General features: G+C 47.5%; 2 long non-coding RNA genes across 3 annotated transcripts; both read left to right on the top strand.

The window, feature by feature from the left end:
* Positions 1–5,276: 5,276 nt before the first annotated feature.
* On the top strand, positions 5,277–81,504 carry LOC131484318 (uncharacterized). 2 transcript variants are annotated; one of them, XR_009248163.1, is made up of 3 exons: positions 5,277–5,973; positions 75,706–75,943; positions 80,206–81,504. It is a non-coding gene; the product is annotated as an uncharacterized LOC131484318 (long non-coding RNA). The 2 variants fall into 2 exon arrangements; XR_009248162.1 differs by lacking the exon at positions 5,277–5,973 and adding an exon at positions 64,140–64,849.
* LOC131484319 (uncharacterized) lies at positions 40,769–43,739 on the top strand. Its single transcript, XR_009248164.1, has 2 exons — positions 40,769–41,199; positions 43,109–43,739. It is a non-coding gene; the product is annotated as an uncharacterized LOC131484319 (long non-coding RNA).
* Positions 81,505–121,896: the final 40,392 nt, after the last annotated feature.

Below are 121,896 nucleotides of genomic sequence, written 5' to 3'. Positions count from 1 at the left end.
TGATTTTGTGCACGTTTACTGCTCTCATCCAATAAAAATGCAACTCGCGGAGACATTGGGTTGCGGTTTTAGGAGACGCTGTCAAGGAAAGGCCACAAATTTAGCCCAATTTGCCGCACGGAGTTTGGTTGCTTTCTTCAAAGCGCCATCAGCCCTTCAAATCCGCGAGCTTTCTTTTTCTCTGCGAAATGGTTACTCTGACCGTTTGGAATAATTTGAGTAAGTGACGCTCAACTTGAGCCACTCAAAGTGCCCGAGTGCCCTCAGGTGAGGCCTGTCAGGTGTGTGGTGTGGTTCCTGATCCCAAGGAGTTACAGAAAGACAGCCTCGAATGGCAGGGTGTTCATGGGAAAATGTGGCATGGGCCGTAGGTCCCACCAGGGGTCAGGGAACGAACGGCTGGGGTCACCTACCGTGTAAGCAACACCTGCTCCATCCCGAGCTGAATTCTCAGTGTACGACCCGCGTAGCTGTAGAGAGGGGGTCACGCCAGGGTGCATCACGTCTGCACTTAGAAGGGTCCTGCCCGTAATCAAATGCTCCGTGTCACCGTTTTGAAACACTTGGTCACCAGAGGCCTGGAACTGTGTATTTGCATTTTGTGCCAAAGCCGTTTGCTTTTCTTTCTGGACACACAGCTCGACCCCATCGCTCACCGTCTCTTGCAGCCAGGAATGGCCACGTGACTAGGTTTAGCCAAAGGAATGTGAGTACCGTTTGCACGCCTGGCCCTCCCCCAACACGAGCTTGGTTCAGGGGGCTGCCAGAGAGTTCTGGAGCTCAGCGGAGAGTTACTTGTGCGCTTTCACAGCCGCCAGCCAGCCACGATGCAGCTGCTCACGGGGTCATTGGGTTGTGCTTCTAGAAGCTGCTGTCAAGGAAAGTAGACCAGGCTTCCCCCCCTGTGGCTCACTGGGCTGTGTCCCCCAGGGGGCTGTGGAAGCCTGCGCTGAGGCTGGCGTAGCCGCTGCTGGCCTGTGTCTGGGCGTCCGGATAACTGTGCGGAGCAGGAGGCCCCCTCCCTGTCCCGGGCACTCAGAGCTGCTCAGGACTCTCACCGGAGCAAAAAATAAATGTCTCTCGTCAAGAGACTCCAGACTCAGTTCTGTGTTTTCTGTAGCCCCACCTGCCGCGATGCTTCTTTTCAGAGGAAGGAAGTCTTTCTCAGAAGTCTCCCCGTGACTCCCTCCCCTTGGATTGTTATTTGGAATTCAGCCTCGTGGCCGTCCCTACACCGATCCCCGTCCAGGGCAAGGGCCCTGCCACCATCCGCTTGGATAATCAGGACTTGCTCCTGGAAGGCCCGTGGCTCTGCACAGCTCAGCACAACTGGGCTTTGAACAGCGGGCAATGAGAGACACTTGCCAGTGGGAGAGCAGCCAAACAGTATTTGCCACAGGGCAGGAAAAGGAAGGCTGTGGGTTTTCTTTTTCCCAGCTTTATGGAGATAAAATCGACTTATAACATCGCATAAGCTTCAAGTGCACAAGGTGATGATCTGATCCACGTATGTGTCAGGAAACAGTTACCACAATAAGGTTAGTGAATACATCCATCACCTCACATAATCACATTTGCTTTGTGTGGTGAGAACATTAAAGATGTACTCTCTTAGCAACTTTCAAGTCTATGTGCTTTTTTTTTTTTTTTTTTGGAAACAACAAATATTCAGTTTTGATCTTCTTAGGTGAGAGAGTGACCATTTTATTTATTTATTTATTTATTTATTTTGAGGTTTATTTATTTATTTTTGAGAGACAGAGCACCAGCAGTGGGGAGGGGCGGAAAGAGAGAGAGAGAGAGAGAGGGAGAATCTCAAGCAGGCTCCACACTGTCAGCACAGAGCCCGACACGGGGCTCAAACTCACAGACCATGAGATCATGACCTGAGCCGAAATCAAGAGTCAGACACTTAACCGGCTGAGCCCCCCAGGTGCCCCTATTTATTTTTTTGAGTAACAGATCATCCTGTGTAAGTTCTCATGAACTGGGGGAGGGAGGTGAAAAAATGATACATGTTGCACTGGGGAAGAGAAACCTGCCCCGTGACCGTGACATTTCTCTGAAAATAAGAACGTTCCGTGTGGCTCTCCAACAATAACTTCTAGCGTAAGCTCTCCATTTTCCCACCTCGAATGGTCACAGTGCCACACAGGGACAAAGACTACACAGAGCTCCCTGGGAGTTAGTTAAAATAGGCCACTGGGCCCAGGGTGGGGCCGCGGTGATTGAGTGCCTGTGGAGTTGCCTAAGCCGTCGGACAAATGACTCTCTGCTTTGGTCCCCTGGCCAGAACGGGGTGACGCCCCCCGCCCCCTGCTACCAGGGAGGCCGGAGAGCGAGGAGCATGTGGTTAAGACTGGCTTAGACCAATCATGGCCGTCACCTGGGCCTGTCCTATGGCTGCTCTGAACCGAAGTGGGATTCTTCTAGCAAGAAACAAGGAAGGAATGGACATCGACTAGGCAGCAAATCGTGTATGTCACGGTCTGCAAAGACGTCCGGGAGAGGTTTATAAAAACAAGGCAAGTGAGGTTTAAAAAAAACATCGCCTGCCCAGGGGGTGGGAGGGTCTAGGTCTGGAATACTTCTTGATACAAGCAAAGCTGAGATCAAGGTGAAAACTGGAGCACAGCTGGAATCTGAGCTGATGCTGATGTCCAGCACGGAATCTAACATTCTTGCTGTTAGCGTTTGTCCTACTGTTAATCCCGTCCCTGTTATCTTTCTCGGGTGTCATTGAGTCTCTCTAGGACAGGCCGTGAGCGTGGCAGATGGCCTGTCCAGTCAGCTAGACCGCTGGTGAGCAGGGCTTGACCTTCATATTTGAGCTCTTTAGGCCCGAGTGTAGCATTTCACGGGCATCCCCGTGGCCTTCCTTGTGGGCCTTCCTTCACTGTCTCTGCCTCCCTGGGTCACAGGAGCTCTGTGGAGCTCTGTCCCCTCGCCGTCCCCACCAGGTCTGAGCCTGGAGAGCAGCGCCGCCCAATAGACGTCCCAGGTGAGCCGCACCCCTAACTTCAAACTGTCTAGAAGCTGTGTTTTAAAAAGTAAAAAAGAAACCCGTGGAAATAAATTACAGACTGTATTTTAGTGGGCCCCGTATGATACAAATGTTGGTTCAATACCCAATCATAGAAAAATTATTAGTGTGCTACGTCTCACTCTCTTCCAGCCCACGTCTTTGAAGTCTGGTTTGTAGCTCACACTTTACACGTGTCGGTGCAGACTAGCCACGTTTCAAGTGATCAGTAGCTGCACGTGGCTAGTAGCTACTGTGTCAGGGTGCAGTCGTAGAGGACACGCGCGGTTCCCTTCACCTCAACAGTAGGCCCTTAGTAAGTGCTGAAAGAACACGGGTGGCCACACTGTTGGGAATGGGTCTCGCTCAAACATAGATATTGGAGAGGTAGACCAGGAAGTCTTGGAGCAGTGTGGGTGGCAGTCAAGACCACGGACTCGTATACCCAGCCCTAGGTGTGGCGTTATCATCAGGTGGGCCAGATCAACCCGTTCGGCCTCTTTATGGCCGCGTCTCGTCATCTGCAGAGAGTCACAGCCACATCTATCTTGCAAGCCGCGAAGATCAAATGGGAAGATGTACTCAAGCTGCGTATGTAGTACCTGGCACGTAGGAAAGACGGGAGAGGCAGTCGCTGTATTATTTTAAACTACATGTTCTGCGAGTCACGTGGACAGCTCGGGTTTTCGTGGCAGCAGTGTGGCTTGGCCAGAGCAGTGCCGGTGTAAGGTATGGTTTCTCCCTGCTTTGGGAATTATCCTGGGGAAACCTTAAAGCGGTTCTTCTAATTGTTTTTCTTTTTGGCCGGAGCCGCCAAAAGTCACATGCCATCCATGGGGCTTGATAAGCATGGGCAAATGCCAAAGGGGGGTGGCCCTCGCCCTGGGAGCTGCTAACTGTTCATTGTCTGTCCACAGCCTGAGGGTTCAGCTTCCCCTGGGAACTTGGTGGTAGTCAGTCCCTTTCAGAGCGGGGTGAGGACCCGGGTCCCTATGCCTGCCGTCTTCTCTTCCCACCGGGCCAACCTCACATGCCTCACCCCTCCTCCCTGCCCTCCTCACGATGCCCACTGACGTGTTTTGTCGAAACGGACTGTCTTGAAATATGGTTGTTTTAAGCAGTGGAAACAAGTGTTTCCTTATCATACCCAGTTTTGAAAACAAAACAAAAAAAAAAAATGGGCAAAACAAGCCACATGCATAGTGACATTAAGAAAAGGAAAGGCTAACTTTATTAAAAAGCTTCTTTGTGGTATCAGGCAGGAAGTGAAATGGCTTTAAATGGCAAACATTTCTCAATCATTTCATGCACCAGTAATCTTGGCATTCTTTTCTGTCCCCTTGAAGAAAAAAAAAAACAAAAAAACAAAAAACAGTGCCCAGATATAACCCAGACAAGAGAGGGGGAGGAAATTGAGTCAGTGCATTGTCATGGAGTCCCTCGGAAGGCCACTTACCCCTTCTGCGAAGGTTCACGGGAGGGCCGGTGATGGACGCATTCGTAGAGGAAGGTGCACTTTTGTATGTTTGAGCCTGTGCCGCCCAATGAATTGCTTTCTTTTCGTTGGTTCTTCTGACCAACTGGTTCTCTCAAATCTGTCCCTGGTGGAAATACCAGAAATGTCAACTTTTGGATTTTGCCTTGGAAATCCATGTTCAGGGGATGGTAAAACCCCAGCCCCCACATACGACATTTACTCCTCTGGCCAAATGCCATTGTCCCTCTTTCTACTGTAAGTTACTCTCTTTGCCCAGAAAATAAAAACGCAGTGAAGCATGAGCGGCTAAATCTTTTCTTGAAGAGAAAAAAAGTTGCACTTCCTTGGTGAGTACCAAATGAATAGAAATGAAAGGGGGAAACCGGGAGATTTATAGCAGATATACTCTTGCTTAGTTGCACTTTTTAAGACTTATTTATAGATGTCAAACAGGATATGGCACATGGGAGGTGTTCAGTGAATATTCCTCAATTGATTTCAACACAGAAATACATTTGAAAATCTTTAAGGAAACAGGTAGACTTAAAAAAAAAATAGCAGTTAATTTTAATCGGTAACAAAAAATGGTGGCCGGATGAAGTAGGACATCAAGTCTGCCCATTATAAAATAGCTCTCAAGCGTTAGGATTTTAGGATCTCCTCTAAAAATTCTCAGGATGGTTTCCAACATCTTTTTTTTTTTAATTAAAAAAATTTTTTTTAATGTTTATTTGTTTTTGAGAGAGAGAGAGCACAAAGAGGGGAGAGACACAGAGAGAGGGGGAGACGCAGAATCCGAAGCAGGCTCCAGGCTCCGAGCTGTCAGCACAGAGCCCGACACCGGGGCTCGAACCCACAAACTGTGAGATCATGACCTGAGCCGGAGTCAGAGACTTAACTGACTGAGCCGCCCAGGCGCCCCTCTCACATCTTCTTTTAATCTTTGCACTGTTCTGTCCTATCAGGTGGCAGTCATTCAGAAAATGTACTAAGGAAGTAGAAGTTATGTCCCAAGATGTGGCTGGAACTCAACAGTTTCTGGACTTCCAACACCATTCTTTCTCATCCTGTCTCCACATGTGTCCTTCCAGCAAAATCACCCTGTCCTTAAACCTCAGAGTGGAGGGGTTGGTTGCCATATCACCTGCTCCTACCCCTGGTATGGTACTGGTCCCCGGTCCCCGTTAATATCGTTGTTTGCTTAGTGTCTGTGTTTCTCATGTGGGCGCCTCAAGGACACAGGCCTAGAATTATTTTCCTTGACATCCTGGTCGCTCCCACGGTGTCTGGGAGGTAATAGTTAACAAACCCTGTTGAATGAATGAAGAGCAGATTTATTATTCTTTGGCGTTCAAAGCTATTACCTCACTTTGTTGGTGGTGTTCTTCGTGGTATATTTCTCATCTTGCTTCTTGTCCTTGTCCCCTTTCTCCTGAAGATAAATAATGAAGCCAGACTTCTCACCTTGCAAAAGGTTAGTCCTATTTCTAAAGCCATTTGGTGGGCTCTTTTGAGAGGCTTGAAATGTCTCCTGGATCCCCGGGGAGACTCTTAGGTGAGGGGCTGGCCGCTGTGGCTGCAAACCAAAAGAGCTTGCCCTTGAAGTTAAATGAAAAAGGTCATTGTGTCCCTTCTCTTTTAATTTTAATCCCCGTCATTGTCATCGGTCTGGCAGGGAACTATGCAGGTTGGGGAAGCCTGGTTTCTCTGCTTCCCCGAACTCCCTGTAGCCAGACATAGTTTGTGATTTTCCTCTCTTTGTTGTTGTTGTTGTTTTTATCCTGCTTAAATGTACTTGAAATAACCTTCTTGAATATGGCAAGGGGCGGCCGCACAGTCCCAGCAGCGGGCAGGGGTCTGCCCTTATGCTGGCGGTGCCGGGCTGATTTCAGCAAAGTGCTTTTGTGAAGCCCTGACAGCAAGTGGGTTTTCCCAGGTGGTGCTATTGTATAAACCTTCTAAACAATGGCTGCTTGTGGAGCCCAGTAGAACTTGTTGGGCTCACATGTCTCCAAAAGTGCTCACGGGTTGATGGCCCGGTTACGGTTCTTCCTTGTTTCAATCCGTCTGATTATTCTAATCATCAGACCCATGATTCCCTGTTTGGTAAGACTCCAACCGTTCAAGGGAAGTCCTCGTCATCTGGGCACCTGGTTTCAGGGACAAAGTGCTCAGCTCCCAGCCGGGTAAGCCATTTCAAAATAACCTTTGTTCAGGGATCTGAAAGAGCCCAGTAACTCAGCAGTGAGGACCATCCTACTAGCTGGGCAGGGGGCAGGGATTTCAGCTGAGCGGGGCTTTGGCAGTTGCCATGGAGACTATCAATCGGTTGCCGAAACCTGCTGGGAGGGGGTGGGGGTGAGAAACTACAAGACAATCATCTGCCTTTCGGCAATTTGTTAGCACCTAATGTAACTCTCAGACTCAAGCCTTCGCAGGGGGAGCGTTATTTGGGGCACCTGCTTCTGGAAATTAAGAGAAGTTAAGATACCTCTTAACTTCTCTTAAGAAATGCATCTGATTTGTGCATCCGGGGCCTTGTGATTCTTTTGAGGCCCTCAGAGCCTGACGCTAATTTTGTTGTACGTGTGTGCATGCGGGGTGGGGGGTGCTCTTTACCGTAAGTCCCCTCTTGGGGCCTGTGCACAACTTGGCGGCTGTAGAATTCCCTGGCTACAAAGAGGAATCCTCTTCTCGAGTTTTCTGTTAGGAAGCCTAGTAATTGGTCACTCCAGTGTCGGGTGTTCAGCTAAGGGGCGGTAATGTCAGCTGTCCCGTATCGAGGACCTCCCGGGTGCCAAGGCATTGCCCACACCGTCCCATTAGTTCTTACAAAAACTTTGCAAGGAGGTCTTGTTAACTGTCTTCTGCAGAGGAGGAAGCAGAGGTCTAAAGGATGGAAATAACCTCTTTGAGGCCACGAGCTAATAACTGCCAGAACAGAGCCTTCACACCCACTGACGGTGAACTTCGTGTTCGTCCACTGCGGTGTTGTCTCGGGGGATTTGATGAAGGCACGCCCTCTGTGGCATTGCTAACAGGCAGTCACTTGGGGGAACTGCTTCATCAGCAAATCCAACGGCCCCTAGAGATGGCCTTGTTTCAGTTCTCTGCAGCGTTCATCAGTTTGATGCACGCCCTTCCTTGAGAGGGGCCAGTCAGGACTGTCACCTGCTAACACTTGGTGGGGTAAAGGGGGGGCCCTCAGCCATTGGCCACCCTGGGTCCTGCCGAGGGCCAAGTCCGTCAGTCTGATCAACTGAACGTGGGTTTCCAACTTTGCAAAATGGCTTCCAACAGAACCCCCCGTGAAAAGAACTGCACTTTGGTTGTTCTCGTGGACACTCAACAGATTTGTCAGTGTAGAAACTCAAGCACTGCTACTGACCGAGGGTGAGGGTTCCGTGATGACTTGGGGTATGGACGGCTCTCCTGGGGAAGTGACTTAGACCATCATGATGGTGTCGCTTCCTCGTTAGACTTGGGTTTCTTGACATGGGCTCCTTTTCTCATGGGGAGGACTCCAGACTCTATGGACAGGTGGGGCTAGCTGGGGTCCGGGTAACCGTTTCCCTGGCTATGGTGTCTGTTTATGCCTCTTCGACCATGTCCCTAAAGAAGGACTGCCTTAGAAGAGCAGGAAAGGAAAAGTCGAAGTCTTCCTGGTTCATCATCTTATTTACAATATCTAACGACCCCTGTGGCTTGTGGGAACTCTTCTTCTAGAGCCGTAAGCAACAACACTGGGAGAGGGGGTGTGGCGGTGGCAGTGGCACCAGACAGACCTGGCTCTACCGGGACCATGAGGGGGAGGTCATTTACCTCTGAACCTCACACTCCATACCTGCAAAAATGAGAAGAATAATGTCCCTATTGCAAGGATAAAAAATAATGCAGGTTAAGCACCTGGTAACAACCATAAGAGGTTGTTGTTGTTGTCATCATTATATAACAATCTTATCACACGAACCTCAAGTTTTCAAGGTCTATCTACGCTCATGGGAGTTGGAGGGGCTTAGCAACATTGTTCCCAGAAAGGATCCCACCGTTCTCTCCCTCCTGCAGTTCTTGGCTGGTCTGGCCGCGAGATGTGTTGAGTGACCAACTTGTCATTACATTCAAATACAGACTGTGTCTCATCTGACTCTTTTTTTTTTTTTTTTAATTTTTTTTTTTAAGTTTATTTATTTTTGAGACAGAGAGAGACAGAGCATGAACAGGGGAGGGGCAGAGAGAGAGGGAGACACAGAATCAGAAGCAGGCTCCAGGCTCTGAGCCATCAGCCCAGAGCCCGACGCGGGGCTCGAACTCACAGACCGCGAGATCGTGACCTGAGCCGAAGTCGGATGCTCAACCGACTGAGCCACCCAGGCGCCCCTCATCTGACTCTTAGATTGAAGCTCACAGTTGGTGGTGGAGCTGAGTACGAACACTCATCCTGGTCCTCATTCCAGGGGGGTAGGGAGCGTGAGGCAGCGAGCTCTTGAAACTCAGTTTCTATTGATTTTGCACAGAGGTGGGGACTAGCAGGTCTCCGCTGTCCCCAACTGGGCCTCTGGCACGCAGCATATTTGGTAGGAGCTTACCAACTTGCTGGCTTTCCAGTCAAGGCAGGCGGCATGGCTCAGAAGCACCCCTAGAGATACGGGCGGAGGCTCCTGATAAAGAGGACAGCCGTGGAGGAAGTGCTCAGAGAGTGCGGGGCTAGCAGGAAGTGGGAGCTGTTTCTAGCACAGACAAGGTATGAGAAACGAAAGTCAAGGAGGAAGTAGAAGCAGGATCCGTAGGTGCCTCGAGGACAAGGAAGTGGCTTTGTTGGCAAAGGTGGAAGGAGAAAACAGCATCTAGGCTGAGCGTGGAGGTGGGTGTGGAAGCCATTTTCTCCTCTTATAATGTGTGCATGAGGGCTGGTGTTGGAAGCCCGGGGTTAGACATTTGGTCAACGGAAATCCTCAGTCAGCCCTCATGGAAGCCACTCGAGGAGAAATTTCACTCCTGAAGGCAAAGAAACACTGAGTTCAAAGAGGTTTGGTTGACTGGCTTGTGCTGGTGTTTTAGTTCCGAGGCAACGTGAGGTCCTGTGGGGCGTGCTGGTTCCTCTCGCGAGGCAGCTCTGGTTTGCCTTGACAATGAGGGACTTCATAAGGTGTACCGCCCGCTGAGCACCAACCAGGTGCTGGGGGTTTACAGATATTGAAGAATTTTATCCGCACAATAACACCACGGAGTGGGCAAATGCTATTACCCACATTTTACAGAGATGAGGCAGCTGAGAGTCACAGTACCTGGGTATCTTGTCCAAAAGTAGAGTTCAGCTGGCAACGCGATTTCAACCAGGTCTCTCTGATGCCAGAATCGAGACTCTTTCTGCCAAGCCGCCTGTTCACATACGGATCTTGCCTGAAACATTTTCTCCCGTGTATAAGAACAGGGAGCGTCATCAGAGGCCATATTTTGGGTCAAGGACCCCTTTGAAAATCAGATGAAAGCTAATATGTGAAAGTAAACATCCTCTACAACTTTAGGGGTCAAGGACTCTCTGAAGTGATCCATAATAAGCCTCTTGCTGTCCACGGACCCAGTTCAGGAACTCCTGAGGTAAAGAGAAGGTAGCCCGGAGAAGTTAGAAAAGAAAGAAACTTCAACAGAAACAGATTTAAAAATTGAATTGTCAATACAACGTGTACATTCTGAATTTGTTGCCTGGCACTTAACCATCTAAATAAACATGGTTGTATTACCTCACAGGATAAACGTCCTTCTTGTGTGCAATGTACATGTGAAAATGGACAACCCATTTAACACGGTACAGGCAGATCTTTTCTCCTACCGTGGGGCCAAAACCTAAAATAACTTAAAACACTATAGTGGGATGCCTACACCATAGGAGCCATTTCCTTTTCCCTTCCTACACAAATATTTTATGCTTTGGGTGACCATCCATTCTTACAAGTCATGTAGGGGTGACTTCCGTGAAGTTATCCAGAATCGTCTTGCAATATTGTTGAAGTGATTTTTTTAATGTTTATTTTTGAGACAGAGAGAGAGAGAGAGAGAGAGAGAGAGAGAGAATGTGAGCAGGGGGAGGGGCAAGAGAGGGAGACACAGAATCCAAAGCCGGTTCCAAAGCTGCCTGCACAGAGCCCGATGCGGGGCTCAAACCCACGAACCAAGAGATCATGACCTGAGCCCAAGTCGGATGCTTAGCTGATGAAGCCACCCAGGTGCCCCTGCTAATCTTGAAGTAATCTTAAGGGGACTTGCATCTCATTGGAATATAGTTATTTGTATATGTTTTATTAAACTTATTGTTTATTTTACGTCACTTTTAGACAATACTTGAAAATGCTCATGCCAGAGACTCATGAGCTACCAAAGATAGCAGGGACCTCAGAGATCATCCAGCCCAAATCCTCCTCCTTTGCAGAAGGGGAAATTGAGGCAAAGAGAGGTTACACTGACAGTCTCCAGGCTACTGGTTGAGTTCGTAGCAGAGGGACTAGGGCCTTAGTGTCCCGACTTCTTTTAGGGCTCATTTCCTTGCAACATGTCTGTCCTCCAGGCATTCAGTGCCTACCTGTTAAATGTTTGGCCAGATGGAATTTTCTTCTAGCCTTACTCCCTCCTTCCTTCTGCTCCAATGTTCTGGAAAGGAGGGCATCTTTGGTCACAGAGGGAAGGCACAGAGGCTTTGCTAGCCAAGAGACCCCATGCTCCTGATGAGGGCCATGGCCATGGTCAGAGAAAGTGTGCTGGTCCAGGATGTATAGGTAAGACCTACCTCTGCCCTGGGGATGGGGCCAGAAATAATGGTCATCACCAGCCCAGGGACTGTGGGTGGCAGCTCTGGGGTGGGGTGATGTCCTAAGGGGCCAGAAAGTTCTGGCACGTGGGGCAGGGACAGGAGGGCTGTGGGCCCTAGAGGAGAGGACTCTCAGTGCTCCCTGAAGTAGACCCTGTGTAGATTGACAGGTGACTTGACAGCAAAAGTGAAACAATGTAGCTTGGTGTCTTATGCCTCTTGTGTGTTTGGGACCATCTGGGGTGGGGGCAGAGCCCGGCTATCGGCAAGTGTGAAGGCACTTGCGTGAGCACATTTTGGAAGCGCCATGGGAAGTCATACAGGGTGGGAGTTGGGGGGTCTCCCTTCCAAGTTTCCTAACCTCAGAGGCTGTTGTGATTAGGTTCAAATTAGCCCCTTACCTTTGGGGCTTCGTATTTTCAGACATTTCTCCCGTTGGATTAAAACCTGGCTTGAAATGCAGTGCAGGCCATCACCGACTGGGCAGTCTTGAATAAGTGAATCTCTTACTTTCTTCCATCCTAGATTTCCTTGCTGGCCTAATGGGGCTTCTTCCGGACAAGTAATTGGAAACAACCCACTTTAAGATTTAAACTGTCATTCAAATGAGAGGAGAAAAAGAACCTGGCTCCAATCAGGTCACAATATGAGCACGCCCAAGGAAAGAGTGTGTATTTGCAAAGGGGAGCGACAGTCCTGGAGGGGAACACTCAGGGGGCAGACCCTGGGGACGGTGCCCAGCCTGGGACTGCCCACCTCCAGTGTCAACAGGGCCCTGCTATGAGAACAGGCTCACCTGACATCAGGACACATTCAAATCGTAGCCAGTTCTCCACGCTCTCGCTCTGAGGTCACTGAACAAACTTCTGATTCTAATTTGGTTTCCGTGTAATTTGCCTCCACGGAGCAAATGTTTGGCCATAGGAAGTGAGTGCTGTGCCCTCGGTGGTCATACTTTGTTTTAATACGTTTACCCACTCTGGTGTCTGCACTCTGTTCCCCTGTGGGTTGGTGAACAGGAGTCAGCATGGCCCACATGCACAGCCTCTGACCCCAGTGCTGTGTCCTTCCACAACAACGTGTCATTCTCTTTCCTCCCAGCCACTGCCGCTGTCCCTCTTCGCTGACCACCAAGCGTTCTGAGGCAGTTTTAATTCCAAGGGAGGGCTGTGGGCTGTCGCTCAGCCCCCATAACCCCATCCTATTGTAGGAGGATCTGTGCCCACAACCTGAGCCGAAAGGCCTGGCAACACTCAAAAATGCTAACGAAGGAATGAATGCTTGGATTTATGCAGAAAGATGATGGAAGGCAAAACTCTGTCATTTGGAGGGTGTCCCTATTTGAAGTTAGTGGCGGGAGCTTTAGACATGGGGACTGGGGCTCTAGGCTGGTTCTTCCTTTGGTTCTCTGCACCATTGTGGGAATGTCAATGGGGTCCTTATTGGTAAAACAAAGTCGTTGGAGTTGGGACCTCGGTATCATGGGTGGGAAGGGACAACATCACAAAGGCTTCAGTACAAACTTAATACTAATCTACAAATTCCATGCAATTCATGAAACTTAAATAGAGAATTCTAAAGTTCACGTCCAAGAGTAAAGAACCAAGCTAATTTTAAAGGAAAAGAATGTGATGTGGGACTTGTTTTCTAAATAATAGGATTTATTAAAAATAAAAAGCTGTTGTAATTAAGACAGTACATTGAAGTTACAATAGGAAGTCAATCAACTGGGCAGGCCAGAAAACCCAGAAATTGAGCCATACGGAAAGTTGATCTAGGACAGAGGTGTATTTACAAATTACTGGGGAACGTCTGATTGAGACATTTGACCATCTATATGGGGAAAAAAATGTCACATTAGATCTTTACCTCATAACATACAAAGAGGCCAATTCCAGTAAGTTAAAGATTTACATGGGAAATGTGGAAATAGAGAATATCTTCTAACATTGCAGGTGGGAAAGCATTTTAAATAAGATGCCAGAAACAAAAGTCATCATGAAACATTCATAAATTTTATATTCAAATTAAAATTTTGTACAATAAAGATGAAGACAATCATGGGGGGGGAAGATAATTGCCACAAATATAATCAATAAAATATAAGTATTAGGAACATGTAAAAGTGACAACAGTGTGACAGCTCCTCAAAGAATTAAACATAGAATAGTCACATGATCCAGTAATTCCCTTGCTGGGTATATATCCAGAATAATTGATAGTGAGGACTTAAATATATATTTGCACACCAATGTTCATAGCAGCGTAATATCCAAAAGGTGGAAACAGCCTGAGTATCCGTGAATGGAAGATGAATGAATGGATCAACAAAATGTGGTCTATACACACGATGGAATCTTATTTAGGCTTAAAAAATAAGGAAATTCTGGCACAAGCCACAACAACGGACGGGACCTTGAAGACATCAGGCTAAGTGAAGTAAGCCAGCCACAAATGGACAGATACTGGCTAATTTCACTTATATGATGTACTTAGAGTTAGTCAAACTCATAGAGACAGAAAGTAGGATAGCAGTTGCCAGGGGCTGGAGGGAAGAGGGATGGTGGGGAGTTTTTGTTGAGTGGATATAGAGTTTTGGTTTGGGAAGAGGAAAATTTTCTGGAGATGGATGTTGGTGATGGTGGCATCACGATGTACTTAGTGGCACAGAATTTGTACGCTTCAAGATGGTTCCAGTGGCACCTTTTATGTTATGTACACTTTACTACAATAAAAAAATAAATCAAGTGTGGTTACATGTCACAACAAGGACAAACCTTGAAAATATACTACACGAAAGAGGACAATTACAAAAGACCATATGTTGTAGGATTCCATTTGTATGAAATGTCCAGAATAGGCAAATCCAGGGGGATAGAAAAAAGATTCGTGGTTGCCTGGGGAAATGAGGAGACTGGAGGTAGGGGCTAAAGCACACAGAGTATTTCTGGGGGCTAATGAAAATTTTCTGGAATTCTAGAAATTGCTTCTAGGATTGATTTAGTGATGGACACCCAACTCTGTGAGTATACTAGAAGCCACTGGATTGTGCACTTCAAATGAGTGAACTGTATGGTATGTGAATTATCTTTTAATGAAGATGTCACCAAAAAAGTAAAAAAAAAAAAAAGAAAAGAATATACAAATAACTCCTTTAAAGTAAGGGCAAGCAACACAGAGCAAAGTGGGCAATAAAAAAAAATGTGATTAGATAATTCTCAGGAGACTTGAAAGGACAGCAAATATATGAGGCCAAGTTCAACCCCAGAGACACGCCCGTGAGAGCGACAATGAGATTGTGTCTTACACTCTCCGATGGGCAAAAATTCAAGTCTGAAAGGCTGGGCGTTGGGGAAGATGTGAAACAGTGGGGACCATCACGTGCCACTGTGTTGAAGGCAGAGAACTTGGAAACACCTGAATGTGCATCCCGAGATAAGAGATGAACAAATTGTCATATGTTCAAACAGTAGAATACTATACGGCAGGGAAAATGTACCCTACGTGGGCTGTGTTAATGTCGATGAGGTTTTCAAACAAAGCATGAAGTGAAAAAAATTAGCTATTAAAGATAAGTAGCACGTGCCATTTATATAATGTTTATAAACCGGCAATACAATATTCATATTACTTATAAAAAAGGGCTATAAGACATCCGCGTTGTTCTTTTCTCTTTTATTTTTTTAATTTTTAATTAAAAATGTTAAATTCCAGTACAATTAATGTACAGTGTTCTATTACTTTCAGGTGTGCAATGCAGTGATTCGACAATTCTGTCCTTTGCTCAGTTCTAATCACAGTAAGTGTTCTCTCAGTCCCTCCACCTTTTTACCCGCTCCCCCACCCCCATCCCCTCTGGTGACCACCCATTTGTTCTCTATAGTTAAGAGTCTCTTCCTTGGTTTGTCCCTTTCTTTTTTCCCTTTGCTCGTTTGTTTCTTAAATTCCACATATGAGTGAAATCATATGGTATTGGTCTTTTTCTAACTTATTTCACTTAGTGTACCATTTAGATCCGTCCACACTGCTGTAAATGGCAAGATTTCATTTTTTATGGCTGAGTAATATTCCGTTGCATGTATACGTATCGCTTCTTTATCCATTCGTCTATAGATGAACACTATGGGTAGCTTCCTTATCTGTATTGTTTTTTCAAAATACCTTTTTCCTTTGGGGTGCCCGGGTGGTTCAACTGGTTGAGCATCTGACTTTGACTCAAGTCATGATCTCACCTGAGATCACGTGGCTACGAGCCCCTCATCGGGCTCCCTGCTGTCAGTGCAGAGCCCGCTTCCGATCCCCTGCCCCTCCCACTCTGCACTTCCCCTGCTCACGCGTGCGCTCTCGCTCTCTCTCTCAAAAATAAATAAACATTAAAAAATCACTTTTTCCCCTCTCAAATGAAAGCCCTGAAGGAAATTTGTCAAAATGTTAGGAATTATTAAATCCCAAATGTATGTATTCCTATGGGTGTTGTATTATTTGTATAATTTTCTGTGTATTTGAAATATTACACAGCTCAAAAAATGTTTTAAAGACACTGTTATATAATCGAAGTCATGTACATTATTTTGGAAAGTAGAGGCTTCCCCGCATTTCATTTAATGGTAACCTAACCAGCAGGTCTCCTAGACCAGGGGGTAAGTAAGCCATTTTTAGCATCTAGACTCACTCTGTGCCATGACTCAAAGAGCAAACACTTCTCAGTCACCCCCAGCGGGAGCAGCGTGAGGGCACGTCCCGAGTCCTACTAAGCTTTTTTTGTGCCTGCCCTGGTACCCGGCATAAGTGACTGCCTAGTGGGTGAACTGCTACCTTGACATACTCAGATAGGAAATGCTGACTTGAACCTGAAGAACTGATTGGGGTTTTACAGAAATGAAGGTGTCGAAACCTCAATGGCTCTGCCAGCTCGATAACAAAGCTATGTCTAAAGATATTCACCTTCTGCTTGTTTTTCTAGATTGAAATGCAAACCTACATGCCACGGGGCCACCTTAGTAGGCTCATTTGGTCTTATGGAAGACACTTCTATTTTTAATTTTTAAAAAGAAAAATAATTTATATTGAAGGTGTACAACGTGATGATTCGATGCACAGGAAAAGGATTACTAGAGTCAGGCTAATTAACATCCCCCCTCAGAGTTGCCATATTTCTCTTGTGATGAGACAAATCCGGAGTCTACTCTCTTAGCAAGTTTCTGGTGCTTAATACAATATTATTAACTATAGTCATCATTGCAGTACTTTAGATCTCTCGATTTCCTCATCCTACATAACTGCAACTTTGTCCCCTTTGACCAACACCTCCCCTTTCTACCACGTCTCCACCCCTGGTAACCACTGTCCTACTCTCTGCTTCTCTGTAGTTGGTTTTTATAGATTCCACATATAAGTAAGATCATGCAGTTTTCTTCTTTCTGTGTTTGCCTTATTTCACTTACTATAATGTCCTCCACGTTCCGCCATGTTTTTGCTAATGGCTGGATTTCCTTCTTTTTTTAGGCTGAATAATATTTTATTGTCTATCTATCTATCTATCTATCTATCATCTATTATCTATCTATCTATCTATCTATCTATCTATCTATCACCTACCTATCTACCTACCTACCTGCCTATCTGTAGGTGTATATTTATATACCATGATTTCTTTATCCATTCGTTCTTGGAAGATACTTCTTAACCATGTGGGCAACCACAACCTCTCTCAATAGTGTGAGTATTTTTAATTAAATGAAGTAATGCTCATCACAAGGCTATCTATACCCCTTTCTTAAAAATGAAAAAAACTTTATTACTTTCAGGCAACTTGATAAAGTAGGCTGGGGTGTGTGCCCCTGCTAGGCTGAGCAGAGATGTTGGGCTTTCATTGCAAGTGGCGGAAAGAAAGAAAGCATAGCAGCTTCTCTTTTGTTGATGTGATTCTTTTCCTGACACGGGCAAGGGGGAGCTGACTGTTACGGACACAAGAGACAAGACAGTTTTGCTGGGAGAGGTACATGTGTGCACGCGTGTGTGCACAAAGGGAAGAGAAAGCAGTAGTCTTCCTCTTTAAACTAAATTATTTGATTTTGCCCTCTTGAGCATAGCAAGATGCTGGCCACCACCCTGGCGGTGAACGCACGACTGTCTCACTTCTGGTCCAGCAGAATAGCCCGGACACCGTCTCCACCGAGCGCTGAAGCATCAGGAAAGCCCGCAGTGCCTTTAATAAAAGCCCTTGCTCCTCATTTCTGTGCAGAAGAAGGAGTTTAACAATCATTACCTTAGCAGCTGAGATCCAGGCGGCAGATTTCCAAGTGTTGACAGCTTCAGAAATGTGTTTGCTTGGCCTCCAAGTAATGACTGAGAATATATTCAATTTAATGCTGAAAATCTGAAAATAGTGCCCAATTAGCTTAGTGTGGAAGAGTGTGATAATATTTTAATAATATGGGCTTTATGCAAAAATTTGCTTTCATCTGAGTAATTAGGGCTGGTGAAAGGTTTAATGTGTATTTATTGAGCACATAGTAATAACAGCACGTGAGCTGAATAACAAGGCAATATGGATGCATTAGGGGCTTTCTTTTCCGTTCACTGAAAGTTGAGTCCTTTTTTCATTATGTCTGTCATGCTGAACAATAAGATTGGTTCTCAATTGAAATTAGAATGTCTAAGTGTTCAGCCCAAGCGTATTAGAAAAATTACATTGGTAGAACACTTCCTTCCTCTTGAAATGCTTTTGGGAAAATAGTTTCTTAAATTGGCCTTGCAGAGCCTTTGACAATATTCTCAATGCTACAAAAGCCTTATTAAAGAACGCCACAAATCTTTGCTTTAGTCTAACCAGTGGGGAGTGATGGACGGCAGAAGAGAAGAGTATCGTTTAGTTTTGAATTTTAAAGCACTTTGTGTAACATGTTTCTTTCATGTCCGTCGACCTCCCATTTAGAAAATAACCCAGCTCTAGGAGAAATGGTTTCGTGGGATTTGGACTCTTAATTCCCCCGAGAGGGATTTTCCTCTGTGGATGTCACCTGGCAGAGAGCAGGCAAATGGTAGGTGGGGACCGACAGGATAAGGGGCAGTGTCTGGCCTGTGTCAGTAGCAGGATCCATGCACCGGGGGGGCCCCGGCATAGCCTGACTTGGGTGGGCAGCCGGCCAGCCCGCCCGAGGGCCCGAGGGCCAGGACACCGCATGGCTGCTTTAAACGGTGGAATCAATGTCAAATCCACAGAGAAGTCATAACGTGTGACCAGAATGACAAAATGGGGTTAAAAATTCAGAGCCATGTCTTTAGTTTCATTCTTTGACCTTAGCAGTTAACATTAATTTCTTTCTTAAGTAGGTGATTTCAATGCAGCTTATCAGAGGATTTTTTTTTTTTTTTGAGTCTCTGTGGTTCCTTTTATGTAGCTTTTTTTTTTTTTCTTCCCCTTTGCTTTTCCCTCACTAAGTGCTTTACAAGGCACGACTTTGAGAAAATAGTCATGTCTCTAGGGTCCGTCCCAGCAGATCCTTGGAACCACATCCAGCAAGGAAGCAGGAATCCAGGCCAGGCTGGGATGGAGACAGAGCTCCTATGTCCCCGCCTGACAGCGTGTCCTGCCCACGGCCTTGACCGGGCTCTGTCTGGCTATCCTTACTCAGGGTCCACACTGGCTGCTGGGGAGGGTGGTGGGTGGGCCTCCGGGAGCCAGCTGGGTGGTTGGGTTCTTCCACCTGGCTTCTGAACTGCCTTCAGGGGCCAACCCATGCCTTCTCCCTTGACCCTCACCCGCAGCTTTTTAAAATTTACTTAGAGCACTTTTAGGGTCTCCTCTTACTTCAAACTGCTCCCCCACGATGGTCTCTATGTTCCTCATTGCCTGACCTCTCTCGCCATGGGTCTGCTGTCCTTAGCCGCCCCCTTGCTCTACTCCAGCCTCCTAGACACGTACCTTCTCTTTGGTTCCGTCCTTAACCGACTTCCCTTCATCCTCCACGTTTTCTCCCCCTGGGTTTTATCCACGACTCCGTGCCAGTTTTTTGTTTCTATGCGATACCCTTCTCCCATCTCCTGAGGCTCAGCCCCACATTTCTATTTTCCACTGGCTTTTCCCATCAAGACAAGTTCTCAGTCCTAAAACCGAAACCCACGTCCCATCCTTCCCTGTATCACAGCCCCTGGATCCTGCCTGGATCTTACAAGAGCCAGTCCCCGGTGGGGGGGTGGGGGGGAGGACTTTCCACTTCTTCTCTCGTTTGTCTACTTGCGCCTCGCCAGCACATCCCTCGTCCTTTGCAGAGACTTCAAAGTCAGTTCTCTCCCCTCCATCTCAGCCCTCTCCCGTCTATCCTGGGTACTGCGGATGTCATTCTCCCCAAAATGGGCACCCCTCTTCCCTGCTTGGCTTCCGAGCATATTAAGAACGGAGACGGTGAGTAACGAAGGAGGCATCTTTATTCCTGACGGAGGATATGACTCCGCATGTGTGAACCAAGTGGCTTTCTGGACAGACCTCAGTGCAGGCTGACCACACGGTGGGTAGAAAGCAGGGCAGTGCCTAAAGTCCTACAATTATCGGATGACAGACACACCAGCGGAGTCCCGCTCTGGTGGATTCCACAACTGGGTGCCTTCCGTCAACACTGCCCCGTCACCTTGATGAAAACTCCATTTTTCTCTGAGTCCCACCAGCCTTGTCTTTCACACCGCCTGTGTTCCATATTGTAGTCTACTTGTTTGGGTAGGAGGTACAACGTATTGCAAGGAACCACCGCTCACTTTTTCCCCCTTGAATTCCTTTTTTAAGTTTATTTATTTATTTTGAGAGAGGGAGCGTGCGTGAGCAGGGGAGGGGCAGAGAAAAAGGGAGAGACAGAGAATCGCAAGCAGGCTTTGCACTGTAAGTGTGGAGCCCTCTGCGGGGCTCAAACTCGTGAATCATGAGATCATGACCTGAGTGGAAGTCAAGAGTCCGATGTTCAGCTGGCTGAGCCACCCAGGCACCCTTCCCCAACCCGGCTTTGAACTCCTCAACTGGAATCCTATGAGAAGGTAGTGCAGTGACTGGAGTATGAGGTCAGGGTAGAATCTGTTCCCCAGTACCGACGGCAGATTCCTGTCTGGTCACAAAGGGACTGCCATGAAGACTCCATCAGTGGGAAGAACTAATCAACCGATTGGCAAGGATATTTGAGCTCCTTCTAGACTAAACTACACTTGCTCCTTTTGGGCAGGACCCAGAAAAAGAAAAAGACGAAGACATGGGCCCTGCCCATGAAGGTACACATAGGGAGACCAAAACATCCCACGTGAAACCACGGTGAACACGACAGGACAGCCTTCTAATTAAATGCTCATTTGAAGGACGAGAAGTGATGCTGGATTCGGGGGTGGGAGAGATTTGGGAGAGCTGGAGCAGCCTGGAAAGACTTCGTGGAGAAGGTGGGACCTCATTTCAGTTCGGAAAGACGAGCAGGATTTGGAGGAGGACAGAGGGCACTTTAGGCCAGGGCAACAAATATCCCAAAACACTGCCTTCATGTCTCAGAGACAGAGCATCTCTGTGGCGTTGTTTGTGTTGGGCACTCTGACTTCATGCTAGGGAGCCTCCACCACTGCCAAAAGTGACTTGATATTTATTCAGACTTTAAAATACATTGGCCTATTACATCAGGTATGAGGAATCTCATTTGGACAGTGACTAGATTTGAAGTGTTGGTTCTTTTGCAGTGTCGGTTTTGTGTGTGTGTGTGTGTGTGTTTGTGTGTGTGTGTGTGTGTGTGTGTGTGTTAATTCCATGGCGAATTCAGTGAATCGAAGTTAAATGAAAAGCTGACATTAATATAATTTTTTAAATCAATGAAATCTGAAAGTCTGGGAGCCGCTGATCTCAGAACACAGGGAGAAGGGGACAGTGAGGAAGGACAACTGGTCGTAGCCTTTTTAATCCTTTGATTTGTTTGCTCATGCACTCAGGGAATATTTATTACTGGCCCTGGAACCCACGGTTCTTGTTTAATCTGAGCCACTGCAGACTTTTGAGGAGATGAGGGGGGAAAATGGTCCTGTGCTGCATGCGTGCTGGCTTTGTGGGGTCCCCCTGCAGACTCATTTAAGGTGACCAGGCCAGCTCTCACAGGGGAGGGAGCCTTGGGGGTACAGGAAGAGTAAAGGGCTGAAGAAAATCAGGGAGCCAAACACACATACCTTAAGGGACATTCAAACTGAAAAAGTGTAAACATGGCAGGTTCTTCTGGCAATTGTGGGTCCAACAAGGAATGTTTACTGAGCGTAAGCCACATGTTGTGCCAGATAAGTCCTAGGTTACTGAATAACGATGTTGATTTCCCCAACCTAAGTTGGGTTTTAAAGACCAAATGGGGGGCGCCTGCGTGGCTCTGTCGGTTGAGCGTCCGACTTTGGCTCAGGTCATGATCTCATGGTTTGTGGGTTCGAGCCCCGTGTCGGGCTCTGTGCTGACAGCTCAGAGCCTGGAGCCTGCTTTGGATTCTGTGTCTCCCTCTCTCTCTGTCCCTCCCCAGCTCATGCTTTCTCTCTCTGTCTCTCTCAAAAATAAATAAATATTAAAAAATAATTAAAAAAAAAAGACCAAACGAAATCACAAAGTGATCAGAAGTCCCTCTATCTTCTGATTGTTTCAGGAAGTCAGTAGTTGAGAAAAACACTGGGGTGAATTTAGTGTGTCGATGCATAGTCATGCATGCATGGAGTGCAGTGGAAAGATGCCTGCATGACTGGGATTGGCGGGGGCATGACGTTTCTGGGGTGGAAGGGACCCATGCGAGACCCAGAAGTTCAGGGACTCACTGGTTTTTGAAAATGCCATTTGTAGGCCCGGTGTGGTTTATGCCACTGATCCAAATATTATGCACCTCACTGCAAACTTGTACCTGGTCACGTCAGTATGGTTAGCCGTTGTGGCTCAGGTGGTAAGGTGGGTGGGATTTAATGCCCAGACACTTAATGCCTGGAGACGTGAGTTGGACTCCTGACATCATTTCAGAGTCAGAACTCAAGTATGCCAGCTTAGGGAGGAAGCAGGTCTGGTCAAGGACTGACACTGGAGTAGGGGCTGATGAGTCACGCAGGGTGTGGTGCCCAGGTGACATGCTGCCTGCTTTCGGCTGGGCATTTGTGTGAACACGAGCATTCTAGGTTTATGTCCTTCCTCTGCTCCACGGTGTAATTTAATAATGATTTGAGCAAGGTAATAATCCTCATTTCAGTATGAAATATGCCACAGACACGAAACTAACCTATGAGACCAGAGGAGCAGACGGGCAGATAGATGAAGTCAGTCTACAGCATGGCGGGTCCCCCGGTTCCCACCTGGAGTAACGGATCTGTAGAAAGGAAAAAAAAAACCAACAACACTCATGTCTTCTCTCTATCCCATCAGCTTGTTTGCATGCCACGTTTAGAATGCATTCATTCCCTCAGTTGGAAATTGGGATTTTCTAGTAAGGCACTAAACATCAGTAAGTAAATATGGCAACAGTGGGGGCTACCCTGGGAGCTCGAAGAAATAATACAGAAACCAGGCAGAAAATGCAAGGTATTTTCCTGTGGTGTAACCCAGCACTTAGTTTTTTATGCTGATTATATAGTTACTATTCAATGTTATTTCACATCTGGAAAATTGACTTTACTGTTCAGAGAGGGCAGACTGTAGGATGGGGTGGGGAAGGGAACGTTCACAGGCCTTAAGTGGAATTAAAACTGCTTGCTTACATCAAACAAGGAAGGTACCAAGAAAAACAAAACAAGCCAGAAAAGGTCCAGGAACCCAGTGAGACCCTAAATATAGTAGAGCAGGTAACAGAGGATAAATATTTCTAGCAGGTAAAAGCCTAGAAGGTAAATACCAGATGGCCTGCCCTGGTTTTTCTTATCTAACTTTTAAGATAAGCTGTCACCGGTTTCCCGTTTTTCCACACCTCCAGCTGAGGAAGGAGACTGTTCCTGTAGGAAGATTCTCTACATCCCCTTCCACAAGGCTCTGGCTTTTGCGATGATTTCATCTTATGGATTTACCCGCCATGGGGAAGAAGGCCTTTGAAACCCGGGCTTGGGATACGTGGTTGCTTATTTTCCATTTTTTTATTGAATACGCTTAAATACATAAATGAGCCCTGAGTCATTTCTCCACACTTCTTTCTGCAAGAACCGTGTGCGTATATACATCCATACTCAGTAAAGTTAGAAAGAAAGAAGGGCTTGAGAGCGTCTCTCTGTTGCACAGACCTGCAAGGCTGGCTGAGTAACTCCACCCCACCCCTCCCTGCGTGGGGCTCAGAAACCCAGCTTTCCTGCCCGGCTCGAGGGTGCAAGGGTGCGGGTAGGCAGGAACGCGGTGCCACAGGCTCCGAGGGGGGGAGGGGAGACAGGGGAGCGAGCCCGCCCAGCTTCCTCGCAGGTGCAGTCACCCGGGGCAGGGCGTGGGTGCAGCCTGGAGACAGGTGCCGCCACGGCACCCCCTCCCCCGCGCTCCCCCACCGTTGGCCTCCCGTTACCCCTCCATTCCTGCCCCCCCCCACCACGCCCCTCCATTCCTCGCGCCCCCACCCCGCTCCCACCAGCGACCTCCGGGGGGCGGGGGCGGGGAGCAGGTGCGTCCCCCAGGGCTGTCCTGGGGACCCGAGCAGGGAGCAGGGGGAGCAGCCTCTAGCCTGGCAGGTGACGCAGCCGGTGCGGGGCTACGCATCCTTATCGGTCCTGAGTCAGAAAAGACTGCCAGGTGGGACTGAGTTCTCCGACACCTCTCCGGCCACGGAGACTCAGTTTCCCCTCCGAAGGTGTCTGAGGCAGCGCAATCCCGGGAGAGGGGGGTGGGGTGGGGTGGGGTGGGTGGCGGGGACGGCGCCCCCAGCTCCCGGTGGATGAGGCTGCGGGCTGAGGCCCGGCCGGGGATCCTGCACCCCCACCCCCAGTGCCCGCCCAGGTGCCCCAGTGCTCGCCCAGGTGCCCCAGTGCTCGGGCTGCCCTGCCCTCTACATCCTCCCTGAGGGGCTCTAACCAAGCCCCGGAGCCGCCTCCTGGGATGCAAGATTATAGGGGCCCCACTGCCCCTTGGCCCGGACAGCCAACTTGCCCGTTGCCCATCCCAAGACGAGCAACAGAAGAGCCCCCACCCAACGTACAGCCTCGGCTGACAGCGCTCAGTGGGGTCCGTGGACCTCCCGGTGGAGGCTTCCTCAGAGGAGCCCCTGCCCCCCCCCCCCCCCCCCCCCCCGCAACCTGCCGGACTCGGTGGCTTTGGGACATCACAGAATCTCAAAGATCTGCTACTTTACCCACAAAGCCAGCCTTCCCTACCTGCACCCCTGCCCCCCCCCCCACCCCGCTTTGCTTTGGCTGTGAGTGAGGCTGCAGACCTGGGGGAGGGGGGAGGGAGGAGGGGGGCGGGAGGAAGGCTGCGGGCAGATGGGGCTTTGCGTTAAGGGGGGACCTGCACTGAGAGCCTTTGAAGGGCGTTTTTGGGGAGCAGGGAGGCTGAGTTCCAGGGACCAGACAGCTTTCATTTCCTTGGTGGCCTTCATCAAGATACCTCATGCTTTGACATTTCCTGCCCAGAAACCTTTGAACCAAATAGATGTATTTTTTGCTGATTGTGTGTTGTGCTCTCTGAAGGCATGGGTTTTGAGTCTTTGCTGTGGCCCGGTGCCCTGTCAGGCCGAGGGAAGGTGGATGGGTGGATGCGTCTCTGCCCCACTGTGGGCCGGAGAGCGGGTGAAATGGGAGGCCTGTCTCAGGCCTCGTGCCATCTGTGGGACATCACGATCCCCTCCCCTGCGCCATCATACCGGTCAGGGAGAACCCGACCTTGTTTAAAGGAACCCAGGACAAATACCCAAGTGCCCTCCTCAGATCAGACAGGTGCTGTTGCCTACATGCCTCTCTTGGCCGGTTGCCCTCTGACTCTCAGATCTGAGCACGTCTTTGTGAGTTGGCACGTCACCGCCACGGCCAGCGCCGAGAGAACGTCCACTGACCTGTCAGCGATGCCGTATTTGGTATCTGGGTCAAGATGGAAAAAAACTGGTTTTCTGTTCAAAGGTTCCTTATGAGTCATCTGTGAGGACATACTTTCTTGGTGTTCAGGGAACATGTGAAACGGGTGCTGATGGCCAGATCTGGGGGAAATTCCCACAGAGCTTACGATGTCCCCTGGTCTCCCATTTGTCACGGCCGTGTCTGCTCTGGTCTTGGGTGGCGTTGTCTCTGGGTCTGTCCTGGTAACCCGTCTTTGTGTGCTTCCAACCTGGAGGGGGCTTAGGGGCTGTGCCTTCTCCCCACCTGATGTTTCTCCCCCCCGGCCTGTGTGAACATGGTTCCCTGAGGGTGGAGTGGGGTGGGGCTGGGGGTGTGGGCCTGAGGCTCTGCTTTCTCTAGTAATGGTTTCCGTGGAATGTGGTAGAGGGAAGGGAATAAGCAGCTAGGTCCGGAATCCAGCCACTGGCCTGTGTTTTCATGCTTTGGCCTGATGAGGAATGGCCTCTACAGACAGAATGCCTGGGCTCGATGAGGTGCCATCGGAGGAACTCCCGTAAGGTGGCGCTGGACTCCTGGGAGCCCTCACCCCCAGATGGCCCCAAGAGTGACGCAGGAGCCATTGCCATCCCTGATCTCCACAAAGGAAGTACCTTTCTTCCCCCGTCAGCCCCGATTGCTCGCTGTGATGATGCATTATCATACTGGGTGTCTTGAGTGTGGGCACCGTGAAGCGCCATGTTGAATGGAGGAAAGATCTAATGAGTACACCCGGGTGGCTGGGGTGACGTGAGGGGATGGTTGGATGCTGTGGCCTTAGAAAGGACTGTGGCCTTTAGGGGTTGTTTTAAATTTCTATAACGACTCTTGTGCTTCCCAGAGTCCTCTTCCTTTGCTTTAAAACTTTTTTGTCTTCAGCTCAGCATCCAGAGCCGTCCCTGCTCCACTTCTGAAACATCCATGTCACAAAGAGTAGACTCAGGAGGTAGACCACCTGGGTTGGAATCCAGGTTGGAATCTGGTGGCCAATCATTAGTTGTGTGGCCTAAGTGTCTTTGTGCCTCATTTGTCAGTTGGGGGATAATAGCAGCATGAACTTCACCGCTTTGGCAGTGAGACACTGAGTGTCTCAGTGTCCTCATTTGTCAGTTGGGGGATAATAGCAGTATGAACTTCACAGGGTTGACTGAGTTAATGTAGGTGAAGCTTCTGGATGGAGCATGATGCACTCGAGGGCTCTGAGCTGTTATTTTACTCTTGTGTTGTTTGGCTAAGCCACTGATCTTTATCTAGCTCTTGGTGCGTGACGTCGAATTTTCTTGTTTAGAGAGAGAGGGAGTGAGAGAGAAAGAGAGAGAGAGAGAGAGAGAGAGAGAAACCTATTTGACCTATTTCACTATTTGACCTAATGGAAACCATTTGCTCATGTGCTAATGTACATCCTGGGGTTATCATTTACTTAGTAGATTCATGTGGGAATAACCGGGTTAATTTCATGTGAGTTTCTAGGTCTTTAGACAGTTTGGAGTGGTGAGGCTTGAGTGGAGTTCTGGAAGAACACTGGTGCCATGCACTGTTTACCCTGGCGAGGGCTCCACGAAGGGGAACCTATTCCAGGAGGTGCCGGTCTGGGCAGAGTCAGTGCGAGCTCCAAGTTTATATAAAATGCCGTTTTAGGAGACTGTTGGTCAAAACAGCCCCTAGTCTTATGAATGTGAAAAATGAAGAAAGTATGGTGATTGTGTCAGTCTGGTCACTCGGCACCAGTATCTGAAGGTCGCAGGCACGCCCCCCGCCAGAGGGAAATCTCTGGAAAACCCAGATGGAGCCGCGGGCTGGGCAGAGGTTTGCTGTCTATTTCTGACCAGTGTGAGGCTGGGCAGCATGTCAGGCTGGGACACATTGAGCAGGACGTGCACGAGAGCCTTGTGTGGCTGTGCCTGTGGTTGCTCGGAATGTCTACCCCACCTTCGGGAGAATTCTCGGGCGCAGTGCCTGCCGATGGGTTCCGTGTCCTGAAATTCTTCCCCTTCTGGGAAGCTCTTTATGGCAATGATTCCCAATGGAGAGCTCTGGGAGTGTGTTTGGGAGCCTGCATTTGTTGTTCTTATTTAAAAAAATTTTTTATGTTTATTTATTTTTGAAAGAGAGAGAGAGAGAAAGCAGGTGCAAGCAGGGGAGGGACAGAGAGGGGCAGAAGATCCGAAGCGGATCCTGTGCTGACAGCAGGGAGCCTGACATGGGACTCGAACTCACCAGCCAACCATGAGATCATGACCTGACCTGAAGTCGGAGGCTTAACGGAGTGAGCCACCCAGGCGCCCCCGGAAGCCTGCGTTTGCGACACCCGGATGATAATCCCTGGAGAAAGTACTGACTACTGAGTCAGGGAGCCCCTGGTTTGCACCATGTACAGAATGGGCCATAACTCAGAGCAACTGTGCAGCAGACTCAGTCTCACTAAGACAAAGTGGTTTGAGTTGTTTTTCTAGAAATGGAAACAGGCTTGCCCTGAGTCATTCACACCCTGGCCAAATCGCTTTTGTTAGCAATCGTTCACATTTCCTAGATAATCTTATACGCACGTAGGCTCTTCTCAAACACACCTCCTCCACGCGGCCTGCGGAGTGACCAGAATTATGACCTGGGAAGTCGTCACTCCCTGAGCCAGCTGGGAAACTCAGAAGGATGCCCGGTGGAAGTGTCACCATCTTAAAAAAGAGATTAATGACGATACAGAAGAGAAAGGGCCAGCCACTGGCTGCTGTTTATTGTGCAACGGCTATATGCATGCGCTGGCTAAGGGCTTACACCCCCAGATCACATCTGCAATCTTCATAGGCAGCGTGCCGTCTGCGTCGGACAGATAAGGACAGGGAAGCTGAGCGAGGACGTGTTCGTCTTAGGGTGGATTTCAGAGCGAAAGGAAAGGCTGCTGACACATCGCCAGCGGGTTGTGTTCTACCCCTGGGAGGGGCGACGATGTGCTGATTCCCCACCGCCTGTTGTTTCACGTGGTCTCCTCTGTGGCTGGCCTTTTGAACGTGACCGGGCGTGGGGCGAGAGAGGGACAGCGGACGAGCAGCGAGGCCCGACAGGGGACCGTGTGAGGACTCCAGCTGTCCGCCACCTTGACCTTGGCTGGGGAGGCAGACTTACTGCTCTTTGCTGCTGTTCCATGCACGTCTCCCAGTTCGGAAAGCTGCACGCTTGTTGCCTTAGGGCAGATGTAGTGCAACGGAAGAGGGGAAACTCAGGCTTGAGTTTCAGAAGAACTCAGGGTGTGAACAATACACTTGGCAGAATAGTAGCTTGGGGCCAGTTTTTGTTCCATGCCTCCCGGAGATTGAAAAAAGGTTCTAGAGATTGGGGAAGGGAAGAAGGGCTCCGAGTGGGTGCCCAGCTGTGAGTCCCAGGTTGGAGGGGTCGTGGAGGGTCCCTACAGAGACTCCAGATATGCTGGGGACGCCCCCCCTGCGGGTCTCCTGTCGCCCCTGAAATTCCCTGGGGGGATCCGGGAAAGTAGCTTTAACCCAGAGTCACCCTAGACGGGCAGGTGAATGTTTTCCCCAGGGATTTAGGCGGACAGTTCTGAGGGGCCTCGGCACGGGCTCCTTGACCTTGTGCTGACTCTCCCCGCGTGCAGAATAGGCAACAGCTCAGAATGTTGACTTTGTGGCCAGAGAGGCCCAGGGGCCGCTGTACCCAGAGGGCCTACAGCTGGGACAAGGAAGATGTAGGTCATGAACTGCCACCGGGAAACCAGATGGAAGGAGAACGTTTTGGTGAACACCAAAAACGTATCCGCTAATAGATGGCGGTGACCAGGGGCCGTATCCTCACACTAATGTTTCCATCCCACCTCACTGTCTGGGCACGAGGCACTTCAGGGCTTTGATGTGACCCGGTACAGGAGGAAATGAGACCCTAAAGTTAAATGTAGGCATCACAAAACCAAACAAACTGTTGTTTCTTGTGCACTCAAATCTGAAAGCCAAGATTTGCAGCCATTGCTTGCATTGGCTAGTGACGAATTTGCTCTCATAGAGGTGCTGGCAATTAGAGTTCTTGGTCACGGTAAGGTTTTAGACACACCTTTAGTGACAGTGCTGCAGGGTCATAGGAGAAGGGTCATGGGAGTTTGAAAGCCTGGTGTTTGGTTCTGACCTTGACCTTTACTCAAAGCATGGCTTTGACCATTGATTCATTATTCTGGACCTTTATTTTTTTTTTTTTTAAGTGTTTTATTTATTTTTGTGAAAGAGAGAGGGGGGCAGAGAGAGAGAGGGAGACAGAATTCGAAGCAGTCTCCAGGCTCTGAGCTGACAGCACGGAGCCCAGTGTTGGGCTCGAACTCATGAACCCATGAGACCATGACCTGAGCCGAAGTTGGACACTTAACGGACTGAGCCACCCAGGAGCCCCTCTATTTTTTATTTATAAATTCATGTTGGGTGAATTATCTCTAATGTCCCTCGGAGTCCCAATTTTATAAGATCATAAAATTAAAATCAGATATTAAATTCACTTCAGATGGGGAAAGGAAGACACCACATGGACTTCCTTTCCCCCCGTTACTCATATTATCAACCAACTCACAGTCTTTTCATTTCTACCCTATTTTGTGCTTACTTCTGAGGCAGCCTCTCATTGTGTGGCTTTTTTCCCAGGTGGCTGCCTAGGAATTCTTGATATTTGCACTGGTCCTTGGTTCTCTGGTATCCTGCATTTGGTCTTAAAATAGGCACATGCTTAATCATGTACTGACCTACTAATGTGAAGAAATCCCCAATGTCGATGAGGTTTAAAAAGGGAGCCCCAGGACGATCACAGCATTCTTGACCCCAGTGACAGTCATTAAGTATGCAGCCTTCTTCATGCGGACATCTGTCCTTGGATGTAAGTTTTGCACTTTTCAAAACCATGGTACCAGCAAGATCAAAACGGCGTATTAAGTACACAGGTTATTCCCCAAACAAGTAGGAATATCTATATTGGAAGATGTGTGAATTCTGATATTTCATATTTTCACTACTGTCCTAATTGTTGAACATATTATTTAGTTCCAAGGGAAGACTGAAGGAGGATATAGAGAGATGTAGTTACACCTGCAAATTGTGCACCTCTCTCTGTGCCTGTGTCCTACACATGATGGCCAAGAATTTAAGAATTCAGCGATACAAAATATGACTTTACAGAAATAACAGTGCATTTCCTGTGATTTGGACTAGGTATCCGCCCTCCCCCAGCATGGTGTCAGGTGCCCCTCTTCTGTGTTCTCATGGCACCCTTGACTTACCTCTCCTATAGCATTTCTCACCCTTTCTGGTGATTTCTGCTAACTTGTCTACTTTGCACAACGGATGGTGAGCTCCTTGAAGACAGGAATTGTGTCGTTCATTATTGTAACATGAGTGCCTACTGAAGGGTTGAATGGATGGAAGGATGGGTGGGTGGGTGGATGGGTGAAGGGTGAGGGGCAGAGGTGGTGAGTAGAAAAAAGGAGCAGAAAACAAGTGACAATTGTTTGGCACAACGAATCCCTGTCAAGTGATGCATGAAGTTAAACTGATGTAGGTGTGCTGCCCGACCAGTTGGAAATACTCTATGGTGCAAAAGTACGGCTCGTAGCTAGAACTGTTGATTTGCACACAGGTTTTAAAGAGGGTAAAGATAATTCATCATGTAAGCAATTTACTTGTCCATGAAGGCATGAGGCATATTTGTCCAATTACCAACTTGATTAGTGAAGTGATGTAGGAAGTCGGGTTTGGCTCATTTGATGTAGTTGACCAATTTCAAGAAGGATGTCTAATTTGAAGCTCTGCTCGTTTTAAAAATACTAAGCTCGTTATCTTATAGCATTGGTTCTCAGGCTCGGTTATACAGGTGATCCTTGAACAACTCGGGGATTAAGGGTGCCAACCTCTGGGGCAGTTGAAAATCTGTGTATAGCTTTGAGTCCCCCCAAACCTTAGCTACTAATAGCCTACTGTTGACTGGAAGGAAGCCTTGCCGATAACATAAATACTCGATTAACACATGCTTTGTATGTCGTCTGTATTCTATACAGCATTCTTACAATAAGCACAGAAAAGAAAATATTAAGAGAGTCATAAGGAAGAGAAAAGACATTTACAGTCCTGGGCTGTAAAACTTTTAAACTATTAATTGAAGTTTATAAGTGTATATCGTGTATAAGTGGACACAACACAGTTTAAGCCCACATTGTCAAATGTCAACTGTATGTTAGAAGCACTGGGGAAACTTGGAAAAAAACCCTGATTCTCGGGGATGGTCTCAGATTCCTGGAGGTGGTACCCAGGCAGCAATGGCTGTTAAAGCTCTCCGAGTGATTCCAAGAGGCATAATGACCTCTTAACTGGGCTCTGACATACACGTGGACACTAGACTATAAATTCCAAGAAGGAATTGGCCCAAATACAGCAGCAACTTCGTCTGGAGCTTTAAAATGGATACTTTCTTTAAAAAAATTTTTGTTAAATATTTATTTTTGAGGGGGGGGGGAGGGCAGAGAGAGAGGGAGACAGAGAATCTGAGCTGTCAGCACAGAGCTGGACACGGGGCTCGAACTCACAGACCGCGAGATCATGACCTGAGCCAAAGTCAGACGCTTAACTGACGGAGCCACCCAGGCGCCCCTAAAATAGATACTTTCTAAAAGCATCTTCAATTAATAGTTTAAAAACTCATACTCACTAAAAATAGTGAAAGTGCTCTGCAAGTCAGTTTCATTGTTTTGAATTCATTATTAACTAAAGTCATTGTTTTGTGCCCAACTTCACTGGATGTCACGCACTGAATCGAGCTTTCCCCATGCTTGGAAAGATAAAGATGTTTACAGCTCCGTGTAGATGCTGTGTGCGTGGGACATGGGCCGGTTTCCTGGCTCAGCTGCCACTCACTTTGTCTCAAATGCCACAGGTGCGGCAGGCCAAGTCTTTTAATACCACGTCCACCCTTGGGGATTAAATTCATTCCCAGAGAAAAGGGATTCATAAATCCTGGCCCTGCCTTCCAAACGGCAGTCTGATTTCACCAGGGTGATAAATTGCTCCTATCAAAACAGACATCACGTCTCCCAGGGAAATAATGGGATCCGACAGAACCGAGGGGAATGTCTTCAGCACTTACCAACAGGGGACCGATGAAGAATCAAGTCTTGGGAAATCAGTGACTATTTTGTTTCATTATTATTTTCGAGCCTCTCTCAACCTCTCTTTTTTTTTTTTTTTTTTTTTTAACGTTTATTTATTTTTGAGACAGAGAGAGACCGAGCATGAATGGGGGAGGGTCAGAGAGAGAGAGGGAGACACAGAATGTGAAACAGGCTCCAGGCTCTGAACTGTCAGCACAGAGCCCGACGCGGGGCTCGAACTCACGGACCGCGAGATCGTGACCTGAGCTGAAGTCGGACGTTCAACCGACTGAGCCACCCAGGCGCTCCACTCTCAACCTCTCTTAAGCGGTAAGAGGTACAGAAAAGCAGATAGAAGGGATAAGGTGATTAACTTTAAATGAAAAAAAACCCGTCATAAAAATTTCCCAGCCACGTGTCCGTTGGAGGGTGTGGGATTGGGCCGGGGGTTGGGTGGGCTGGCGCAAAGGTGTGTGGGGTTATCTCTTATAGTCTCTTTGGTGAGAGGGGGGCGCGGGGAAGCCGCCGTAGGGGTGAGGTGATTTCCTGGGCAGAGAGGCAGTCCTTGCCGAGAACCCCTTCCTGCCCACCCTGCCCCACAGTGAGACCTATGGTCTCATGTTCCTGGTTGGGGGGGTGGATGGCGTGAGAAAGTCCGAGGGCCTTGGAGAAAATGCGAATGTTATCCGGCCAGAAAAACTTCTTAAACTCTGACTAGCTGGTAACAATTTATGGTAAATCACTTTCCCCAAATAGCCAGCTGGCCTCTTCCTTGGGCCTACGAATAAATGGGAGAGTGGAAATTGATTACATAACTTCTCTTTCGCCGATTTCCCAGCACCGTATCTTGCCAGACTTTAGGTTTCACTTGTACTAGGACTATAGCCTCTTCCCGGACTCCCAGTGTGAGTCAGGTTCCTGTGGCTGTTTCCTCGGCTGGAGATCTATCTTCTGGCTGTATCTTCCGCCCTCCCCACCCTCCCAAAGCTCTTGGAAGTCTCTCCGAACATCCCCAGGAGGTTTATCGGCTGCTTTTATCGCTCTTTGTATGTCCTCTAATACCTGGGAGCAGAGAATAGCCCTTTGAGTGCATTCACTCATGCATTCATTCAATAAGACATATTGAGCTCCTCCTCCTATGTGCCAAGCACTGTGCCACATACCCAGGATAGAAAAAGAGAGAGTGGAGACAGATCTGTCCCTGCGGAGACCCAGATCAATGTGCTTTGCGTGGAATTTCAGTGGTACTGGGAGGCTGCCCTGGGTCCTGTGAGGAGGGGGCAGAGGGGGCTGACTTTCCTTGCCGAGACCTGGCTTTCGTCAGCAGTCCAGAACACTGGAAGCGTCTTCCAATTTTGAGTTTCTGTGAACTGGAGTCATCTGAACCAGAAAGCCTTTTTTTTTTTTTTTTTAAGATGTGATTTGTTTGGTCCCTTAATTGCTAAAGTGATATACCTTCCTTATGGAAAGTTTGTACCATACAATGAATCGGAAAGGAAATAAATTCGTCATAATTCCACCACTTAGGGATAATCACTGGTTAACGTGCTGCCTTGATAATCAGCCTTTCATTATGCATTTATTCCTTTAATGAGGTCAGGAGTAACTACTTTCTTGTTTGTCCATGAATTCCCACAGGCATATATTGTTTTCCCCCTCAGTGCGTCTTCCCCTTCGACACGATTTTTACAGTTTACTGTTACTACTGCTACCATTAGGATTAGTTCTTTTATCATTAATTGGCGTGGGTCAAGTGTTCACAACGCGTCAGGCACGATTCCGAATGCCCAGTGTCCAGGTAAAGCGGGTGGTTACCGCTGCTTCTCACACGAGCCCATCGAAGCCCACAGTGCCTGTACAGCAGGCTGAAGACTCACCTTGCAAATCGGTGTCCCGGCTGAGGAGCCTGGGTGTCCGCTGATCACACCACACGACCCGGAGCTACACATCTTTTCCACATTTGAGTTCCAAATATTGGGCCCATCGCCGCTACTCACCAGTTTCCCACCATTAGAAATGACACCTTGAGGGGCGCCAGGGTGGCTCAGTCGGTTAAGTGTCCGACTTCAGCTCAGGTCACCATCTTGTGGTCCGCGAGATGGAGTTCTGACGGCTCAGAGCCTGGAGCCTGCTTCCGATTCTGTGTCTCCCTCTCTCTCTACCCCTCCCCCGTTCATGCTCTGTCTCTGTCTCCAAAATAAATAAACGTTAAAAAAAATTAAAAAAAAAAAAAGAAATGACACCTTGATCGAACCCTTGCAGCTACAAATTTGCATAGGGTGTATTCTTTTTTAATTCAGATAAATCCTCGCTGTAGAATCATAAAGTCGAAGGACATGCTAGCTCTCGGTATACGTTGCCAATCGCTCCTCTGTCCATAAGTAGAGGTGAGATGTCCAGTGCCCCAAACCAGGCAATGAACAGACAGAGGGACCGGATGCGATGCTGAGGCAGAAAAGGTCAGACACATCCAAAGAGAGAACAGGACGCTGAGTATGGAGGGAGAGGGCTCACCGCATCCTGGCACGTCCAGCTTTGCCTGTACCAGGAACCCTTGATTTATGTTTCATTTTTAAAATTTACTTACTTATTTTGAGAGAGAGAGGAAAAGCAGGGGAGGGGCAGAGGGAGAGGAGAGAGGGAATCCCAAGGAGGCTCCGCACTTTCAGCTCAGAGTCCAATGTGGGGCTTGAACTCACCAACCGTGAGATCACGACCTGAGCTGAAACTAAGAGTCGGATGCTTAAGCGACTGAACCACCCAGGTGCCCCGGAACCCTTGATTTATAGCAGGTACAGGGACAGCCTTATAGGTTATGGGTTTTACCAGCTACATCATCTAAAGTTAACTGATACCACACAAATGCTAACTTTTCATTTGCCCCCAGTTAAAAAAAAAAAAAAATTGTGGGTCTTTATTGTCTTTCTCTGCCTTAGTCAAGCCTGAAGCTCATGCCGACTCTTCCCATGTAGAAATGTCAGACGAAATCCCAGTGCCATCAAATGAGACCTTTCTTCCTCCACCTGCACATTATGACTCTAATAAACACGTTATCAGCTCATGAAAATGATGGCAAACAGGTGACTGAAGGGTTTGGTAAGTCAGCAGCAAAGATTAACAGTTCCTTTCAGAGAAAGCTGTAAGAGGTTCCCCTATTTAAAACAATTGTGGCATGTGAATTTACAGCACTTAAATCATTATCGGCAATTAGTCCTTGTCAAAAAGGTTGCAGCTGGCTTCAATTACAGGTAAGATTTTTCTAATTTGAACTTAGTAGTGCGTCTGATAAGTAGGACTTGGAGAAACACCCTTTGGGAGATTTACAATTTGAAGGAAACTATGGCTTTTCAAAATTCAAAAATTCATCCTTGTCAGCAACGCTTTGTCACTGATGTCTGTTCTTAAGCATCTAGAAAAATTTCCATAAACTTCATCCTTCAGCTAAAGTCTTCCCTAACACAAAATTTTACTGATGATTAAAAAATTGCTTTTTAGATTACAAAGCACTACATGCCCATTATATAAACAAAATTCTGAGAAGTATAGAGGATACAAAGTAAAAATAACTGTCTTTGACATCCCCTCATCCTTACTCCACTAAGCTTCAGATCTAAGCAATTTTGGTTTTAAGATCTAAGCAATTTTGGTTTTAATTCTTCTAGAAATTACCACCGTAGCTTTATCTAGAATTATTTTTACCCCTGTGTCTTAATCAATTAACTTTGGACGGTGTGTATTAACTATTTACTAAGGAAGATGTGGGGGGCGCCTGGCTGGCTCAGTCGGTAGAGCATGCAACTCTTGATCTTGGGGTTGTGAGTTCAAGCCCCACGTAGGGCCTACTTAAAAAAAAAAAGAAAGGAAAGAAAGATGTGAGACTTAGTGCCTTTACATACCCTCCCATCTTTCCTTCGCATGTTGACTTTTGCTGATTAGGTGCTTAAGTTTTTCTGTAGCTTCAGAACTTTAAGTACTGTGCTTATCTATTCCTTGATCCAACAACTTTAGATTTTCGCCATTCTGATAGGTGTGTTGTGGTATTTTGTGGTTGTTTTAATTTGCATCTCCCTGATGACATAGATGTGGAGCATCTTTTTTTTTTTAAGTTTAAAACAAAATTTATTTATTCATTTTGAGAGAGAGCATGAGCAGGGGAGAGGCAGAGAGAGAGAGAGAATCCCCAGCAGGCTCTGCAGGGTCAGCACAGAGCCTGACATGGGGCTCCAACTCACAAAACCGTGAGATCATGATCTGAGCTAAAATCAAGAGTTGGACACTTAACCAGCTGAGGCAGCCTGGAGCATCTTTTCATGGGCTTACTTGTTGCTAGTCTATCTTCAGTAAAGTGCCTGTTCAGCTCTTTTGCTCATTTCTAAATCCGTTGTTTACTTTCTTATTGTTGAGTTTTAAGTGATTTTTGGGTACATTTGGGGTAACAATTTTTCCCAGATACATATTTTGCAAGTATTTTCTCCCAGTCTGTGGCTTGTGTTCTCATTCTTTTGACCATGTCTTTCCCAGAGGAGACGTTTGTAATATTAATGAAGTCCAGCTTATTAATTCTTTATGGCTCATGTCTTTGGTGTTGAGGAGCCATCAACTTGAGGCATTATCTGTTGATTCCCCATTAAGAAAGGTGAGAAAATTAGTATCTTTGTAATCCCCACCTTTATTCCCTCTTTATCCAGCTATGTCATCATACTTTTATATTATATTTACATGTTTATTGTAACTAAAAGTTTTCTATTTTCCTAAAGATCAATTCTGAAAACAAAGAGTTGAAAAAACAGCATTTATATTACAACAATTATTTGTTTGTTTGTTTGCTTATTTATTTATTTTAAGTTTATTTATTTATTTTGAGAGAGACAGAGACAGCATGAGCAGGGGAGGGACAGAGAGAATGAGACCAAGAATCCCAAGCAGGCTCTGCCCTGTTTGCGCAGAACCTGATGCAAAGCTTGAACCTGTGAACTGTGAGATCATGACCAGAGCCGACATCAAGAGTCAGACGCTTGGGGCACCTGGGTGGCTTAGTCGGTTAAGCATCCGATTTCAGCTCAGCTCATCACCTCATGGTCCGTGGGTTCAAGCCCCATATCGGGCTCTGTGCTGACAGCTCAGAGCCTGGAGCCTATTTCAGATTCCGTGTCTCCCTCTCTCTCTGTGCCTGCCCCACCTCTCAAAAATAAATAAATATTAAAACAATTTAAAAAAAAGAGTCAGATGCTTAACCAACTGAGCCACCCAGGTGCCCCACTACTGCGGTTATTTAATATTTTTCCTGCAAAACAAATGAAGGAAGAGTTCTCTGTTATTACACTGGTGCTATTTGAAGGATAATCTTCCAAGACTCAAGATTAAACATATTTTTTTCCCCTAAACTCCATCTATTACTCAAAATTAGGACACCTTTAAATTTGCACCTTCTTTAGGTCATGCATATTTTGCACTCCTGCCTCTTACCCCCTGGTGTTTCTTGCTTCCATTCTTTTTCTTTGTTTTTTTATTTTTGTAGCCATTGACTGAAGGAACATTTACATCCTCCTGTCTTTTAGACCTTTTAGGATCTTAATTATACAATATCCATAAATGGATTTGTTTCTGTCTTGAAGACTTTCCCTGAGCCCTCTTGGTTTCTCTTTTTATGGGTCCATTGCTTTCCAGACACCCAGCACAGCCCCTCAGCCTTGGACTGCTTTCCTTGATCTCCTCCTTAGCTCACTGTGAGTTAAATTTTATAGCATCTTTATTTACTTTTATTTTTTTTTACTTGAGAGAGGGGTGGGGAGAGGGGCAGGTGGAGAGAGAGAGAGAGAGAGAGAGAGAGAGAGAGAGAGAGAGAGAGAATCCCAAGCAGGCTCCATGCTCAGTGCAGAGCCTGACATGGGGCTCGATCACATGACCCTGGGATCATGACCTGAGCCAAAATCAAGAGTTGGATGCTCAACCGACTGCCCAGTGTCTTTTTTTCTTGAGTTCCTGTTTCATTTTGCCAAAGTGTAACTTCTCTGTGCCACAGTTTTTTCATCTATAAATTTAGAGTAAAAATAATGCCATAGGGTTGATGTGAAGGTTCAAAGTTAGTTCCCGTGAAGTGCTAAGAAGACTACCTTGCAAGTATTGCTCTGTAATATTTTCAGAAAGGGAAGTAAAACTCCCTGAGTCCAAAAACTCTTGAAATATCTTTATTTTCTACCACACCACTTGGTTGATAGTTTGGAATAGAATTTCAGTTTCAAAATAACTTTCCCTTAAAACCTGTGCCTTCATCCTCCAACATTATATTCTGTTGGTAAGTCTAGGGTCAATTCAGTTCTTGTCCTTTGTAGACCATCTTTTTTTTTCTTCCTTCTAGAAGCAGCTAGGGCTCTTGTTTTCTCATTGGGGTTCTACAATGTTAACAGAGTATAGGAGGTAGTTTTGTATTCTCTTCCACTCGTCCTACTTGGTACTTGCTATGCCCTTTCTATTTCAAAACTCAGGTTCTGTCTTTAGTTGAGAAGATTCTCCTGTTTTATTTCCTTTATTTTCCCTCCTCTATTGTCCTTGTTATCTGATTCTGGAGATCTAAGGATGCTATTAGAATTTTAAAAAATTATCTTCTCTTCCAATAGTTATTTCTTTTCCCACTGGGATTAGTTGTCCATTTCTTCCTCTTGAATATTCTATTTTCTTTTTTCCCTTTTCAAATTCCTGCTGTTTTTTGGTTGCGTCTTCATGAATGTTGAACAAAGGTAGTTGGTGAGCAAAGGTAGTTGATGTGGTTTCCTGTGCAAATGTGTTGGTCTGTAAAGCAGAACCATCACCCTCTTGACCTGGACGCACATGGGTGGCTCTGGTAACAGGTGCGCTTCCCCTGGGGTGCCAGAGCAGAGAACAGGCTTGAAACCTTCCATGATTGGTTCTTTCCCCAGATGATCCCAATTCTTCAGAGGTAAAAAATATATCCAGTAAAATAATTATTTAGTTGTCTCGTAAGGCAAATCCATACATTAACTGAATTTTATCTGCTTTCATTTTGGGGAGAAGAAGGCAGCAGAGCACATGACAAGGGACCGAATTGTAATGAAGGACTAGGCGGAGAGTTGATAGAGCGGCATAAACGTTTGCAGAGACAAAGCACCATTACGTTTCTCCATTCGTGATTGCCCGTGGCTCATCTGGTGTTTTGTTGCTCAAGAAGCTTACAGCCTGATGGGCCTTCCCAGGTGCCCCTCCATGCATTCCCGGGGCATTACTCACTAGATGCTGTTTGCTGGATCCATGTGGTGGGTCTCTTCCTACCTGGTCCCCATCTCTGGGGTCTCCTTGCAGTGGCTGACTCTCCTGGGATCTCTGTGGGATCTCAGCCATCATCACAGTGGTTAAACCTCCGTCTCTAGCCCACACCTCTCTCTGAAGTCCCACCTGGGGGTCCCCTTCTCCCACTCACAGCCCCCAGGCTGAGGTCAGCATTTTTCCTGCTCTCTTGTTCCCAAGTGCCTATTTTGCTTTGTGGTGTCCCATCTATCCGGTGATCCGAGCCTGGCAGCAGGAGACATTACACGCAGGGCCCTTTATTTCACCTCTGACATCTTAGTAATTACGTGATCTTGTCTTTCGTAGCGTGAGCTGCTTTAACAAACACCACAGACTGGGGGGCTTAAACAACAGAGATTTATTTCTCACAGTTTTGGGGGCTGGAAATCTGAGATCGGCGTATGGCCTGAGCAGCTGGGGGTCCTCTCTGTAGTTTGCAGATGCACGCCTCTAGCAGAGAGAAGGTCACCTCTGGTGTCTTTCTTAGAAGGGCACTAATGCCACTGAGGGGGCTCCACGCTTATGACCTACTCACCTCCCAGAGGCCCCTCTCCTGATATTGTCACACTGGGGACTGGGCTTTAATGCGTGGATTTTGGGGGATACTCACTTTCAGTCTGTGGACTATCTTGTATCTTTCACGTACCTGTTGTGTGTCCCCTTCTCAGCCTTCTCATGCTTTAGCTCAAGTCTTCCTTGGTCTGCGTGGTCTTCCATCACCCTGGTCTGCGTGGCCTCTAGATGTTTTCTCCCTGTGCTTGTGTGTGTTTTTCTCTGACGACACTGCACACATCCAGAGTGTGGCTCTTGTGCTGCAAGGTCTTGTGTGCGGGACCATACCTGTCTGTCTGTCTGTCTGTCTGTCTTCTCTAAGTCCTTAGGGCCTCCGTCCCCAATCTCTTATGCACCCACAACAACAACAACAACAACAACAACAACAACAACACAATGACTACCGGTGGCAATTAAGCTCCCCATGGGTAGCTTTTTATACTTTTCCTGTTTTATTCGCGGCTGGTCTCCAGGACCTAGAACAGTGCACGACCTATCATTGGTGTCGAAGAAATAGGGTATGAATCCAGTCATGCCTATTTCCATCCATCTGACAAGTGTGTCTTCCCCAGCTCCTGTCCCTGTCTCCTGATTTTTCCTCTTTCCCTCCCTATCAGGTGTCACACACAAATACAAGCCACTCTGATGGCACCTTCCGGATAATAGTGGAGAAGAATGCATTGGCCACGTCTGTGGCTGCATCCCGTGGGCTGGGACACGTTAATCAGCTCTGGCAAAGCTACTCCGACTGGAAGTCACAAAGGGGGTTGCTGCTTGGTTGTCCTGTCCTGTAGAGTATGTCGGGATTGTTTCCAGGCCAGATTGGTGAATGAAATAGATGTGTGTTGGGTTCATACCCTGCACCCCCCTCAGTCTTCAGCCTCTGGTGTTCCTTCCAGGTATGTGATGTATTTTTGGTTTCCTGTTAATGGGGCAGGGAAGCATTTCAGGGACTTCCATTTAATTTGCCCACCGATCCTACTCTAGAAATGAATGTAGTAGTTTTTCCAACTTCCAAAGTCCCTTTAAATTATATCTTTGGGGGCCAGGGGAAGGCCACGGTTGGGTCTGTGGACACGGGAAAGCCACTCTGAGCCAGACCTAGCCGGGTCTTCCTTACAGCTGGCCCCCACGCCTCCACTTTAGTGGGGGGCTTCAGGATCATGCCTCAGGTCCCCAGTGATCAGTGTCACCTCAGTTCTTGTGCCCATTAGTCCTCAGCAGGGCTGGGCGTCTCCTGTCCTCCAGGGTGTGGTCACCTGAGTATGTGGGGTGGCCTCTCTAGGGAAGAATGAGGGGAGTCATTCACACGTGCACTTGCTGTGAAGCTGCGGGTCTTTCCTGGGGACCCTTCTTTTCTTGGGTCAGTGGGTTCTAGACCTAAAAGCTGGCTCTGGTCCAGGTACCAAGTCTGGTGCTGAGATCTGGCTTTTTCTGGGGCGGTTCGATTGTCCTGGTTCAGCCTCTTAATTGTCTTTCCTTGATTTTTTTCTTTTTTTTTTTGAGTGTATAGGTTGCACAATACATCTCTCTTGGCCACCCATCTCCTACAATCCCAGGCATGCTGTGTCCACGACTGTCTCTGGGTCAGGCCCCTCTGGAGGCCGCTCCAGCCATGTTGCCAAATTATAGCTGTGCCCCCTCCCCCCATCTTGCATCTAGTTCAATGCCACAGTGTCTTTTACCATTTCAAGACTCCATCAGCCCATTTCCAGTAGGGAGTCCAGTTCTGCAACAACAGGACGGCCACTTCTGGGCTTTGCAGCCGCGTTCTCCCAGCCGGGGCGGCCCTCTCGTTGGCTATGCACACAAGTGCTGTTTCCGGGGCTCTTTTTTTTTTTTTTTTTTTATGTTTATTTATTTTTGACAGAGAGAGAGACAGAGCATGAGCAGGGGAGGGGCAGAGAGAGGGAGACACAGAATCGAAAGCAGGCTCCAGGCTCTGAGCTGCCAGCACAGAGTCCGATGCGGGGCTCGAACTCACAGACCGCGAGATCGTGACCTGAGCCGAAGTCGGATGCTCGACCGACTGAGCCACCCAGGTGCCCCTTCCGGGGCTCTTTTGATGCACATGGCTGGTTGGTGTTCCGAACTCACGTGATACCTCTGCTCTGGAAAGCCCACTTCCCTGAGCCTCTTCCTCTTTACTACCTGCGTGGCCGTCCTGACATTTCTGCTTTTTTAGTGTGGGCCGTCCCAGGAGCATGTCAGCACGGCCTTGGGGCCTTGCCGGAGCTAACACTGTGCGTGTTATGGCAGACACGCTCATGTGGATGTATTCTCCCTATTGCACACTTAGGGTCTGTGCATCTCGGTCCGGCCCGTGTGTTCCCTTGGGTCCTGTCCATGCCTCTCAGCCACTTCCCCCACTGGGTGTTGCTGTGACCTGGTCTGGGGGTAAGAAGGCAAGTGGGAGAAATTGCTTCTTGTGGGGCACAGGCCTCTGCAGCATTTTCACACCAGGGAGGAGTGCTAGCCTTCAATAGAAAGAGAGGGTCACTTCTGCAGGCCCAGAGGGTCCTTAAGGGTTTTTCTGTGACCTCTGACCTAGAAGTCCCCATTACAAATATCAGGGTCCCACTCCCGTCAGCCTTTGGCATTGTGGACTTGTCGGGGCTGAGGATCTAACCTTCTCCGGAGCTTTGCAGCCCTGATAATTAAGTCCTGAGCCTGATCTTCAGCGTTCCCTAACCTCTGGCTAGAAGAGATGCGTCTTCTCAGATGCTGCCGGTGAGGTCTCTGACTTGCATGAGTCACCTTAAATTGGTGATTAATAATTCTCAGGTGCTCATTGTCTTTCTCCCATAGATGATGAGACTCAGGGACCGCCGTTCAACTCCATTATCCTTGTAATTACCACTTTCCAAAGTTCTCCAGCATCTGAGATGTTGTACTTACAGTGCGTTCCTCCCCTTCCACGTTGTCTGTCCCAGTGCGCCAGTGGTCAAAGTTTTAACACTGCGCCATGACATCCTGCCAAGGGCTTTCAGTACCCCACCTGCCACCAGTGTGGTAGATGGATGCTGTGCACTCCAGGGCTGAGTTCTCCCATCTGAATTGCTACTTGTAGACAATCTGATGGACTGGGCACCTTGGGAGCGTAAGGAAGATGCCAAGGGTAATTCTTCAGCCTTTGTTCTGATGAAGAGCACAGGGCGCGGGTGTATTCCCACTGCATTGATTTGAAAATACTTGTGTGTGTTTACAGAGGAGGGGACTTGCCAGTTGCAATGGTGGTGGGCCTCATGGGCGCAGGGTTGCCTGGCGGGGACCTAGGGACCAGCAGGGGATTTCCATCACCCAGAAGAGAGAGGTAACTTAGGCCAAGAGTGAACTTGTTTTAAATGACAGGAGTGGCTAAAGACTCAGGTAAATGAAGAGAAAGACAAGATTTGAAGAATCTGGTAAATAAATAGTTAGCCTTTGTGTGTCCTAGGAATTTTTATTTTTTCGGGATTTTTATTTGCATTATTATATTTTTGAAGCTTATTTATTTATTTTGAGAGAAAGAGAGAGAGAGGGGGAAAGAGAAAGCTCCCCGTGCTGTCAGTGCAGAGCCCGACACGGGGCTCGAACACACGAACCACGAGATCATGATCTGAGCTGAAACCAAGAGTCGGATGCTTAACTGGCTGAACTACCCAAGCGCCCCTTTTTTTCAAGATTCTTAAGAAACATACTGTCGAGCCAGTAATTCTCACCATCAAATTAGTAAACAAGGCCACACTATTTTCTTGGGAAGGACCTTGCCATAATCTCTTGAAAAATGACACGTGACATGGCACCATCCCTGCCCCACCCACCGCCTTCTCCCTCTCCTCTTTCCTTCCTCTCAGTCGTGTCTCTTTATTGAATGCCTACCCTGTGCCACACACCAGCATCATCCCGGGATCACTCAGCCAGAGGGTCTGTTCTGTCCTTCCCTAGTGGTCTCATCAGCTTGGGAATGACCTCGAGGGACTCGAGCTTTCTAGGCTCCATTCTCACAGATTCCCTCTCCAATGTATCCAGGCCCCTTCATAAGGACTCCCTCCTTGATAGAATGAATGGAATGATACTTTACATTGATTTAAGGAGTCTTAATTATTATTTATAAAGTGTTGTTGAACATGCAAAGCACAACTGCGACAAATGTGAACTTAGGACACACTTTACTGAGTTTCTGTAATTGCTAGCGTGTGGGCCTGGCAGGGCGTTATCGGCACGACCTGTTACCGACTGCATACATTTCCTGGTTTTAAAAAAAAAAGTCTCATTAAGGAAAAACTCATACGTTAGAGTCATCCTTTACACGGGAATCCACATGCAAGCCCGGTGCAAGGCCCGGTGGCTTTCTGTTTCTTCACGCGGGAGCCAATGCATCCAGTTATTAATCTTTTGTTGACTTCGAACTTTCACGTTCAAAAGGTTTCGTTTTCACTTCCAAACTCCCTGTGCTTTTGTGCACTGAATAATTGTACTGTATTTCTAATTACGAGGCTTCACTGCGACTCTTGAATACCGCTTTTCTTCTCGTTCCTCATCTGAGAAGTGCGCAAAGAAAGAATTTGTATGTTTCCCTGGTTTGCACGTACCCTCACGTGGGGCGGTCTCCGTTTGGTCCTGGGATCTCTGTCTTCTCTGTGTTTGGACTATATATAACATAGATATGGTCCTCTCAAGATTCCGACCGGCAAGGAGCTGCTTATTTTGGTCACCAATCCTTTCAAGCCAGAATTTTTTGAAATAATAAAAGGAATTTATAAAACGCGTCCCCTGGGAGCAGCTGTGAGGCCACACAAGCGGAGGGCTGAAGCGCTCACTCTCCTTGACATACCCGTGCTTCCCGCTGATTTGCTTTTAGTCCCCTTGCTTTCACTGAGTTTGGTCGCTCTAGGAAACTGACAGTCTTGCATGGACATTCTTGGGAGAGCAAGGAAAGAAACCAGGTATGGGTTTGCCCGCCCCCAGTGTTTGGCCCGTGGAGGGAAGGGATGGTTGTGTCCTCATCTTCGACTCATCAGAATTTGGCTCCATTGGGAACTGGAGAAACAAAAGAATGAATGATTAAAAGAATGAATGGGTAGGGGCACCTGGGTCACTCAGCAGGTTGAGCATCCGACTCTTGATTTGGGCTCAGGTCATGATCCCAGGGTTGTGGGATCGAGCCCCGCATTGGGCTGTGTGCTGAGCGTGGATCCTGCTTCGGATTCTCTCTCTCCCTCTGCCCCTCCTCTCCCTCCTCTCTAAAATCAATCAATCAATCACTCAATCAATCAACAAACAAACGAATGGGTGAATAGTAGGTGTGCAATCAATGTTTACATTAACTCTGTGATGTAACTCTGTATAGCTGTAGAGTACACAGAGGCATGTGCTATCTCCCTACACTTCTCCCGTGTGGTTGGAATTCCATTCTTATTTAGATTTCCCTTCCTTTCTCCTTCCCTTCCTCCTCCCTCCTTTCTTCCTCCGTTCTTCTTCCCTCCTTTCCTTCCCTCCTTTTCTCCTCCTCCATCTTCTTTTATGGACCAGAATCTCAGTATCTGTGAGCCGCTGGCTCACATATATCGAGTCATTAGCTTTACAGCGCCATCAAGAATTCTTCTGTCTCACTGACTATGCCTTACCTTTATATAATACCCCAGAGCAGAGCCAATTTATCCATTAGGTATGGAGGAGACGGTGCCTGAGGCCCAAGATAGTTCCTGGGGCCTAAGAAACGTTTTAACTTTAACTGAAATTAAGACAAGAATTTTTACATTGAAGAAAATGCCTGAATAAATAATATTAACATATTCATCTTTTTATCAACATGTAGTAAAATATAATTTTAAGTATTGTTTTATGGAAGGAAAAGAGGCAAATGCCTACAGCCATGAAAGTCGTAATGAGGTTCCATCTATGAGGCTTCATAGATTTTGATACAGCCTATGGTTCTGGGTCTTGGCTGGACATTACGTCACCTACCTTTTGAAAAAAAGCCCAGACTCCATACCATTCTTTTTTTTTTTTTAATGTTTATTTATTTTTGAGAGAGAGAGAGGGAGTGTGTGTGTGAGTGGGGGAGGGACAGAGAGAGAGGGAGACACAGAATCCAAAACCAGCTCCAGGCTCTGAACTGTCAGCATGGAGCCCGACACGGGGCTTGAACTCACGAGCTGTGAGATCATGATCTGAGCCAAAGTTGGATGCTTAACCGACTGAGCCACCCAGGTGCCCCAGGCTCCACACCATTCTTAGGGATTCTGAATTAACATGTCTGGGGTGGGGCTCAGGCAGGGGTTATCTGAAAGCCCCTCAGATTATTTGGATATGCAGTCCAGGTTGAGAACCACCGGTTTGAGTGTTAGATGCTTTCAAACTCTACCGTATATAGCAGTCACCTGGGGGGTTCGGTAACTGGAGATTCTGGTGCAGTTGGCCTGGTGCTGGGGCCAAAACCCCACATTTCTTTTTTTTTTTTTTTTTTTTTTAATTTTTTTTTTTCAACATTTTTAAATTTATTTTTGGGACAGAGAGAGACAGAGCATGAACGGGGGAGGGGCAGAGAGAGAGGGAGACACAGAATCGGAAACAGGCTCCAGGCTCCGAGCCATCAGCCCAGAGCCTGACGCGGGGCTCGAACTCACGGACCGCGAGATCGTGACCTGGCTGAAGTCGGACGCTTAACCGACTGCGCCACCCAGGCGCCCCTAAAACCCCACATTTCTAACAGGGTCCTAGGCAACGGTGCTGCTGCTGGTTTGTGTCCCACTCTTCCTGAACAGGGGTCTAGAGCGTGTCCTTCATGGAGGGAACATGCCATTGTCTGCCCGTAGTTCTAGCACCTGCTATTTGTTGAGCACTGCTATTTGCTGGTCACTAGGTGTGTTTTCCATGCTATTTTTAATGTCATAACTTCCTTGTGAGGGAGGTGGTATTATCCCTGTTTTACGGATGAATAAATAGAGGTTTGGAGAAGCTAAGATCGGATCCCAGGATCCCACAGAAACGAACTGGTAGTGCTGGGATTCGAGGCAGTTCTGAGCCGTGCTACGCCCACAGTCTTTCCCCAGCACCCTGCTCCTCTGACCCCCAGGCGTCTGCCTTGCTGGATGCCGAGCCCTGCAGCCAGGGGGTCATCGCCTTCTTGCCATGGTTTTGAGGAAAGAAGCGTGGTTTAAAAAGAGTGAACAAATAAAAATCAAGAAGCGAACTACGTTATTTTATGTTATATGGTGGACCATATTATGTGTGATATTGGCTAACTCCAGCCTTCATTGTCTCCTATTGCTCAATTAAACCCAACATTGGTCTCATGGCATCATCCCCCTGCTCACGGGCCGGCTAAACCATCTGAGTAATGGTCAAGGCCCTCTGCAGTCTGGCTCGGCACACCGTAGAAACTTCCCAACACACACTCACTCACTCAGCAACCATTTCTGAGCCTCTGCTCTGATGCAAGGCTCTTGTCTACACGCTGGACCTCCTGGTTTGTGGAGGGGCCGTCGCTATTTGGGCAAGCAGTAAAATAAAGACTTACGTAACTTATAAATTATATGTGTATTCTAGATGAAATTTAATTTTCTTGACACAGCTTCAGCAGAATAATTATACTGTTATACTTAAGATTCCCACAGAATTTGTGTCCTATTTACAGCGAATATCTCAATGGATAAAATATCAAATGCAACTGTTTTCAAAGTCTACAAAATTTGAATACATTTTCATTAACGTATACATTTTAAGTATGCTAAAACTTCAAGCTATCAGAGTTATTTTTCACACATGTTTTCAAGGAGTTAGTTTTCTTCCAAATTGTTTGATCTGTTCCAAAGCAAAGTTAGATTGTAATTCATACATTCTGACAGTTACCATCGAAATTATTTGAATGTAACTGGTCTTTGCTTTTGAAAAATAAATCTATTGCGGTTTTCAATGGAAAGAAAAGTTTGCAATTCTAGTATTCAATACCCATTCGGTTGCCCATATAAAGAATTGGTACCATGTTTTATGTCTGGACCTACATATATACAAATATAAGAGTAATTGCTTCATACTGCAGAATATTCCTCAGTCGCCGTGTCCACACCGAAAGGTGTAGGCTTCTGGAACCATGAGTTGGAACATGAAGAGAAGCAGGAATAAGAATGATTAGCTTGTCTGGGAATCCACTGCAGGTGTGCCCTTTGAGAGAAGGGATTAGACAAGAACATGAATCTGTCTTTTCTCTCACCTCGTTGTTTCTCCTGCTCCAACCCTTCCTTCCTTTCAAAGCAGTGGCAGTATCCAACCCTCAGACCTTCATGGCCTTTGGATACGGCCATTTGATTTCGAAGACCCAGGGCCAGCAGCGCGGTGAGGCACAAGCCTGGGCCTGCACGGTGTTATCATGAGAACAGGGGTTCCCGTGCGCTACGTGAACTTCCTGCTGCCTCTGTAATAAGTCGCGCCACCAGGAGGGCTGACAACAACAGGACCGTGTTCTGTCTCAGTTCTGGAGGGCAGAAGTGTGAAGTCCGCATCACCGGGCTGTAGTCAAGGCGATGGTAGGGCTGCTCTCCCTCAGAAGGCTCTAGAGGAGCCAGTGGTCTGGTGGCCACTGGCATTTCTTGACTTGCCATAACCTCTGCCTCCGTGGTCACATCAGTTCCTCCTCTTGCACACATGTCAGAGCTCCCTCTGCCTCTCTTTTAGAAAGATATTTATGATGGCACATAGGCCCCCCTCGGTAATTCGGGAGAATCTCCCCATCTCAAGATCCTTAACTTAACCACATCTGCAAAATCCTATACAAGGTACTATTTACAGGATCTGGGGATTAAAACGGAAATTTTGGGGGGGTCCATATTCAGCAGACTCCAGGTGAGCTGTGTCATTGTTGCATGCCAGATCATGAGTGACAAGGTGCTCCCATGTTCTTTATTGAAATTTGTTTTGTGTCATGCTGTGTTGGACCGTAAGCATGACGCCTAAGCAGGGGTTCTCCTTCTCTCTTGCCTGTCCTGAGGGCAGTATTGGCTATGAAGGTTACCATCACTCAGTGCTTAGAAGAGCGCCTGGCATATAACAAGAACTATATAAATGTTAGCTCTTATAGTTAGGACCAGGTCGCAGTGTCTGGTCCTGAAGTGTTAATCAATGATCTCGGGCTCAGGGCCTTTCTAGGCGCCATGTTGGAAACAGAGGTTTGAAGATGGGGAAGACTTGGTACCTGCCCTCAACAGGCTCATGGTCTGCAGGGCTTCTCAAACTTGAGGCATATAGTGACTCCTTTTAAAGGACAAGAAATCTCAGTCAACTGGCGTTGTTTTAGACAAGTTCTGTTTGTACAAACGCACAACAAAGACTTGACTTTTGATGCTTGTAAGCTCCTACACTTCTCCAAAACACATTTTTCTACTTTGGTGCTAACCAAACTGAAGTCTACTCAAGTCTAAATTCCAGCGGTGGCGTTTTGCTGACAGGAATGGGTTGTGCCGCTGGCGGCCAGGCCAGGCCCTGACGAGCGTGTGGCCCTTGCTGTCTGCCTTGTCCCTGGGCGACTCAGCTTTCCCACCCGAATCCTCTGTTTGAACTTGTGCGACCTTTCGTTCCTACAGTGCCCTGTGAAGTCATCTGACTTTTCTCTCTGTTCCATTTCATTATCTGTGCGTCAGGTGGGTCTCTTCTTCTCTCGCGAGACTGCATCCATCACAGCAGACTGCCACCACCACCAAAGCACAGAGGCACACAGGTGCCTGGTTATTAGGAAACTCACCAGGTGACAGAGAGGCAAAGAGTAGCATCTTCTTTCAAGGTGATGATCACAATGAAAAGTTTTCCAAAGGACAAGCATAGACCATTGAGAATATACGCTGGGCTCTGCGTCTGATAAACACCCATCCAGTGACCATATCTCACGTGTCCGGGGCCCTTTCTCGTGTCACATGTCCAGCTTCTTTGTCTCTTTGCTCGCTGCGCGAGACTGCCCCATTTTGGGTTGAAGAACGGTGGCCCCAGACTTAGCTTCTGGCCACCGACCTTGAGTCATTTGCGCTGCGCCTTTGCTGACACCCTTCCCATCATCTGGGATGCTTCTGTCTTTTTCTGGCTGTTGAAATTTTCTCACCCTTCAGGGGCCAGCTCCCATGCGGCTTCTTCCACGAAGCCCTCTCAGCTCTTGACCCAGTTCTTTTCCATCACGGCACCGACGGTGAATGGCCACATGTGCTTCATCCATTCCGTGCTTGATGTTCTATCCTCCTGGATACTTGTGGGAGTCCTCTCTTCACCCCACAGCTCCTGAAGGAGGGTCTTCTCACACCGGGCGCTCAGGGCAGCTTTGGAACTCAGCTGGATTTGCGGGTCTCTCTTCTGCATGATGGAGGGACCGTGGAGCTGGCGAATGGCCACCATGGGAACAGGGACACCTGGCCTTGTGTCCCTCAGCTGAGTTCCAGCTGACTTTGCCACACTGACGTGCCGAGGAAGACCCAGGAAGATGCTGGAACAGGGACGAGCGGTGTGCGCCTGTGCGCGTGTGCCAGCCTGTGTGTGTTTACTCACATCCTGGGGGTGCACGTGGAGGTGAGGACAACGGTGGGACATTCTTCTCCCCCCCACCCCCAGGAGGTGCCCTGCCCCTGGTCTCCCCACATCCCTCCCCACTTTGTCTCCTTCCTGAGGGCTTAGCAGTGAATAAAAGGGCAGTCAGATGCTCTTGAGGAATTTTGCTTCCTGGCAGTGTCGTTGCAAAGGGATTGTGGGAGGTGATTTCCCGTGTGAACTCATCTGCCACCGTCCTTTGATGCAGACACCCTAATCGCGCCCCCGGGGGGTTGCCAGATATAGGAGCTTCTGAGCATCTCTCCTTCCCAAGTGGTGCAATAACATCTCTGACTATGCACAACCCTCCAGGGTTTTTTGTTTGTTTGTTTGTTTGTTTTTGCTTGTATAAATAAATCACTTATTTAAGGCGATGGCTTTGATCACTAGGAGCTGCTGTTTGTGGTGGAAAACCTTAGCTGCTCTCCGGGAGCTCCCTGCCCCCGCCCCCCCCCCCCCCCCCCCCCCGCCCCGCGAGCGGTGCAGCCCTCCTCGGGGCGCCCTGTGCGTGTGTGCACGTTGCCACCTTGACATCGGCGGCCGGGAACCCCCTGCCCGTGCAGCGCCGGGGACCGCGTGCAATTCCCACCGGCCGCCCCTCCTCTGCGACAGTGGCCTCTGGTCCAGGCTGAGCGGACACTGAGTGCGTCCACGGTGCCCGTGATCTCTGTCCCCTTCCACGGTGCACCGCTCCCTGCCTTTGAGGGGGGATTCATGCAGTGTGTTTTCTGGGTTGGGTGACAAGAATTTGGGGGTCACTTGGGATCTGGAGAGATTAGCATTTATGTCATATTAATGAGGTGTTAATTGCTCTTGCAGCCTTTTTAATGCAAATGAATCTAGTGCCAGTAACCCAGTGCAATACCTTCTAGCCTTTTCTATTCTTGTCAAAGCACTTAGTGGTGCGCTGTTAATGAATAACATGTTCTGTGTCTGCTCGCCTCTACACACCGGGTGTCTTTTGGGGCGAAAGAGACTGTTCCAACATTGTTCGGGTCACTGTAAAGTTGCCGTCTCTCCCAAACACAGGGACATCTGACAGAAGCTCCACTGACATCTGCATGTGGAATTTGCCTGGATGGGACCAGCCTGCAGGGCTGGGGACTCTGATGCCATCCAAGACCCTGCTTTGCCCATCTCCCCTCTGCTTTCTTCGTGGATGAAATGATGAGCGGTTTGAGTGAGGGGGAGGGGCAAACTGGGGCCTGAAGCAAAAGGAAGGCTCTGCCCCACATGGTACTTAGTAAAAGGTCCTTCAGGATTCGAACCACAGAGACAACGTGGATAGAGGCCGTGCAGTAAAAAAAACTGTGGCTGCATAGAAAGCCCACACTGCCCACTGTGTTTGCACCCCACTGTTGGTCCTTGCGGAGCCGGCCCGAGGGGTCTCACGGGCCGAGGGGACAGGAACCACCACTGGGAGGGGGTCCCACTGCTGGGAAACTGGAGGATCATGAAACAAACCACAACCCGTCTTTGTTTCACATTTTTGAGATTTTGTACATCACGGAGACTTTGCATTAATTTTTGCCTTTAAAAATATTACATTGGAAATCATTTTGTCTCGATTTCTGAGACGTTTGACTCCTCAGATGATGTCTTACTACGCCCCGTCCTGGCCCTGCCCTGAGCACTTGAATGAGTGACTGTACTGATTTTGTGGCAAGGGTGGTGGCCCCGGTTTAGACAGAGTATTGCTCTAGGGGCTTGGGGATTCGGGGACTTTCTTGGGCTTCCCACCTTCCGAAACAGTTGGGGAAAATCCCAACATCTTCATTATCTTTAAAGTTGAGAGATCACTCCGCTAGGTAGCTGGTGACAGGGTTTTAATAGAGGTAGCTATTCTAAATCTTCTTAGAGATTGGATATTATAAGTAAGACAAATAATTCTTCAGATAAAATTGAGTCATCTGAACATGTGCAGTGTTGAAGGTGGACTTTGGATGCAGAGAGTAGGTTTTAATTAGGCTCTTCCACTTTTTAGCTGAGTCAGATTAGATTAGTTGCTTACGATCATTGAACCTCCGTTTTCTTATCAGTAAATGAAAAAGGTGCCTATTTATAGAGTTGTTATAAGGATTAAATAAAACGAGCCGAGCAGAGGCGCCTGGGTGGCTCAGTCGGTTAAGCGTCCGACTCTTGATTTGATCTCAGATCATGATCTCACGGCTTCATGAGTTCAAGCCCCATGTCGGCCTCTGCGCTGACAGCACGAAGCCTGCTTGGGATTCTGTCCCTCCCTCTCTCTTTCTGCCCCTCCCCTGCTCATTCTCTCTCAAAATAAATAAATAAACATTTAAAACAAACAAACCAAAAAACAATCTGAGCAAAAATTTGGCACGTGTTAGACGTGGCCGATTCCTAGTTTCCCTCTTCATCTGGAAGGAGGACCTGTGTTCACAAATGAATTCTCAGTTCAGTGCCCCAGTAAAGGGTCATGGGGTCTCTTTCATTTATTCTATCACATGATGAGTAGATCTTAGTCACTGAATGTCACCGTGTTTCCCCAAAGCCCAGGGATTTCAGTGTGGTCTATGCTGTGGCAGGACCTTTAGCGCAGGCAAAGCCTTCAGTAATTTCTGGAAGAACTGGGGCTCTGCACAGACGCATGCCAGTCCCTTCTCTTCTCCCTGTGGCACCTCCCTTTGTCCTTCTTTTCTGCACAAGCACCCCTGGAAACACCTGTGTGAGCCACAGAGCCCTCCACTGCTGTGGTGGAGAGGGGCACACCAGTACGGGTGGTTCCGTCACCATGTGAGGCGGTCCTCGGCATGTCCAAAGCACTCTGTGTTCTTTGCAGATGTAGGAGGAAGCTGCTTTCTTGGGTTGGGAGTGTGGGTGTTACTGCCTATCCCAAAGCCTAATCCTGTATGACAAGACTCCTCTTAAGGGAGATACTGCTGGCTGGTGGTCCCAACCTCCGTTTCCAATGCCCCTTCTAGTTAGGGGTGACCACATGGAACAGGGCTGGCCCAAGGGACAAAAGGAAGCCATGTTTGCTTAGAGTTCCTGAAAATTTGTGCTACGGTGTTGACTTCTTTCTTCTTTCAGATGGAACTAAAGCAGATGTGGTCGGTGGCGCCCCTATAGTTCTCGCCAAGCCAAGGCCACAAGGGAGGAGCCACTAAAGTCTTAGAATGGCGCCACTGGACCAGAAAAATAAGTCCCTTCTTTGTTTAAGCAATGCTGTGGTTAGGTTTTCTGTGACTTTCAACCAAAAGCCTTCCTTTCTATTGCACCAGCGTCTCCAGTAATCCAGGGTGGATTAAGAGCCCCCAGAGGGTAAATATGAGACAAGGCCACTCCAGTGCTTGGGATGGTCATCCCTGCATGTGATGAAGCCTGCGTCCCTGGCCTTCTCCAACCTTCAGATGAGTCGTCGTGGAGGCCCTGTTGTTCCTGAGGCTGGTAGAACCCTTCAGTGTCTAGCCCACCTTTCAGCCAGACCTGCCCAGTCGTGTCAATCAAGACATCAGCCTTTGCTTGGGCTCCAGCTGGGCCTCCTGCTTCTGGAAGTGCATGGTGAAGCTCTCGGGGAGAAGAGATGTTTCCTGCAAAGTAAATACCTGAGAAGAGGGACCAGGGGGGCTTTTTAACACCATCGTTAAATGCCAAAATATAGCCTTATTCTAAGAAATTCTTAAAAACCTACCCCTATCGATTTAAAGTTGGTTGATGAAAAGGCATACAAGTACTTATGTAAAACTGGAGGGAAAGGGTGTTTCAGAATCAGAAGTCATGAAACGTGATTTTCAACACATTCCAAATACGTCAAGTATGTTGGAGTAAGCGAGGTTATGTTTTATCTGCTTTTCAGCCAGGCTGCAGTGTGTGATGAGGACAGCGAGGTTGGGGTCCTCGGGTTGCTCATTGCGTGCCCCCTCCCTCTTGGGCTCTATGGCCCTGCCGGGCCCCGGGGCCCCTCTGGCCTCCTTTGTCCCTCCTTCCAGCTAGATCCTGCCTATCACCAGCTGTTGACGTCTGAGCTGATTACTAATGTCAACAGCAGGTGAACACATGACGTAAATTCAGTTTTCCAAAGATTCTGCAAGTTTTAACCCAAAGGAGTGAATAGAATCTCAGGTACCAGAATAGACTTTGTTGGACTGGGCGGGGAGCGGGGGGTGGTGGTGGCTGATGAGCATTGGTGAGTCGTGGAAGCATGACATTTTTTTTTTTATCAGACAGTAAGATGTATAACCCTCTTCCAAAATTCTTATTATATGTAAGGGTGGCATATGTTTATCTAGAATAGATCCTGATGAATCTGCTTTTTAAAAAGCTTTAGACAAAAACAGTCTTCTGTAGGTTGTGGCAACTGTGGGGATGCTAATTTTATAATAAGCCCTCAATTGATTGACAGGAGGAAAAACAATAATGGGGAAGAAGACAATTGGCTCAGAGAGAGAAGCTGGCAGCTAACAGGAGGTGACTTGGTTGGAAGAGGTGGGTGAGGACACTTGAAGCATGATGCCATAAAACAAGCATGGGGAGGGATTCCCACCAGAGGTCATGGGGCTCAGTCATGGGCTCCAGTGGAGCTTGGAGTAGCAGAAGGCCCTCGACGTTGACCAGGCTGCACTCTCTGGCTTGTTGAAGGGAGGTCTGGGGCTGAGCGATGGGGAAGGAGGTACTTTCTGAGTGGAGGCAGTAACACCTGTAGCTCAGGCACAAAGAACCACCATGCCTAGACCTGCAGAGAGCTCCAAAGAGAAACGTTTCTGGTCTAGGAGAAGGAGCAGAACAGGAAGAGCTCAATTTGGATTTTCCAGTTTCATCTTTGTTCCTGTAGTTTGCTTGCCTTTGAGTCATTTGTTACTTAAGCTCAACATCAAGACTCAAGTGATCGCAGTCATTGAGGGTGGGGTCTTTTCCCTCTGCTGTTTCCAGCCTGATGTTTGAACACAGCGGCCACACTGGCGTGTTTGCTGATCAAATGGAAACACTCATGTTGGTGGAGAGAAATGAGACAGAGCACTGCGGTCTAAGAGAGAAGAAGCTCGTATTCCTTTGCTGGTGGTACTGGGGGTGCTGGCCTCTGCTTTGGGAAATCTGCTGCGGGAATCTCTCTCCCCCCCCCTGTAGATTCAGTCCTTTGGGGACAAACTGGTGAGAGACAAGACATGTCACTTTCTGGGCCAGACCTTTGCCTCTGGGTCTGCTACCCCTAACCAACAACAATAACATCAGAGGCAGGATGACCAGAGCACATTTTCTCAGGGTTTCTCATGAATGGTTTTGGTCGGGAACACGTAGGCACAGTCCAAGTGTGATTTTGAGTGAGCCTTGCATTTTCACTTGATCAATTTTTCTAAATGGGCCTCATTTGTAGAGTTCTTTGCAAACTCATATGGACCGTTCCCTGCCCCATGGCCCACTGTACAAGCTTCCATGACGGTACCAGTGTGCCCGACGCCATCATTGAATGCCAAAATATCACTTCAGTGTCCTTGTTCTATGGCGGCCCTCCTCTGATGAGACTGGGGCTTATTTTTGCCACCCACACGTTTTGTGGCACACACATATAGTCAACACACATAGGCATTTTGCTGAAAATGCCTCCAATGCTAAGATTCCTTTGACGTGTATCTTTCATATACGGTGTGAAGTCCATGCTTCAAACAATTACCCAGCTGTTTCAAACCAAGAAGTTTACTTTGACTTCAGCTGCCTCTGGGTTTTAGGAGAAATTCTATTTTTTTTTTTACCTGAAATATATAAATAACAACCCTCTGCCTCCTAACGCTTGCTCAAATAAATAGGTCATTGGCCTTCCCAGGTACAGTGGAGTCCATGGGTGACAGTGCGTGAAGCATTCACAAAAATAAGATGTGTGTCAATTATGGTTCGGTAGTTCACTTTGGCTGCCCCGCCCCAGTGTGTGTGTGTGCGTGTATGTGTGTGTGGGCACGCATGCACGATTGGGGACTGACAGCATCTGTGCATAGGATAGTACTGGTATTTTGTGGCAGCTCTCTGCTGGGCTAGTCCCCAGGCCTGATGCTACTCTGGGTTACAAATGTCCTCACAAGAAGTAAGATTACATACAGAAGTTTAAAAACTCCCTGCAAGTCACATATGCAAAGAGAAAGGAGAAGCCCCTATGTTTGTTTAGCGATGTCTTCTGGTAATTAAAATAGTTTTAAAAGGACAGAAAGTTGAGTTCAAGGGTGAATTTAACAATGTTAAATCGATTAATGCTTAGCAGCTACCCTCTCCGATGGGTCAAAGGGTGAATTGGGAATGGTATCTGCTCCCAAGGAGCCGAAACTCCATTACAAGGAGAAAGATCTAGATAGATATGGATGTTTGGAGACAGGTAGGCAGGCAGGTAGATGAAGTGCCCATGTATTGAGCGTTTATTATATGCCAGCCTCTGATGCCTTACTTATATCATCACAATGACTCTCCGCAGTCTTCCTGGGGAGTAGGTGTTGTTACTGGCGCCCTTTTTCACTCAGGCACACAATAGTGACGTCACTTGTCAAGGCGTACACAGCTGGTAAGCAGAAAAGGCAGAGTTCAAAGCTGGATTTGATGACTGGGACGTTTTTCCCATGGGCTGTATTGGCCCCGTGTTGTTTGAGATTCTGATTTCAGCTTGCTCATACATAGTCAGCCTAGGATGTGATCGACCCAACTGACAGAGGAGAAGGGGTGTTGAAGGGGTGGCAGGGATCATGGAAGTTGGGTGCTGTTGGAGTCTCTGTCCTTCTGGGGGCGAGAGGCCAACTTCGGGGTGTCTTGCCTGCACAGGGCCAAAGGGAAGTGTGGGAGAGGGGAGGGCGCAGGCAATCACATCTCCCTGGTGGCACCACACAGGGGACTCTGAATTTCCCAGGCCAGTTGTTAAGCATCGCCATGTGTTGGCAGAGTGAGTGGTTTTAGAAGACTTTTTTTTTTTTTTAAATTGAAGCACAAGTCAAAATCAAGTTTAATCTGACACCGAAAGTTAGAACCTGGTTAAGGTTAAGGAGTGGTTCAAACTTTGGAAACAAATGGATCAACCACATGAAGTTATGAGAGGTTAAGGACTGATTAGTTTTCAATTAAAATAAGATTTTGGAGCTGGGATACAGGTTTGTTGGCAACAGATGTATCAGGGAGGATAACAGAAAAACTAAAGTCAGAGAGCTATTAAGTCCAGCTGACTGCTTGGTTCAGATAAGTGAAAACACTAAAATATATATGGAAGAAAGGCTGTTAGAAATCCTTTCCTTATGTAGTCACGCATTGTTTGCATTCATGGGCTGAGTAATTCATGCCATATTTTAGAGGGTCTTGACATAAGCCCACCTTGAGAACATCAGTACTCTGTTCTGCTGCTGGAGTTATTGACAACATTGGATTTCCTCTTTCCAGAAGATAAACTATTGCTGTGAACAGGAATATCAAGTAAGAAATATTGTTGCCATGGTGGTGATCCCAGATGCTTGAAGACGAGGTGGCCATTGGAAGAGGCCAGTGGGCTGCAGGGCACACAGTCCCGCACGATGTAAAGACCACCGAGACATTGCAGACGTGGGTCTCAAAAAGCAGAGGCCTGCTTGTCCACTCATGTGGGGGCCTTTCCACTCTGGGGGAGTGAGCACACTTTTGCAACCATCTGGTAAAGCTGACATTTAAAAATGATGTTTACGTCCCACAGAGAGCTACAGAACTCTGATGCAGGCAGGCTGTGGGGTAAAAATGTGGCAACCCTGATTGGCCACTTAATTTCTGAAAGCCAGAAAGATTCCACAAAAAGGTAGAACACAGGGAAACAGTGCATTCACTCATCTGTCCATCCACCATCCATCCATCCATCTACCATCCATCCATCCATTCATCCATCCATGCATCCATCCACCCATCCATCCATCCACCATCCATCCATCCATCCACCCGTCCATCCATCCACCATCCATCCATCCATCCATCTATCCATCCATCCATCCGTCCACCATCCGTCCATCCAACCATCCACCATCCATCCATCCACCATCCATCCATCCATTCATCCATCCATGCATCCATCCACCCGTCCATCCATCCACCATCCATCCATCCATCCATCCATCCACCTATCCATCCATCCACCTATCCATCCATCCGTCCGTCCGTCCATCCAACCATCCACCATCCATCCATCCACCATCCATCCATCCATCCATCCACCTATCCATCCATCCACCTATCCATCCATCCGTCCGTCCGTCCATCCAACCATCCACCATCCATCCATCCACCATCCATCCATCCATCCATCCATCCACCTATCCATCCATCCACCTATCCATCCATCCGTCCGTCTATCCATTTAAGGAAGCACTATTGAGCACTATTTGATTTGTGCCTGTTTCAGGGCAAGATGCTGAGAACTCCCAGAGGCACAGGCTTGGTCCATGGCTAGGTGTGGAGAGGGTAGCCAGACACACAGGGTTGTGAGGCCTGACCAGCAGAAGCATGTCCAGTGTGCAGGCCCGTGGCAGGAAGGCTGATGCTATAACTGGAGCAAGAGGGCCAGGACCCCAAAGGGAACCCTATGGAGGTGACTTTAAGTTGCATGTTGCAGAAGGCTCAGGAAGACAGTAAAGGGAGGTGTAAGTGAGGCCTCCCTGATTGTGCAGTGTCCTGGGGGTTTGAAGCAGCCTCCTGACTCAGGGGAGTAGTCTACCGAGTCTCTTGCCTTTCTGAGATTTTCTAGTTTGTGTGGACTCAGTACCATAGAATCTGGGATCGGATTATTTTCATAAGTTTCTTCCTTCCCCAGTTACATCTGTGTGGCTCCTGCGGGACACAGAGCAGGGCATTGGACACAAAGAAAGCGCTCAGTAGCTGAGAAACCACAAATGTGTGGATCTTCATTTTCAGAAATAAAAAGTGGCTCCATCCACACCACCACCTTCCTGGAGATGACTACCTAACACTGCAAAATCCAGTTGTCCTTGAACCATAAGACCCTCTTCATTTCAGACTGAATGGGGTGGCACTCATTTGTGATAATTCAGGGATCAACCGGAGTTTTAGGCTGTTGGAACGAGTTGCAGCAATACAAGAAAGATAGAAATGTTGCCCTTTAAGAGTCTTTAGGGAGCTACGATACTAAATATTTGACAGTGACTTACTTCCTGTGACAGTTATTTGCGAGTGAAACAATGGATTCTCTGATGTGTTTGACTCCCCCCCCGCCCCCACCATACTGTTTATAAATTTAAATTGCGGTGTGAAGGGACACAAGGTAGCTGTGCAAAGTTAGGCTTCTGCCCTAGTACCAATGATTTCAATCCAGTGGATTCTGAGTTAGTGAAATTTTACTTTACTTCACATTAATAGGTTTTACTTTGCCAACGTGTGAAATATGCTTGGGGAAGGGGAAGAGGTGGAGGCCGTGTTTTGGAGGATGAATGGATTTTGGGGGGACAGCCCACAGAAAACAGAATTCAGGGAAGTTCCAGTTCCATCACATTGACCCACACAGAACAGGTGTATTGACAGTAGGTGTGCTTCCGCAGTGACCGCTCTCCCAGCTGCCTGCTTTTCGCACGTTGTCTCCATCCGAAGAGTCCTGGAATGCTAGCCTTGTCTCAAGGTCAGTAGATCTGCTGAGCCCAGAGGGAGAGCCCGGAGCCCAGAGCATTCCGCGTGCACTACGCAGGCTGCCTTAAAGTGGGCGTGCGGGCTTACAGCTTGGCCATGGCCGTGCCGCTGGGGAGAGAAACACTTCCTCTTCCTCTACTGTGTACCTCTTGACGAGGCGCTCCTCATTAACCCACAGGATACTCCAACACCAGGAGCGTCATCAAGAGGTGACCACACCAAGGTGGAGGTGTGAGGTGCTGGGAAGCACTTCCCTCCTTTTGGTTTGCATTTGACCATGGGTCTAGGGGACTCAGGTGTATTTTTTTTTCTTTTTCATATTCTTTTTTTTTTTTTAATGTTTATTTATTTTTGAGAGGGAGAGAGAATGTGCGAGCGGGTGAGGGGCAGAGAGAGAGAAAGAGAGAGAGAGAGAGAGAGAGAGAGAGAGAGAGAAGAGCCAAAGTGAGCTCTGCACTAACAGCAGAGGGTCTGATACAACACTCGCACCCACGAACCATGAAATCGTGACCTGAGCTGAAGTTGGACGCTTAACCGATGAGCCCCCTGGTCTCCCCTCCTTTCTTCTTTTTTTGTTGAGAGATCCAGGAGTAAAAATTCGAGAAGAAGCTGTTGCAAGATAGCCCTGTTGATTTTGTGGGTTTTTAAAATCATGGTGTCCCTGACTTCAGACTTTTTAGGGTGCTTTCTTTTTTGGGGGAGAGGCCGGGCTTGAAGAAAGCCCATCTCAAACTACTTGTCCTTGACGTAGCAGACAAGAGCAGCGCCGGGGGACTGGCCAGCTCTGAGGTTCTGAGGGAAGCTTTGAAGCTGCCACATGTTCTGTATCCGTTTCTCACCTCTTTTTCAACATCACCTGATTCAAATACAAATTATTTTTGCCATGCAGAGACACTTAGACACGTGAGGCGAAGCTTCACTTTTATGGGCTTATTTTTCAAGGGGAGACACGCGGATGCCTGCCAGATGACGGTCGCCTACCTTTGAATCATCTGGTCCCATCTCTAACTCGCTTGCACACCTCTTGCTACATGTTTTCCTGTTTGTAGAGGCATGCTGGTGTGTTGAAAGGATTTCACAAGAGCACTGGCCCATTTCTCCTCCAGTCCTGCCCGGATTTTATTGCCTGCTTTTGCTGATAAGAAATGCCCATGCAATTTAGGTCGAAACGGCATTGGGGAAAACGGGCAAAGCACCAAGTCTGGGGAGAGCGTCTTTAAAAAGAAAGTCGGTTTTGGCCTTTATAACCTTGGTACACTTTGTCCTCTTCACCAAGGATTTAATTCACAGGGCACACCGCTCAGAGTGGTAACCGTGCTTACTCGTTTGCCTGGCCAGTACTGGTTAAGACCCAGATGGCCAGGTGAAATTAGTAATAATTTCTCTGTTTGCTCCCCAAAATGGCCTACTTTGGACACTATGTTATGCGAGCGATCTGCTCAGAGCACAGAGTTTTTGGAACAGTCTTTCCTTGTATTTGCATATTGCATTTACTTTGCATTTTCGTTTAATGTTTGTTTATTTTTGCGAGAGGGAGAAAGAGACAGAATGTGAGCGGGGGAGGGGCAGAGAGAGAGGGAGACACAGAATCTGAAGCAGGCACCAGGCTCTGAGCTGTCAGCACAGAGCCCGACGTGGGGCTCGAACCCACGAACCGTGAGATCAAGACCTTAGCCGAAGTTGGAAGCTTAACCAACTGAGCCACCCAGGCGCCCCGCTATTTGCATTTTCAAAGTTGCATCTTTACAGCTGACCTTGTGTGGGAAAACAATCCCATTTATTTCCAAGTCATTCATAGTTTGGTGACCAAATTGTTTGACCCCTGGCTCCTTAAAAAAAACCCGAAGTGTCAAAATGTGCCTGGTGTTTCTTGACCAGTTTTCAGTTGCAAACTGAGAATAGAGAAGTGTACTTGCCTGATTCCTCACACCCTCCGAGGTCGATGCAGCGAGAATAAAAATGATCTTTAGAGTTTAATGGGGGGTGGTGGGAAACGCTTGGGCATCGGGGTGCATCCGGGCAGCCTGCCTGACTAGAGGCCCTGAGGTGAGTTTGCAGCCAGGAGAAATGTCTGTGCCCCCGTGATGTTATAATGGAGCTTGTTTTTCTGTCTGGCTGTCTGCTGCATTTTATAATGTAATTTCCCCAGATCCTTGAGGAATGTTTCCTCACAAAGGCCTGCTCTTGCAACGCCCGAGGGAGTCGTTCTGTCTCGATTTTCCCCTGTGCTTTTTATTACCCCATGCTTGATGAACTTTTCCTGGCCATTTCAACTGTCAGCGTCTGAAGTCCACTAGCGAATGTTGGTTGGCTTTCTCTGCGCTAAACTGTGGCAATTATAGTTCTTAATCAGCATGAGAAATTTGAGGGAAAGGTAGGTCTTCCAAGAGTCTGTCAATGTAGCAGCAAGAAGTAGGTCTGGCAGAAAACGGAGGGAAACCATGGTCCATTCTATTCTTGTGGGACAGAATGTGGCATGGAAGGTCCCACAGAAATAAAGCCAAAAGGAAAAACAAACAAAAAAAAGATGCTGCATTGATTTCTCCCTTCGCTGCTATTGTTTATACTATACAATTGGCATTTGATCCATTCATTTTTGGGTTCATAAATCATTAATGGAATGCCTACTTCAGACCAGGCGGTGCCTAGGCATTATTCCAGAGACTTCTAGATAATTGTGAATGATTCTGGACTCCGAGATTAGTAGGATAACCAGCAATGAACTGCTCTTGGGGAATAGTCCCTGCAAGGGGAGACGGACCTGGGGTATTATGAAGGCCCAGAGGGGCACCCATCTTGGCCTGAGGAGGGCCTGGGAAGCTGAAAATTAAGTAGGGAGCCAGCTGGACAATTTACGAAGGCAAGCAAAAGGCCTGTCTTCTGGAATGATGTGTCTAGAGAACTGGAAAGAGTTCAGAAGGGCCAGAGGAAAGGTTCTTATGGAGCCTATGGAAAATTCATTCATTCATTCATTCATTCATTCATTCATTGTTTCATTCATTCCACAGTTATTTAAAAATTTTTTTAATGTTTATTTATTTTTGAGAGAGAGAGAGAGAGAGAGAGCACAAGCAGGGGAGGGGCAGAGACAGAGGGAGACACAGGATCCCAAGTAGGCTCCAGGCTCAGAGATGTCAGCACAGAGCCTGACGACATGGGGCTCGAACTCATGCACCATGAGATCATGACCTGAGCCAAAGTCGGACGCTTAACCGACTGAGCCACTCAGGCACCCCTATTCCACAGTTATTTACTGAGAGCCTGCTCGGTGCTAAATGCGAAGCTGGCCATTATGAAGACGGGGCCAGACAGGCAGATGAGACGATGAAGAGCCTTGTGCACCGGCAGGAGTATAGGCATTATCCAGAGAGCCGTGGAGACGTGTGGGAGGCCCTAACCACGAGATGACATGATTTGACATGTGTGTTGACTGTGGGGTGGGAGATGTGCTGGGGGGGATGCAGCCTGGAGGCAGAGGGGATGGACAGAGGAGAAATGAGAAGCCAGTGGCAGTTGGGGTGGAAAGGAGTTTAGGTTTTGAGTAAATCCGGTCTATTTACTGGCTGGACGATGAAAGGCAAGTCTCAGATGAGCATCTGAGTTCTCTTTGGGGTAATTGCCAGATGGTGATATCATTACCCAGATCAGGGGCAAAAGAGGAAAGGTTGGCAAAGATACTGAGTTCTGTTTTCAGCGGGTCTGACGAGTCCGGGGTAGCGGCCGGCATTGCAGGAGTGGGGGCGATGTGCCCCAGACTCGCGGGTTGGCCGGCTGGTGGCCTGGAGAGCGCCAGCCCTTTGGGAACCGGCTGGGGGCTCTCAGCCTGCAAATGATGAGGAAATCGTGGTGTGGATGAGATCACTCGGGAGGGGCACAGCAACCCACAGTGACTACGTCTGTGAACAGTGACTACGTGTGTGCTAAGTGCCCCACGAAACACTACACCCTTTCAGCCTCAGTAGGACCCTATGAGAGACTGCTGTCAGTCGTCCCCAGTTTACAGAGGCGCCCTCGGAGGCAGAAAGCAGTTAAGTAGCTTGCCTGAGGCTGCACAGCATGGAGGGCGAGTTGGGGCCAGGTGGAGTTTGGGGCACGAAGAGGGCAGGGCAGTACCCTGATGAGGGCCGGGGCAGGGAGGAACAAGTACAAGTCAGGGGGCAGTCCAGCTCTCTTTCACCTGGGAACCCCCGCCCCCCAGGTTCCCGGTCTGACCGCTGACCCATAACTGCTGAATGTTGATGCCCTGCCCTCCTTGCAGGGCAGGGAGACCATGTCTCAAGATCACCCTGTCTTAAGAGGGCACAGGATGTGAACGCAAGGTGCACGGCCCACAGCCTGTGAGACCTCCTGCTTCAAACCTCCAGGAAGGGAAGAGAGCTCTGTGCCTGGCTTTCTTCAAGCCCAAACCAACCTCCCATCTTGGTAGGTTGAAATCCTACTCACCCTGGAGGCTCATGATAAATGGCGACCTCTCTGAGAAGCTCTATAGACTCTTCCGGTCACACGGGGTCCCTCTCGTCTCTACAGTCCCCTGTTGCTTTGCACAATCAAATAACTCACTTCTTTCCACTCGTGTTTCGGTCTTGATGTCCTGGGCGGGGGGTGCGCGGGTGGGGAGGGCAGAAACTCTTCCTTATTTATTTGTGTGCCCTGCCTGTAGCAGGCATGTAATGTTAGTATCATTAGGTGCTCAGTGATTGGATTTGAATGAAGGGAGAAAAGGTCCTGGAAGCTTTTTTCCCCCAACTTTCCCCTTTATAGGTGATTTTGCAACTGAGCTATCCTTGTGGGCTATCCTGTTGCTTCTCTGTTCCTTCCCTGCATGTTCCCTGGGTTTTCTATTGCTTCCGCGTCAGCCTGACATGTTAGAATTGACTCCATCAGCCTGACATGTTAGGATTAGCTGTTCTGTGTGCCTGGGTCCTCCCCAGACTCCACGTCCTGGACGGCTGGGTTCTTACTCTTCTCTAACTGCCAAGCCCGGTACCTGTAACTCGTGCAGGCACGTAAGTGGCAGCAACGTGGGTGGGATGCTAGTCCCCCTCGAAGCCCCTCTCCAGTCATCCCTGGTTCATCCCCCCCCCCCCGCCCCCGTCCCCAACACACACACCGGGTTCTCCCCGGGGCAGTCAGCTGTACCCTTTCCTCCCATCCTAATGGGGGAGCAGGTGGCCCAGCCTTGCTCCATGCCCCTTCTGTGCTTTTCTGGGTCTTCCCAGGCCCAGGCTCACATATGATGCTACAGTGATATGGGCTTCAGCTCTGATCAAAGCTGAAAACCGCAGCTGAGGCCCGAACTGGCTGGTAAATGAGCAAAGACTCACTTCAGCCAGTTGGGCCAGCGTCTGCAAACAGCGGGTGCCAAGAGCCTTTGCCACAGTTACAAGTCAGAACCTTCTAAGCTGTTCCTTAAAGAGAGAGGCACCGTGGGGGAGAAGACGGCTGTGTTGCAGATGTAGGATAACATCGAAGAGGCTCCCTGTGACCGAGAAGAGAGCAGATGCATTTGTCACTGCTGATTTTCTGCCAGGTTACTCCCCGTCTCTTAATAAAGAGTGAAGGATAAGACAGAGGGGCGACAGGCAAGGAGAGAGCAGGCGTGTGTTTCGCTTACTTATTTCCAACGTAAACATCTCAAGCAAGCTCATTGGGGTAATGTTTTCAGTGAAAATACATATTTCTACTGGACACAGTGCAAGAATTTTTTGCTCATGGAATTTTCACTCAACAATAGGAAAAAAGATGTTTTCACACAGGCATTTTTAGCTCCATATACGGATTTGACAATGTTTCCCCCGATGCCAGCAGGACCGAGGAGTGCAGCTGCTTTGGAAATTTCAGAACCCTCAAAAAGAACCTCAGATGCATTTAAAAAAAAAAAAAATCCCTAAGTCACGTATTTAAATTGTGCTTTCTATCATTGTTCCCAACACTTGAGGACGCTCATTGGAGAGATCTGGGAGATCTCGGGTGAGAGGAACCTTCAGCATTCGGTGAGCCGGTGGGCTTTCTGCCTTTCACGGGGCATCGTGGCGAAATAGTCTTTTTGGCTACTTTCCCATCGTCTTCACCATAGATTTTACTCTCGGGGCCAAAGACACTGATGTTTGGGTGTTCAGAACAGAAAGACGATCTGAATATGAAACTCCTGTGCCTTTGTAGTACACGTAGTGAAGCCTCACCGCTACAATCCAAGTCAAAAGCCACCCAGCACGTCTCCTCTGTCTTCTGGGATTTCTGGTCGGCTTAATACATCGGTGCGAAAACACACGGTCAGAATCAAAGAAAGACAGGGCCTTTATTCCACGTGACGGTGTTTTGAACCAGCCCAGTGGTGACCATCGCCACCGGGCTCAATGCAATTGATTGGCTCATAGAAGAGAATTGTATGACCTCCCTCTTACAATCATGCTGGAACTTTCCCTGGGGCCTTGAGATTGTCTCAGAGATGACTCAGCTCTCTCACGGTTGTATGTTTTTTTTAAAGCTTTTTTCACTCGGGCTTCACATTGGTTTTCTCTCTCAGTTCCTTCTAGGTAATCTTATTATCTTCCAAATGTAAAACTACCCTGCTCAATTTTAAATTAATTTATATGCCGCAGATTTGTTTTAGGTGGCTTTCTTTAATAGTGCCATCTTGCAGGGAGGGATCATGCTGACCTCTTAGAGCCCGTCCTGGGATTAATGGGCAATTGAGTTCACACGCAATAAAACCTTCTCAAATATTCACATTAACTGATAGATGCGGCTTGAGTGAAGATAACCTCACTGTGAGGACAGAACAAGAGGCCCTCATTGGCTTTGCTGTCCCACGCATGTGGGTGGTAGGTGTGGAGAGGGAGAGTGACCTCTCCTTAAGTCCTTCTTGATTTTTAGGGTGACACCTGTTGAACTTTGACTCGATGTTACCTTTTCCAGTCACCTGAATTGGTACCGTCGCTGGGATCTGTATTTAACATAACCAGGTAAATCAGATCGGACTTTCTTTGGATGGTTCAAGTAGGGGTTGGGAAGGTCACTTTGCTTATGTTGGGAGCTGGAAGGAGTGGACCTCATGAAAAAGCTCCCATCTCGAGGCCCCAGAAGTGCTTTCAGTGCGTCGCTGGATCCGGGAAAGCGAGGACGGGAGAGGTCACTTCGTGGGAACAAGCTGCTGGCTGCTGTGGGAGAGATCGTGACGTCAGGAGGAGCTGGGAGTACGAGGACACGTGAGTCGCACGGCAGTGATGAGTGGAAGCACGAAGCTGGCCATAGGATGCCCCGGAGTGTGGCCAGATGGGCAGCTTGGAGCCTCCAGCCCGAATGGACATGAGCTCGGGCCGGGGGCAGGGAGGGGGCTGACTGGTGTGTCAGGGCTGTGCGAGGGGAGTGAACTGCAAGGGAACTGCAAGCTCGGGACCGTCCAGAGACCCTCTTGTCACGGCGGGGCCGCGGCTCACAGCCCGAAAGGACGGCGGGCCACCAGCCTCACAGGACAGCTTCAGATACTGAGGCCATTCCTAGAGGAGATTTTGGCTCAGACACAGGTTCAAAAAGTCCGCTCAAAGACACTGTTTTTGGGATCCCCAAGAGGAAAAGGCAACTCACCTGCGTTTGCTGCCTGGCCCGACGGTGCCACTCGTCACCGAGAAGACAGGAGGGTTAGGATTGAAAGCGAAAGCCGGGAATGCTCAGAAAGGACAAGGAAGTGGGGGAAGTTAAGAGGAAAGGAGCCAACCACACACAGACGCGAGAATAGAAGTGGGTGGGACAATGCCTGGAACGAATGCCGGTGGGTTTCTATTGTGGGAACTCGCTTCGAGACAGGATCTCCTGCTACCGCCTCTCTTAGGCTTGGTTTCAGACGTCATTGGTCAAACTGTAGTCGTAATTTAAGGGAGCCCAGGCACACCGCAAAGTGGCTCTCCAGCACTTGGACACCCTTACGCTTCGGTGTTGCTTCGTTGACAAGATTCTTAAATGCCTGGACCATTTCTTTTTGAGCCATTGGGGAGATGATCATTTTCCCTCTTGAGTACTCCTCCCACTCAGATCTTTTCCATCACTGGAGACTGGGGGTAAGGGGAATAACTGGGTTTGTTTCCAAAGTGACCAAGCCAGGGTTGGTCTTGGGGAAGGGCACCCTGTTTCGCACCAGATGCCCAAAGGTCAAGAGTTCATTGATTTCCCTCCATTTATGCCAAGTAGATGGTACCTAAGCCAAAGGGCAGAGCAAAGTTTCTGTTAGAAAAGGAGGCTAACATCAAGTTTCCAACCAGTGGATTTGGAGCAGAGACCCTGGATGTCTGTCTGTCTTCCGCGGATGTCCAAGATTTATCAGCCGACTCAAAAAGAGAGCCTGTCTGTGTCAGGAAACGCTGATAACCAAGGGATCTGTGGACAACAGGGCCACGTACCCCCAGGACAGGTGATGGAAGGGACACAGTCTGGTAGGATAAGAGGCACTGGGTGAATCTCTGATTTACAGTCGCCAGTTGGCCCACGACCAGGAATCTGGGTGGAAGGGGCAGGAGGGAAGAGGTTTGTTCTACTGAGTTACGCTCTCTCCAAATGGTGCCTGAAAACTTACTGAAATGAGCTGGTGAGAGTCATGAGTGAAAACAGAAGCCATGGGCAGGATGCGTTTGCAGTCGTCACAGGGACTGCTCCAGCACCCCGGTGGGGACTGAGGTCGCCTCTGTCGCAGAGGTCACAGAGCATTCCAGCTTCACGGATGCTGTCCCAGCCCCCTGGAGTAACGGACAGCCCGCTGCAGGAGCCCTGGCGCTGGAAGCGGTGATGACTGTAGATGTGAAAGACAACACCCTCCTTCCTCTGAGCGCACTTGGCTGGCACATCCTGTTCCACGGGAATGGTGGCGCTCTGTGAGTGGGTTCACAGGGGAGCCCTGTTATAAGGTGGTCCTGTATCCTTGCCCGTGGGCAGCCACTGGCCACTGCGTCTGGAGCCCCAGGTTGGGAACGGGTCCTGTCCCCACTGCGGTGGGGGGAGGGTGGGGGCCCAGAGACAAGGCACAGATGCTCCAGGATCCTCGGGGCCCAAATGTGCAGGTGCACATGTTGGGGACTTTGCTAGAAGGGCAGGCAAGGCGCCTCACTTTCAGGAGGGTCCAGAGTGCCTGTCATTTACCAGCTCCCTCCCCTTGTTCCCAGGCAGCCCCCCCCCCGCCCCCCTCCCGTCCTCATCTCTGCTTGGTTCCCTTCAACCCAAGTCTGTATCAAGCCCCTCGGGGTGTTCTGGCTTCAGTGCACTTTTTCCTGGCCTAAATATGTGCTTTTTGGTGCCCAGGACTTCCGGTTTCACTCTGCCTTCCAGCTTTGCACCCCGTGGGTTAAAGACACCCCCTCTTTCAGCCAGGCCCCCAGGAGAGCAGCCCCCCGCCCCCTTCAAGCTCCGTCTGCCAGGTCTGCAGCTGGAGAAGGGAGGGAGGGAGGCTCACGGGTGGAGAATGAATTCCCCAAGAAACAAAGGTGATTCTGGAAACTCCTGCCTCTTACAGTCTGGGAGTAGAGGTGCCCGATTCTGGTCCTGTGGTATCACCCACTACATCAAACCCCAAAGTTGATACAACGCAGGAGAGCCACAGGCATGAGACTGGTGGGGAATGAACGCGAGGAGAGAGGGGCCAGAGGGCAGCCTGGTCCAGAGAGGAGAAGGCTCAGCAAACTGTCATCCAGACCGACACCAGGTGCATTTAGAGTCGGGGAAGTGACCCAAGGCCACGGCCGGTGGACTGTGACAGGCGCTGTGTTAGATGCTATGTTTGGGCGGGAGCACTGATCGCATCCGGCTGATGAAGGAATAGCGCTCCGGGGGTAAGCCTGTCGCTGTGCCGCGGAGGGCAGACGCGAGCTTGTGGCCTGGGTCTGGTCCCCTTCGTGTGAAGGAAGGACTCTACCTCTAGCTGAGACCCGCCAGCCCCGCGCCAGACGGAGTCATCTGGTAACGCTCAGGGGCAGACACTGCTCAGCATTGCTTCCTGCCTTCTTTTCAGAGCAATTAAACGCGATCCAGTCGGGCTCCCAGGAACAAGTAATTTAAGACCGATTCCCGACCGAACAGGTAACTGTAAAATCGTGGGCTGCTCGAAACAGCTCACACGGTGAAGCGCAGGACAAAGTGAATAAAGTCGACTTAGAATTTAATAAGGCCTCTCTGGCACGCACCTTGAGCTGTTGAGCTGTGCGTTGCAATGAATCTAAATTTAGAGGGGAAATTAACGCACCACTTTGCAGTGAACTGTTGTCCTGTTACAGGCAGGCAACTGACACATACTATCTTCCCCACTAAAACCACAAAATTTACATTTTCTCGAGCATCTTGTCTTTGATTAGCTTTCCTGAGTGCTCTATTTTAAGAGCTATGCTGCCTTTTCATCCCATTTCTTTGCTACATGTGTATTTCCAGGATCTTCTACTTTTCCTTTATGGAAACGAGTTGGCCGCGCCGAGATTCTCTCGGTGTTCCCCAGGTATGGCGTAATTACTGGTTGCCAATTATTCTTCCGTAAGGGATACTCTAAGGCTTATTTTAAAAGCGTTTCTCCTCCGAAAACTGGCACAACACAAGGCCTTCGTGAGAGTCATGCCAATCCCAAAGGAGAGGCGTTCCTGTGCCAAAGGCTGAAGGCTGGAGGCCTCCTCGCCCCCAGACAAATGCTGGAGACTACAGAGGGGCCAGGGCTCAGGATGGCCCTTTTCGCTGCTGATTGGAGAGGGGAGAGAACGCAGTGAATGGTGCAGTGCTGAGAGGTGGTGAATCACTGCTCCGTTGGAAGGAAAATTGTAAAAGTGGGTATGTTTCTCCCTAGGGAGGCAGTTCTCAAATTTGAAAACTGCGAAAGTGGATCAAATATCTGAAGAGGGCGAATGGAGAGCATAAGTCATTCATCTATTCATGCAAAGATGCAGGGCAGTGATCTGAAGGACGGGTGAGAGCTGATGAGGGAGAAGGTGAGTAAGAGTGTTCTCAGCACAGTGAGCAGCGTGGATAAAGGCCCTGTGGTCAGAGGGAGTAAGTAAGGCAAGTGGGAGGAATTGCAAGGCCAGTGTGTTTGGAGGTCTTAGAGTGAATCTTAGGAACCAGAAGGTATAGGGTCTTATGTGTCAAGTTCAGAAGTTGTGTTTTACCTTAAGAGTGCTAGAAAGCCAGTGAAGGTCTTCCAGTGGAGTGTGTTCATGCAGGTGCATGCGTGTGAGTATGTGGGCAGGTTGGAGCGGGGATAGTTATCATGACTTGATGTGTACTTGGCTGGATCCCTTCCGCTGTAGGTCAGAGAGCTGAGTGGATGGAGGAAGGCTAGTGGCCATCTACTGCAGCTGTCCAGGTTGGACACGGAAGGAATTTGGGCAAGAGTATGGTATGGAGATTGGAAAGAAGTGGATGGATCTGCGTGTCAACTGTAGGGTTTGGCGATGGTTTGCTTACCAGCCATTGGAAAGAGCAAAGGGTAAAGAACGACCTGTGGACTCCGCCCCCACAGCCAGGTAAATGGTGGCCATTCCCTGAGCTGGCCAAAGGGTGCTCAAAGGGGACGAGGATTAGGAGGGGGGTCATGGATTCAGATCACGTTTCAGGTGTCTGTCTAAGTTGTCTTTGAGGTGTCCTAAGGAGAGGACAGCCAGGCACCGAGGTGGATCTGGAATGCAGAAAGCTTCGGGCTGAGTCGTGCGTTCTGCGGGGTCCGTGCTGGGAGGTGGCTGGATCTGAGTGCGACTGAGCTTTCCCAGACAAAGGGTCCAGCAGGAGAGGAGGGGCATCTGGACTTGAGCCTTCAGGAGCTCTACCAGCGAATGGCTTGGGGAAAGTCAGCAAAGGAGACGGAAACGGTGAGACCGGACAGGCAGCAGGTGGACAGAATAAGACAGGGCTTCCAGGGTCAGAATACGGTGGGTGGTGCTGAAGACTGCTGTGGGGTTAAATTAGATGAGGGAGGAGCATTTTTGGCTGAAGCGGTTGGTATTTTTTGATCATGCTAGGATTTTGCAGAATAAGCCTTCCAGGTCATACCAGAAAAGACTCTTTCTTACAGAGGCAGAATTAAAGGAGGTAATCTCAGCCGAGCACTGGTACACTCAAGGCACTCAAGTACAGAGGACGATTTCTCTTATTTTCTACAAGAAGGACGGTTTATAATTGGTACATCCAAGGTTTTCACCCTTGGCACTGCGGACACTCGGGGCAGGAGGATTCCCAGTCATGGGGGCTGTCCTGTACACCATAAGATGTCTAGAAGCATCCCTGGCCTCCACCCACGAGACACCAGTATATCCTCCCTCCCCAGGAGTAACAAGAAAGACACGATCCACACCTGGGGAGCAAAAATCTGCCAGCTGCCCCCCCCCCCCCACTTTGGGACTTATGCTTCACGACAAACTTTTGTTAATATTTATGAAGAGACTTAATGCCTTTTGGTGTCAAAAAAAAAAAATCTAAATGAACATTGCTAGCAGGATGGTACCCTGTCTCCCAAAGCGTATAATCTCCCTTTTGGGGTTACCACACACTGACATCAGCATTTATCTTTGACACCCTGTGCTATTGAAATTCTTGACGCCTGAGAGCTGACTTCAGCAAACAAATTTAACAGCCTAGTTAAAACCAAATAGTTTTATAGAGAGGCTGTAACTTCTTTTTTTTTTTTTAAGTTATAGCAGGACAGATTAGGGAGGCAGACAATAAAAGTCCTGTGGTTGCTCATATACTGTATACTTCTGCAGAGAAGGAATGCACTAACACCAGCCTCAGAGGCGGCCCGGGATGACTGCGTTTCTAGAATTCAGGGCTCCTTTCTCTCAGCCCTCCTCTGTGCCAGAACAAAGGGCAGTTTAATTTCCTGCTATACTGCGCAGTTTTACAGGAGCATTTGTTGAATAATTTTTTTTTTTTTTTTACCCTAAACGAACTAGTACAAAAATCATGCTAATCAGTTCCGATGGGATGCTGTGAGAAAGGGCGGACTTCTCAACGGGATGGGGTGGCATTGTTTTTCCAAGAGAAGCCAATGATGCTGGAACAGGAGCTCTGGACTGTTTGGGCCACCCACAAAAAGAGACTCCTGAGCCCCTGGAAGAGGAATCACAGACTGTCTTACTTTTTCTCTAAACGAGTCAGAGAAGACTGTTCTTTTGTTTCACAAGGTGTGCGTGTGAGCTAGTAGCTCATGGCTCCATTTCTGGGTCGATTCAGCCTCATCATGTTACAAATACGGAGCGTTCTGGATGGATATCATGGAGAATCTGCTATAGGATTATAATCCGGAATCACAAAGGACATAATGAAGGAAGGGGGAAGAGGGAAGGGCTAGTTTTTATAAGCCTCTTCTTGGCAGCCGTGGCCCACTGGAGGGCAGAGTTCTTCAAGTGTCTTCACAATGGTGTGCAAGAAGTTATCTTCATTCTCACGAGGACAGTGGAAACCACCTCATGGGGTCATCTGGACCATGAGTCTCTTGATGGGTGTATTTGTCAGGGTTTCCCAGAGAAACAGAACCAACAGGTATGTATAGATAGATGATAGATCTAAAAGGAATCGGTTCATGCAACAATTATGGAGTCCCATGATCTGGCATCTGGAAGCGGGAGACCCAGGGAAGCCCGCGGTGTAATTCAGGCTGAGCCTTCAGGGGAGCAGAGTGTGTAGATCCCAGTTCAGATCTGAAAGCCTGAGAAGCAGAGATCGGTGCCCTAGCCCACCAGTCAGGCCCAGTTCTGCCTCCCCCCACCTTCCTGTTCCACTCGGGTCCTGAAGAGATTGGATGATGCCCACCCACACTGGGGAGGGCAGACTGCTTTCCCGAACCTACCAATTCAAATGCTCATTTCACCTGGAAACATCCTTGCAGACGCACCCAGAAACGATGTTTAGCCAAATATCTGGGGCACCCCATGCTCCAGTCAGGGTGACACATATAATTGACTATCACAGTGAGTCTTTTGGGAATGCTGTTCTGATTCCAGGAATGCCAGGATTTCTATCATGGAATAGAGGGGCTTTTTGCTGAAAGAGCCCTGTAGAGCTTCAAATGCAAGGAGGTTGTGGGAACAGAGGAGGAAGGTAAATCCCAGAAAGGTGATGGGACTTGACCCAAGTCGCACGCTAAGTAGAGACAGAGGGGGACCAGGGCCTCGATCTTTTTTGACCCCTAAGCAGTGTGCTCATCACCTTGGGCTGACCGTTTCGTGTGATCCCCACAGAAGACAAAATGGCGAAACGGCAGAGGAACTCTGGGCAGCTGAAGCCCCTGGGTGGGGCAGGGGTGGGGGTGGGGTCAGCCTGCTTCCATTGGGCCATATGGTTGTCACTCCCTTGAGCCCCGTGACTGAGCTGTGACGTGATAGCGCTGCCATCTTTGTGCCCCATCCAACGACCACACTGCTTCTCTCCTTGTGCCATCGATCTTTGCCGTAGAGACACCCGCCATTCGCGTCTTAGAAATTAGGTCATTACCTCCTCCAGACACTGGCATGTGATTTGAGCGAAAGCCTCCTCAGACAAGCGTAAACCCGCAGGTGAGGTCCTCTGCGTCAGGACACTCACACGGTGAGGGTAAAGCGTGGATTCGACCGGGAAGGGCAGGAGACAGCCGTCCGCACCTCCCTACCTCAACTTCCCTTCTGCCTTCTACTTCTTCCTTCCCGCCTGCTGACCTCACGACTTCCCCCAAACCTAACTGACGAGCCAGAAACCCACAGGGAAGCCTGTGGCCTGCAGAGGGGAAGGGAGCCGTCCTATTTCTGGTTCTGGAAGATGGCCCCCATGGAGAGCTTCCGCGAATGACCCTGCTCATTGTAGTCGGTCACCTTTCCAGGAGAGGGTCCTGGGGCCCCAGCCTGGAACGAGTTACCCGGGAACAAGAAGGGCGCACAGCTTCGGCCTGGCTTAGCGGCTGGAGCCAAAGCACAGGAAGACATTGGCAATGTATACCTTGATTTCTCATTTTCACTATTTTTGTCACCACGTTTAGAAGGTTCAGCCTATTTAAAGGGGGGTCCTCTTTGCTTCACGAATGTGAATTTCTTGCAGAGAAAGTCCAGTTACTCAGTACTAGCCCTTCATCCTGGGCTCTCCGGCATTTTCACACAAATTTTTACAAACCGACCAATGTTTGTGGGACATGGAATACAGGCTATCTGTTGCGGACATCGCAGGGAGGGGGCGACACAGCCCTGCCTTCACGGGGTTTCTAATCTAGAAGGAAAGTCAAACTGAAGCCAGGATAAGTTGACTAACAGTGAAGAAACTGTGATTTAAAATGTTCTTTTTGTTTTCTTTTTAAGCTTATTTGTTTGTCTTAAGAGGGAGAGAGAGGATCCCAAGCAGGCTCTGCGCTGTCAGCTGGGAGCCCGACGTAAGGCTCGAACTCACAAACCCGGAGATCATGACCTGAGCCAAAATCAAGAGGTGGACGTTTAACCGACTGAGCCACCCAGGTGTCCTGAAGAAGCTGTGATTTAAATAATAAGGATTTCTTGGAGCAGCAAAGGGCCAGAGGCCGACAGGGCTGTGCTTTCTGAGGTGAGCAGTGGCCATCTGGGATTCCAGGATTTGAACTCACTGGGTGCAGGATAAGCAGAGAAGCAGGTATTCTTTTAATCTTTTTTTAAAAGTGTTTTTATTACTTCTGAGAGAGAGAGAGAGAGAGAGAGAGAGAGAGAGAGAGAGAAAGCAGGGAAGGGGCAGAGAGAGAGGGAAACACAGAATCCGGAGCAGGCTCCGGGCTCTGAGCTGTCTGCACAGAGCCTGACGTGGGGCTCGAACTCACGAGCCATAAGATCATGATCTGAGCTGAAGTCGGACGCTTAACCGACTGAGCCACCCAGGCACCCCCAGAGGAAGGTATACTTTAGACAGATTCCTTCTTCCTCAGAAGGTCATGGGCTCTGTGAAGTGGGGACTCTGGTATAACGTCACCTCTGAGGCTGTTGCGTGTGTGAGGAATGAGTTAATATGCGTAAAGCTCCTGGAACAGCACCTCCCCATGGCAAGGCCAGGCTAAGCTGGCTGTTACGAGGCCCCTGCAAGACAGGGACTTTTATCACAGTGTCACATAGGAGGAAAGCAAAGTCGTGCTCACGTGAATCACGCAGCTGGAACCCAGGTCTGGCTTGGCACCCCCTCCGCCCGGAATTCCTGCCCTGGAAGATATATCAGCACGCCCCGGGAAGGTGTTTAAATAACGACTTTAATTTTCAGGCGATAAAGATGCCCCATTGTAGGGTTGACCGCAGAGTCAGTGTCAAGAGAGAAACAAGCTTCAGGGGGTTTTCTGTGCGGCACTCAAGGCCACGGAAACATTTCCTTCTTCCTCTTGTGTATTTTTCCCGTCAGGTCGAGAGAGTGCTCTTCCCTGTCAGTGCTAAAGAAACAAAAAATTAACCTTTTCTTCCCTCCCCAAATACACCTTATACTCCAGAAGCCTTCTGCAGTGCCAATGCCCTGGGGCACGAAAGTACACTTACGGGGAAGGGTGCCCTGAGGCTCATTCAGGAAAGAACTGTTTCCTTCCAAATGTGGACTTACGGGTGCTTCGCATCTGACTCGTTTCTGATTATCATGCTAACAGCTTATGTCTTCCATACATGTCTCCTCCAGCCTGAGCCTCCCGCATCTTTCTCGGTGGCATCCCTGCATCCCGTGTCCCAGGCCGGAGACCTGGCACGGTTTGCTGTCTTCTTCCCCTTGCCCCCAGCCCCCGCCTCAAGTGGCTGCCAATTCCTGCCCCTCCGGTCTCTCCCAAGCTTTCCCTCTGGAGACCATCCTTCAGGACACACCCCCACTGGCCTGTTAGTGTGCTTGTCAAGGATGGGGACAGGTGTGGGGGGGGGAACTTCTGGGGACAGAAGTCCCCCAGCTCGCCTCCCAGGCCTGGGTCTGCCCCAAAGCTGGGCACAGCGGATGGGAGATGGGCTGATGGGGGGGACACCTCGGAAACAGCGAAGACCGGCGGTGCTGGGGTGGGAAGGGAGGAGGGCCGGGCAAGTGGGCTCAGCCAGGACCCCACCTCGGCATACGGCCGGCCGGCGGGGCCCTCTGCCACCTGTGCACTAGGATCTCAGGGCCTCCCGGACAGCAACTCTCTGTATTTGTTCCCCGAGACCTGACCCTGGGGCTGGACCCCTAGTTGGGCCTGAGAGAATTAGGTTGAAGCTAATGGAGTTCTGGGCACCCCTCATTTCCATTGGCAAGGAATACACTCGATTTGGGAGCTTCAGGTCTGCGTGGGCTGAAGCTTCTTTGTCTCACGGGGACTTCCAGCTCCCACGGATTTGCTTTAGGGGGACCTGCTTCTCACCCTCCTTCGGCACTTTCCCAGGGGCTAGTGAGCGTTTGAGACTAGCTGTTCCCTATCGAAATGCACTGTCTGTTCTGACTGAGCACGCCTTGCTTTTTTGCCTAGTAGCCGTTATTCAAAGGACTCCTCTCCCGGAGCAAATTTGCCTAGCCCCCCTGCTGGGTAGTATTTCTTTTCTTTTTTTTTTTTTTTCAGGAGCACTTACCTCCTCAGAGCAGGGTTTGAGATGGGGACTACAGGAGACAACCACTGAGTGCTCAGCAGCCCTAAAATCTCATGATTCTTTGATTCTAAACAAAGATTTCCTTATAAGGAGCTTGCTTAGGGTAGGAGAATTCTGCCTGGAGCTATCCCTGTGACCTGTGGCAGGCTGTGACCCCAGAGGGAGCTGGCCTCCTGGAGTAGCCTACCAGGTCCCGGGGAGAGCTCAGGGCTTGCCCTGGGGATGAGGGCCGCAGGCCTAAGGAGCACAGGCTGATTTTTAAGGTGTAAGAGATTCCAAGTCCTGTTTGGCCTGGCCACTTGTCCCTCCCGAAAGCAGCAGGGCAGCCCAGGAGGACCCTTCCCTCTGCTGCATGAAACGTGTTGCCTGCTTTGGCCAGATGTGACCCTTTTTCAACCTCGAGGGCCTGCAGCGGGTTCAGCATCTCTTGGCCCTCGGACGCAGACCTGCAAGGGTGGCCGTTACCGTTCGGTCCCAGCTGTCTCTTTCCGGCTCTGCCCTGAGTCCCTGCCTTGGGGCTCCAGTCCCCAGGCCTCAGGGATTCCGTTCGGGCTCCTCCGATGGCACGTGTCAGGGGACCTCGGACTCTGGGAGGCAGCTGAGATCTTGTCGCGCTGGCTGCGAGCCTTGAAGCCACAGCAAGACCGTGCCGTGTTCTCCAGAAAGAAAAGCAAATCTTTCCTTGTACTCCACCTCTCGCAGATGTCTGGAGGGAAGAAGTGAGGTGTGGTGCGTGCAAGCTCCCCTACCCTCGGGGTCACCCTCTGCGTCCAGACGCCCGGTGATCCTGTCTCCTGAATCAGCTGGGCAGTCCCCGCACACCCCATGCCCTTCCTCTGGAACTCTCTTTGGTTGGGCGGACCCACCCCACGCACCCAGGCATCTGTGCCTGACTTCTCTGCACCCGCTGGGGGTTAGGTGTATGTCCCTGCAAGGCTACTCAGCCTCACTCTGACTCAGTTTTCTCACCTGTAAAAGGGGAACTCACAAGGCCATCCCTCTTTTGCAGGTAAGTGCCAGGCATGTAGCAAATTGTAGCAACTGCCCCAAATTTTGTGTGTTTCCATGCCCATGAACAAGGCAGCGCCTCCACTCTCCATCGAGTGTGAGTGAATCCGGCCCACGTCCCCGAGCCTTTTCTCACGTCCCCCGCAGATTCGGTTCTATGCTCTACCTGGGCTTCAGGAGGGAGGGATCATTAAAAATTTTTTTTTCTTAATTAGAAAAAAGGGGGCACCTGGGTGGCTCAGTCGGTTAAGCCTCTGACATCGGCTCAGGTCATGATCCCACGGTTTGTGAGTTCGGTCCCCGCGTCGGGGTCTGTGCTGATGGTTCGAAGCCTGCTTAGTATTCTCTCTCTCTCTCTCCCTCTCTCCCTCTGCCTCTCCCCCATTTCACACTCTCTCTCAAAATAAATAAACTTAAAAAAAAAAAAAGAAACAATAGGAGTTAAATACTATTTACAGCTTCTCACTGCTTCAACAGTTTCTGGCCCCTTTGGAGGAGACGGGGGTGGGAATGTCGCATCAGGCTTGCTCTGGAGCTGTTATTACCGTCCACGCTGTCACGTAGTGGTTTGTCCTAGATGCCTCTGTCCTACGGGAGTGTCAGCTGGTCGGAGCGGAAGGAAGGCGGGAATACATGAATGCTACGGTGCCCGAGGTACTTGACCCAAGATTTTCAAAGTGATTAAAACAGCCAGCTGTGCTCTCTCCTCTTCCAGTTAGGGTTGAGAGTCTTCTGTTGGGCAACAATTTATTTCTTTCCATTTGAAGAATCTTGTGACTGCAGCTGTCTCAGATTTTTTCAGAAGAATAAATTTTGTATCACTTTTTCCTAGGAGTGTTGGGAGGAAGGTTTGGGGTGTGGACTTTCTGGTTAAAAATTGAGGGCGCGAAGGGGTCGGATTGTGTATTTTCTGACGGCTCAGTTCCTATTTATGGTACGGGGATGACTTTCTTCCCCAGGAGCCAAGCTGGAATTTCAGTTGATTGACCAAGGGGGAAGTAATTCATTCCCTTCTGCCATCTCACCCTCTTTTCTCCGGGGCTCTCTCTTCCTGTTCAGTTTCTATTATGAACTTTCTTTGTCAAGGACGTTTCTCATGATTAAGTGCTTATACCTGCTGCTTCCCAACATATCTGTGTGGATAGATTTAGGACAGATCAAAATGCTAAAAATAGCCTGGTTTCCCTTTACTCCGGACAGAAACCTAAGGAAGATTTTTCACTGACGGCCTCTGACTTGTTTCCATTATTACAGAATTGTCCATCTTTGTGCTCTATAGTCCTCTGGAAGTCCAGATCTTCCTGGTATTAAAGAAAACATGAAAAGCTGGAGGAAACTACCTGGCACCACCTAATCCTTTCTGTTTAATAGAGATTGAAGATAGTTGGCCATCTGGAAAAGACACCGGGAAACAGAGGGGACTTTGTCCCTGAGCTGGGCTCTGAGCCTTTATGAAATGGGTCCTGATATCAAGAAGAATGTCTTGCTTGAAGCCAGTTTCATTCGGGGTGAAGTCTGCACTTGAAGTTCCTCTGCTGACCTGACTCTGTGTGCAGGTGGGGCGGGACGGATGGAGAACCTTGGCCAACAGCCCACCCACCTTGGGTCCCTTTCTGTAACCACGAGGGCTACGTGGAACTACAACTGTAGGTCTTGTGGAAGTGAAAACTGTAGTGGTCCCCACCCCCCATGTTTATTTTGGGGCTTCTGGTTTGGGACTCACCTCACCTATCTGAAGGACTGGCTTGAAGTGGACTTATTTGGGACCTTTCTTTAGAGAACTCAAAAGCCTTTGTTTGTAGCCATATCTTCTTTGATAATACCTACTGACATTAGAAGCAGAGATAGCTTCAACGACAGTTTTCCACAACTCACGTTTTTTTGTCCCAACCTCTGTGGTCGCTGGCAGAACTGCCCTGAGTTCAGGTCTCATTCCCAGAATGTAGCCTGGGTATAAAAACCTGGGGCCAGGAAGGTCTGAGCCACTGGCGGTTGGACCTGTGGTATGACCAGAGCTAAATCGAAACACAGATAGCAACTGCCCTCCTCACTCCCCCACCCTTTGGAAGAGCAGAAACTGAACTTGAAGCTGCTGAGAGCTATAAAGAGTGTTTAACTTCTTTTATTATTATTATTTTAAAGACAGCACACGCGAGTGGGGTAGAGGGGCAAAGGGGGAGAGAGAGAGAGAGAGAGAGAGAGAGAGAGAGAGACAGAATCCCAAGCAGGCTGCACACTCAGTGCAGAGCCTGACGTGGGGCTTTATCCCACGACCCTGGGATCATGACCGGAACCAAAATCAAGAGTCAGATGCTCGGGACGCTTGGGTGGCTCAGTTGGTTAAGCGTCCGACTTCGGCTCAGGTCATGATCTCACAGTTCGTGAGTCCGAGCCCCATGTCGGGCTCTGTGCTGACAGCTTGGAGCCCGGAGCCTGCTTCGTATTCTGTGTCTCCCTCTCTCTCTGCCCCTCCCCTGTTCATGCTCTGTCTCTTAATAATAAATAAACGTTAAAAAAAAGAAAAAGAGTTGGATACTCATCTGAGCCACCCAGGCGCCCCAAGAGTATTTAACTTCTGTTTTTTTTTTTTTCAATTCTGATTTTTAAATGATCCATTCTGAGGTTGTTAGAACATAATGTAGAATTTGATTAGAGTAAAACCAGAGTGACTTGTATAACTTGCTTTAACCCCTGCAGGTGCAATTGTGGTAATATCACTTCCAAGCTTCCAATTAATTTATTACACATGCACATGCTCTTCTGTAACCTGCCTCTTGAGGGTATCTTCCAAAATGTGTGTAAACTTGGAAGGAGGGATAACTTAGTCCAAAGACGGTCGGTTAATTCTGCTTCTAAATGTCAGCCGTAGAAGGAACTGGAAAGTTGCTCAATCTCCACCATCGTACCTGCCCCTTACTATCACCTGGTGTCACTGCTGCAGATTATCCTGCAACAGCTCTATGGATGCTTGTCCATTATGCGTTGATGTTCTGTGTTCTCTGCCCTGCACAGGCTGGGATGATGGTTCATGGGTTGCCTCTCAGGGCACAGTTCTCTAGTTCACAAGGGTAAACATAAGCCAGGTGTTCCTGGAGCAGAGCACAGTGCCTGGATGCTGTGCTCTGAGGAGTTACCAGCACAGGCTATGCCAGAAGAGTCTTTCCTGACAAGCCTTAGGCCACGTATCGAAATCCAGCCAACAAGTAGACTCCTAATGACTTGCTAGGTGAATTTCTCTTTGGGACTCTTGATATCGCTTCTTACAGATCTTGGGTCAGGGCCACCACTGTTCTCTCCGACAGGCCCTTAATTTTGAACATCTGGCTCTTTTGTTTTTTCCACCATAGGCTTTGGGCTTCCTTTATGTATCTCTTTGTCTTCAGTGGCCAGTTCCTCATACCGAGAGGAAGGAGATGTTTGCTTTTGTCCAAATACAACATGTCCACTAGGTCCCAAAGGAAGACCTCAGGTGAAGCACCGTTGAGCAAAGAAAATACATTCAGAAGTGGATTTGTGTCACGCACAAAGAAGGATGTGTGTGTCTGTGGCAAAGGGTGGCGGGTTGGGTAGCAAATAGTTTTGATATTTGGTTACAAAAGACTCAAAACCCTAATGGTTTTGCATTTAACGGTTTGCATATAGCACTCATGGTCTCTGGGCTATGGACATCGAATCTGTCTACAAACTGTTCAATATCAGAAAGTCTCACAAGTTACTTGTTAGTAAAGTAACCCAAAGCTTCCAGATTGGTTTCTAAAGTTTAAGTAATTCCTTTTCATAAGAACAAATTCTTCAAAATCTGGGGGAATATTTCTTTAAAAATGACTTTTATATTTTTAATATTAAAAAGTAGACCAATATAAAGGCTAGTTTTTAAAGAATCTTTAGAGCCTTAAGGCCTATAACCCTTAGACAAATACAAATGAATGCCCATCAAAGATTTTACTTAACTCATTAATTAACGAGGGAACCAATAAAATGTTACAACCAGCTCAAATGAGAATTCAAAATACACACACACACACACACACACAGAGGCCATCAGGAGCACTGAAGTGAATTTACAAATAGATGTAAAACTGGTCAAAATCTATACAGCGATAATCAATTGCATCACCACACAACACAATTTGCATTTCTAGAACAATAATTTCTATTATTAGAGGGAAAGTGGAATGAACAATGTTCTATTAAAACAGGCTACAACTTCCACCCAAGTGCTCTTGAACTTGGCCTATTTTCTTTTGCTAATCATTGTACTGACAGACTCTCTTCTACACCATTATTACTTTCTTTCTTCCCCAGGAAGAGAAAAAGTCTTCTCAGGATGCACATTAATTTTAGAACCTTTACATTATTAGGAAAATCAGGTGAGATAAAGCTAGAAGTCATTAAAAAGTTTGTAGAATCGTTTGGCTTTAGAAGAACGTTTACTTAAAATCTTTCTTTCTGGCCATAAAAATGAATCAAGGCAAACAATTAAACGTGAAAGTGAGCAGTAAAGAGAGACAAATGTATTGCTAATGGGGAGAGTCATTGTGTAAAGTTTGTAAGGTGTGCCCTTCCCCACGATCTCCACGGCTGTGACTTGTAGACTGGCGTGATGTGTAAGCCCGTCCTCTGGGGTCTGCCCCCCACGGTGTTATACAATGGAAACGAGCCTTTAATTCTGTTGAAATTCATATAGGGTCTTGCTGTGTAGTTTAGCCTGGTTTACACTGACTGGACAATATATAGTAATGCAGGGTTTGCACTATTCTGGAATGAGGCCCCATATACTGCTCTGACACAAACATTTTATGTGTCACTTTAACCTTGGATATTGAGAATTTTCTCCATATGTCCTTCATAAGAATAACCTTGCTCTCACTGCCGAGAGTTGAGTGGATTTTGGATGCCATGTGAACCTCCCAAGTGACGCGTTTCTTCTATGCGCATCTGTCTGTGGATGACCCATCTTGTGAGTCTGAGAAGGATGGGCCAGAGCAGGGGTTTTATAGTTTGGCTTAAATGTAGCTCCGGAATCCGCTCAAAAAAATACTTTTTCCTGGATTTTATGGCAAGGGTTTTTGCTGCCGCTGTTGTTTTGATCTCCTTTTCGGTTGGTTTTCTGTCCCCACCTATGTTTCCTTCTTCTGTTCTTACCCACTCACTAATGCGACAGCTCCAAAGCGGGCTTGGCCTCCCCACGGGCTCATGACCGCTTGGTGAGCAGAGCACGTGTCTTGCTCATGGGTGGGCCCCTTGCTCAGTATCAGGCCCAGACAAAATTCCCAGCCAATGTTTACTGAATAAATTGGCAATGCACCTCGTAATGTAGGGCTGTGGGGCAAAGGGGAGATTTTGTATTTCAGTATTAAACCAAGTTCGGTCTAACAGGGGCGTTCTGATTTCCCTGTGTTTGGGGTCACAGCCTGGTAATATTGCTATTTATGTTTGGAGCAAGTCCAAGATCACCACTCTAGTGAAGGCACTTCCATCTGAGAATGGAATGAGGGCAGGATGAAAGGGAAGTCAAGCAGACAATGTCAAGAAGAGAATTGATGGAGGGAAACCGTTAGAGATCATCAGGTCCCAGGCCACAGTTACTCTGAAATCTGGACTAGACCCCACGGGGGCCACCAGAATCTGGGCAGCCCTGCACCCAGTCATGCTCCCTCCCTCAATCCCTAAGGACTAGGCTGTGGAGCTTGAAGGAGAAAAGTATAGACACGCCCATGGTGCAGGGAGAAGACCCCTTGGCTTCCACTCAGGCGGCTACGGAGTCAAGGTTTTGCATTCCTAGTCATGCAAACGTGACCTCTGCAAAATGGAAGAATGCTGCTGAATTCGGAGTCGTTTTTATATGGATTAAGCAAAACAGTGTCTGTGAAAATGGATCTGGCACATGCAAGGTGCAACGCAGAGGGTCAGACCACGACCTGATCCAGGTGTCGGGTCTTCAATTGTTCCAGTGTCATCTTTTTTTTTTTTTTTTTTCTCATTTTATCAATGAATGATCTGTTTCCTCATCCAGGAGTTCAACAGTGCTTACTGAGCACCTGCTAGAAATCAGGGGTGCTCTGGGAATTGGGAATATTAAGATAAGAGTGTCATCCTGGGGGGCCTGACTGGCTCAGCTGGTTAAACAACTGACTTCAGCTCAGGTCACGATCTTGCAGTTTGTGAGTTCGAGCCCCGCATCGGGCTCTGGGCTGACAGCTCAGAGCCTGCAGCCTGCTTCGGGTTCTGTGTCTCCCTCTCTCTCTCTCTCTGTCCCTCCCCTGCTCACACTATCTGTCTCTTAAAAATAAACAAAAACATTTAAAAAAAAAGTGCCATCCTATGCCAGCCTCTTTGTGGGGGGCAGGGATGGTTTGGGGTCACACCGTCTTCACTGTCAGCATGGAGACTCCAGGGACACACAGGCGAGGCATCAGTCCAAGCTAATGGATTCTGGCGGGAACCCCAGTGGGGATTCTGAAAGCCTCCTGCAGGGAGGCTACTTATGATTTGCAGGTGATTTAAGAGATTCTCCAAAATTTTGTCAAGAGTGAAAACATCCTGTGACCTGACATCTAATGGTGTCATGTTTGTTGCCCTCTGACCTGTCTAGACTCCTTATCATGTTGGTAAAAGAATTCTATTCAAGGGGGCATCTGGGTAGCGCAGTCGGTTAAGCGTTTGACTTCAGCTCAGGTCACGATCTCATGGTTTGTGGGTTCGAGCCCCATATCCAGCCCTTTGGTGTCAGCGAGGAGTCTACTTCAGATCCCCCGTCTCCCCCCTCTCTGCACCTCCCTGCCCGCACTCTCTCTCGAAAATAAATAAACATTAAAAAAAATTCTATTCAATCAAAAGCAGTCCTGCACTCTGGTTCAAGATTTCCCTTGATGTAGAACAGGACAGCGTCCCCACTAGACAGAGGCCTGTGAAGTGCTCTGTGAAAAAAGGTCAAACAATTGGAGACACATTCTTGCTCTAGCCTTCTCCTAAGGTACAAAGGTTTGGAGAGGATGCACAGACCTATTGGACCTTAGTTCTGGTTACCTCCAGGGCTGGGACTGGAGAAGAGAAGAAGAGATTATCAATATTTATTTTATAAACATCTGAATTGTCTGTTTACCAGGAGCTTGTCTTATTTTTAAGTTAAAACATTCTATAGGGGCGCCTGGGTGGCTCAGTCGGTTGAGCGTCCGACTTCGGCTCAGGTCACGATCTTGCAATCTTTGAGTTTGAGCCCCGCATCAGGCTCTGCACTGACAGCTCGGAGCCTGGAGCCTGCTTCGGATTCTGTGTGTCCCTCTCTCTGTGCCCCTAACCCACTCACATTCTGTCTCTGTCTCTCTCAAAAATAAATACACATTAAAAGAAAACTTAAAAAAATTCTATCAAATAAAGAAAAATAAACAAAAAAGGATACCAGAAAAAGGTTCTGAGAAGTCCTGCCCTAAGAAACCCAGCACTTCCCACATGTCTCTGATCAGGCATCCCTTACCTGGCTCTCTGGAGCATTCTCTGGGGGGCGCTGTTCTCATAAGCATCCAGTTTCCTCGACTGTGTACGTCTTAGAATAATTTAACTCTAGAGTTAGAAGAGAGTTGACATGTAACCCATGAGCTTTATTTTACTTGAAAACAAAGTGAGGACCTGAGAGTTTAGGTGGCTTGCCTCAGGTGACATGGCTCAGTGGTGGCAGATGGGGAGGGAGCTCCCCATCTCCTTCACCAGGGAGAAGAAGCCTCCTGTAACCCACTTCTGGGGGGCAGGACACCCTCACCTTCATAACTGAGACAGGTGAGCAAGAGGGGCCATGGAGACAGGTCATGTGTCCTGGGAAGTCAGAACACCAGCTCGGCCGTGTGAACTGCACCGAGACACTCACCATCGTATGTCTTCTGGAAAGATAAATAAACTTTCAGATCTGGGCTCAGAGACTCACTGTCACCACCCTTGGCTACAAGAATACGTCATCACCCCTCTCTGTCCCAATGCCCATCCTCCACCAGGGAAGAGTCTGGGCGAGGGCAGCCCACATCTTGGCTCTCCAAGGCATCGCAGCCAGACCTCGAGCCCTCACCTCCTTGATGCACTTCTGCCCGGCTTCCCAGATTCTGCAGACGCTGGACAGAAGCAGGAGGCACAGCAAATGACTGACTTTGGGCATCTTTCACCTGGGTCCCGGTAGGACATTTTGTGGGAAGCTTTTGTGGGTATCAGCCAGCTTCCCCCACCAAATGAGAAAGCGGCCCAGCGCTTCCTGTGATCGCCAAGGTGATTTCGGCCTCCATCCACGTCCCAAAGGAACTGTCTTTGCAAGGGGACATGGAAGGGACCAGGGGCACAGCTGCAGTTCTACAGCCAGCGAAACACAGGAGGCACAAAGATTTTAATCTTGACATTCCTTAATTCAAAAAATAAAAACAGAACACAACCAGCACGCTTGCCAAGACCAGGCCTGAAGCCCCCTCGGGAATGAGGAGCAGAGGACAGCCAGGGGGTGCCGGGCAGGGTCAGGCGGTCTCTGATCCGGGATCGCTCACATGTCTTATAAAAGGTAAGTGCGCCGGCCCCCGGGGGGCCCTGAGCGCCACACCGCAGCTGTGATTTATGAGGAGGAGACTGGCTACGAATCAAACGGCTTTAAGTAGTAGTTTCAGTGCAGCAAACAAATTGACACGCAAAGAGAATGGAAAATGGCTCTGTGTTTTAATCCACGAGTGTCATAGAACTCGGTTTTCAGGCTGGAACAAAGTTTTTGCTTTCTTTGACAAAGCACCTCTGCGTGGAGTACTCAGTGGGGGTCAGAGACCAGAGAGCGACTGTTGGGCGCCTCCCGGTCGATGGCTTTGTCACCTGAGAGAAAGCCAGCCTCAAAGTAGGTTAGTAAATGCTTTCTCCGAGGTCTTAGTGGGGATCCAGTCTTGCAATCGCTCCAAAGGGCTGCTGGGGAGCTCGTTAGCTACAGGGGATCATATATCCAAGAGGGGAAAAGAGTATATACGTGCTTGCAAGCAGTTCTCCAAATACTTGCGTGTCACGGGGTATAATTTGTTACGGTTGTAAAAACCGAGGTTTTCTGATTTCTGAATAGACACAAGAAAGACCCTTAGGTCATCTTCATGCATTATGTTTCTATCGTATCTGATTGCTCCAAAATATCACATGCCTCTGCTTCACTGGTTTTCCGGTTCTTCCTGTTTTTGATAGCTCCTTGAGGTCACTTGAGGTGGTCACAGAAGGCTGACATCAGTCACCTCCTGTAGCTTTCGTGCAGAGCCCGAGGGGCCCCAGCGAGAAGCCTTCCGAGCTGGAAACCAAGGAGTCCGTTCGTCCTGCTGCTGGTGGTACAAGGCGTTCAGAGCTCTCAGAGCAGCTCTGCCAGGAAAAAGTCTTGGGCTGTCATTGTCATCACCGCTTTTGCGCCATGTGAGATTGCTGGTCCTGGCGTGAACTAAATCCCGAAGGATGCAAAGGCGAGACTGGGGTTCATACCCGTCAGCCCCCCGCCCCACACCGAAGCTGGGGATGAGACAGAAGATGTGGCTGGAGAACACCAAGCCAGTGACCAGAATTTCTAGAATACATTCGTTCTGTTAATTTGAACATTGAATACCTCTTATATCTTAATAATGGTTCCTAATTATTTCACACGTGTAGATCTCATATCGCTCAAAAGATGAAAAGCTTCCCCCAAAACAGGGATCAAACTTATGGTCCTCTTGTATTTCTCAAAATGCCTAGCACTTTGGGAAAGAATAGATTGAAGACGTACTTGTTGCCTTCCTTGAGTCAAATGTCTGTGGAGACAGGAGGGAGCCACTGCATGATCATCGAAGTCCCGGAATTATTCAAAGCCCTGATTTCAGCTGTGGAATTGAGCACTCTTTCCCCTAAAGCCTCTTATCATAAATACAAGTAGAGAAAAAAGGGGGTTATTATGATACCATCTCTCTTTGCTTCTCCTACTCTCCTGCTGGTATTGAAATGATCAAGAGAGTAGAAAAGTGGCCAAAAAAACCAAGAAAAAAACCAAACCTACGCAGAGGCAACACATGAAGAGAGCCTTGAGAACCACAAATAAGGCAGCCCTAGAATGACTGAGCAGACCAAGACCTTAGAAACCCCTGCCTATTTCTTGTGAAACTATCAAGTCTCAAAGTGTCCGAATAACAGAGACTTTTTTTTGGTTTTGGTGATGGCTTTCCCAGCCGGGGCAAGCTCGTTTTTATACATTTGCATATGTTTTCACCTTATGGTTTCAGGTTGACTTTGAAGTTCATTCTTTCAAGGACAGAAGGGAATTCCTAACAGATCACTAACAGTCAAGTTCCTGGCAAAGAATTTCATCTGCATACCGTTGCTGTAGACTTGGGTGTTCATGGAGATTTTTATACTTTCTGTTTTAAAAGAGAATCTTTTCATTGCATGTAACTGTTCTGTTTCTAATAAAATTTTGAAGCATTATATGCATCTATCAGAAGGTGATATGGCCTGAAGGCGACCTACAGATGGTCAGTATTTTCTAGATAGCCGTAATTGTTGGCAGGGAGAACCAGGCCATGTTACTTATGAGTTGTGCTCAGTGGATTCCAGCTAAGACAAGGACCCTGCCCTACAGATCCCAGAGGGGAATTGCTGCTGTGTTGGGTAAAGGGAAGACCAGAAAGTTTCTGGAACTGCTCACTTATTCCCTTAACAACCATTCATGGAAGGTATTGCACTGGGGGTTGAGAATATAGTGACCGAGGGCAATGCAGTCCGTGCCCTCCAGGAGCTTGGGGTCTCTCAGGAAGGAGGGCTGTGGTGATAGATATGTCCGGGCTCCGGAAGGGATCCCCCAGAGTGACAAGGGACAGGAGAGGGGCCCTGCCTCAGCCAACCGAGGGAGGTGCTGGGGGAAGGGAAGGGTGTTGTTGGGTTAAGAGATTTGATTCACTTTTGAGTGATGTGTCCTATAGCCAAAGAAGTGGGAAAGGCGTTTCAGCTATGCAGATAGATACCGGGATTTGAAAGGACAACATTTGGGTAAGGTGCCTTTTCCAAAACACAAATATGATAGAAAATCAAACCCTCTTTAATCTAAACTCCTGATGATTGGTGCATTAGGGGAGGCACTGGGCTGAACTCCTAGAGCACAGCCTCCTTGTGTTCTCATCGACCAGCACTATCGCCGGGCACAGGATAGGGGCCCAGTTTGTGTTTGTGGAAGAGGTTTGTGGAACCTCTTAAACTTTTATTTCCTTCATCTCCTTCTTTTCACACTGAGAAATTAGTAGAAGTAGAAAAAAATGTAACTGCGTCTAATTTAATGACTATCTTCTAAGACAATGTACTCTGCATTATCGTAGCCTAATTTTCTCTACATAAATCCGTCTGGTTCTTCTAAGGTGACCAATCATTCTGCTACTGTCTCCCTGGCCCAGTGGAAGAAAGTAGGTTGGGGTTTTTTTTTCGTTTTTTGTTTTGTTTTTCGAGAGGGAGCATTTTAAAATATGAGAAGTCCGTAAGCTGTGGGTTCCCTTTGTGCCAAAGTCAGAGGTAGAGCACGGGTTTCTGGTTTTTCAGTTGTCTTACCTTCTCACACACCAAGAAACCACAAACAGGGAATTAGGACCGAAAGACTCAAGCCCCACACATACCCCGCGGGCTCACTCTCCCTCAGCAGGCAACCAAAGGGGACACTCGCTTTTCAAAAGAGCTGCACGGAGACCCCAACCCTGAAAACGAATCGTAGCTACACTTCTGAACCAGCAGCCACGCTCCAGTTACTGTTTCAGTGCTCCACGAGAATGAACTCATTCAATCCTCACGGCAGAAGGGTGAGGAGGAAACCGTGATCGTCTTTAGTTTACAGATGGGGAAGCTGAGTCACAGGAGGGCAAGAATTTGCTCAGCGTTACCAGCTGGTACATGCCGGGGCTGGACTCGGGAGGCACGGAGAGTGGGCTGCAGCTAAAGTGCAGACCACATCACCTCCGTCCTGAAGAAGGGAAAACGCTGTGCCACGGATGAGACAAGTGCACCGGAACGATGATGGTACATTTTGTGCCTAAAAACATTAGCAATACAGGACACTACGTGTTCAGTGTAAAACAACTTGAAAGGTTGTTATAAGAGAATCGAAATTAGAGCAGTCGTTGCTTTTTTTTTTTTTTCCCAAGTGACTGAGATGTGCGTTTTGAGACCTAGAATTTGATGAGCATTCCAAGTCTCCAAAGAATCCTTCAGAACTAGTTCTTAGGAGCACATGAGACAACGTTCAAACCTACGAAGCAAGTACAGTGAAAAGGAAGCCTCCCCTCCACTTGTGATTCATAGTCACTGAACTTCCTCCCTCAGAGGCGACCAGAATCAGGTGTTTGTTGTGTAACCTTCTGGAGATATTCTGTGCACATACAAGCTTATGTGTCTACATAGACGATTTGGGGTATGGGTGGGGGAAATGATAATTTACTACGTCCAAGCAGTTCAGCACTTTGCTATTTTTACTTAAGATTATATGAAGGAGTGGGTGCCTGGGTGGCTCAGTCAGTTAAGCGTCCAACTTCGGCTCAGCTTATGATCTCACCGTCCGTGAGTTCGAGACCTGCACCAGGCTCTGTGCTGACAGCGCAGAGCCTGGAGTCTGCTTCGGATTCTGTGTCTCCCTCTCTCTCTCTGCTCCTTCCCCTCTTGCGCTCTGTCTTTCTTTCTCAAAAATAAAATAAAAGCATAAAAAAAAAAGATTGTATGCAAGATCAATACTTGGTCCATAGTAGTATATTGAGTCTTGTCAATGTGGTCATTACAGTTGCTTTTAATTGTTTTTTATATTGCTTATAAAAGCAATTGATTTTCTCTCTATAAAATTTGCATCTAGCCATCGTTCTAAATTCTCTTGGTGTCTGTGATAGTGTTTTCAATGATTCCCTTGTATGTTCCAAGTAAGAGGTCATATAATTTGAATTCCTCATTCTAATTTTTATACTTCAATGTATTTCTCTTATCAGATTGGATGGACTAGTACCTCTAACACAGTGTCAGTGGGCATTCTTGTCTTTTTCTTGACTGAATTGGAAGCTACTAGTTTTTCTCTATTAAACATGATGCTCATTTTGGGGTTGATGCACACACACAAACTAAATATCCATCCATCCATACTTAATTGACACTCTTTTTATAGATGTTATATTTTTATATCATATTGATGAATCATCTATCTTTTCCTGTATTTCAGAATATTTATTAAGAATGGATGTCAACTCCTATAAAATGCCCCTTATTCATAGATGGAGATGATCCTTTTTTTTTCTTTTGATGTGTCCAACAATGATTTATGGTTTTTAATAAAAAAATTTTAATTCCAGTATTGTTAATATGCAGTGTCATATTAGTTTCAGGTGTACACTAGAGTGATTCAACAGTTCTGTATACTACTCAGTGCTCATGATAAGGGTCCCCTTTATCCCTTCATCCATTTCACCCATCCCCCACCCAAGTCCCCTCTCACAACCATCAGTATGTTCTCAGTGGTTTGTCTCTTTTTCCTTTGTTCATTTGTTTTGTTTCTTAAATTCCACTTATCAGTGAAATCATATGGTATTTGTCTTTCTCTGACTTATTTCACTTGGATCGCCCTCTAGGTCCACCCATGTTGTTGCAAATGGCAAGATTTTGTTCTTTTTATGGCCACTTAATATATACTGTGTGTGTATATGTATATATATATATATATATATATATATATATATATATATACATACTATTTCTTTATTCATCTGTTGATGGACACTAGGGTTGCTTCCATAATTTGGCTATTATAAATAATGCTGTAATAAACATAGGGGTGCATATATCTTTTAAAAGTTGGTTCCACACCCAGTGTAGAGCGCAATGTGGGGCTTGAATTCATGACCCTGAGATCAAGATCTGCCCTGAGACCAAGAGTCGGGTGCTTCACTAACTGAGACACCCAGGTGCCCTGTGCATATATCTTTTTGAATAAGTGTTTTTATACTCTTCGAGTAAATAACCTGTAGTAGGAATACCAGATAATATAGTAACTCTATTTTTAAATTTTTGAGCAACCTCCATATGGTTTTCCATAGTGGCTGCACCGGTTTTCATTCCCACCAACAGTGCACAAGGGTTCTTTTTTCTCCACATCGTCACCAACACTTGATGTTTCTCGGGTTTTGATTTTAATCATTCTGACAGGTGTGAGGTGCTATCTCGTTGTGGTTTTGATCTGCATTTCCTTGATGATTACTAATGTTGAGCTTCTTTTCATGTGTCTGTTGGCCATCTGTAAGTCTTCTTTAGAGAAATGTCTGTTCATGTCTTCTGCCCGTTTTTGAATTGGATTATTATTTTTTGTTTATTTATTTATGTATTTTGGTGTTGAGTTGTGTAAGTTCTTTATATATTTTGGATATCAACTCTATCAGATATATCATTTGCAAATATCTTCTCCCATTCACTAGGTTGCCTTTTAGTTTGTTAATTGTTTCCTTTGCTGTGCAGAAGCTTTTTTATTTCGATGTAGTCCTAGTAGTTTATTTTTGCTTTTGTTTCCTTTGCCTCAGGGGACCTATCTAGAAAAAATGTTATGGCTGATGTCAGAGAAATTACTGCCTGTGCCGTCTTCTAGGATTTTTATGGTTTCAAGTCTCAGATTTAGGTGTTTTTTTTTTTTCCATTGTGAGTTTATTTTTTGTGCATCGTGTAAGAAAGTGGCTCTGTTTCATTCTTTTGCATGTAGCTGTCCAGTTTTTCCAACACCATTTGTTGAAGAGACTGTCTTTTTTCATCATTGTATATTCTTGCCTCCTTTGTCAAAGATTACTGGACCACTTAATCGTGGGTATATTTCTGGGCTGTCTATTCTGTTCTATTGATCTGTGTGTCTATTTTTATGCCAGTACCATACTGTTTTAATTACTACAGATCTGTAGTATATCTTGATATCTGGGGTTGTGATACCTCCAGTTTTGTTCTTTTTCAAGATCGCTTTGGCTGTTCAGAGTCTTTTGTGGTTCCACATGCATTTGAGGATTATTTGTTCTAGTTCTGTGAAAAATGCTGTTGGTATTTTGATAGGGATTAAATGTGTAGATTGCTCTGGGAAGTGTGGACACTTAAACAATATTTGCTCTTTCAATTCATGAGCAGGGAATATCTTTCCATTTGTTTCTGTTCCAGTTTCTTTCAACAATGTTTTATAATTTTCAGAGTACAAGTCTTCACCTCTTTGGTTCAGTTTATTCCTAAGTATTTAATTCTTTTTGGTGCAATTGTAAGTGGGATTGTTTTCTTAATTTCTCTTTCTGCTTCTTCTGTTGTTAGTGTATAGAAATGCAATGGATTTCTGTGTATTGATTTTGTATCCTGTGATCTTATTGAATTCATTTATGAGTTTTAATAATTTTTTGGTGGAGTCTTTAGAGTTTTCTTTTTTTTTTTTTTTTTTTTTTAATTTTTATTTTTGAGACAGAGAGAGACAGAGCATGAACGGGGGAGGGGCAGAGAGAGAGGGAGACACAGAATCGGAAACAGGCTCCAGGCCCCGAGCCATCAGCCCAGAGCCTGACGCGGGGCTCGAACTCACGGACCGCGAGATCGTGACCTGGCTGAAGTCGGACACTTAACCGACTGTGCCACCCAGGCGCCCCTAGAGTTTTCTATGTATAGTATCATGTCATCTGCAAATACTGAGAGTTTTACTTCTTCTTTACCAATTTGGATGCCTTTCTTTCTTTCTTTTTTTCTTTCTTTCTTTCTTTCTTCTTTCTTTCTTTCTCTCTTGTCTGATTTCTATGGCTAGGACTTCTAGTACTATGTTGAATAAAAGTGGTGAGAGTGGACATCCTTGTCTTATTCCTGACCTTAGCAGAGAAGCTCTCAGTTTTTCCCCATTGAGGATGATGTTAGCTGTGGATTTTTCATAGATGGACTTTATTATGTTGAGGAATGTTCCCTCTAAACCTATTGTTGAGGATTCTTATCATAAACGGATGTTGCATTTTGTCAAATGCTTTTCCTGCATCTATTGAAATTATAGTATGGTTTTTATCCGTTTTTTGTTGATGTGATGTGTCATGTTGATTGATTTGTGAATATTGAACCCCACCTGCTTCCCAGGAATAAATCCTACTTGATTGTGATGAATGATTTTTAAAAATTTTTTAAAAATGTTTATGTATTTTTGAGAGACAGAGACAGACGGAGAGAGAGAGAGCATGAGTGGGAGAGGGGCAGAGAAAGAGGGAGACACAGAATCTGAAGCAGGCTCCAGGCTCCAAGCTGTCAGCACAGAGCCTGCTGTGGGGCTTGAACTCACAGACCGCGAGATCATGACCCAAGCTGAAGTCACACGCCCAATCAACTGAGCCACCCAGGCGCCCCTCGATGAATGATTTTTTTAATGTATTGTTGGATTCAGTTTGCTAACATTTTGTTTAGGATTTTTGCATCCATGTTCTTCAGAGACATTGGCCTGTATTTCTCTCTCTCTTTTTTTTTGTAGTGTCTTTATCTGGTTTTTGTAACAAGGTAATGTTGGTCTCATGGAATGAATTTGGAAGCTTTCCTTCCTTTTCTGTTTTTTGGAATAGTTTGAGAAGAATAGGTATTAACTCTTCCATAATGTGTGGTAGAATTCTCCTGTGAAGCCATCTGGTCCTGGACTTCTGTTTGTTGGGAGTTTTCTGATTACTGATTCCATTTCATTGTTGTTCTGTTCAAATTTTCTATTCCTCCCTGATTCAGTTTTGGGAGGTTTTATGTTTTTAGAAATTTATCCATTTCTTCTAAGTTGTCCAATTTGTTGGCATATAAATTTTCAAAATACTCTCTTATGATCCTTTGTATTTATCTGAGTTGGTTGTTATTTCTCCTCTTTCATTTCTAATTTTCTTTGAGTCCTCTCAGTCTCTCTCTTATGAGTCTGGCTAAAGGTTTATCTTTTTTTTTTTATCTTTTCAGAGAAAGAGCTCCTGGTTTCATTGACCTCCTTCTCTTCCTCCTCCTCCTCCTCCTCCTCCTCCTCCAACTCCTCCTTCCCCCCTCCTCCTCCTCCCCCTCCCCTTCTTCTTCTTCTTCTTCTTCTTTTTAGTTTCTATTTCATTTATTTCTACTCTAATCTTTATTGTTTCCTTCCTTCTACTAGTTTGGAGTTTTCTTTGTTCTTCTTTTTCTAGTTCCTTTTCATGTAATGTTAGGTTGTTTGAGATTTTTCTTGCTCTTTAAGCTAAGGCTGTGTTGTTATAAACTTCCCTCTTAGAATAACTTTTGCTGCATCCCAAAGATTTTGGACTATTGTGTTTTCATTTTCATTTGTCTCTATGTATTTTTTGATTTTCGATTTAATCCCTTGGTTGATCCATTCATTGTTTAGTAGCATATTATTTAACTTCCATGTGTTTTTGTTCTTTCTGGATTTTTTATTGTGGTTGATTTCTACTTTCAGTGTTGTGGTGGGAAAAGACACATGAAATGACTTCAATCTGTTTGAATTTGTTGAGACTTGTTTTGTGACTTAAAATGTGATCTAATGTGGAGAATGTTCCATGTGCACTTGAAAGGAATGTGTATTCTGCTGTTTTAGGATGGAATGTTCTGAATATATCTGCTAGATCCATCTTGTCCAATGTATGATTCAAAACCACTGTTTCCTTATTGATTTTCTGTTTGGGTAATCTATCCATTGATGTAAGTGTGGTATTAAAATCCCCTACTATTATTGTATTAGTTCAATTATTTTCTTTTTGTTTATTATTGGCTACTTTATGTATTTGGGTACTTTCATGTTGGGTGCATAAATATTTTCAATTATTATATCTTCTGGTTGGACTGTTACTTTTATGATTATATAGTGTCCTTCTTTGTCTCTTGTTACAGTCTTTGTTTTAAAGTTTATTTTTTCTGATATAAGTATTGCTACCTCAGCTTTCTTTTAACTTCCATTTGCCTGATAAATGCTTTTCCATCTCTTTACTTTCAATCTGCATGTATCTTTAGGTCTGACGTGAGACTCTTGCAGGCAGCATACAGATGGGTCTCACTTTTTTATCCATTCCCTATGTCACTTTATGTCTTTTGATTGGAGTGTTTAGTCCATTTACATTCAAAGTAATTATTGGTAGGTATGTACTTATAGCCATTTTGTTTCGTGTTGTATCATTCCTTTTGTAGTTCTATCTGTCCCTTTCTTCTCTTGTTCACTTCTCTCACAGTTTTCTGGCTTTCTTTAGTAATATATTGGGATGCCTTTCTCTTTATTTTTTGCATATCTATTATGCGTTTTTGATTTGTGGCTACCATTCGGTTTATATATAATAATATAATACAGACTGCATCTAGCAGTCTGTATTAAGTTGATGATTGCTTTAAGTTTGGGCCCATTCTTGACTTCTATCCCTTCCCACATTTTAGTATATGATGTCATAATTTACATCCTTTTGTTTTGTGAATTCATTGACATATTTTTATAGATAGACTTAATTTTACTGCTTTTGTGCTTCCTACTTTTCTTACTCCTGCTTATGGTTTATTCTTTCTACTCAAAGGGTCCTCTTTAACATTTCTTGTAAGGCTGGGTAGTGATGATAAATTCCTTTAACTTTTGTTTGTCTGGGAAACTATCTCTCCTTCTATGCTGAATGATTGCCTTGTTGGATAGAATATTCTTGGGTGCAGGTTTATTGTTTCAACACTCTGAGTATATCATGCCACTCCCTTCTGGCCTGCAAAGTTTCTGCTGAAAAATCAGCTGATAGTCTTTGGGGATTTCCTTGGTATGTAACTGTTTTCTTTTATCCTGCTGCTTTTAAAATTCTCTATCACTACTTTTGCCACTTTAATTACTATGTGTCTGGTGTGGACCTCCTTGGGTTGATTTTGTTGGAGGCTCTCTGTGCTTCCTAGATCCAGATTTCTCTTTCCTTCCTTTTATTCAGGAAGTTTTCAGCTATTATTTCTTCAAATAATTTTTCTGCCTCCTTTCTCTCTTCTCTTTCTGGGATCCCTGTAATATGAATGCTATTATGCTTGATGGTGTTACTGAGTTCCTTTAGTCTATTTTAAATTTTTATTCTTTTTTCCCTCCTTCTCCTGTTCAGCTTGATTGCCGTCCATTACTGTCTTCCAGGTCACTGGTCCACTCTTCTACTTCTTCTCATCTATTCTTTATTCCCTCTAGTATATTTTTTTGTTTCAGTTATTGAGTTCTTCCTCTCTGATTGGTTCCTTTGTATGTTTTCTGTCCCTTTGTGGAGGGTCTTACTGATGTCCTCCACTCTTTTCTCAAGTTCAGTATCTCTTTATGCCATTACTTTAAATTCTTTATCAGGAATACTACTTATCTCAGTTTCATTTAGCAGTTGTGCCGTGATTTTGCCTTGTTCTGTCATTTGGGCCATATTACTCTGTCTCCTCATTTTGTCTAACTCTCTGCATATGTTTCTATGTGTTAGGAAGTCAGCTATGTCTCCTGTTCTTGAAAGTAGTGGCCTTATGAAGAAGAGTTCCTATAGTGTCCTGTAGTGCAGTCTCCCCTATTTACCAGAACTTGATGCTTCAGGGGTGTCCCCTATGTGTGTTGCATGTGCCCTGCTCTTATGGTTGAGCCGCATTTGCCTTTAGTCCAGTCACATGCAGTGGTTCTCTTTCTTGTTGTGAGCAGGGTTTAGCCCCCGTGTTGTTAGGGGGCCAGTCTGTGGTCGCTTTGGACTTGAGTTAGACCTGTTGTTGGCCAGAGATGCAGTGTCACCAAGCTGCAGAGTGCTTTCCCTGTGTTGTCCCCTGAGAGGCTATGATTGGTGGTTGGGTCCTGCAGAGAGACCTGATATCTGCTCTTACCCCACCATGACAGTTGCAGTTGGACTGGTGTGTGTGGTTATCTGCTCTCTCACTGGGGCAGGAATCACTTTAGAGTAGTGTTGACCCCTGTCAGGGCTGCTACACACTGCAAGGCTTGTGGTGCCACTTTGGATGAACTCTGGACAAAGGCACATTGGAGGGGGCAGGTCTGTAGGAGAATGCAGGTGCATAGTGTCAGCAAGGTCCATGCTGTCTGCTGCAGGAGGGGGTCTGAAGCAACCTGAGAAAATTCTTACTTAGGTTGGACAAGTTGGGAGGGGCAGATCTGCAGAAGCTCACCAAGGTGGGGCATGCTGTTAGCAAGCCAGGTGGAGAGTGTTGGCGCTGTGCTAGCTCCTGCAACTGTCCATGAATCTGGTGTATCTCAGTGGGGGTTGTTTGTTATGCTGGCTCTTTAAGGGTGGGGACTCATTTTCCTATTGCTCTCCAGCTCTCCCAGAGCCAAGTCCACTGAATTTTAAAGTTCAGGTGCTAAGCCCCACTGATTGTAAGAACTCACGAAGCCAGGCCCCTTTGGTTTTCAAAGCCAAATGTTACAGGGATTTGTCTTCCCTGTGTGGGCCCCCCATATCTGGGGTGCTTGGAGTGGGGGTCTACTCCTTTGCCCTCTCTGCACCGCCATGTCTCTCCCTCTCACCAACAGTCCTGTGGGTCCATTTGACTCCCAGCTGTGTTTCCATTCTTTCTACCCTCTTTTATGTGGCTGCTTCTCTACATTTAGCTCTGGAGGGTCTGTTCTGTCAGTCTTTCGGTCATTTTCTGGGTTATTTACACTGATGTGGCTGTTATCTAGCTGTATCCATGGGGGGAGATGAGCTTCGGGTCCTCCTGCTCCTACGTCTTCCCCAGAAGTTCCTCAATGATGATTTGTGCTAATCAACTCAATAAATTGTAAACATTCTTGAATTTTGAGATTAATGATACTTGGTTGTTGTGTATTGTTCTTTTAATACCTTCTTAAAGATTTTGCATTGATATTCATAAATTACGGTTTCTTTTTTCATGTAATCTTTGTTGTTGTGTTAAATATTATGGTAGCTTAAAACAGGATTGGTAATCTTCCTTATTTTTCCCTGATCTAGAATACTTTTTTTTTTTAATTTTTTTTCCATGTTTTTTATTTATTTTTGGGACAGAGAGAGACAGAGCATGAACGGGGGAGGGGCAGAGAGAGAGGGAGACACAGAATCGGAAACAGGCTCCAGGCTCCGAGCCATCAGCCCAGGGCCCGACGCGGGGCTCGAACTCACGGACCGCGAGATCGTGACCTGGCTGAAGTCGGACGCTTAACCGACTGCGCCACCCAGGCGCCCCTGATCTAGAATACTTTAAAAGAACAGTGAGATTACCTGTTTCTTAAAGAATTGAATAGAATTCTCCTGCCAAATCATCTTAACTTACTGCTTTTGGGGAAGTGTCAACCCTTTAGCAATTTCTTTTTAATTTCCTCTAGAGTAGTTGATCTACTTTGAATTTTCATTTTTTAATGTTTATTTATTTATCAAAATTTTTTTATGTTTATTTATTTTTGATACAGAGAGAGAGAGAGGCAGACAGAGTGCAAGCAAGGGAGGTGCAGAGTGCGAGGGAGACACAGAATCCGAAGCAGGCTCCAGGCTCTGTGCTATGAGCACAGAACCTGATGCAGGGCTTGAACCCACGAACTGTGAGATCATGACCTGAGCTGAAGTTGGACGCTTAACCGACTTGGCCACCAGGCACCCCTAATGTTTATTTTAAGAGAGATAGAGAGAGAGAGAGAGAGCATGAGTGGGGAGAGGGGCAGAGACAGAGAGAGGGAGAGAGAGAATCTCAAGCAGACTCCACGCTGTCAGCACAGAGCTGGCCGTGTGGCTTGATCTCATGAACCATGAGATCATGACCTGAGCTGAAACCCAGAGTCTGATGCTTAACGTAGCCACTCAGGTGCCCCTGAATTTTCATTTTTATATAAGTTTTGGAAATTATTATTTTACAGGAAATAATATCTTCAATTCAGGTTCTTAGAATCATATAGAGTTCAGAAAAGTGGTGTCTTATGATTCCTGAAGTTTCTCTCCTTGTAATTTCTTAGCCTGTTTATTTGTGCTTTCTTATTTGTTAAAAATTAGGCTAAAAACATTAGGCTAGATAATAGTTGATGTATGTATGAATGTATGTAGGTACTTAAGTTCTTGGATTTATCATTACTATCATTTTCACTTTTCTAGTTAGTTTTATATTTTGTTTACTAATTCCTCCCTTCTGTTTTTCTTGGCTTTCTTTTCTTATCTATTTTCTATCATTTTTCATTGGATAATCTACTCATGTATTTTTTATTTTTTCTGGTTATAATATACATACAGGACTATGCACTTTTCTCTGAGCTCTGCTGTAGATGTAGCCCATGGATTCTTCTAGGCATCCTTTTAGTTGTTGCAGTTTTCTAGTTATAATACAATTTTAGTCCTGACTTCTTTTCTGACTATGGATTGAGAGTCTTTAATTTGGCAAGTGGTAGATATTGTTTGTTAGTTTTTTGTGTTTTGGTTTCATTATTAATTTCTAGTTTGCTCATTGTGATCAAAGCATTTTGTCTTATTATTTCTACTTTTGGGAATTACTTGAGGTTATCTTTGTGGCCTGATATTTTGGTATATGTATGTTTCTTTCAGTATTATCGAGGGTTTGAATTTTTGTTCTGGCATTCCTTTATAGAATACACCTTCTCTTTTATTTCTTCAGTATGTCTATTGCCTCTGTCAGTTTTTCCTGGGAACCGCCTTTTGATTCTGCAGATTGAGATGTTTTATTTCTGGAAAGTTCCCTCTTAAAAAATTTTTTTTAATGTTTATTTTATTTTGGGGGGGGGAGGGGCAGGGAGAGAGAGGGAGCCAGAGAATCAAAGCAGGCTTCAGGCTCTGAGCTGTCAGCACAGAGCCTGATGTGGTGTTCAAACCCACGAACTCTGAGATCATGACCTGAGCCAAAGTTGAACACTCAACCAACTGAGCCACTCAGGCTCCCCTGGAAAGTTTTCTTAACATATCTATTTAAACATATGTATTTAACCCTGTCCCACCTTGTCAATACCAATTAGGCATTTGTTGGATCTCTTGTTTGTCTTTCTTATCTTTCATTTCTTTCTAGTCCTTGTTAATTCTTTGCATATTTTCACTTTATTTTGATTGTTTTTCAATCTTGATTGTTATGTCTTTGGGTAGGTTCTCAACATTTTCTTTAGTCCTCAGAGCTTTTCCAGCTAATTGCAAAATAACACAATGAAGGGCAGGGCTATGGACACATTTGTAGGAAATCTTCAAAGGACACAGGGACTTGGGTTTGAGAGCACTTTCCCCAGACTTTACTTGTAAAGTCTTCTGAAATGTTCAGAAGCAACTCTGCCCATAATGTCAAGATTCCCTTCTACTTCTTGCCTCACCAACAGACTACTTCCTGAATATATGGCGGGTCTGGCTGATTGCCCATCTAGCCCATCATATCCCACTTTCCTTGTGCCAAACTCAGACTATGGGAGCTACTCACTGCTCACCTCTGCCAGCTGTCCTCAACAACAGAGGTGCGCATGACCTTAGACTATGCCACTTTCTTTGGGACTTTTACCCTCTCAGCCTTGTCTAAATTTCTGCAGCCATGGAAACCTCTTTTCTGCTTGACCAGCAGTCACCACATTTCCTTTCCATTTCTTATATACTTTGGTTTGGGATTACCTGTGCCTTTGAGTTTTGTCAAAACTTGCAGGTTGCCTTTGAAGAAGGTTGAAATTCCTTTTGTACTCTTCCATATTAAAATGGGAAGTCTCCATCATGTTTTCAACATATTTGTATTTTAAGTATAGAGAAGTTCAATTTTGGGGAAGGATTTTGTGCTGCAACACCTGTAATATTTTAGTACTCTCCCCTGGCACATACTTTGTCACAATTCAAGAATGTTTGTTACATACAGAATTTTATATGGCTTATAAATTAAAAAAATTTTTTTTAATGTTTATTTATTTTTGAGACAGAGCATGACCAGGGGAAGGTGAGAGAGAGAGGGAGACACAGAACCTGAAGCAGGCTCCAGGCTCTGAGCTGTCCGCACAGAGCCCCACATGGGGCTCAAACTCACGAACTGTGAGATCATGACCTGAGCCGAAGTCGGACGCTTAACTGACTGAGCCATGCAGGCGCCCCATATGGCTTATAACTTTAACTTGATTATCAGATAAAAGTTTTTGATATGAAGAAATATTTATGTGATTTGTGAATTCTTATACTTAGGCAGTTATATTTTATTTTCTGCATAAATACAATTTTGGTAGAGTTTACATGAAACTCTCTCTAAAATTTTTAATGTCTGACAAAACGGGTGTCACATGCTAAAATCCTCAAAATGTTTAACGTTGCAAAAATATACACACTCATATGAAAATATAACAATTTCTCTTTGCATGATTCAAATATTAAGGCCTATTTTCATCTCTCTTTTTTTACCATCAGGTGGTGCTAAATATGTCATATTCTTAATGATAAAATTTTCAGGAATATTCTCTACGTGTAGTTAATGAAGGTAGGATCTTTGGGTAGATTTGACACGATTATTGCATCAAAATTAAAAACAGCATGATTGGAAAGTACAGGAGTTTAATATAATTCTATAAACTATAGAGATATATTAAGTATCAATGCATCAACCACATTTTTATTGGGTCAGTACGAACGGCATCCTATGCAAAAGTGAATCTGTGGCCTGTTGGGAAGAACTGATTGGGAGTACCTCATCCCATGTTTAATGAAGGTATGAAACCTTTTATCAGTATCATTTTACTCCTTCGTCTTTGGTAAGTTAAAGCTGGTTTACTTAACATCGGTGTATCTGATTTTTTCCACGTCATATTTGATTTTGGTTTATTGCATTAATTTTGATGCTTGGATGAAAGACAGTTTCTCCAATTTGCTTATTTGGAGACTGTGGGTGATGAACTTCACATAATTACAGCCTCAACAATTTTTTTCTCTTACATTTACGCTTCTGCTTATTACGGATCTTGAAATGTAATTGACCTTCCAAAGGGGAGCAGGTGACTCTTAGGGGCTCTGAATTGAATTTCAGTGGTCAGACGGTTACACTGAATAGTTCGTGTTTAGCAACAGCATAATTGTTAAATTTCTTTAGAAAAGGGGAAAAAAAGAGAGAGGTCATGTGTTACTGATGCACAAATCCCCGGGGAGCGCTTACAGTTATCCAAAGCTATGTTCTTGTAACACACATTCTCCTTGACAAATAGCTATTCTTTCTTATATTTTGAAACTATAGTAGAACTATGAATGCAGATATTTGGAGACTCTCCATTATCTATTTTTAAGAAGTGTCTTTAAATTGTTAAGGGCTTTTGTAGGTCTATTGTTAAGCCACCCTCACGCTAGGCAGTGGTGAGCTGCATGTGTTAAGTTCAGGGCAGCTCAGTGGTTACCTGAGCCAGGTGGGAGCTGACTTAGGGGACAGTGTAGGCATAAAAAGGGGGTGATCAGTCTTGCCTCTTATACATGGGTGGCTCTTAACAGACAGGATGGTGAGGAGACTCGGAAAATAGCCCCCTTTCCATCCCAGTTTTCGTGTGTTCTTGTGGTCTTAAGGGACCGGCTCATCATCCTATGATGGCTCCTTGCTAATGGGGTCATAATGTGGAGGCCAGAGACGCTCTTGTGCTGCTCAGGCCTGGGGTATGGGTGAGGGAGGAAAAGAAGGAAAGGGGGGAGGCCGCAAGGGAGACCCGCCTGTCTCTGCAGTGACTGTCCCTGCCCCCTCCTGCGTTTAAGCTCCGGGGACTCTGAAGGCTAGGCAGGGAGTGCAGTCAGATGGCTGAGCCCTCCTGTCGGGTAACTGGGGAGACTGGGCACCCGTAGCTTGCATGACAAGGATTTTATTCTTGGCCAGAGTGCTGAGCTGTCAACGGTGGGGAGATGTTCTGGGCACAGTGGCTTTCTTCAAATCACAGTCTTGGCCAACTGCCATCCATGTGAACAAATGGCCCCACTCACCTGTGTGCTTTCATGAGGAGCTTTTCCAACAGAGGGATCTGCTGGGAGGATCCCCCGACAGGGGCTTATCTCCCAGCTAAAGAGCATCTGAACGGGTTCCAAGCCTGGCCCTTTCCCAAAGGACGATCAGGCATGTGCAGGCCACTGTGTGACCCGCATGCGTAGATCACTATTAAAATAAAGCACATGCCAAGAATTTAACCAATTCTTCCTACCGGAGACATTTCATTCATTAATTAAATATTTTAGTTGTACCAACTTCTCTGGAACGTTTCTGCAGGCTTGGCTTTTTTTCCTTTTTTTTTTTTTTTCTTTTTGGCATCAGTCTCTGTTTGGGGGATTACATTTTAAGCAGGGAGTAGAGGGATGGGGGGGAGACTCAAATTTTGTGTGGTGATCGGTGGCTGGAAGCTAAACACAGATGAAGGAGAGGGTGGCCGCCAAGGTCTCCATTTGCTGGCAGAGGATGGCCCCTGGGGTCATTAAGGGAGGGGACTTGAAAGAAGGGACAGAGAGCATTCTTGTTCAGGCGGAGGGTGGGGGGTGGTGGTTAACAGGCAGAAGACCAGACTCGGAAACTCGCAGGGGAGATACTGGGAGCTGGCGTAGGGTTATCTGGAGATGATTAGTGGAATATTAGGGTGGCTTCAGTTGGGACCCTAGCTGTGGGTGGGAGAAGGAAATAGGACATCAGGCTGGGAAGGAGTTCTCTGGAGAAGCAGAGAGGACAAGCCAAGGGCTTGGGGAGCAAGCAGGTGGGGGTGGGGCTCGGAGGGAGGACTCAGAAGCGTCCATCTCCCCCCCCCTCCCCCCCCGGGGTTCGGTTCCCTGGAGACCAGACCTGCCATCAGCGGTTCAGAAGTAGGCCATGACGGAAGGGCGGTGCAGCCTCAGGACTGGTCCTCTAGAAAACTTGGAATGGACTAAACTTTCCTTCAGGCAATTCCCTTTCCCCTCCGAATCTGATCTTCTGTCATGGTGTCTTAGTTTGCTCAGGCTGCCATTACACTACACCACAGAATGGGTCGCTTAATCAACAGACATTTATATTTTCACTAAGGTCCCAGCAGAGTTGGCTTCCCTGGATGTCTCTCTCCTTGGCTTGCAAATGTCCACCCTCTTGTTAACTTCTTCACATGGTCACCTCTCTGTGCAAACGTGCCCTGGTGTCTCTCTCCTCCTGACGCCAGTCATCTTGGATTAGGGTCCAGCCTAAGGGTCTTAGTTTAATTTAATCACATCTTTAAAGACCTTGTTTCCAAAGAGTGTTGCCTTCTAAGGTGCTAGGGGTTGGGATGAAAAGAATTTGGGGGGTGGGCACAATCCCACTCATAAGTATCTTGCTGTCTCTAGCTACCCAGGGAAATATTCCAGTTATGAAACCAGCATTCCATGCCTTTGTGAATCTCTTGAAGCTTAAACATGATAAGAGTTATCCAGTCACACATAATTTCTCTTTCCAGGGCTTAAAAATAAGGGATGCTTCTCTCTTGGTAAACAAGGAATGCATTTACAGGCATCCTCGTAGGCAATGAGGACTTATTTTGGACGGGCCAGAATTTCTCAAAGCCGGGGGTGGGTTCAGGTTTTGTGGGGTTTGAAGCCTATATGGTTTTTGGTACTCTCTTTAAAAAAAAAGAATACAAAATGATGAATATAACATTAAGAATGGAAGGTAAAATTTATTTAGGGTGGAGAAAAATCACAGCAAATTACAAACCTAAAACACTGACCAGTATCACAACCATAACAAAAATCCAGAAATCTAGCAATACCTGGATTACTGAACTGCCTGACACATCTCCACAATACCTTTGTCCCCTAGCGTTTTTGGCTCTGTGTTTTTTGAACGTCTCTTCGTAGGACAATAATTTTGGAATATTATTGCCTTTTGAGTGCGTAGAAAGAGAATTCAGTCTTTCTCCCGGCATGGCTGAGGGGTACTTGTTTCGGATTATTGGCACTCTAGGGAAGTCCCTTTCAGCTGCGAGACCATGCGCTGGCACCTGGGGGCCGCCTCTGTAGGACTGCGGTAGCCTCGAGCATGGAGCTGAGCCAACAGGACGGACAGCTGCCTTTCAGATCCTTCTTGATCAGACTTGGTGCGCGGTCAGGGCTGGCTTGTTGCAGTGGCCGGGGTGGCCACAGCCGCTTTCCATCCCCAGGACCGCCACCAGGGCAGAGAGGGAGGCCCCCCCAGGCTGGACAAGCTGCGTGCTTGCAGAGTGGGCTGGAGGCACTTCTTCCCCTATACATCCAGGAGCGGAACATGCGGGGCCTTGGAAGGGGACCCATCCAAGTGAAGGCTCTGGGGCTTCAGCTGCATGAGCAGATGGCATCTGCTTAGAAAGCCACCCTTGGCTGTCATGACCCACCCCCCAAGTGAAGATGGATGAGGGGTTTCTTTTCCTTCCTGAGTGTTATAGGGCAACAGAGATGAGATGTGTAAATGTGTAGCTAAGTTTCTGTCTCGTGGTAACTGTTCAGTCACTGGCAGCTATATGGTTATTAGTAAATTACCATCTGCTTTAATCATTCTCCTATGAGTTTTATCTGAACTTACGAGTTTCCCAGAGCCCGCTCATGCTTGTGAGAACTCACAGAGCTGAGGACCAACTCCAACCAGGACTCTCCGGGTTCAGTCCCCGCTTCGCTGGAACACCTTGAACAGACATGTGGATGCTGCTTGGTGAACAGTGTGTGAATTTCCTTGCCACGTCACGATCTGAGCAGTTCATTCCCTCAGGGGGTGTTAGCTGAGTGCGTCCTCCGGGGGCAGCGTGCTGGGTCCAGTGGAGGATACACACAGAGAAAGATACCTGGCTCTTGCACTAATCGATTGCCCCAGAGCGGAGGGAATTCAACACGTTGTTAATTTAGATGCTTTGATCGCAAGGCAGACATTCTCTTCCATAGCTTAAGCCAAAGAAGGGAATTTATTGATTTATACAATCGAAAAGTTTAGGGTCGGACTCGCTGGTTCAAGTGAGCAGAACTGGAGAAAGAGCTAAATGGAGTCACGGAGTCTTGACCTGCCCCGGCAGGTGGTTCTGGTGTTCAGGTGTACTTTCTCCGCACGGCGGATCCAGGCAAATTCAGCCTTTTGTCTCCCCAGGTCAGATAAACCAGTGGACAGAAAACATCAGTCTCCTATTTTCTTTCCCCCAGTATTCCAGGGACTGATGCTCTGGTTCTGACTGGCCTATACTGGGTCACATTCTCCCTTGACCTGCTTGTCGTGCCAGAATGACAGGCAGCTCCCGCGGCCCAGGCCTGAGCACCGTATCAGTCTAACCCTCGCCATCTGCCTTGAGAGTGGACGGGGGCCCCTGAAAGTACAGCCTGGTCCTTCCCCACAGCTGGGGCTGTGGGTGTTAGGTAGGCAAATATTGTAATATACACAGTAAAATAAAGAACAGTAACTAGATTATGAAACTATCACTGGCCTTGTAGCATCTGATACAAATGATAAATTTGGCCACAATGCTGAGCAAGTGATCAAGAAATTTTCCTGATTTGATTTGCCTCCAGACTTTCTGGGAACACTGTTGTATTATTATCATCCTGCATATTGCTTAGTATATACAGCGTTTTCAAAAGGATGTGTTGAGTGACTTTGCTATAGGATTTTGCGGTGGGGAGGAAGAGAGCATATTAAGATTGCTTTGCCCTCAGGGCCTGAGATGATTGATTTCTGGGACCACAGGGCTGCATTCTTTTGAAAATACAATGCTACCCTTTCCCCCCCCCCCCCCCGCTTTTGTAAATTTTCAAATTAAAATGTGAAGGGAGCCATGGGTTTGTGGCCCCTGGGAAGAAGGTGCCAATTCCACGAACATGGGTCAAGCCTGTTTATTCATGACGTCATAGGAGTGTTTAGTTTTTCTTGTGTTTTCAGACTTCATGTTACAGTGATTCCTTAGAGGCCATGACAGATGGATCTCAATATATGTTCCCTTATACGAACAAATCGTTACATATTCACCTGTCCACACACCTATCCTTGTCCTCCAACGCCGTGTGGGAGGCCGCGTGGCTGGTGAACCCCAGGTGCAGAATTGGTACTTCCTCCTTGGGGCTACAGCCAGCACCCTCCTCCTCTGTCCAGGTCTCTCTCACATCAAGGGCACATATGTTTCCTTGTCTGTTCCCCTCCCCAACCAGGGAGGAGCCCGGTCATATTGATGCCGGGGTCCCCTGTACCCAGCACCAACGCCCGGCGCACAGCATGTGCTCAAGAAAATATGTACGAACCGAAGGATTAGGGCCGTTTTGAGGAATATAACCTTTAAAAGGCGGGGGAGGGTGGCTATGGGTTACTTTGGGAAAAAAGTCTATTGAAAGAGGGTGGAACATCTAAATTCACGCTACAGCGTAAATACACAGAAGGTCATATGAAGCGTTTTTTATTCCGCCTCGGGACAGGCTCTGTGGGAGTCACAGGAGGATATAAAATGAGACCCTTGCCTGGTTGAGGAGCTCAGGTTATATTCAAGAAGGCGTTAACAAAAACCCCAAAGCAGCATGTCCTCTAAGCCACAGAAGTGTGACACAGCTCTGTTCTCTCTACCCTTTGGAGGTTGTGTGGAAAAGGCAGGCCAGGAACTGACCTCGAAGGTGATCGGTTGGTCAGGATTCTTCCAGGTGCAATGACAGGAAACCCCAGTGGGACCCATTTGCTCTCTGCATGGTCTGGCTCTGGTCCCCTCGGGGGGGGGGGGGCGTTGCCTCCGGCCGTCACCTGCACAGTCCCCAAGCAGCTCCAGCCTTCCGTCCTCATGGGTTTGGCAGAAAGTGGGACCCTCTTTCCAGATGGCTCCAGTAAATGTCCTGGCTGAATTCCAACTGGCTCTGATCGCCCGCAGCCCTGCACCAAACCCCATGGGAATGCAAGGTGCTGTGTCTCAGCCTGAATGGCCAGCTTCCTCCTGTTGCTGGGGTGGGGTCAGTAATCACACCTGTCAATAACGTGCATAGAATGTAGAATGAAGACATGAATAAATGAGTGAGTGAGCCAATCAATGGCAGGATGGACTGTGGATTTGGGGAAAGCCAGGGCCATAGTACAGAGTGAAATGTGCTTTTGGCTTCTGCGGCTGTACAGCCCCTCTTACTTGTAGCCCCAAAGGGGGCCCAACACGGCTCACAGATGCACTGCCTCATATGCTGCCTGAGTTTACTACCTGGCAGCGGGACATGGATGCCACACAGCATGGGCCATGGCCGCCTGCTGATGGAGAGGCACCCGCTTTCTTTCCTGAGCAGGTGCAGGGTCCCCTGAAGGCTTAAGCTTCTGGCCCTTACCTGTCCCTGGATGGCCGAGCCCAGGAGTGGGCTGAGGCACGGTGCAGTGGACACGTGGGGATGTCGAGAAGCTGGTCTTGCTTTAAACTCTGACGGCAAGACAAGGCACGGGTGCTGTCCCTGCCGAGATGGTGCGGTTGGGCATGGCCTTCCAAACGTCAGAATCTCAGGTTCTGAGCCCACGGGGACTTAGATGCTGGGAAGGTGGCACGATGCAGGCTTGAAGGATGTGTGTGGCTCCAAGCCTCTCACCAATGGGTTCCCTCGTCCCTGGGGCACAGTGGGTCACCCTTACCACCTGACTGTTAACCGTTAATGTCTGACTCTGAACACTGGGGGCTCGGGATGTAGGCTGCACTCTGCAAATGGCAGGACCCTGCTGTGATGGTGGTCCCCCCGCCCCCTTTGTCGGGCACCCGGGTCCTGCTCCAAGTGAGCTCGCTCAGCTGTCCCTGTTCCTATTCTGAGTGTTAGTCACACAAACACACCCTCCTCCCTGTCTCCCACCTCCACTCTCTTCCTTATATGACGATTCCGAATGGAAATACGATGTTAGATACATAAATTAGAGAGAGATGATGAATCAAAGCACAAATACTCTGTATGACATATTTGTGATCCATGGCATGGCATGTTAAGTCTTACAAGGTGACTCTTCTAATTATTCATCAGTTTTCAGATTGATCTTTCAAAGATTTGTATTATTAGTCAGCTTTCTAAGTTGATGTGCGCGAGCTGCCCTCACGTCTGTCTTCCCTGAATGCTGTTCTGGTCAGTCACGACATCAATTGCACATCTTCAGGCCTGTTGTTTGGATTTCTTGTCCAAATCACCCAACTGGTCTCTCTGCCTTTGACTCTGCTTATCTCCCGTCCATTTTCCATGCCCGGGTCAGCGTGATTCCACGGAAACCCCATCCATTTACTTCTTTTGCTGACCCCAGAGGAAGATCCCTATGGCCCGTGCAACCCCCGGGAGCAGTCTTGGCTCTCACCTGCTCCCTGGCACCGGGTCCTCTGTGAAGAAAGAGATCAGCTTTCTGGCAGAGGGTCACTAGGATGACCCTGATGTTTGCATCTTCTGGATTTCCTCCATTCAGAGCTCCCAGGTTCAGTGCTGACATCTGCCACTTCTGGAACAGGCAGGCGAATTTGTGTTCCTAACTGCTGCATTTGCAGTGAACCAATCTCTCCGACTTTCCCCCGAGAGGCACCATGGGCCAGGAGACTCTCTGTCCCGACTCTCCTTTAACCTACCCGCAGAGCTCTGCTTTTGGCTCTCTTACATTTTGCACCCTCAGTTTTATCTTACTGACCTGAACAGGATGGCACGGGTCGCACAGCCCCAGCACAGCTGGAGTTCAGGGTCAATGCCAGTTTCCGTTCAGTTGCGCATTCTTCTGCCTGTCTTCATGCCTTCCGCAAACATAAGCCGTGACCTTTGTTCCCATCTGAGTTATCGACCAAAATCTGGACGCTGGCAGTGCTGGGGGCAGGCTTCGGTGCCGGGGAGCAGACTTTATTCCACCATAACAGAGGCACTCACGGGGTTCGGTTTTGCAGTCAGTTAATCCTGTATTATTATTTTTTTTCAAGGAAACCATAACGAATTAGGTCAAGTTGATTGCTGAACTCCAGAAATACTACGTGTAGGGTCTGGGCTGCCATCAGATGGAGCTGGGCTTAAATCACAGCTTCCTGGTGTGGCTCTGAGTGATCCCAGACACGTGGGGAGCATCTCTCAGCATTGCAATCTGCCCCGTGGGAGCCATGACCTGGGCTTAAGTCCTGGATCCACCCACGTTTCCCCGTATGACTTTTGCTGAGTCTTAGTATCGAGTGCGCACCGGGTGATGACGACGACTATGACCCCTGCAAATGGCTCAGGAAACAGGATCTATAAGAAACACCGAACTGTGTTAGCTCTTGTGTTGGGTACAGGTACTACTACTTAACTTCTCTTCACCTCGGATCCCCATACCCAAAGTGGGGATCGGCTACTGAAAGCCGTCCCGGGGCTGTCATTAGAGGAGGGTGGGGGGGAATGTCCTCACCAGCATCTGGCCTGGCAGAAGTCCCCAGTCAGTGGCGCTGGTGAAATGCATAGCACGCCCCCCATCTATCAGGAAACGAGAGTGCACGGTAGGAGAGGGGCAGTGTGTGTGTGTGTGTGTGTGTGTGTGCGTGCCCGAGCTCAGCTCTAACAGATCTCCTCCTGTGTTTGGAAAAGCGTGATGGCTCCTTGATTTCACGAGTTCAGTCCCTGCAGTACACCCCATCACAGGTTGGTAATTACACCCTTGGCAACTGGTATTCCCTAAGGATTAATGTTTGGTGCCAGGTTTAATGTTAGAACCATAATTAGAATATTCATTATGCTAATGGCATTACACCATCCATCTTATGTATATTTATGTATGAGAAGATATGATGATTCTATACAACTTACTGGGGGGCAGGTAGGCTAGTGTATCGCGTGAGACATCCTTTTCCTAATCAGCTGACACAGGAAGGAGGAGGAAATGAATAGTAACCAAGGACCTGCAATGCACCCAGACCCGCCTTAGGTGCTGTGCAGACGTGATTTCACCAAATCCTCACTGTCGTTGTGAAACAGGCGTTGCCATTATCTCCATTTCATGGGTGAAGAAAACAGGTTTGGGGCAGAAAGTACCTTATTCCTGTCACAGTAGTTAATTGGTGCTTAAGCCGGGAGGGGGCCACAAAGTCCCATTCACTGAAGTGTGAATCAAGACGGGCACTTCCCTGTCCAGCTCTGGGGACCTGGAGAAACACCTCTGCTGTTCTGTCCCCCATTTTCACCTTCCCCACGAGAGGAGTAGCCAGACCCGGCTGAGATGTTTGCAAAGCAGGTGGGAGTGTTCAGCAAGAGAAGGACGAAGACAAACATGAGAGAAAGAGAATCCCAAGCAGGCTCCGCACCGTCGGCACAGAGCCCGATGTGGGGCTCAAACTCACGAACCATGAGATCGAGACCTGAGCCGAGACTGAAAGCTGGACGCTTAACCAACTGAGGCGCCCGGGTGCCCCTGGAAAGCACTGTTTAAAAAAATGCAGAATCTTGGCACTTAAGTTCTTTATGAAAGGAATAGAAATGAGTTAGTGCTAAACCAGAAGCAGGGGTGAGAATAATGGCTGGTTCTCAGTGTTGGTCATTTTTAAGAGATTTCTAGTCTAGTCTAGGGGTGCAGTCTTTTCTGTCACTGTGACTATAGGGCCAAAGGGGCAGGAGCAGGAATGGAGGGGACCGAGAGAGGACGCGTTGAACATTTCAACCCTTCATCTTCCTGGAGGTGAGCTCTGGACTCGGGGCCTGGGCTCCTGCAAGTCCACACAGAGGATCTGGACAGGGCCCAGCAGGATGGCCCTGAGTGGGCCCTGGGAGCCCTGGGGTCTCCTTCCAGCTCCCATGAGCACTGTGTCACCTGTCCGGGCCTTCCCCTCCCCCCACAAGGTAACACTGTGCTAGCTGGAATTCTTTCAGTTGCAAGTGACAGAAACTCCAGTCATTTGAGCTGAAGCTTCTTTATCTTGGCCTGCAGACCAGCCTCGTTGAGGCAGTGAGAAAATTGGCAGGTGGTGGCTATGGGCCTACCAGCCCCAGTTTAGGACTCTAGAGAAAAGAAGGCTATCCTAAGTGTCCACACCTAAAATTCCAGGGAAGGTTCTGGATGGTCTGTTCGGGGTCACAGCTTTACTCATGTGCCTGTGGCCAAGAGGGTGGGATTTTGTGGCTGATTTGTTGTCTCAAGAAGGTAGGGAGCCGAGATGCCGGGCAATCGCAATCGATGCCTGCCAAGGAGAGGGAATAATCCTCGTGAATTCCGAAATAAGCCAAAATGTGTTTGCCTGTTTTACCAGTTAAATATTTACCAACTTCTCCCAACAAAAACTCTCTTCTTTCCTTGTTTTCTTCCCTCTTTAGTGTAAACAAAATTGTTTTCAGAGGAGGAAGGAGTTCAATCTGCCTGTTCAGTATTTCTCCCATTAAAGAGTTTAATCGCTGACTGGTTTCTCTTATCATTGGTAGGTGCAACAGATCGCCCTGCAAATCCTGGGGCACCCGCCCAGCAGTCAGGACAGACTCCCACTGTGGGAAGGGGGCTCTTCCACTGCCTTCATCAGAACAGAGCAGGGACACCTGGGTGGCTCAGTGGGTTAAGCGGCCGACTTTGGCTCAGGTCACGATCTCGCGGTCCGTGAGTTCGAGCCCCACGTCGGGCTCTGTGCTGACAGCTCGGAGCCCGGAGCCTGCTTCGGATTCTGTGTCTCCCACTCTCTTTGCCCCTCCTCCACTCGCCCTCTGTCTCTCTCTGTCTCTGTCTCTCTCTCTCTCAAAAAATAAACTTTAAAAAAAATTAAAAAAAAAAAACAGAGAAAATTTAACTCCTCTCTACCCCTGTGTTAAAATGTACCCAGCGCCAAGAGAACTTGCCCCGAGCACTCACACACACACACACACACACACGCACACACACACACACTACATACGCACACTCAAATGACTAAGCAACCAGGAAACCAAAACAGTAACAGCAACGGCTCAATACGTTTAACAGAGAGAAATTAAAATTTAAGGCAGCAAAGAAGTGAGTGGACGGGTGGAACATTGAGACATAAAATAATAAGAGTGACCATGATTTGAGATCACATTTGGTCCTGAGGTTCTCAGCATCAGGACAAAGAGACGTTTTGTGACCTTGGAGAGCATATCAGTTTCTCAGGGCAATGAAGGTTTCCCTCTCAAGATAGGCATTATCTTACTCACCTTTTCTTTTCTTTTTTTTTTTTAAGTTTATTTATTTTGAGAGAGAGAGAGAGAGGAAGTGAATGCACACAGCAGGGGAGGGGCAGAGAGAGAGAGGGGGAAAGAGAATCCCAAACAGACTCTGTGCTGTCAGCACAGGACCCAACACAGACCTCGAACTCATGAACCATGAGATCGTGACCTGAGACAAAAGCAAGAGTCAGATGCTCAAAGGACAGAGACACTGTATTCTAAATGAGATTTCATGTCTCGATTTCTCTATAAATATCTATGAATGACACAAGGGATTATTTTCTGAACTACAGAAACAGACTGCATGTGGAAGGGTCTATTGATAGGAAACACAAGTGGTGATGTTGAGGCCTTCTGGCCGGTCTGACTGGGTCCAAATGTAGAATTCTTCCAGGGGGACAGGTGGGGGCACTCGTTTTAGAAACTAGGATGTGGTTACGCACGTCCATGAGTGTTCGGTTCCAAGAACGTTGACCTGTTGCTTGAACGATTTCGCATCTCCACATGCGGCCACATGCCGTGTCCCCTTTCTGAAATGCCCTGATGCCCTTAATGTGCTTCAAATGCTACTTCTGGGGAGGTTTTCCGATTTCTCCTCAGGCGAGCCTGTCTTTCTCACCACACTCGGCCGCCTGAGGGCTCAGTCTGTCCACATACGCCTTGCATGGTGCCTGGTAGAGTGCAGTTCCTTAGCAGTTGTTTGTCTAATGAATGGACAAAATTTAAAGGCCAATGACCTCTAGAAAATCGAAAAAGAGACACTAGTTAGGCAAATAGCAGGTGAACTAGCTTACAGTCTTGAATTAGATACCATTTTTAACGCACAGGCAATGATGAGACAGATAAAAATAACATCTACCAGGGGAATCCGAAGTAGGAACCTCCCAAAGGATTTAAATACTTTTATTTAAGCCATTCATCTGCAGAGAGCTGAAATCATGCTTATGTTGGAAGAGCCCGTCACCCTGTTGATGGTATTTAGAAGGCCTACTGCAAGTCTAGGCATTGGAGACCTAGCAAGGGTAAGAGGGGGGACCCCATCTGTTTCTAGTGGGGAGAGACGCATGGTCAAACAGGTGAGGTCATTTCAGGCAGTGATAAGTAGTATAGAGAAGATGTCAAATGTGAAGGGGGGGTGGCTCTAGTTTGAGGAGGAGATGGCTCTGGAGCTGAGACATGAATGGGGAGGAGACGCTACGCGGCGTGAGGACAGCGGGAGAGGAGCCGCGTGGGGGGGAGAGATGCACACAAGTCCCGGGGCTGGAATGAGATTGGTCCGCGCCAGCGACAGAAGGCCAGTGTGGGTGGCACTTTCAGACGACACACAAAGACAAGTCACGTGACCAGGAAGAGCTGTATTACACAAGGGTTGGCGGGCCCACTGATTTGGACTTTATTATGAATACGTCAGGAAATTGCTAGAAAGTTCTAAGCTGGGGAGTGACGAGATCCCACCATAGGCTTTGCAAAGATTACATTGGATGCTTGGGTGGAGCCCGCTCTGAGTGAGGTGAGAGGACGTGGGGAGACCAGACAGAAGTGTGGCAGTCGCTTAGGCTAGCACCCATGCCCAATGGCCATGAGGAGTGGACGTGGAGCCATGCAGGGAACATGGGCAGCTGGACAGTGCTGTTCTGGAGCTCCCACTCATTGGACCCGTGGCTTCTAAGTTTCTGGCTAAGCTGCTAGATGATGCGAGGGGGAGGTGGCGGCTGGCTTACAGGGAAGGGGGAAGGGGGTGGGGCCGCTGAAGAGAGTATTGTGACCATGTTGCATTTGAGACACCTACTGGATGTCCAAGTTGGTAATCAGTTGTGGGAAGCTGCTTCATTACAATTGCATTCTAAAAAAAAAAAGAAAAAATCTCAAACTACATTGTATTCTACTTCTCTCACAGAGGTCTTCATTTTATTTGACTTCTAGGTGCTAAACGCCACTTTGCCCACCAGGACATCACCCTCCTTCGGTGTTTCTCTCATCCTTCTCTTTCTATTAACTTTGTTTCTCTTCATTGCTTTGGAGGAAAAAGGATAAACGCCGTCATTTCCCACTGCCTTCGGATACAGCATTTCAATATAGCGAATGCCTGTGGTTCATTCATTCGCCCGCTCATTTATTCAGCAGACTTTTATTGAACTTCTGGCTCTCCGCTAAGCTAACATAAGAAGTTGAACTAGGTAGGTACAGAGACGAGCTAGAACAGAACGTGGGATGTAGGGGTGGCCGAGTGGTAAATAAGTAGTTCTGACATTCAGTTGCCAGGAACAGAGAGAAGAGGGGGCCCATAGAGGAGGTGACCCTAGAGGAGGCTGAGGGTGTCTTTGCATGTGGAATTTGGGCTTTGAGAGGTTGGAGCCAAAGACTAAAATACTTTCACACGCTCTCCGGGGCTCCTGGTGGGACCCTTTGTACCTGCAGTCTCGTCACCCTGGGGACACGGTGCCCCAGCCATGACCCACTTACCATGGAACAGAGCTCGCTCTCTGGACCCCTGTTAGGCTGAGCCTCGCCTCCAACTCTAGAAGGAATGAAGGGTAAAACCCACTGTGGGTGGTGAGATTGCTCATTGTCTTCTGTGGCCAAAAAAAGTCGGGGTTCCATCTGCCAGCGTTTTGAAATAAACATTCCAGTTTTTGCATCTGGTCAGACCCCACCCTGGTGGTGACACAGAAATGCACGTGTTAACGTGGCTGGCTCGGTGGGCGTGAGCGGGTCTGTCGGTGAGCGTGAGCGGGCGTGAGTGTGTGCATCAAGTTGACTCCTCTGGCAGCCAGAGCTCACCTACTCTGAAAGAACTCATGTCAACGTGAAGATAAAACGCGTGCAAAGACGATTCAGAGGCAGAGAGAAGGGCTGTTTCCGTCGTGGGAGTATTTTCAGGCAGTTTAAAACAAGAGGCTTCCAGACGCGGTTGGAAGCTACACTAAGTAGGGAAACAAAGACCTCTGCTGCAAAGCTCACGTGAAGGGCACGCCAGCCATAAATATCGAGCGTTATTAAATGCAAGTATTTATTAAAAACACGAGGCTTTATTTGAAAGGATTTCTGGGCTTATTGTGCTTCGTGTCCACCAGTGTTAGCGCGTACGGCTTTACCTTTCCGAGAAAAGGTTCAATAGCCTGTGTTTAGTGAGATCCCTGCACCTACAAGCTGCAGATGGCTTTGTTTCCTAAGAGGTGAAACTGCATTTGGTGGAACTGATTAAATATAAAAACACCGCCATCTGCCATTTATCCGAATATAAAATGGTTTGGGCAGATGCTGACATCTTCCGAGATGACTGATTCATCCCTGACAAGAAGAGACGAGCAGAAGCTTCCAGCTGCCCACTGCTCAGACAACGCCGGTTTACAGGGGCAAATGCCAGGCCACGCAGGTCGGTGTGGACGTAGCAGGTGAACAGACGGCACTTTCATAACAAGCAGCCGGGAATTTCTATGCCCGCTCGCTGTCTTGTCCCCACTCCTCGCCTCCCTTGACTTTTGGCCCCCACTTAACACAGAATATTCTACACACACCCTGCATTCTATCACGAGCCTGATGCCTCAGCCCTGGGGTAAGTGGAGGAGTCTATTTCGGTGCTGAAAACTCTCAAATGCTTTATACATGTGCTACTGCTGAGTATAGAACGATCTTTCCTAAGTGGACTGTAGGACTTCATTGCGAAATATATTGTTTACAAAGAGGCCGGGCCACATGTTCCGGACTGGCTTCGACACAGCTGTGTCCCTGTTGCTAACATCCATGTTGCTCCGGTGCCCCTTTGCAGAAGTGTATAAACTATATCTTCGGGTAGGAATGTTTTCCTAACACGTTTTTTGTTTTTTTTTTTAACAATTTGGAAGGAAAATTTAGCCATCAAGACATTTATTTGGTGCTATGTTTATAAAATACCTTCTACTTACGTAGTGATGGCTCAAATGATTTATCTTCTCGGATAGAGTTAAAGCCAGAGGTGAAGCTGTTTTGTTGTTGTTGTTGTTGTTGTTTTTGCTGTCTGGTTCCTCACATTTTTAAATGTTTGCGTTCTTTATGGATAGTTAGGCAAAGTGATTTAAGACTATTTCTCGGTATTATTTCTGATTACATGTAGTGAGCCTACGTGTATCCCCATGCACTTGGGCTGCGATGACACGTGCATGTAATTGTTCATGTCTGCACAGATATATTTCCATTTTGGTGCTGGTAGAAAATTTGGTTATTTTGAATCAAATGCTCCTTCGCTCATTTCCTTTCTATTTCTTGTCGCCCATTTCTTCTGCTGTCTTGTCTGGTAATCATACCAGGAGCATTAGAATTTGTCTATTCCTCTGCCAGCAGTTTAAGTGATCCTTGTAGTAAGTGTTACTACAAACTTCTTTCTTTTCTTAGCATCTCTTCTCTCTTCTTCTCCTACTCATGATTTAGTCTTTGAACATTTTTCATACCCGGCCTGCCTATTTTTACCCGCCACTTGTCCACTGGCCTTCTTGATGCTGTTTATTATCTCATTTCTCCTGTTGCTCCAGATTTGGGGAACACTAGGGTTCACCTTTTCGAAGTCACAGGACACCCTGAGGGGTGGTTTCTGTACTACGTCACCATACCTATCCCCACCCTTCTTCCCCAACTTTCTCTGTGTCCTTCCCTCACTTTTCTCTCCCTTTCTAGAACTACTTGCTGAGAGCTGGAAACACAGGAATAATCAGATACTGTTAGGGGTAGAACTGTGTCCCCTCCTTTCAGAAAAATTCTTCAGTTGAAATCCTAGCCCCCAGCCTCTCAGAACGTGGCCGTATCTGGATATAGGGGCCTTAAAAAGTAATCAGGTTAAAGGGAGGTCATTAAGGTGGGCCCCTAGTGCAATCTGACCGGTGTCCTCCCAAGAAGAGAAAATTGGGACAGAGGCTCACAGAGAGGGAAGACACGCGGAGAACGCAGCCGTCTACAAGCCAAGCAGAGAGGCTGGACCAGAGTCTCCCTCACGGCTCTGCAGAGGGCTGGGTCTCCGACTTCCTGTCTCCAGAACGGTGAGAGAAGACGTATCTGTTATGTAAGCCCCAAGTCTTTGGTGCTTTGTTATAGCAGCCCAGCTACCTAATCCAGAGACCGCCGTGCCCTTGGGGGCTCCGCTGGATGGGAGCTGAAGTGGCCGTCTAATGGAGCTCGGAGAGTATAGGCGATCTGAAAGGGCCAGAAAGGCTTCTTGGAGGAGGGGGCATGAACGTGGCAACTTAAATGATGAATGAGGAGTTTTCTGGCAGGCATTTAGAGGAAAGTATTCTGGGCAAAGGGAAACTTGTGCAAAGTTAGGAAGGTGGAGGAGAGCTGTGGTCATGGGTGTTTTGTCTAGTCACTTGGGTAATGACGGTACATTTTCCCCGCACCCCCCGTCCCTTGCGACATGGCGCTACCTCCTGCTTCTACATCCGCCTTCACTGAAGGACAGTCTCTATTCAGTGAGCAAGTACGCTGGTCTCTGGAATCCTAGGTAGTGTTTCAAATCTTGGACTTGAAATGTGAGTGGAGCATGAGTCCTGCTCATCTCTCTGCACAAGTTACTGGTTTATTTTATTTTATTTTTTTTTTTTTTTATTTTTTTTTCAACTTTTTTTTTTTTTTAATTTATTTTTGGGACAGAGAGAGACAGAGCATGAACGGGGGAGGGGCAGAGAGAGAGGGAGACACAGAATCGGAAACGGGCTCCGGGCTCCGAGCCGTCAGCCCAGAGCCCGACGCGGGGCTCGAACTCACGGACCGCGAGATCGTGACCTGGCTGAAGTCGGACGCTTCACCGACTGCGCCACCCAGGCGCCCCACAAGTTACTGGTTTAAAACAACAACAATACACGGCTGTGTCTCACAGCTCAGCTGGGCGCTGCTCCCCAGGGACTTACGGTCAGATGATGACCCGAACTGGAGTTTATCTGGAAGCCTGACCAGGTGGGGCTGCAGACGGCTTCTTCACTCATGTCTGGCATCCAGCTCAATGGCTGAAACCGCTGCGGGTGCCTGGCTCTTTCTCTCTGGGCTGCTTCTCCACACGCTAGTTGGGGCTTCCTTGAACATGGCTTTCTCCATCATGAGCCTTTCAGGAGACCGAGGCAGAAATTTGCACACCAGCCTCAGAAGTCACGCAGCCATGCGACAGCCACATTTTATCGGTGACGCCAGGCCAGCAAAGATTCAAAGTGAGAGGGGGCTGCAAGATGTTGGGGACACATGGTTAATTGGAGAGTAGTTCCCACGAGTATTTTTCAGGGAAGGACACCGGGTGTGTGTTGAGTTCCATCCCACTTGTGGTGGTGACGTGGTCTGTGAGGTCACAGTCAAGGACTTGAATGGCAATCGGCACAACCAAACAGGTTTTCTTTGTGCAAGAAAACTGGACCCCCGGAGGCTCAGATGTAGTGACTAGGTCTCCTCAGCGAGAGCCAGAATGCCTGCATGCAGATGTCACAGGCCAGCGGAGTGTCCAGCTGGGGCCAAAGTTTACGAGCAACGGAGATCAGAGAGTTTTCTGGCTGGTTTGATGGCTACAAGGTGACTCAAGGAATAAGAAGCATCTCTTGTGAAGCCGTTAGCCATTTAATGCATGAGGGCCCATGAGATGACCATCCTGTCTGCTTATAGGGAGCATCTTTGAGCCCCTTGAAGTCACGATGGGGAAGCATTCGTGGAAAGCTTCTCTGAAACATAAGTTCGGTGAAAACTTAAACTGCGAGTTATCTTTCAATCCTACTTAAAAAAATTAATTCTTCCAAGCAAGGAGCCTTGTTGGCTAAAACGTTGCAAGAGTCATGGACGGCGGCAGGGACAGGACAGTTGGGTTTCACGTCGCAGGCAGATGCCAAGCATGATCTGAACTTCCTATGTGTGGCTTCCTTCTCGGGCTTGCCCACCTTTCTGCGGCTCCCAGCTCCTGATCCTCAGGTGACATCGCTCTGTCCACAGCCCCTCTAATGCCTCTCCCTAATTTGCGCCATTTTCCCTGTGATAT

This window comes from Neofelis nebulosa, chromosome 9 (genome assembly GCF_028018385.1).
Source record: "Neofelis nebulosa isolate mNeoNeb1 chromosome 9, mNeoNeb1.pri, whole genome shotgun sequence".
NCBI lineage: Eukaryota > Metazoa > Chordata > Mammalia > Carnivora > Felidae > Neofelis > Neofelis nebulosa.
The sequence above is the reverse complement of the archived record's forward strand: the minus strand, read 5'-3'. Positions and strand labels throughout refer to the sequence as shown.